At 41.9% G+C, this 144,179-nt stretch overlaps 1 protein-coding gene across 13 annotated transcripts; it reads left to right on the top strand.

Moving 5' to 3' along the window:
- The first annotated feature begins 35,112 nt into the window (after positions 1-35,112).
- BLK (BLK proto-oncogene, Src family tyrosine kinase) lies at positions 35,113-124,771 on the top strand. Of its 13 annotated transcripts, XM_023550954.2 has the most exons (15): positions 35,170-36,169; positions 36,404-36,620; positions 82,732-82,907; positions 90,905-91,013; positions 101,171-101,222; positions 103,188-103,281; positions 104,339-104,437; positions 105,510-105,613; positions 108,846-108,992; positions 109,412-109,564; positions 110,925-111,104; positions 112,304-112,380; positions 115,642-115,792; positions 117,270-117,401; positions 124,053-124,770. In XM_023550954.2, exons 4-15 carry the CDS (start codon positions 90,906-90,908, stop codon positions 124,358-124,360), a joined length of 1,605 nt encoding a protein of 534 aa, XP_023406722.1. In that variant the 5' UTR covers positions 35,170-36,169; positions 36,404-36,620; positions 82,732-82,907; position 90,905; the 3' UTR covers positions 124,361-124,770. The 13 variants fall into 13 exon arrangements, with proteins under 13 accessions (XP_023406726.1, XP_023406725.1, XP_023406724.1 ...); XM_023550957.2 differs by lacking the exon at positions 101,171-101,222 and having other exon boundaries at positions 35,158-36,169; positions 124,053-124,771; XM_064272614.1 differs by lacking the exon at positions 36,404-36,620.
- The last annotated feature ends 19,408 nt before the right edge of the window (positions 124,772-144,179 follow it).

Here is a 144,179-nt window from a genome sequence, read left to right as displayed (position 1 = left end):
GGCATCTGTGTGCATAAGCGGCATTTGAAGAAAAGCAGGAGTGAAGTCACCAACAATAACAGTGCAGCAAACCTGATCTCCATGGGAGAACCTTCTAGACATTATTTTAAGCATTATCTCACCCAAGAAGCCTGGCTCCTTTGAATGATGGAAACAGCCAGGAGATGGAGGTTTCAGTCCCAGTTCTTTTACTAATTAGGTCTTTGTCGAATTACTTTCTTTTGTTGGACTGGTTTCCTTCTGGTAGAATGAGTGATTACCAGCTCTGGCATCCTCTGATTCCATGATACTCTGCACCCACAGAAGAGAATGTATCATGCTGGCCATTGGGAGGAGGCAGAACCAGAAATTGTAAAGTAGGAGAATCTGGTAGATAACTGCAAGTCTAGGCTAAGAGGTCAAGGCCAGTGAGACTGAGAGAAGCAGATGGTTGGGCTTGCCCTGAGGCCTCTGATGAGAGTTAGCAAGTGAAACATTCATTCATGAGCAAGACTTCACTCCCTTCTGGGGTAGAATCTGCTTGTTCTCTGCCCTGCTTTTTAAACTCAGAATAGGTGGCTCTGGACCGGTGGGCAGAAGGAGGAAGTAGAGGACCTGTAGTAGAACTCTGATACTATGGAAGTGAGGCAAGGGATGCCCAATTGCTTCATGAACTCAATAGCCCCCCTAGTAGCTGAGCCAACAGCAATATTAGTGCCACCATAGAGAGGGCAAGACGAGTTTATTCTTTTCATTTCTACCAGCCCAAAACTAGTTGCTGTCAAGTCGATTCTGATTCATGGTGACCGCATGTGTGTCAGTACTGGTAGAACTGTACTCCATAGGGTTTTCAATCACTGATTTAATAGAAGTAGATCACCAGGCCCTTCTCAGAATCAGCTTGGCGGCAATGGGCTTGGGCTCCTTCCGAGGAGCCTCTGGATGGACTAGAACCTCCAACCTTTCAATTAGCAGCCAAATGCTTAACCATTTGCACCTCCCAGGGATTCCTCTACCAGCTAACCCCTGATAATATGGAGGCCAAGGGTGGATGTCAGAAGTAGAAAATGTAACATACAGGGAAGAAGTCAAACCTAGCCCCAAGAAAGACCATAAGCACAGGCTTTAGAATCATGATCAAGACTAGGTTGCAAAAAGATACAAAGTTCTTGCCATTCATCATGCAGAGAACAGTGGGGTGAGAGGACTGGGGAAATAGGACTGTGGATCTCCATATTCAGCCTCTTCTCAGGAATTCTATCACAAGGAGATAACTGGAAACAGAGTCTCTGCTACACTTAACTGTTCTCCTAAAATCAACTCAAATCTACAGCCCCCATAGATGTCAAAGCAAACAGGAAACACACACTTGCATCTCCCCATCATGGCCAGCAAGCAGGGGAGGAAGTGTATTGCAGTGCAGAGAGCAAGCTTCAGGGGCCTTTGTTCTAGTCCTGGCTCTGCCACTTGCTATTGGATTCCTTTGGGCAAATAACTTACCCTTTTGTGCCTCAGTTTCCTCATCTACACATTGAGGGTAACAATACCTATCACTAAGGTTGTTGTGAGGATTAGGATGAATGCATACAAAATATCCGACATAATATATGGCTCTGTACAGGCACACAATAAACAGTGTGTCTTATTATGTCTGCATGCCAACTGATTCTTAGCTTGTGTTCTACCTAAAAGGGGATATACCTTTTTCTCATTCTAGTTTAACACACAGCATGAACATGTTAAGTTGGCAGGATTCTGGAATATCTTAGCTGCCTTGGTTGTCCCCTCTGAACGTGAGGTTTGGAATTTGACACCAGCAAAACTAAAGACAGCATCACGGATCAGACAAACATGCCCCTTAGTTCTGCCTCAGTTTTCAGGCCACAGAGACAGGAGCACTTCCCAGCCGGGAATGCAGCAAACCACTTCTGCAAAGATCAGCTGTCATTAACATCTTATCACCCAGGCTTTAGTTCTGGTGCATTGAGAAGTGGAGACAGAAAGGGAGAATAAAGTAGACAAAACCCATGGCTGTTGGGTTGATCCTGACTCATGGCGATCCCAAGTGTTTCAGAGTAGAACTACTTTCCATAGGATTTTCAATTAACTGTGATCTTATGGAAATAAATCATTAGTCATTTCTTCTGCAGTGCCACTGGGTGGATTTGAACCACCAACCTTTTGGTTAGTAGCTGAGCACAAATCATTTTTGCCACTCAGGGACTTAAAATAGACAAAGGTACATAGAGAAGATGGGAAGACTTACTTAATTCAGTCAAGGACAGGAGAAACCAAGATGTAGATAACAGACTGATGAACATGCACAGAAATCACTTCTGCTGGACCCACTGATGAACATTGTCAGGTTAATGTTTCACAATCTCATTAAAATGTTTAGCAAAGAGAATCAGTCCTCCTTGAAAATGGTTGTTTTGGATAATGCCACAGATTTATGCGAGGGAGGGAGGGAGGCAGAGAGAGAGAGAAGGAGTAAGCAGAGATTGTTCAGAGATAGAGTAGAACGCTTCCCATTCTTCCTCACTAGCCTGGTGTCCACTAGTCCAGTGTCTGGGAGTCAGGGGCCTGTATAACGTAACAGGACACTGTCAAAATAAACAAATACCCTGATTCTTCTTCTCAGCCTTCCTCATAGAGGCCTTGTTCCAAGCAGGCTTGGACAGTCTAGCTGGAAGAAGTCTGGGGAGAACAGGGTGGCTCTGTCTAGTATACCTGCTGCCATCCTCTAGCCCTAACCTTCAGTGCATCCCCAGCCTCAGGACAGCCCTTCAATGACTGTCTCTCTGCAAAGAGTGTCTTTTTCCTGCACAGGGGAACTCTCTTCCTGTTCTCCTAGGATCTGATCTCAGGTTTTCTGAGCCAGTTTACCTCCACAGGCATTTCTGCCTCCTTGCAGATCAGGCCTCACTGCATTGAAGGGATTGGATTGTCTTTGAAATTTCCTAAGTGGGGAAATGATGTATTGGCAATTGGAAGTGTACAACACATTGGAGGGACTACATAAATTCTCTCAACCACCGTCCACCCACTCATATACCTTCTTGCCCTAAGGTCCCCCTAGGTAAACGGCTCAGGTCTGTGAGATCTCAAAGTCTAAAAGAAACCAAAATGACCCTGAGAGAAATCAGCCAGAAGCCAAGTTTAAAATACAGTTAAAATCCAAACTTTTAAGCATTATACTCCTTCTGAGTCTCTCTCTACAAAAGCCTTCTTGCCATCAGAAGAACCATTAGATTTTTAAAATGCACTCACACACAAGTATACTCACACAAATATACCCAGTACCTGGTAGATACTATGTTCTGGGCTAGATAACTGTATCTATTTAATTGGTGACACAGTGATAAGTGCCTGGCTACTCACCAAAAGGTCAGTGGTTTGAACTGACCAGCCACTCCTCCAGAGAAAGATGTGGCAGTCTGTTTCCATAAAGATTACACCCTTAGAAATCCTATGGAGCAGTTCTACTCTGTCCTATAGGGTCACTATGAGTCAGAATTGACTTGATAGCATTGGGTTTTGGTTATCTTAAGTGTTAAAGGTGAGTAGAGAAATATTTAATAAATTTGCTCATCTGTCTTTAATACATTTATGAAAAGATTAGAGACTATGTGTTCACTAATCTTTTCATAAATGTATTAGTACTACCCCCCTGCCCAGAGTTCCCTTCCTGTCTTCATTCTTCTGCAAACTCCTACCCCTTCTTCAAGGCTCAGCTAAAGGGGAATTCCCCTTGAAACTTTCCTTGACATCCACGCCCCTAACTGGAACCAATGTCCTTCATTTATGCTTCCCTAACTCTGGTGGAGTAGTGGTTAAGTGCTACGGCTGCTAACCAAAGGGTCGGCAGTTTGAATCTCCCAGACACTCCTTGGAAACTCTGTGGGGCAGCTCTACTCTGTTCTATAGGGTCGCTATGAGTCAGAGTTGACTCAAAGGCACTGGGTTTGGTTTTTGCTTTGGTAACTCCTGGGGCAAACTGCTATTCTAACATCTACCCTTGTGGCCACTGATCTTTCTGTCTCTGTCTCTCTTAATAGATTACAATTTGTTTGAAATCAGGGTGGGGACCTAACTCATTCACACATTCCAAGACAGGGCTGGAACACGCAGAGTACCTAATCACTGGTGCTCGTATAAGTGAACAAATAAATGAATGAGTGAGCCATACACATTCTCATAAACCCTCGGCTGAGTTTTCTCTGCTAAAGAAAGAATGGGAGGGATACGAGCTACCTGAAGGATGCCGGGAATGTTCTATGATCGTGGGGTGGGAAGTTTGTGAGCTAGGTGGTTTGTCCTTCCCATCCTAGGAATGAAGCAGGGAAGAAAAAGCTAAAGGAAGCACTGAGGGAGCTTGATGGGGCTCCCTTATTTCAACTTGGATATGTTTCGCCTGTTGCTGGCATCCCCAAATAGATTTACAGAAAGCAAGGAATGAATATATCCCCTGTTTTTAATGGGCCTTTCTTAATTTCTGAGAAGCTTAAAGGGGGTAGTAGATATTTCATTTCCTCTTTCAGGAAATCAGCAAGGGGCAAATTTAATATGTCCTTTCTACAGATAGAGCAGCTGAAGCTAGAGAAAGGTCACGTCACAAAGTGCTTCCAAATCTTGGGAAGCTGGCTGTTTGGAAAAGCACCATGTCCCCTCCAACACTGAGTATGGGCAGCAAACATGTGTCCCTGCCAAGGCATGAGCTCTCAGATTAATCCTCATGCAGTCTTCAGCCCTGAGCTCTGGAGCAGGGCACATTAAAATGCTTTCAGTTCAGTAGTTTTGACAACTTGGGAAAATTCCATATTTGCCCCATCTCTCTCCAAGGCCTGGAGGCTGTGATGTTTGTAACTGAGTATCTGGAAATGAGTGTGACCCAGAGAAAGGGAAAACAGTGTGTCCAACAGCATCCTGGACCTTGAAATAATTCCTATGGTGAGTTGGTTAACTCCTGATGGCTTGAGAAAGGAAAATGAAAATTTAGAGGCCCTGTATAGGCCTGAACCTCTCTCCTCATGAGTCCTGTTTGAGAGACAGTGCTTTGGGCTGGAGTGTTGGGGCCAGGGCTGAGGGCAAGGCCAGGGATTGTGGAAAGAAATGGGGAAGTGGGAAGGAAGAGTGCTTTGAGATAAAAGCAGTGCTACCTATACCCCTTGGGAGGCCTGTGAGGAGAGGTAGGCCATGGGAGCCTGGATCTGAAAAGCCAGAATGGCCCCTGCACCTCACCACTTACTCTGGGCCCTGCCCTGCCGAACCCCAGGGTCCCCTCTGCTCACTACAGAGCTAATTCCCTGAGGCAGTCAAGGACAAAAGATTGCTCTTCACCTGGGTCTGGGTAGCTGAGGGGAGCAGAGCTTCCGTCATCCCCGCCAGGGAGTGGGGAAGGGGCTGAAAACTTATGACTTAGGGGAAGAGTTGGCATTAGACATGCCCTTTCCCCTCCCCCACTCCCCTTTATCTTGGCCTCTACTCTACCAGGAAAAGACCTTTCCTATCTCCTTCTTTCTCTGCATACTTCTCTGATTCTCTCTCCTCCTCTTTTTCTTCTTTTTTTTTGAGCACCTACCTTACATCCTGGTAGCCTACCTCATTCAGTCCTGCTCTTGAGGTTGGTCACCCATGGACTGATCAACGCTTCCTTCTCAAAGCCTCATGGAGCCCCCTTTCCACTACCCCTTCTCCCACACACACATATAGGGTTCTCTCTACTTGAGAATTGCTTGTCTTTCTCTTTTTTTACCGGCTCCTACTCCTTGCACTTAGACACCTGTAGAGCTTTCCTTGCTTCTGGGAGAGCTGGCTTGGCTACCATGAAGGGAAGAAATCTGATTTAAAAATACTCTCGGTAGTAAAAGCACTTGTTTTCTGGACCCTCTTAGGATGTCTACTTTTAAAAAGAAAGGGATTCTTTACCATGATGACTCTAACTGGGAAATTTCAGACCCTGGTGGCACAATGGTTAAGTGCTACAGCTCTTAACCAAAAGATCAGCAGTTCAAATCCACCAGCCGGTCCTTGGAAACCCTATGGGGGTAGTTCTATTCTGTCCTGTAGGGTTGCTGTGAATCAAAATCGACTGAATGGCAAAGGTTTTATGACACATGAGGATGCCATGAGTTGGGGTTTACTTGATGGCTACAGGTTGTGTGTGTGTGTGTGTGTGTGTGTGTGTGTGTGTGTCACAGCAAATACGCTCTCCCCACATATCCCAGTAACTACTATTAATTAACACAGACCAGGCAGTTCACCAGGCCCTTAATGCTGTTGTTGTTAGGTGCCATCAAGTCAGTTCCAACTCATAGCAACCCCAGTTACAACAGAACAAAACACTGCCCAGTCCTGTGCCATCCCCACAATCGTTATCCTTGAGCCTATTGTTGTAGCCACTGTGTCAGTCCATCCATTGAGGGCCTTCCTCTTTTTTGCTGACCCTCTGCTTTACCAAGCATGATGTCTTTCTCCAAGAACTGGTTCCTCCTGATAGCATGTCCAAAGCACGTGAGATGAAGTCTTGCCATCCTTGCTTCTGAGGAGCATTCTGGCTGTACTTCTTCCAAGACAGATTTGTTTGTTCTTCTGGCAGTCCATGGTATATTCAATATTCTTTGCCAACACCGTAATTCAAATGCATCAATTCTTCTTTGGTCTTCCTTATTCATTGTCCAGCTTTCACATGCATATGGGGTCAGGCTCACCTTAATCCTCAAAGTGACACCTTTGCTTTTTTAACACTTTAAAGAGATTTCCAGCAGATTTGCCCAAAGCAATATGTTGTTTGACTTCTTGACTGCTGCTTCCATACGCTCAACATATATATATATATATTTATAATATTATAACTATGCATTTAGATTTTTTAAATTGGGGCCATTTTCTTTTTGGTCATTTTTCTTTTTGGTTGTGGAAATTTTGAAAAATAAACAAAAGTAAATGACAATCATTGATATTCCCAGCACGTGTAATTAGCTGTTATTAATACTTCAGCATATTTCCTCTATGCTTTTCCATACAGTGTGTTTTAAAATTTATGTTAGCTGTAAGAGAATTGATTCTTCTTAAAATAAATTAAAACATTATAAAACAAACAAAAAAAATCAAACCCAATGCCATTGAGTTGATTCCAACTCATGGCGATCTCATGTGTGTCAGAGTAGAGCTGCACTCCGTAGGGTTTTCAATGGCTGTAATCCACAGCACTGGTGGGTGGATTTGAAGCACCAACCTTTAGGTTAGTTGCTGAAATCAAACTGTTTACACCACCCAGAGACTTCAGAACTTTATATTGTTGTTGTTGTTAGTTGACAAGGCTAAAATCTCTTTTGACCAGCACCCACTTCGCTCCAGTATTGCTTCTCTCCCTTTCTCCCCAAAGATAAACACTGTTATGAGTTAGAGGTATATTTTCTTAGTCCACTGTTTTATATACATGTGTATATAAAGTGCACACACACAACACAAAATACATAGTTTAATTCTGTTTATTTGTATTTTTTTTCCTAAAGGTATAATTCTGCATGATTTGCTTTTTCCATCATCAGTAGATTTTTGATGTTGTTACACTTAGATCTAAGCTACTTCTTGAACTACAGTAGAGTTTTCCATCACATAAAGCAGTACATTTCAATGATCCACTCTCTCACTAAACTGACATTTCAGTCATTTCCATTAGCAAGCAGTGCTGCCATAATATCCTTGCCTACTTGTGCTTCTCTAATGTCGGTTCCTAGAAGTGAAATTGCTGAGTGATTGAGTCTGTGCATTGTCAGTTTTACTAGATCCTTACAAATTTCCCTCCGTAGAGGGACTGGAACAACATACGTTCCTACCAGCAGTACCTGTTTACCCGTTAATCTAACTAAATCCTGAATTTGTCACTAACTTTTATTTTTTTAATTGCTATAAGAGAAAATGGTATCTGATTATTAACTTTCATTTCTCTAGTTACCACAGAGGTTGAGTATATAATTTTTTTTTCCTATGTGGATGCCCACGTGTTCCAACATCATTTATTGAGCGATTTATCCTTTCTCCATTGGTTTAAAACACCATCACTTTAACACACTTTAGTTCAATATACGCATGGGCCATTCTGTTCAGTTCTAGTCATCTATTCTTCAGCCAATGCCACAGTGTTTTAATTATTATAGCTTTATAGGGTACTATGAGTTGGAACTGACTCAGTGGCAATAGGCTTGGTTTTGTAGTTTTTATAATGTATTGGCAGTCATATAATTTTGCTAATCCTTGTAGCAATTCTGTGAGAGTGTTATTTTGTTTTTACATTATGAGGACACTGAAGCCCAGAGAGTTAAAACAACTTGTCCCTGGCCTCTTTCTCCAAGTGCTCAAGGCTAAAAGGGATTTCAAATGGGAACCTGTTGATTCCTCTGCCTATTCTGTTTCTCCTGGGCCTCACCACCCCTTGGCATGAGCCAGGCCATTCTATGGTGTTCCACAGGAAACAGCCAATGCACCTCCTCCCTGAGCTTTTCTAAGGATAGGTTGGGGAGGTTGTGTACTATTATGCATCGCCCTCCCAAGAGGTCGCACTGGGAATAAACTTTTTTGTGGCTTCAGCCTCAAGAAGAACTGGGCTTCTGAGCAGCTGGTTTGTTTTTGTCTTTTGGGCGCTGTGATTTGTGAACCATTGTGCTTTGCTTTTTACTTTGAGTGCTAGAAAACTCAGAGCCAAATGTGTGGTCACCCTTAGCAAGTAAAGAGACCTTCCTGGTGGGTTTTGTGCCTACTGACCTCACTCCTGGCTCCATCTTACTCCTCTACTCTTATTTTCTCTTTGAGTCATTTTCCCCTATTTACTTTAAAATGTTTTATTTTCATGGATTTTAACCGTGTATCTTTTTAGTTAGATTGCAGTCTTTTGTGGAACTAAGTACCCAGGCAATCTGTTAATGAAAAGATAAAGTATTTTACGTGGTGGTGGGAGCTATTTGGGACCTGAGCCAAATGATTTTTGAAGTTCCAAGGTCTTCTGGAATCCTCCTGGGACTTAGTATATTTCCCATCACGTGACCCTGGGTCAGTCTCAGCTTCTTCTCCTGGCCTGGGTTAGGCCAGGGCCCTCCTGGGAACTGAGTCCTGAAAGAGCTTCCACTGACTTAGCCATTACTCACCAGGGGTAGACCTCACCAGACCAGCGTCGCCTTCTGGGGGTCCAGGGAGCTCTAGATGCTGCTGACCTCTCTTTAAATCACTGAGAAGGTTTGATTTGTGGCAGCTCAGCCTTCAGGGCCTGAAGCTCCCAGAACCTCTGCTCTTATCAAAAACTAGTCATTAGGGGAGGGCGGAGCCAAGATGGCGGACTAGGCAGACGCTACCTCGGATCCCTCTTACAACAAAGACACGGAAAAACAAGTGAATCGATCACATACATAACAATCTACAAACCCTGAACAACAAACACAGACTTAGAGACGGAGAACGAACTAATACGGGGAAGCAGCGATTGTTTCCAGAGCCTGGAGCCAGCGTACCAGTCAGGTACGGCACGAGCACAGAGAGCTGCTCCACCCCCATGAACTAACCCCGAGAGGGGGACCAGCCGGTTCCGCAGGCAGCGTGGGACGCAGCCGGTAGGAGAAGTCCCCGGAAGGCAGTGACTGGTCTCGGAGCAGGAAGAGCAGTGTCCCAGCCGGGTAACCGTCCCGCCGGGATTTGGACTGGACGCAGGTACGGCATAAACACGGAGAACTGCTCCACCCCCCTGAACTAACCCCGGGAAGGGGCCCAGCCGGGTCGCGCGGGCGGCGTGGGACGCAGCCGATAGGAGAAGTCCCCGGGAGGCAGCGACTGGTATTGGAGCGGGGAGATCAGCATCCCAGCCGGGACACTCGGTCATGGCACAAGCACGGGGAGCTGCTCCACCCATCTGAACTAACCCTGGGAGGCGGCCCAACTGGTTCGCGGAGGCGGCACGGCCACGCGGCTGGAGGGACGAGAAGTCCCCGGGAGGCAGCAACTGATTTTGGAGTCGAGAGTGCACCGTCCCAGTAGGGGAGCCTTGACGCTGGGCGTGTGGCTGGAAGTGGATGATCTGACCGTGACTCCAGCGGGCCAGACCCCCCGGGGGCAATCTCCACACAGCCAGCACACATAGGCGACACGCCCGCGGGAGTCTCAGATATAATAGTCATTCCAAGCAAGACAAGCAACTCTGGCTATATTCTGAGGTGCTACTCTCCTATCTCTCTGTTCCCTCCCCCACCCTCCCCAGGCGGCTTCATTAACATCCAAATAGCCTGAGCCAGAGGGAGAACTCTGATAGGGATCTGACTGCATTTTTTTTTAGCAGATTTTCTGGAAAAACTAGTTTCCCAGTGATGGCTCGGAGACAACAATCCATATCAAACCACTTAAAGAAGCAGACCATGACAGCTTCTCCAAGCCCCCAAACAAAAGAATCAAAATCTTTCCCAAATGAAGATACAATCCTGGAATTATCAGATACAGAATATAAAAAACTAATTTACAGAATGCTTAAAGATATCACAAATGAAATTAGGATAACTGCAGAAAAAGCCAAGGAACACACCGATAAAACTGTTGAAGAACTCAAAAAGATTATGCAAGAACATAGTGGAAAAATTAATAAGTTGCAAGAATCCATAGAGAGACAACATGTAGAAATCCAAAAGATTAACAATAAAATTACAGAATTAGACAGCGCAATAGGAAGTCAGAGGAGCAGACTCGAGCAATTAGAATGCAGACTGGGACATCTGGAGGACCAGGGAATCCATACCAATATAGCTGAAAAAAAATCAAATAAAAGAATTAAAAAAAATGAAGAAACCCTAAGAATTATGTGGGACTCTATCAAGAAGGATAACCTGCGGGTGATTGGAGTCCCAGAACAGGGAGGGGGGACAGAAAACACAGAGAAAATACTTGAAGAACTCCTGACAGAAAACTTCCCTGACATCATGAAAGACGAAAGGATACCTATCCAAGATGCTCATCGAACCCCATTTAAGATTGACCCAAAAAGAAAAACACCAAGACATATTATCATCAAACTCACCAAAACCAAAGATAAACATAAAATTTTAAAAGCAGCCAGGGAGAAAAGAAAGGTTTCCTTCAAGGGAGAATCAATAAGAATAAGTTCAGACTACTCAGCAGAAACCATGCAGGCAAGAAGGGAATGGGACGACATATACAGAACACTGAACGAGAAAAACTGCCAGCCAAGGATCATATATCCAGCAAAACTCTCTCTGAAATATGAAGGCGAAATTAAGATTTTTACAGGCAAACACAAGTTTAGAGAATTTGCAAAAACCAAACCAAAGCTACAAGAAATACTGAAGGATATTGTTTGGTCAGAGAACCAATAATATCAAATATCAACACAACACAAGGCCACAAAACAGAACGTCCTGATATCAACTCAAATAGGGAAATCACAAAAACAAACAAATTAAGATTAATTAAAAAAAAAAAAATACACATAACAGGGAATCATGGAACTCAATAGGTAAAAGATCACAATAATCAAAAAGAGGGACTAAATACAGGAGGCATAGAACTGCCATATGGAGAGTGATACAAGGCGATACAGAACAATACAAGTTAGGTTTTTACTTAGAAAAATAGGGGTAAATAATCAGGTAACCACAAAAAGGTATGACAACTCTAAAACTCAAGATAAAAGCCAAGAAAAACGTAACGACTCAACTACCATAAAGTCAAACACTATGAAAATGAGGATCTCACAATTTACTAAGAAAAACACCTCAGCACAAAAAAGTATGTGGAAAAATGAAATTGTCAACAACACACATAAAAAGGCATCAAAATGACAGCACTAAAAACTTACTTATCTATAATTACCCTGAATGTAAATGGACTAAATGCACCAATAAAGAGACAGAGAGTCACAGACTGGATAAAGAAACACGATCCATCTATATGCTGCCTACAAGAGACACACCTTAGACTTAGAGACACAAACAAACTAAAACTCAAAGGATGGAAAAAAGTATATCAAGCAAACAATAAGCAAAAAAGAAGAGGAGTAGCAATATTAATTTCTGACAAAATAGACTTTAGACTTAAATCCACCACAAAGGATAAAGAAGGACACTATATAATGATAAAAGGGACAATTGATCAGGAAGACATAACCATATTAAATATTTATGCACCCAATGACAGGGCTGCAAGATACATAAATCAAATTTTAAAAGAATTGAAAAGTGAGATAGATACCTCCACAATTATAGTAGGAGACTTCAACACACCACTTTCGGAGAAGGACAGGACATCCAGTAAGAAGCTCAATAGAGACACGGAAGATCTAATTACAACAATCAACCAGCTTGACCTCATTGACTTATACAGAACTCTCCACCCAACTGCTGCAAAATATACTTTTTTTCCTAGCGCACATGGAACATTCTCTAGAATAGACCACATATTAGGTCATAAAACAAACCTTTGCAGAGTCCAAAACATCGAAATATTACAAAGCATCTTCTCAGACCACAAGGCAATAAAACTAGAGATCAATAACAGAAAAACTAGGGAAAAGAAATCAAATACTTGGAAAATGAACAATACCCTCCTGAAAAAAGACTGGGTTATAGAAGACATCAAGGAGGGAATAAGGAAATTCATAGAAAGCAATGAGAATGAAAATACTTCCTATCAAAACCTCTGGGACACAGCAAAAGCAGTGCTCAGAGGCCAATTTATATCAATAAATGCACACATACAAAAAGAAGAAAGAGCCAAAATCAGAGAACTGTCCCTACAACTTGACCAAATAGAAACTGAGCAACGAAAGAATCCATCAGGCACCAGAAGAAACCAAATAATAAAAATTAGAGCTGAACTAAATGAATTAGAGAACAGAAAAACAATTGAAAGAATTAACAAAGCCAAAAGCTGGTTCTTTGAAAAAATCAACAAAATTGATAAACCATTGGCTAGACTGACTAAAGAAATACAGGAAAGGAAACAAATAACCCGAATAAGAAACGAGAAGGACCACATCACAACAGAACCAAATGAAATTAAAAGAATCATTTCAGATTATTACTAAAAATTGTACTCTAACAAATTTGCAAACCTAGAAGAAATGGATGAATTCCTGGAAAAACACTACCTACCTAAACTAACACATTCAGAAGTAGAACAACTAAATAGACCCATAACAAAAAAAGAGATTGAAATGGTAATCAAAAAACTCCCAACAAAAAAAAGCCCTGGCCCGGACGGCTTCACTGCAGAGTTCTACCAAACTTTCAGAGAAGAGTTAACACCACTACTTCTGAAGGTATTCCAAAGCATAGAAAATGACGGAATACTACCCAACTCATTCTATGAAGCCACCATCTCCCTGATACCAAAACCAGGTAAAGACATAACAAAAAAAGAAAATTATAGACCTATATCCCTCATGAACATTGATGCAAAAATCCTCAACAAAATTCTAGCCAATAGAATCCAACAACACATCAAAAAAATAATTCACCCTGATCAAGTGGGATTTATACCAGGTATGCAAGGCTGGTTTAATATCAGAAAAACCATTAATGTAATCCATCACATAAATAAAACAAAAGACAAAAACCACATGATCTTATCAATTGATGCAGAAAAGGCATTTGACAAAGTCCAACACCCATTTATGATAAAAACTCTGACCAAAATACGAATTGAAGGAAAATTCCTCAACATAATAAAGGGCATCTATGCAAAGCCAACAGCCAATATCACTCTAACTGGAGAGAACCTGAAAGCATTTCCCTTGAGAACGGGAACCAGACAAGGATGCCCTTTATCACCACTCTGATTCAACATCGTGCTGGAAGTCCTAGCCAGGGCAATTAGGCTAGACAAAGAAATAAAAGGTATCCGGATTGGCAAGGAAGAAGTAAAGTTATCACTATTTGCAGATGACATGATTATATACACAGAAAACCCTAAGGAATCCTCCAGAAAACTACTGAAACTAATAGAAGAGTTTGGCAGAGTCTCGGGTTATAAAATAAGCATACAAAAATCACTTGGATTCCTCTACATCAACAAAAAGAACACTGAAGAGGAAATAACCAAATCAATACCATTCACAGTAGCCCCCAAGAAGATAAGATACTTAGGAATAAATCTTACCAAGGATGTAAAAGACCTATACAAAGAAAACTACAAAGCTCTACTACAAGAAATTCAAAAGGACATACTTAAGTGGAAAAACATACCTTGCTCATGGATAGGAAGACTTAACATAGTAAAAATGTCTATTCTACCAAAAGCCATCTATACATTTAACGCACTTCCGATCCAAATTCCAATGTCATATTTTAAGGGGATAGAGAAACAAATCACCAATTTCATATGCAAGGGAAAGAAGCCCCGGATAAGCAAAGCACTACTGAAAAAGAAGAAGAAAGTGGGAGGCCTCACTTTACCTGACTTCAGAACCTATTATACAGCCACAGTAGTCAAAACAGCCTGGTACTGGTACAACAACAGGCACATAGACCAATGGAACAGAATTGAGAACCCAGACATAGATCCATACACGTATGAGCAGCTGATATTTGACAAAGGACCAGTGTCAGTTAATTGGGGAAAAGATAGCCTTTTTAACAAATGGTGCTGGCATAACTGGATATCCATTTGCAAAAAAATAAAACAGGACCCATACCTCACACCATGCACAAAAACTAACTCCAAGTGGATCAAAGACCTAAACATAAAGACTAAAACGATAAAGATCATGGAAGAAAAAATTGGCAGAACCCTAGGAGCCCTAATACAAGGCATAAACAGAATACAAAACATTACCAAAAATGATGAAGAGAAACCCGATAACTGGGAGCTCCTAAAAATCAAACACCTATGCTCATCTAAAGACTTCTCCAAAAGAGTAAAAAGACCACCTACAGATTGGGAAAGAATTTTCAGCTATGACATCTCCGACCAGCGCCTGATCTCTAAAATCTACAGGATTCTGTCAAAACTCAACCACAAAAAGACAAACAACCCAATCAAGAAGTGGGCAAAGGATATGAACACACATTTCACTAAAGAAGATATTCAGGCAGCCAACAGATACATGAGAAAATGCTCTCGATCATTAGCCATTAGAGAAATGCAAATTAAAACTACGATGAGATTCCACCTCACACCAACAAGGCTGCCATTAATCCAAAAAACACAAAATAATAAATGTTGGAGAGGCTGCGGAGAGATTGGAACTCTCATACACTGCTGGTGGGAATGTAAAATGGTACAACCACTTTGGAAATCTATCTGGCGTTATCTTAAACAGTTAGAAATAGAACTACCATACAACTCAGAAATCCCACTCCTGGGAATATACCCTAGAGATACAAGAGCCTTCATACAAACAGATATATGCACACCCATGTTTATTGCAGCTCTGTTTACAATAGCAAAAAGCTGGAAGCAACCAAGGTGTCCATCAACGGATGAATGGGTAAATAAATTGTGGTATATTCACACAATGGAATACTACGCATCGATAAAAAACAGTGACGAATCTGTGAAACATTTCATAACATGGAGGAACCTGGAAGGCATTATGCTGAGCGAAATTAGTCAGAGGCAAAAGGACAAATATTGTATAAGACCACTATTATAAGATCTTGAGAAATAGTAAACCTGAGAAGAACACATACTTTTGTGGTTACGAGGGTGGGAGAGGGTTTTTTATTGATTAATCAGTAGATAAGAACTGCTTTAGGTGAAGGGAAAGACAACACTGTATACATGGAAGGTCAGCTCAATTGGACTGGACCAAAAGCAAAGAAGTTTCCGGGATAAAATGAAAGCTTCAAAGGTCAGCGGAGCAAGCGCGGGGGTCTGGGGAACATGGTTTGCGGGGACTTCTAAGTCAATTTGCAAAATAATTCTATTATGAAATCATTCTGCATCCCACTTTGAAATGTGGCGTCTGGGGTCTTAAATGCTAACAAGCGGCCATCTAAGATGCATCAATTGGTCTCAACCCACCTGGAGCAAAGGAAAATGAAGAACACCAAGGCCACACGACAACTAAGAGCCCGAGAGACAGAAAGGGCCACATGAACCAGAGACCTACATCATCCTGAGACCAGAAGAACTAGTTGGTGCCCGGCCACAATCGATGACTGCCCTGACAGGGAGCACAGCAGAGGACCCCTGAGGGAGCAGGAGATCAGTGGGATACAGACCCCAAATTCTCATAAAAAGACCAAACTTAATGGTCTGACTGAGACTAGAGGAATCCCGGCGGCCATGCTCCCCAGACCTTCTGTCGGCACAGGACAGGAACCATCCCCGAAGACAACTCATCAGACATGAAAGGGACTGGTCAGCTGGGGGGAGAGAGACGCTGATGAAGAGTGAACTAATTATATCAGGTGGACACTTGAGATTGTGTTGGCAACTCTTGACTGGAGGGGGGATGGGAGGGTAGAGAGGGAGGGAAGCCGGCAAAATTGTCAAGAAAGGAGAGACTGAAAGGGCTGACTCAAGAGGGGGAGAGCAAGTGGGAGTAGGGAGTGAGATGTATGTAAACTTATATGTGACAGACTGATTGGATTTGTAAACGTTCACTTGAAGCTTAATAAAAGTTATGGAAAAAAAAAAAAAAAACAGTCATTAATGGGATTGTGGAATGGAAGTCTGGGAAGTTTTTCTAAAAGGCAGAGTGTTGGAGAGAAAGAAGAAATGGAATGAGTATCAAAAGACCTGGGATCTAGTCCTGGTGTTACTGCTCGCTTTTTTGTGGCCTTGATCAAATCTCTTTACTTCTCTTAATCCTGTAAGATGGGGACATTAATATATGGATGTAAAGATTCATTCAATAACTATTATTGAGTATCTTCTATGTGCTAAGAACTGTTTGAGGTGCTGGGGATACGGTGATGAACAATAAAGGCAAGGCATTTCTTATGCCGTTCACCTATATTCTAGTAAGCAAAGATCGAAAAAAAAAAAAAACAAACCTTGTTGCTGTTGAGACAATTCCAACCCCTAGCAACCCTAAAGGACGGAGTAGAACTGCCCCATAGGATTTTCAAGGAGCATCTGGTGGATTTGAACTGCCGACCTTTTGGTTAGCAGCTGTAGCTCTTAACCACTGGACCACCAGGTTTCAAAGCAATAACAATCAAGTAAACCAAACCTGGTGGCCCAGTGGTTAAGAGCTTGGCTGCTAACCAAAAAGCCGAAAGTTTTCAATCCACCAGCTGCTCCTTGGAAACCCTATGGGGCAGTTCTACTCTGTTCTGTAGGGTTGCTGTGAGTCAGAATCAGCTTGATGGCAATGGGGTTTTGTTTTGTTTTTTTTTAACCAAGAAAATAAAACAGGGTGATTCGATGAAGAGTAATGGAGATAAAGAAGTTAATTAAAAGTGGTCATAGAAGGCATTTGTCCAGGCAAACTATAGCAATGGAGATGGAGATAAGCGGGCAGATTCTAGACAATTTTGGAGGTGGAGCCGAAAGGACTTACACATTGGGGGACAGGGGAAAAAAAGCGCTTTTTGAATTGAGCAACTGAGTCAATGATGGCATTTATTCATTGAATTGGGGAAGAAATGGATTTCGGAGGGAAAATCAAGTTTGAACATCTTAAGTCTGAGACTCCAACATGCCATACAGTAGAGATGGGATGACACACCATGTTGGAGCTTGTTGCAAAGCTATAGAGTGTACATGAGGGGCTTACACTAAGCAGAGGTGTGGATGAGCATCACTAGCCCTCTTTATGCATCTCTCACCTTCCCCATTCCCTTTAAAATGCAGTCAAACATCCCCCTCCACACACATACCTCAAGTTCCCTGTGGTGCCCCTGAACTTCCTCTGCAGGTGGCTCTGGGATCGTTCCACTTCTCAGCTCAAAATCAGCACATGTTATATCCTGGGCCCAGGAGCACAGCTCCCAGCTAGCTAACAAGTAGGAAAGTAGCCAGGGAGCCCTGGTGGTGCAAGCACTCAGTTGCTAATGGAAAGATTGGGGGCTCGAATCCACCCAGTGTGTTACAGCCTCAAAAACCCTATGGGGCAGTTCTATTATGTCACATGAGGTGGCTATGAGTTGTAATCTACTTGGTGGAACCTAACAAGAACACAAAAGCAACCAGCAGACTAATTTTCCTTGAGGTATCTGTGACACTGACATCTTATTCTCTGATAAGTGTCATTAGGAGCAAAGGGACAATGTCCCAATCCAAAGACATTACTGATGGAGTTGTTGGGATTTTTTAGATTTTTTTTCAGTAGTCAGAAATATGTCAGGTTAGAGGCCTAGACAAGGACTTTGGATCTTGGTGTGAGGCACTCTCTCTGGTAGGAGATGGCTTCTTTTCCTGAAGGAGCTTTAGAAAGTAAAAGAGGATGCTGGCTCCTGGGAAACAGGTGCACCAAGGATTCTACATGGCAGCTCTCTTTCTTGTATCAGGGGCCTGAAAATTATGGGATTTTGTTCTGGTGATAAGCAGGGTCAGTGAGCTCTGGAATAAAGAAACAAATTAGTCCATCAGCACCACAGAGATGACTCCATTGTTTCCAAGTTGTATTAAATGGTAATGACCCATAGTGAGGAGCTGCTTCTTGCCCAATATCAGAACCTGTTTCAATATCATCTCATTTTTAAATCCCAGGGCAACTCTGTTTGGTAGATATTATTATCTTCATTTGCAATTGATACAGTTGAGGCTAACAGAAGTTAGGGAACTTTCCCATGGGCACACATCTGGAAGTGGAAGAGCAGGTTTTAAACCTAGGTCGTTCTGACTCCAAAGCCCCACAGGAGACCATATTGCCCTGAAAGTTGTGTAGAATTTGAATCCTGAGGCACAAATAGATGAGCACTGTCTTCAGACAGAGATGCTTTCTATGTAGCTTGTCTAGGGTAGCCTGTATCATGAGGACTAAAGTCCAGGTATTTTGGCATGGTGATGAGAAAACTGTACAAGTTCCTTTCACTGCTGTCCCCTGATGGCCTTGGAGTTGTTGACTGTTGGGGAAGGATGGCTGGACAGGGAGAGGCTCAGGGCTGTTAGCCTGAGCTGGACTCTTCACCTCAGCCCCAGAAGTGGCCTTGGAGTTTTTCAGGTGGGCAAGTGAACTTTGACCTGCCCAAGGGCCCCAGCAGGGCACAGCTTGTCCTCTGGAATTTAGATGGGTCCTCAGAGTCCAGCTCCAAATGTGGTTTCCACTACAAGAGAGAATAGAGGTCACGAATGTTACAGTATGGAGGGTGATTTTCAAATATGATGTGTTTCTGCCTCATTCTTGAGGCAACATCATTTGACTCTGACTATAGACAGGCCTTCTCCTCGTGGGGAGAAGCTCCAGCTTGTTTACCTCAGCAGAGAATGTAGGCTCTGGAGTGAGACTCTATGGGTATCAATCCTGCCTCAGCCTTTTACTATCCTTGTGACTTTAGGCAAGATATTTAACCTCTCTTGGAATAGTAAAATAAACTATCTCATAAAATTGTTTAAGAACTAATGTTGATAGTACCCGTAAGAGCTTAAAACATGGGTTGGCCTTAGTAAGAGTGAACAAAATGTTACCTGTTATTATTATTATTGGCATGGCAGTCCCAAGAAGGGCTCTAGTTGGCCATGTTTGGGCCACAAGACCACGCCATAGGCCAATCCCTGTTGCCAGAGAGATGGGATATTATGATTGGCCAGACCCTGGTCATGTGCCTCCATCTTCTACCCCTCTTCCGCCCCATGACCAGGGAGCATCATCTTTGTCAAACCTTTGTCAGAAAGCAGTTTTGGAAGGACTGTATAAATAGAACCTGTGGCCACACACCAAAGAAGAGTCACCATGGGGCTACTTTTAGGGTGTGAGCATTTAGGGGGTGGTCATGATAATAGAGACTCTTGATGTTTGCATATGCTTCTTTGTCAGGGTGTGGAGAGGGAATTGGAACTCTGCCTGTGTGTCATGCTTTTGTGCAAATGTTCACGTTTATTCCTAATAATGATCCTACATGAGAATAGATATTACTACCCCATTTTACAAAGGAGAAAATGAAACTTTAGGGGACTTAAGAAATTTGACTAAGATCACATTAGTAGGTGGTAGAACCAGCATTAAGTTTTTCTGACACAATAGCCCGCTCTCTTTCTACTCTCCATGGAGATGGAGCCCAAGGACTTTTAAGAGGGACTTCAGGAATGGAACCTTTAAACACCAACTCACCCTCAGGTTCCCAGTTGGGAAAGGACATACAAATACATGGAAAGGCTTTCTATGACATCTGGTTTTTATCATGAGGCAGTGGATACAACAGAAACATGGACTAATTAGTATTTAGGCGTTTGGATCAGACTAAATTACCCTATGTAAAGCCCTTTTTCTCTCTAAGCTTAGTTTCTTCATCGTCTACAAAAGAAGGAGGTTGGACTAGATTAGAGGTGGAAGACTAAGTCCCCAGTGGCCTGGAAGTTGACATGAGTGAGGGAAGTAGACCTAGGAAAAGGAGTAGCCTCTTCTGTCTTTCATTGTCCCACTTGCGATAGAAGGATGGGAAAAAGAATGATTTAGCTTTTCTATTTTTTTTATTAGCCCAACAGTAGCAAATAAAGAGGGCAGTGGTGGTTCAGTGGTAGAATTCTCACCTTCTAAGCGGGAGACCGGGGTTTGATTCCCGGGTCAATGCACTTGATGTGTGGCCACCACTCACTCATCTGTCAGTGGAGGCTTGTGTGTTGCTATAATGCTGAGCAAGTTTCAGTGGAGCTTCCAGACAGACTAGAAAGAAAGGTTTGGTCACCTACTTCTGAAAATCAGCCAGTGAAAACCCTGATCGCAACAGTCCAATCCTATTATGCATACAGTGGCCATGAGTTGGAGGCCGACTCTACAGCAGCGAACAACAACAACCACATAGCAAATAAAGCAACAGTGCAGCACAAGGGTAAAAAGCAACTACAAGATGGCCTTTCGTTATTGGAGGCTGTGGTGAAGGCTCCAGTGGAAGGGGGGGCCGCTGCACAGCTTCCCGATTACAGCCATGTGGTAACACATAGCCCATATTGCCAGTCTCGAGGAGTCTTGATTTTAAAATATAATCTCCCAGGTTTTTGTTTTTGTTTTTTTTTTTATGTGAAGCTCTTCTGATTTTTTGTTCTTGTTGTTGTTGTTATTTTTTTAAATTGTGGTTGAGGTGAAAGTTTACAGAGCAAATTAGTTTCTCATCAAACAGTTAATAAACAAATTGTTTTGTGACATTGCTTGCCAACACTCTCCACCCCAGTTTCCCTATTTCCACTCGTCCAGTTTTCCTGTCCCTTCCTGCCTTCTTGTCTTTGCTTTCAGGGTGGTGTGCCCATTAGTCTCGTAAACGTGATTGAACTATGGAGCACGTCCCTCACGTATGTTATTGTTGGCCCTATAGACCTGTCTAATCCTTCGGTAAAGAGTGAATCACAGGAATGACTTCAGTCCTGAGTTAAAACTGTGTCTGGGGGCCATACTGTTGGGGACTCTCCAGTCTCTGTCAGACCAGCAAGCCTGGCCGTTTTTTTTTTTTTTTTTTTTTTTTTTTTGGTTAATTTGAATTTTTTGTCTACATTTTTCTCCTGCTGTGCTGGAACTCCCTACTGTGATCTCTGTCAGAGCAGTCAGTGGTGGTAGCCGGGCTCAGTCTGGTGGAAGTTGTGGTAGTTGTAGTCCATTAGTGCTTTGGACAAAATTTCCCTTGTATCTTCAGTATTCTTCATTCTCCTTTGCTCCAGCTAGGGGACCAGTAGAAGTATCTTAGATGGCCACTCTCAGGCTTTTAAGACATCAGACACTACTCACCACGGTTGGATGTAGAACATTTTCTTCATAGACTATGTTACACCAATTCAGCTTGACGTCCCCCTAGGCCATGGTCACCAGCCCTCAGCCTAGTAACTCAGTCTCTCAGGGTGTTTGGATGTGTCTGTGAAGCTTCTATGACTTTGCCCTGGTCAAGTTGTGCTAACTTTCCCAGTATTGTGTACTGTCTTACTCTTCACCAAAGTTACCATTTATCTACTATCCAGTTGGTGTTTTTCCCTCCCGACTCCTCCCTTCACTTGTAACCATCTGTTATGGATTGAATTGTGTCCCCTAAAAGTGTGTGTCATCTTGGTTAGGCCACCATTCCCGGTATTGTGTGATTGTCCGCCATTTTGTCATCTGATGTGATTTTCCTATGTGTTGTAAATCCTACCTCTACGATGTGAATGAGGCAGGATTAGAGGCAGTTATGTTAATGAGGCGGGACTCATTCAACAAGATTAGGCTGTACCTTGAGTCAGTCTCTTCTGAGGTATGACAGAAGCCAGCAGAGAGAGGGGGGACCTCATTACCACCAAGCAAGAAGAACCGGGAAATGCGCGTCCTTTGGACCCAGGATCCCTGCACTGATAAGCTTTGAGACCAGGGAAAGACTGATGACAAGGAGCTTCCTGCAGATCTGGCAGAGACAGAAAGCCTTCCCCTGGAGCTGGCACTCTGATTTCAGCCTTTAACCTCCTAAAATGTGAGAAAATAAATTTCTATTTGTTGAAGCCACCACTTGTGGTATTTCTTTTATGGCAGCAGTAGTTAAGACACCATCAAAAGTTGCTTCTTTCTGTGTGGAAACATTTTCATGAGTTTTTATAATAGTGGTCTCCTACAGTGTTTGTCCTTTTGTGATTGACTTATTTCATTCAACATAATACCTCTAAGATTCATCCATGTTGTGAGATGATTCACAGATTCGTCATTGTTCTTTAGTAGTATTCCATCATGTGTATGTACTATAGTTTAGTTATCCATTCACCTGTTGATGGCCACTTACATAGTTTCCATCTTTTTGCTATTGTGACTAATGCTGCAATGAATATGGGTGTGTATATGTCTATTCATGTGATGGCTCGTATTTCTCTAGGATATATTACTAGGAATGGGATTGTTGGATCATATGGTATTTCTATTTTTACCTTTTTAAGGAAGCACGGTATTGTTTTTCAAAATGATTTTACCATTTTGCATTCCCACCAGCAGTTCGTAAGAGTTCCAATATCCCCGTAATCTCTCCAACATTTGTTATTTTCTGTTTTGTTTTGTTTTGGTTTTTTTCTGATTCATGTCAATAATGTCAGGGTGAGATGGTATCTCATTGTAGTTTTGGTTTTCATGTCTCTAATAGCTAGTGATCACGATGAGCATTTTCTCATGTGTCTGTTATCTGCCTGAATATCTTCTTTGGTGAAATGTCTGTTCGTATCATTTGCCCATTTTTTAATTGGATTATTTCTGTACTTAATGCAGAGATGTTAGATTTTCCTATAGATTTTAGGGATCAGACATTTGCTGGAGATATTATAGCCAAAAAAATTTTTCCCAGTCTGTAGGTTCTCTTTTTACTCATTTGGTGAAGTCTTTTGATAAGCATAAGTGTTTAATTTTTAGGAAATCCCATTTATCTAGCTTATCTTACGGTGTTTCTGTATTGTTAATTATGGTTTGTATGCTGTTTATGTCTCATACTAGGGCCCTTAGTGTTGCCCCTATTTTTTCTTCCATGATCTTTATAGTTTTTGGTTTTATATTTAGGTCCTTGATCCATTTTGAATTAGTTTTTGTGTATGGTGTGAGGTATGGGTCCTTTTTCATTTTTTTTCCCTATGGACATCCAGTTTTGCCAGCACCATTTGTTAAAAAGACTGTTTTTTCCCCATTTGGTGGACTTTGGGCCTTCATCAAACATCAGGTAGTAGGTGGCTTTACATCTGAGTTCTCGATTCTGTTCCAGTGGTCAATGTGTCTGTCTCTGTACAAGTACTACGCTGTTTTGACAACCATAGCTGGGTAGTAGGTTCTGAGGTCAGGTAATGCAAGGCCTCCTACTTTGTTCTTCAATAATACTTTACTTATCTGGGGCCTTGTCTCTTTCTATACAAAGTTAACGATTAGTTTTTCCATCTTGTTGAAGAATGCTGTTGGTATTCAGATTGACATTGCTTTGTATTTGTAGATTCCTTTGGGTTTTTTTTTTTTTTTTTTTTGGGTAGAATTGACATTTTTACAATGTTGAGTCTACCTATCCATGTGCATGGTGTGTTTTTCCATTTATGTAGGTCTCTTTTGGTTTCTTACAGTAGTGTTTTGTAGTTTTCTTTGTATAGGTCTTTTACATCCCTGGTTAGATTTATTCCAAAGTATTTTATTTTTTTTAGGTGCTCTTGTAAATGGTATTGTTCTCCTGATTTCCTTTTCATCCTTCTCTTTATTGGTGTATAGAAATCCAACTGATTTTTGTATGTTTGTCTTGTATCCTGCTAATCTGCTGAATCTTTCTATTAGTTTCGGTAGTTTTCTCACAGAGTATTTTGTGTTTTCTACATACAGTATCATATCATCTGCAAATAAGGAGGGTTTTACTTCTTCTTTACTAATTTGGATGCCCCCCCCCTTTTTTTTTCTTGCCTTATTGCTCTAGCTAGGACTCCCAGCACAATGTTAAATAGGAGTGGTGATAAAGGGCATCTTTGTCTTGCTCCCATTCTCAAGGAGATTATTTTCATCCTCTGTTCATTGAGAAAGATGTTGGCTGTTGGTTTTTGTAGATTCCCTTTATTATGTTGACAAATTTCCCTCCTATTTCTATCTTATTGAGACTTTTTTTAATCAGGAATGGATGTTGAACTTTATCAAATGCCTTTTCTGTGTTGATTGAGATGACCATGTGATTCTTTTATTTATGTGGTGGATTACATTGGTTTTCTAATATTGAACCATCTTTGCATACCTGATATGAATCCCACTTGGTTGTAGTGTATTATTTTTTTTGTATGGTGCTGAATTCTATTGGCTGGAATTTTGTTGGGAATTTTTACGTTTATATTCATGGAGATATTGGTCTGTAATTTTTTTTTTCTGTGACATCTTTGCCTAGTTTTGGTATCAGGGTTTTGCCCATTTTATAGAATGAATTTGGAAGTATCCCTACCTTTTCAATGTTCTGAAATTTTAGCGCTGGTGCAAGCTCTTCTCTGAATGTTTGGTAGAGTTCTCCAGTGAAGCCATCTGGGCCAGGACTTTATTTTTGTTGGGAGTTTTTTTTTTTTTTTAATTGCCGTGTCAATCTCTTCTCTTGTTTTGGGTCTGTTCAGATTTTCTATTTCTGTTTGCGTTAGTTTATGTAGGTGGTGTGTTTCTAGAAATTTGTCCATTTCCTCTAGGTTTTCAAATTTGTTGGAGTACAGTGTTTGTAGTAATCTGTTATGACCTTTTTTATTTCAGTTAGGCCTGTTGTAATGTTCCCCATGTCATTTCTTACTTGAGTTATTTGCTGCCTCTCCTGTTTTTCTTTTGTCAGTTTGGCCAGTGTGATTTGTCAATTTTCTTGATCCTTTCATAGAACCAACTTTTGGTTTTGTTGATTCTTTCTATTGTTTGTCTATTCTCTATTTCATTTAGTTCTGCTATAATCTTTTTTATTTCCTTTATTTTTGTAGCTGTGGGCTTCTTTTGCTGTTCTCTATTTGTTCAAGTTGTAGCCACTCCTTGGAGAAAAAGATGTGGCAGCCTGCTTCGGCAGAAATTATAGCCTTGGGAGCCCTATGAGGCAATTCTACTCTGCCCTATGGGGTTGCTATGAGTCAGAATTGACTCAACACCAACAGGTTAACAGAGTGCTCAGGATATGGCAACCCCATGTGTGTCAGAGTGGAACTATGCTCCATAGGTTTGTTTTTTTTATTGTGCTTTAAGTGAAAGCTTACAAATCAAGTCAGCCTCTCACACAAAAACCCATATACACCTTGCTACATACTCCCAATTGCTCTCCCCTTAATGAGAAAGCCCGCTCTCTCCCTCCACTCTCTCTTTTTGTGTCCCTTTCACCAGCTTCTAACCCCCTCTACCCTCTCATCTCCCCCCACAGAAAGGAGATGTCAACATAGTCTCAAGTGTCCACCTGTTCAAAGGAGCTCACTCCTCACCAGCATCCCTCTCCATCCCATTGTCCAGTCCAATCCCTGTCTGAAGAATTGGCTTTGGGAATGGTTCTTGTCCTGGGCCAACAGAAAGTCTGGGGGCCATGACCACTGGGGTCCTTCCAGTCTCAGTCAGACCATTAAGTCTGGTCTTTTTATGAGAATTTGGGGTCTGCATCCCACTGCTCTCCTGCTCCCTCAGGGGCTCTCTACTGTGTTCCCTGTCAGGGCAGTCATCGGTTGTAGCCAGGCACCATCTGGTTCTCCTGGTCTCAGGATGATGTAGTCGCTGGTTCATGTGGCCTTTTCTGTCTCTTGGGCTCGTAATCGCCTTGTGCCCTTGGTGTTCTTCATTCTCCTTTGATCCAGGTGGGTTGGGACCAATTGATGCATCTTCGATGGCTGCTTGCTAGCATTTAAGACCCCAGATGCCACTCTTCAAAGTGGGATGCAGAATGTTTTCTTAATAGATTTTATTACGCCAGTTGACTTAAATGTCCCCTGGAACCATGGTCCCCAGACTCCTGCCCCTGCTACGCTGGCCTTCAAAACATTCAGTTTATTCAGGAAACTTCTTTGCTTTTGGTTTACTCCAATTGTGCTGAACGTCCCTGTATTGTGTGCTGTATTTTCCTTCACCTAAAGTAGTTCTTATCGACTGTCTAATTAGCAAATGCCCCTCTTCCACTCTCCCTCCCTCCCCCCTCTCATAACCACAAAAGAATGTTTTCTACTCAGTTTAAACTATTTCTCAAGTTCTTATAATGGTGGTCTTATACAATATTTGTCCTTTTGCAACTGACTAATTTACTCAGCATAATGCCTTCCAGGATCCCCCATGTTATGAAATGTTTCACAGATTCCTCACTGTTCTTTATTGATGGGTACTATTCCATTCTGTGAATATACCATAATTTATTTATCCATTCATCCATCGATGGACACCTTGGTTGCTCCTATCTTTTTGCTATTATAAACAGTGCTGCAATAAACATGGGTGTGCATGTTTCTGTTCATGTAAAGGCTCTTATTTCTCTAGGATATATTCCAAGGAGTGGGATTGCTGCATCATATGGTAGTTCTATTTCTAGCTTTTTAAGGAAGCGTCAAATCGATTTCCAAAGTGGTTGTACCATTTGACATTCCCACCAGCAGTGCATAAATCTCTCCACAGCCTCTCCAACATTTATTATTTTGTGTTTTTTGGGTTAATGACAGCCTTGTTGGAGTGAAATGAAATCTCATTGTAGTTTTGATCTGCATTTCTCTAATGGCTAATGATTGTGAACGTTTCCTCATGTATCTGTTAGCTACCTGAATGTCTTATTTAGTGAAGTGTCTATTCATATCTATTGCCCATTTTTTAATTGGGTTATTTGTCTTTTTGTAGTCGAGTTTTTGCAGTATCATGTAGATTTTTAGAGATCAGGCGTTGATCAGAAATGTCATAGCTAAAAAGTTTTTCCCAGTCTGTAGGTAGTCTTTTTACTCTTTTGGTGAAGTCTTTGGATGACAAGGCCTTCCTTTGAAGACAAGGGCCTTCCTCCAGAGCCGACAGAGAAAGGAAGCCTTCCCCTGGAGCCGACCCCCTGGATTTGGACTTGTAACCTAATAGACTGTGAGAAAATAAATCTCTCCTTGTTAATTAAATACTTTTGGTATTTCTTTTATGGCAGCACTGGATGACTAAGACAGAACCCAAGGGGATACCGCATGGTTTAAAATCTGAAAAGGTGTGCTTCAGGGTTGTATCCTTTCACATATTTAATGTGTATGCTGAGCAAATAATCAGAAAAATTGGACTACCTGAAGAAGAAAGTGTCATCCGGAGTACAGGAAGGCTCATTAATAACCTGTGTTATGCAGATGACACAACCTTGCTTGTTAAAAGTGAAGAGGACTTGAAGCATTTACTGATGAAGATCAAAGACTATAGCCTTTAATACAGAATGCACCCAACATAAAGAAAACAAAAATCCTCACAACTGGATCAATAAGCAGCATCATGGTAAACAGAGAAAAGACTGAAGTTGTCAAGGATTTCATTTTACTTGGATCCACAATCAGTGCACATGGAAGCAGCAGTCAAAAAATCAAATGACTTTGCATTGGGCAAATCTACTGCAAAAGACTCTTTCAAGTGTTAAAAAATAAAGAACTAAAAACTTTAAGAGCTAAGGACTTTAAGAATTAAGAACTTCAATAACTAAGAACTTTAAGAACTAAGGTGTTCTGACTCAGCAATGATATTTTCAATTACCTCATATGCATGCTGAAGCTGGGCAATGCACAAGGAAGACCAAAGAAGAATTGATGCCTATGAATTATGGTGTTAGCCAAGAATATTGAATATACCATGAACTGCCAGAAAAACAAACAAATCTGTCTTGGAAGAAGAACACCCAGAATGCTTCTTAGAAGCAAGGGTGGCAAGACATCCTATCATGTTATCAGAAGGGACCAGTCCCTGGAGTAGGACATCATGCTTGGTAAAGTAGACAGTCAGTGAAAAAGAGGAAGGCCCTCAACAAGACGAACTGACACAGTGACTGCAACAATGGCCTCAAACATAACAAGGATTGTAAGAGTGGAGCAGGACCATGCAGTGTTTCAATCTGTTGTACATAGAGTTGCTGTGATCTAGAACCACCTTGATGGCACATAACAACAATAACAACCACAATAATGTTCACGGCAGGCATTGTTTACTAATTAAGCTCGACTACTGTTTTAAAGAAGGCCTCAAAGAGTATTTTTGGTTTATGTTTTCAGGGTTAAAGATTATCTCAGGGCAGTAGCTTCAGGGTTCATCCAGACTCAATGGATCCATAAAGTCTGGATTCCACGAGAATTGAAATTCTGTTTCATATTTGCTCCCTTTCGAACAGGATTCTTCCATAAAATCTTTGATCAAAACGTTTAGTAATGGTATTTCAGCTGATAAAAAAAATTAGTAATGGTATTTCAGCTGATACTTTTGATATATTTGTCTCCATTTCACCAATTCACATGCTGAGATTGCTACTTCTTGATTTTTCAGTTTTAGGCATAATACTTTTACTTCCTACTATGAAATGAATTTAGCTCTGTTTTCACCCTTTCCAACACATACATCTAATTCATCATCTTCCCAGTGTAGCTATGTAATTATTTTTAGTAGATCAGTATTCAGTGTTTGTATCATTATGATTATACAATAAAACCTGCCAAAGCCGGGGCCTGCATAAGGCAGAAGTCCATCAGAGAAGGAAAACTCAAATATTTTTCACTAATAAAGAGTGATAGAAAAGTGGAAAGGCTGTACCCTGTCAACGATGGAAAATTGTAAGACCCGGAAAAATAAGATAGTCCCCTCAAGTTCCAGCTTTCAGAAATTTCACTGTATAAAGTCTATTCACAGCTGAGCCATATAGTACTCCATGCTTTTCTTTCAAACATAATATTAAGTTTTCCCTGAATATAACTGACTTGTTTTTTTCATTTGTTTAAGTATCTATGTGTTCAGCACTAATTCAACTGCCAAAGTTGCTCCTAATTATGTAAATCTCTTCTCCATACATTCAAACACATTAGGTCGTATGGTATCGTATCACCTTCTGGAAAAAATACCACCACCCTAAGCCCTCTGACTTTCTCCAGTGTGGACTGGTTGCTCTCTAGGCTGCTGCACAGCCATCATCTCAGAATTTCCCTTCACCATCTTCTTGGGAATCCCCTTCACCTTCCTCATATTGAGTGTTCTGTTTCCTAGATCCCAGGCCTTTGTTGGTTTATTTCCTTGTTTTGATAACACACATCTTTCAGTAGCCTGGGGACATGGAACAAATGCTTTGAAATCTTTCATGTCTTAAATGTCTTTATTTTATTCTCATCCCTAATTAATAGTTTGGCTTAATACAGAATTCCAGGTTGAAAATAACTTTTAGAATTTTGAAGATATTGTTCCATTATTTCCGGCTTCCAGTGTTACTTCGAGAAGCTCAAACATATTTTGATTATTGATCCTCTGTTACCTGTTTTCTGTCTGGAAGCTTGTGAATATTCTCTTTGCTTCATTGCTCTGAAATTTCATGATGCATTGCCTTGGTATAGGTTTATTTTTATCCAGTGTGCTAAACACCCAAGGGTCCTTTTCAGTGTGGAACTATATGTCTTTCAAACATGAGAACTTTTATTTAACTAATTCTTTTTTAATTTCCTTCCTTCTATATTTGTGAAACTTATTATTTAGAAGTCGGACCTTCTAGAATGGTCCTTTAATTGTCATTTCTTTTCTCTTTAATTTCCATCTCTTTTTTCTTTTTGCTCTATTTGTTTGAGGTTTCTTCAGTTTTATCTTCCAACCTTTCCATTTCTTTTCCTATGAATTCTTGTGACCCTTTTTTAGCATCTCTGAATGTTCCTTTTTTAAAAAGCATCTTGTTTGTGTGTCTCATGGTTCAGCGTTATCTATTAAGTGTCTGATAATATCAATAATCATTATTCTGAAGTTGTCCTTTTCCCAGATAGGTTGTTTTCTCCAAGTTGGTTTGTTTTTTGGTTTCGTTTTGTTTTGTGTGTGTGTGTGTTTCTTCTGTTCGTTTGGTTTCTGTCTGATTTGTTAGATGCTTTTTTTCCTAATACTTATTCTTAACTCTGGTGTGCTAAAAAGAAAAAAGCAAAAATCGACTCAATGGCAATGAGTTTGTTTTGTTTATTTTTTAACCCTCTGTGTCTGTGAAAGTGACCTTATTTTGAAATAGGGTCTTTGCAGATGTAATTAGTTAACATGAGGTCATACTGGAGTACAGCGGGCACTAATGTAACGTGACTGATGTCCTTATAAAAAGACAAGAGATCCAGAGACAGATAGACAGACACAGGGGGATGATGACCATCACAGACTGAATTGTGTCCCTTCAAAATATGTGTTGGAATCCTAATCCTGATACCTGTGGATGTAATCTCGTTTGAAAATAGGGTTTTCTTGGTTATGATAATGAGATCATATCAGTGTAGAGTGTGTCCTAAACCTAATCACTTTGGAGTTATATATATATATATACAGATCAGTCTAAAAGACACAGAGAAAAGCAAGCACAAATGGAAGAAGATAGATGCCATGTGAAGATTACCAAGAAACCGAGGAACACGGAAACTACAGAAGCTGAGAGAAGGACCTTCCCCCACAGCCAACAGAGAGAGAGGCTTCCGCTATAACCAGTGCCCTGAATTCGGACTTTCAGCCTCCTGAACTGTGAGAAAATAAATTTCTGTTCTTTAAAGCCACCCACTTTGTGGTATTTCTGTTACAGCAGTACTAGGAAACTAAGACAATGACTATGTAAAGACAAATGCAGAGATTGGACCTTGGTCTCTAAGGAATCTTCTCTGTTCCTGCATTGTTTAAAGTAGTCAGAAAATGATTCGGGCAGAGGTTTACTCAGACACCTTGAACAGGTAAATCTTCAACCCTCTGCCACCCGAGAGGAACAAGCTCAAAGCCACAGCAGGTCCTCAGGTCTTCCTTGGCTTTCACTTTTTGCTCCTACTCATGCATCTTTTAGCAGTCAGCCAGGACTGGATGGAGGCTTTATTTTCTCAGGTTTTCATGACTGTCATCTCCAGAATCTCTCATTAAGTTTCTGGCTCATCATCTGCCCACCACAAACTGAGGCTACATACTGAAGCCAGTAAAGCTGCGGTTTTTCATTTCCTAAGACTGAGACCACAGTTTTTAACCTGTTCAACTGCAGGTTTTCACTTCCCCACCCTGGATTGATCTGCCACCTCCAGCTGGCAAAGCTGCTGCTGGTTTCACTGACAGTCCTCAAACCAGGTCCACTATTCCCTCGACTCAAGCTATGATTTTCAGGGCTAATCTCTGTGGTAGCAGATTAAGATTAAAACACTTGTCCATTTGTTGTCTGCCTTTGATTATTTTCCAAATCACTGAAACGGTTGCTTTAGACTATTTTGTATAGTTTTATACTTCTCTTCTTCAGAGTCAACTTGCCCAACTTTCTCATGACACCATTCCTTAAGTGAATCTTGGGCTGGATTACTTCAATGTTTCTTCCACTCAAATATTCTATCACCTACAGCTTTTGACTTTGATCAGAGATGAACTGATGTGAGGAGGCTGATGTAGGGACATGAAAGGAGAGCTGTGAATTTTGCATAAGTCACCTCAAATGTGCAAAAATAAATGGGGAGCCAGTGAGGCTGAACACTGAACTGAGAGTCTCATAGCCGGGGGCTGAGTCTCAGTCCAGCCCCGAGAGGCCTCTCAGAAGTTCTCTAACAGAGTTCTCTGACAAGAAACACCTGTAGCCCCCTAACACATCTCACTGCTTCACACCTGCTCCCTTGGGTCCTTTCCTACCTCCCCTCGCCTGTCACCTGTCGCATGGACTCTGTCACTCTGTGTGAGTGAAAATGGCTGAAATTATCTTTCACTTCTGCCCCCACATCCGGGACCCAAGAGCAAGGCCATTTCCTTGTTCTTTTCTGAGTGACTGCTGGGATCCGTTTTGGTTTTGTTTTTATTTTTTCCATCCCCTGTCATTGGGGGTGGTGGACATAAAGGTGAGGTTTCTTTCCCAGACCACTCTCACACCCCTTCTGCTTCCAACCTTGAATAGTTGAGCCAGAGCCAGAGCCAGAGGGAAATGGAATTTCATCCTTAGGAAGCAGGATTACCTGTGCCCCACTACCTTCTCTATGTCCTCAGGTTGAAGTATATAAAAGTCCAAAAGCCGTGTGTTCAGGGAACACTGATAAAACATTAGTGGCAATTCAAGCAACATCATAGGATCCTTGTCAGTAAATGTTCAGCCCAGGTATCTGCCTCTGAGAGTTTACAGAACTCTTTGTCACAAGCCACATTCTAAGCCATCTCCCTTGAGTGAAAGAGTTCATTTCTCCCTCCTCTGTGCTAATGCTGTGGCTTCTGGAGGCTTCTGTGGCTGCACTATAATACCAAACCAAAAACCAAACCAATTGCTGTCAAGTCAACTGATGGCAACCCCATGTGTTACAGAGTAGAACTGCTCCATAGGATTTTCTTGGCTGTAATCTTTACAGAAGCAGATCACCAGGCCTTTCTCCTACAGAGTCACTGGATGGATTTGAACTGCCAAACTTTAGGTTAGTAGTCAAGAAAATAATTTGTGCTATCCTGGGCACTTACCATATCCCAGTGTAACTGTGTTTCCTAGACCCTCTTCCCCAAGTCCCCTTAGGCTGAGCCCCTAAGAGAAAAACCATGTTTGTTTATATCTGTGTCTGCAGCCTCTAGTGTTGTGATTGCACAGAGAAGGTTTCCAGAAAATGTGTTATGTTAAATGAATCTGGTATCGATATCTTTTTGAATCATAAGTTTAAGAAGTTTGGGGCTTCTTTAGAGTTGTGTTTGATGCTTAGGTCCAAATATTGGGTGTCAGCAGATGTCTATAATAATAAATTAATAATAGCTGCTGCCACATAGGAAAATACCCAGTGTTCTGGACTCTGTTCTGAGCACTTAGCTACCATGGATGGAAAAAGATAAAGAAGTTTTAAAGGTTAGATTTGGGACTTAGGTTAGATATATTAATACTAGTATATTAACATTAAACTTTAAACATTATTTAGAGCTTACAAAAAAAACAAACGCATTGCCGTTGGGTCAATTCCAACTCATAAGGACCCTATAGGATAAAGTATAACTCCCCCATAGGGTTTTGAAGCTGTAATCTTTACAGGAGGAGCCTGATGGTACATCGGTTAAGCACGTGGCTGTTAACTGAAAGGTCGACTGTTCGAACCCACCAGCCACTCAGCGGGAGAAGTATGTAGCAGTCTATAGGGTCACTATGAGTCAGAATTGACTCAACTATAATGGGTTTGGGATTTTTAAAAAAATCTTTACAGAAACAAATTCCCTGGGTGGTGCAAACAGTTAATTGCTTAGCTGCTAACCAAAAGATTGGTAGTTGGAGTCTACCCAGAGTCCCCTCAGAAAACAAACCTGGTAATCTACTTCCAAAAAATCAGCCATTGAAAACCCTGTGGAGCACAGTTCTACTCTGACACATATGGGGCTGCCATGAGTCAGAGTTGACTTGACAAGTAGGTTTTTTTTTTAAATATGCTAAATATTGTAATACGTACTTTATATACTTTAATTCATTTATTCTCACAAAAACCCTTTGGTGTAATGAAGCTGATTGTTTCCAAGGTGCCTTAAAACCCAAGAACTCTATGTTGCTGTTACTATTGCTCTGAGCATTTGTCAAAAATTCTTTCTTACCAGAAACCCACAATGTATTATTGTCTTGGTCTTAAAATCTGAGGGAAGGAACTCCATGAGGAAGCTGAGATTCTGGACTGTGGTCCAAGGCCACAAGGCCAGGAGGAAAAGCAGGCATGTTTGACTCCCACACACGCCCTCAAGATTCCTGGGACAGAAAGGGAGAAGAACCCACCAACTGGTTTCTTTGCTCCAGTTGGATTAGAAAGCAGTTGTCCGGTGGCTCACAGTGTTTAGCTGGACAGCAAGTCTCCTAAGTCATCTCAGCTCCCTTCTCAGTCTTGTTGATCTCACATTGTAAATGTTGGGTCCCTTTCCCCATCACCTTCATTGTTGCCTGCTTCTTTGAGTTCTCATAGCCAAGTGAAATGACACAATTGAAGAGGCTCTGAGATCAAAGTCAGCTATTGGCTAGAGTGGTGTTATGGGTTGAATTGTATCCTCTGAAAAGATATGTCCTAAGCCCCAGAACCTGTGATTTTGACCATGTTTGGAAATAGTTTTAGAGGTGTAACTTAGTTAATTGGCCAAATTAATATGAAATCATACTAGAGTAGGGTGGGCCTTAATCCAGTATGACTGGGGTCCTTCTAAAAAGAGAAAAGACCCAAAGAGGCAGACATAGAGGCAAAATGGTCATATGAAGACAGACTGGAGTTATGCTGTCACAAACCAAGATGTGCCTGGGGCTACGAGGAGTTGGAAGAGACAAGGAATGATCCTCCACTAGAGATTTCAGAGAGAGCATGGGCTTGCTAACATCCTGAATCCAGACTTTTAGCCTCTGGAACTGTGAAAGAATAAGTTTCTGTTGTTTTAAACCACCCAGTTTGTGGTATATTGTTATGGCAGCACTGGGAAACGTATACAAGTGGTATAAAAAAATGAGCAATTAGCATTTATTGAGAGATAATTCTGTGCCCACCATTCACACGCATCCTACCATTTAATGCTCACAGCATGCTATGAGATAGATAATATTAGCATCATTTAAGAGGTAAAACAAAACCAACAAGGCGGAGAGACTGGCAGAGCATAACCTTTTTCCATGATGCCTGGCAGCATTTGTCTGAAAGGCAGAGATAGATACATACCTTGTAGAAAAAGCTTGAGGGTACAGTGGTAATTGATAGAATTCTCACCTTCCATGTGGGAAACCTGGGATTGATTCTCAGCCAATGCACTTCATGCACAGCCACCACTGGCCTCTCAGTGGAAGCTTGTGTGTTGCTATGATGTAGAACAGGTTTTAGCGGAGCTTCCAGACCAAGACAGACTAGGAAGAATGGCCTGGCGATCTACTTCCAATAATCAGACAGTGGAGGCCGTGTGGATCACTGTGGTTCAATCTACAAGCAATCATGGGAACGGCACAGGATGGAGCAGTGTTCTGTTGCATTGTGCATGGGGTCACCATGACTAACAGCAGAGGTTTGCTAACTCTGAAGGTTTGCTAACTCTGCAAGACCCTGGGCAGGAAAAACACCAGCTGCATTGTTAAACCAAAACCCCATGAGGAAACTATCTGGTGGCAGAGGAGCAGCCTGACCTACTTGGCTCAGGGCCAGGAAAAGGTCTGCTGCTGGTTGCTTTTCCTCAGGAGCTTTTCTTGGACAGAGTGACCCAAGGTACCCAGTGAGACCCATAGAAACTTTGGAAACTCTCAGCTGGAGAGGCAGGGATCGTTTTGAGCACTGAGCTTGTTGCTTGGAGGCAGCTGACTGTGAAGCTCTGATCAGAGACGGGGAGGCTGCCATCTCTGCCTGTCACCACTGTCAGCAGGAAACAACGGGCTATGCACACTGATTGAGATGAGAAGAATTCATCTGGGGATGCGCTTTTTCTTTAGGATTGCATCAGGAGTTGCTCACTAGAAAGCCCTTCCCCTTGAAGGGCATCAAGATTTGAAAAGCTATGGTGAAGAGTCACTGAAGCACTGCTAAGGTAAGGCCCTGAACCTTCCAGTTTGTGGACCCTCTTAATTCTTTAAGTTGTGCAAATTGTGCTGTAAGGCCTACAGCTAGGACAGCCTAGCAAGAACATTGCTATGGGTATTAGGGATGGAGAAAGAAGGAATTAGCATGAACAGTGCCACAGTGGTGAATGAATTGCCCCATCATTTGTTCATTTTTATTTTAGGGAGCTTTTTTGTTTATTCATAAAAATTCTTCTATATAGGGCAGATTCTGCTTCATGGGATTCCTAAGCTGGAAAAAGCAGTGAATGTGCTACAGAGGAAGGGAAGGACATAGACTGTGGAACAGAGAGACTGCAGAATCTTGGCTCTGCCAATTACCAGCTGTGGGGCTTGAGGCAATTACTCAACCTCTCTACAACAGAAGGTTGCACACATGATGGAGGGTTAGCCCTAACTTTTCGGAGGGCCAGGCTCAAGGTAAACAATTGGGTTGTTATGGTTGTTGGTTTTTGTTTTATTTGTTTTGTTTTTTAATGAGGTTGTTTCATTTTTCAGACATCTGGGGGTGGGGTGATGAAATAGATTTAATGATGACCTTTTTGGCTAAGAAGTCTGTTTAACCAAGAAAGGCCAACTGTGAAAGGAAACAACAGTTGATAACATATTTTGAGATAATTTTTTTTAATTCTCAGGCTTTGACAACTTTCCAGTCATTTTGTAATTGGTCATTGATGTCACCCTCAACTATTCACATTGCCAAGGAAATAAAGATTTGTGGTAACTGTGCTTGTATAGTTATATGGAATTCTGTATAAGTACATACTCCTCTATTCAGGAGGTAGAGCTTAATTCCTCTCCTCTGGGGTATAGACCGGATTTAGAATAAAATATGGAAAGGAAAAATTATAACCTTATAGTGGAGAAGCCTGGCAGACACTACCTTAACCAAATGATCAAGGTTAACATCACCAGTGATAAGTCATGTTACTATTGTGTAACTCCTGATAATGATGCGATTTGAAAGTGATGTTGCATTCGATTGATTAGAATGATGTGGTATTCTTCCCCAAACCCATAACCCCCGTCTAAACATCAGACAAACCCAAACTGAGGGACATTATACAAAGTACTTGACCTTTAAACTGTGAAAGTCATGAAAAACAAGAAAGACTGAGAAGTCACAGGAAGCTAAGGAGGCATGGCAGCTAAATGCAATGTGGTGTCCTGCATGGGATCCTGGAACAGAAAAAAAAAAAAGACATTAGTGGAAAAACTGGTAAAATATGAATAAAAATTATAATTTAGTTAATAGTGTTGTACCAATATTAATGTCTTAATTTTGACAAATGTGTTGTGGTTAGGTAAGATGTTTACAGTAGGGGAAACTGTGTGAAGAGCATATGGGAACTCTCTGTACTATCTTTGTAACTTTCTGTTATGTCTAAAATTATTCCAAAATAAAAAGTTTAAAATTTTAAAATTATACTTATCCTGCCCTGCAGCAGAAACGGTCAAAATCTGAGCATTATTGGGAAATGTGACATTTGAGGCCCAGTGGTCCTCTCTCTGAACATTCCAGAAGAGCATAGCAGGCCATTTGCATTTTTAACCATTCTCTCTCCCAGCCCCCATCTTATTCCTGGATAGCTTTTTTTTTCTCCCTTCATGGATATTTCTTATCATTCATTTATTTTTTCACATAGCACACATTTTGAGCTCTCACTCTGCTAGGAGATAAAGCCCACTGTGCTGGTGCAGGCCCTTGGTCCCCACACACATGCTTAACCACCCAAACCTGACCCTTCTGCAGTAAGGAAGCAGGCCAAGAATGGAGGCAAGTGAGGGCCCAGACCCCACATGGAGTATGCCTCCCACCAGGATGTAATCTGCCATCCTCTAGGTTCAACCAACCACACAGAATCTGTGGCCAGACAAACATCTGTAAGCTAAAAGATAAGAGCTGCTGGAAAACAGTTCCTGTTGAGTGAAGCTTTGGCCTCAGGGATATGGAATAGGCACTCAAAGAGCTAGCACTTGTTTGAGTGATAACCCTGGTCCTAGAGACTGCAGCAGTGGGTACCAGGACATCAGCAGCCAATATCCTTGCTTGTAAGGTTCAGGTGTTTCTAGAGATATCAGAGAGACAGGGCTAAACCCCTACCTCTCCTTACCTCCACCATCAGGCCTCAGCAGAGTAGGTGTGTCTTTGTTCAAAGGTGATGCCACATACAGATTAGAGAAATGCTTCAGAAGCAGATGAGAAAGAAGAAAGAATTATTTAGATGAAAATCACGACACTGAGATGAAAATCAAAACTAAAGAGTTTTTGTTACATCTGGGCCTGAAGTACCTTTCCTGTCACATCCCCTCTGCCAATTCATAATAGGGTATATAAGCATCACCAGGGGAGTGCTTGTAGTCTGAAAGCCATGTTGAACATGATAATTTCTTTATTTTTACTCACAATATTTATTTTGGAATCTCAAAACAGGAGACCATAATTTTGTTATTTTCTCAAAAGAGGAAATGAATTTAATAAGATTGAGAAATGTGAATCTAGAGTTTGGATTTTTCCACTGGATCGAGCTAGTAATCAGAGAGTTGTGTTTGGTGCTGAATACTTGGGCTATTCTTGAAATCATGTTTACTGAATCAGGTTTGGGTAATCCTTTCTTGGCCTGGGCACACCATCCTTGGGTTATGCTGAAGGCTGTTGTGAGAAATAGAGAAAGGACACTCACTATGGAATTTATTGCTGAGATCCTGTTGAGACCATTGCCCACCATTTTACCCAGGGCCTCCTCTGCAAGGAGCCATGAGAGAATTTCTCTGAGACTCCAAATCAGGAAAATCCACTCTTCTCTCTAGAAATGGATGTCTTACGGACGCTGTGACTCTTCAAACTGATAATTTTCTATCCTACGCTCTGGATTCCAGGAAACTTAGAGCCAAATTTGCACCTAACCTTTAGCAATTGTACAATACCTCATGGTCTGTATTTCTGTGTACCAGCTGTATGCCCCATTTTGTTTTTCTGTCCTACCTTATCCTTTGGTCTGATTTCTTTGCCTATTTGTCTCTTCTATTGTATGTTTGGTGTTTATTTTTTTATAAGTAGCCTGAAATCTTTTTTAAAACATAGGAAATGAATAGGTAAAAACAAATACAGCACAGCATTTCTAAAAGAGCCTGTTGCATTGTGTGGGTGTGCAATAAGAATTAGTACTTTCCATGTCCAAAACACAGAGAAATTCCTTATTTCCTTACCAAGGGGGCCAACCTATGGTGGATTGTATAGCTGGAATTTATCGTGGATCTAAAAATAGCCTAAGTTTCAACTGCTTACAAACATTATACATAATTGTTTTAAGATTTGTTTTATTTCTTCTACTTCTATGGAAAAATTAGATTAAAAAAACAATTTTCTTAAAAAATATTGTTCATGAAGATAGGATCAAAAATAACAACCTTTCTCACAATTTCATTTTGGTGGCTTCTTGAGAAAGACTGAACTCTCGTTCTTCTCCAAATTAATGTGGAAAAATAATCATTTCTATTTTGTGGTATCTATCTATCTAATGATCTCTCTGGCACCGATTGGGGCAAGGGGAATGAGTTAGGTCATGATAGGTATCTCATATACTGAGAGCAAAGACATACTGGTAAACATTTAACAACCAACTTTCTGAGGGAAAAATATACACATATATGTCACTGATAGCTGCCATTGAGCCAGCCCCCAACTCGCGGTGACCCCATGTGCAACACAATATGTACACCATCCCCATGATCAGTTTGGTTCAAACCGTTGTGATCTCTAGGATTTTTATTGGCTGAGTTTTGGAAGTAAATCACCAGCCCTTTCTTCCTAGGCTATCTTAGTCTGGATGTCGGTGGCTGTGCATTAGGTGCATTGGCTGGAAATCAAACCGGGATCTCCCTACATAATAATTTTACTGATACAAAGGGCATACATCACAGAATTTACAAAAAAGAAAATACACAATATTCTGTATTATAAATTAGGTATAGCAAATTTATTCTCGTAGAATATTTTCATTGACTTTTGCCAATTGGTTGCTTCCATAGCCAATGGATTGCTATTGATGATCAAGGGCAGTGTTGGTATAAACACTGATTTATATTTTCATATAAGTTAAAGAGTAAGACCAAAATGAAACAACGAAGATGTATATCAGAGCTATGCTCATTAGTCAATGATGTGAATAACTTCCTTGCAAAATTGGATAATAATTTTTAAAAATACTAAAAAAAATCCCCTCAATTCTTTTGTGTTATTCATAGTGTGGCAGCTACAGACAGGACACATGTTTAAATTTAATCTGCATTAACATTTTCTCCATCACTTTCTTAAGTCCAAAAAAAAAAAAATCAAGCCCAGATTTGTAGCATTTACCTATTTCTGTGATGTAAATACTCCCACCTTGGCCAATTTCAAACTACCAACACAACATCGTTAACATAAAGTTGGGAAGAGATGCACAATAGCATCCATTATATAGTATTCCTGGAAACCCTGGTGGTGTAGTAGTTAACTGCTAAGGGCTGCTAAGCAAAAGGTTGGCAGTTCAAATCCGCCAAGCGCTCCTTGGAAACTCCAAGGGTCAGTTCTACCCTATCCTATAAGTTCACTATGAGTCGGAATCGACTGGATGGCACTGGGTTCTGGGTATATAGTATTCCCACCAGACACATACAATAAAAAAAACTCTAGCATAGAAAACAGTAAAATATAGAAAAATAGGGAATTGGACTTCCAATCAACGTGGCACCATAGATAGAAGCACCATGCCACAGCTCCACAGCAAAGACCCAAAAAACTAATTAAAACAGAGACAAACGTCATTCCTGGAACCTGAAGTGTCAAATGAAGAAATAAAGAACTCAGCCAAGCACCAAAAGGAATAAGAAACTGACAGAGGACAGACAGCAAGGAGAGATACGTGCTGAAGGCCCCATCACCTAATGCGGCATGGATCCGCCATCTTGGACTCCTGCCGGATCGGCAGACAGGGAGCATGGGAAAGCAGCTTCACGGACCTCCCAGCGGGAGACAGAGTACCCGACAACCAGTGATACACACTTTCCCACACCCCATTCTCTCCCCGCTGCTCTACCTCTGAGCTTCCTGGCTGGCTGTGGTGGCTCAGCCTGCCGGGAAGTGCAGTGTCCATCCTGCCTGGATTAGCCCCACCCATGTCAGAGACCGACAGACAGGGAGTACAGGAAAGCAGCTTCACGGAGTTCCCAGCAGGAGACAGGGCACAAGTAACAAGGGATATATGCTTTCCTAGCCCCTCTTTCTTCCTCCCCGCCCCCCCGCCCCCACCTCGGCCTCCTCTGCTTCCCGCCAGCCTCAGTCTCTGGGGCAAGAGGCAACTGCTTTGGCCTCAGGTTGCTTGGATTCTCCCTGCCCACACTGGCTGGGGCCCTGAGCTGGTGTTGGTTCTTTCTGTCTCCTTGGTTTTTTCTGAGCCTCCTACCACTTCCCCCTCCTCTCTCTGGAACACCTGGCACTGTGTGCCATCTTTGCTTTTTCTTGAAAGGCTGTGAAGCCACGCTCGACCTGGGAAACACTCCCCCAGCCTGTGACACCATGCTGGTGGGATCCATGGGGCTTTTTTTCCCCTTGTTTTGCTTTGTTCTCTTTTGTTTTGCTTTGTGTGTTTTCTTTTTCTTTTCACAGCTTGGGAACCCCTTCTAGCCAGGGTGCACTGCATGGCTTAGGAGCCACTCCCCCAATCTGTGCAGCTGCATAGGTGGGATCCCTGGGGGCATTTCTTTCTTTTGCTTTTTTTTGTCTCTCTCTCTTTTTCCCTTTCTCACTTTCTCCATTTCTCATCTCTGTATGCTTATCTTCTTTTCCTGTCTCCTGAATACCTGGTGCTGTGTGACATCTATACCCCCTCTAGCCAGGCTATACTGCATAGCCTGAGAGCCATGTCCCCAGTCTTAGCAGCCCCACGGGTGGGACTCTAGGACTCCTGGGGCTTTTCTTTTCCAAATTTTTATCTAGTTAGTTTTCCTTTCTTTTTCCCTTTTTCTTTCTTTTCTTCTTGCTTTTCTCCATTTCTTGGTTTCTCATCTATCTACTCGAATGGCAAGCTTGCTTAGCACTCCTTTTTTTTTTTTCTTTATTTGCTTGCTTGTTAGTTTTTGGTTCCTGTTTCTCTCTCCTCTCTCTCTTCTTTCCCATACCCCTATTAGCTCCGCACACCACAACCTCCCCCCTCTTTCCTCCCTACCTGTGCCATGCACTGAGCATCACACCCTGAGCAGCACAGGCATGGCCTACTGGAACCTGCCCACCACTGATTCCTGGCCCACCCTGTTGGTCTCAGTACATGCCACAAACAACCCATCTCAGCCCCTCCCCTTCAGCTGGATCTGCCCTGCTGCACCATAGCTGAATGGTTGGCTCTGCCCATTGGACAAGGAGGTGAAAAGTACCAGGACTACAGACAAGTAAACAACAAAGAAGGCACAGCCTGCCTGGTCAGACATAACAAATAAAACAAAAAAGCAAGATAAAACAAACAAATCTATAGTCAGGAAATGAAGAAAATAACTACTGAATGTCCCAAAGACAGCAGACATATAAAAAAAAGGACAGGATGGTTCCAGTAGGTGTCCAAAATAAAACACCAGATGACTTTCCTGTAGAAGAAAAGGCACTAGAACTACCAGATAGGGAATTCAAATCTTTAATATTCAGAGCAATCCAAGAGTTGAAGCAAAAAGCAAACAGGAGGAAAAAATAGACAAATTTGTGGAAAAGGCAGTCAAATTCATGGAAAATATGGACCAAAGAGCAGAACAATTCAGGAAAATAATACAGGAACAAAACCCCAAAATAAATTCACTACTAGAAATCATTCAAAAACAACAATTAGAAATCCAAAAGATAAACAACAAGATTTCAGAAATGGACAGTGTCATAGAAGGGCTGAGGAGCAGGTTTGAAATGATGAAAGGAAGAATCAGCGAAATTGAAGACAAACACTTGGATAAAACTCTGTTTGAGGAAAAACCAGAAAAAAAGAAAGAAGAAAGATGAAGAAACCCTGAGAACTATGTGGGATAAAATGGAAAGCAAAAATTTTTGAGTGGTCAGAGTTCCAGAATAGGGAGAGAAAATGGAAAAAACACAGAGGATCACTGAAGAATTGCTGACAGAAAGCTTCCCTAGTGTCATGAATGATGAAAAGCTGACCATCCAGGAAGCTCAATGAACTCCATGTAGGATAGAACTGAAAAGAAAAACACCAAGGCATATCATAATTACACTTCCTAAAACCAAAGACAAAGAAAAAATCCTGAGAGCAGCTTGAGAAAAACTAAAGTCACATACAGAGGAGAAACAATAGGACTAAACTCTGATTATTTGGTAGAAACCATGCAGGCAAGAAGGCAATGGGACAACATATATAAAACCTTGAAAGAAAAAAATTGCCAGCCAAGAATAATATGTCCTGAAAAACTCTTGTTCAAATATGATGGTGAAGTTAGGACATTTCCAGATAAACAGAAATTAAGGGAATATGTAAAAACCAAATCAAACTTACAAGAATTATTAAAGGGAGTCCTTCAATCTGAAAACATACACCATCAGACCACAGCCTGAATCTAGGACACGAGATTGCACCAGCCAAATACCAACCTAGGAAATGAACTCTCAAGAGCTATCCACCAAAACAATTGCAACAGGGAACCAGAAAGGTTAATCTGTAAATAACAACATCAGAACAATAAAAGAGGAAACAAAAGGTGTAGGTATAGGAAAGGAAGGCAAGGCGACCCCAAGTAATAATAGACTTGTTCACACCTAGAAAGAGAAGTATAAATTTCAAGGTAACCAGAAAGAAAGTTAACAAACCTACTCATCAAAATAAAGAAGAAAAACATAAAGTCTCAATAAAAACAAAAACAAAAGAAATGAAAAAGAAATCCAAAAACAAAAGGAACTCAGCAGAGGAGAGTAAGAGGAACAAAGAAAACGAAAAAGAAAAAGAAAAAAAAAAAAGCACTACAAAATTACAGCAATAAACTCAAACCTATCAATAATTTTTTTTTATCAATAATTACACTGAATGTAAATGGCCTAAACATACCCATAAAGAGACACAGAGTGGCAGAATGGATTAAAAAACAGGATCCATCAATATGCTGTCTACAAGAAACACAACTTAGAATCAAAGATGCAAATTTTATTTAAAAAATCAAAGGATGTCTTTTCCCATTTAACTGTTTTGGGGCCTTTGTCAAATATCAACTGCTCATATGTGGATGGATTTATGTCTGGATTTCCAATTCTCTTCCATTGGCTTATGTATCTGTTGTTGTACCAGTACCCAGCTGTTTTGACTGTGGCAGTATAATAGGTTCTAAAATCAGGTAGAGTAAGGCCTCCCACTTTGTTCTTCTTTTTCAGTAATGCTTTACTTATCTGGGGCCTCTTTCCCTTCCATATGAAGTTGGTGATTTGTTTCTCCATCTCATTAAAGAATGTCATTGGAGTTTGGATTGGAATTGCATTAAATCTATAGATTGCTTTTGGTAGAATAGACATTTTTATAATGTTAAGTCTTCCTACCCATGAGCAAGGTATGTTTTTCCACTTATGTAGGTTTCTTTTGGTTTCTTGCAGAAGTGTATTGTTGTTCTCTTTGTATAAGTCTTTTACATCTGTGGTGAGATTTATTCCTAAGTATTTTATCTTCTTGGGGGCTACTGTAAATGGTATTGATTTGGTGGTTTGCTCTTCAGTGTTCTTTTTGTTGGTGAGGAATCCAACTGATTTTTGTATGTTTACCTTGTATCCTTATACTCTGCTGAACTTTTCCATTACTTTCAGTAGTTTTCTGGAGGATTCCTTTTTTTTTTTTTTTTTTTAGGGTTTTCTGTGTATAAGAGAAAAGACAGTCATTTTAACAAACGGTGCTGGTAAAACTGGATGTCTGTCTGCAAAAAAATGAAACAGGACCCATACCTCACACCATATACAAAAACTAACTCAAAGGGGATCAAAAACCTAAATATAAAGCCAAAAACCACGAAGTTCATAGAAGAAAAAGTAGGATCAACACTATAGGCCCTAATACATGGCATTAACAGGATACAAATCACAACCAACAACACACAAGCTCCAGAAGATAAGCTGGATAGCTGGGATCTTCTAAAAATTAAACACTTATGCTCACCAAACAACTTCACAAAGAGACTAAAAAGAGAAACTACAGACTTGGAAAAAAAATTCACCTATTACAAATCAGACAAAGTTCTAATCTCTAAAATCTAGAAGAAAATCCAAAAATTCCACAATAAAAAGACAAATAATCCAATCAAAAAATAGGCAAAGGAAATGAACAGACACTTCACCAAAGAAGATATTCAAGGAGCCAACAGACACATGAGGAAATGCTTACGATCTGTAGCCATCAGAGAAATGCAAATCAAAACCACAATGAAATACCATCTCACCCCAGCATTACTGGCACGAATCAATGAAACAGAAAATAACAAATGTTGGAGAGGATGGGGGAAGATCAGAACTCTTAAGCAGTGTTGGTGGGAATGCAAAATGATATGACCTTTTTGGAAAATGATATCTTGCTTCCTTAGAAAGCTAGAAATAGAAATACCATTTGATCCAGTAATCCCACTCCTAGGAATATATCCTAGAGAAATAAAAGTTGTCACACAAATAGATATTTGTACACCCATGTTCACTGCTAAAAGGTGGAAAGAGCCTAGATGCCCATCAACAGATGAATGGATGAACAAGCTGTGGTACATACACATAATGAAGTATTATTTATTAAGCAATGCTGAAGAACGATGACGAATCTGTGAAGCATCTCATAACATGGATGAACCTGGAGGGCGTTATGCTTAGGGAAATAAGTCAGTCACAAAAGGAAAAATATTATATGAGACTACTACTGTAAAAACTCCTGAAAAGGTTAAATACAAAAAGAAACAACCTTTGATGGTTATGAGGAAGGGGAGGGGTGGGGATGGAAAAACACTTAACAGTCAATAGATAAGTGATAACTTTGGTGCAGGGTAATACAGTACACAATACTGGGGAAGCCAGCACAACCTGTACAAGGCAAGGCCATGGTAGCTCCATAGACACATCCAAACTTCCTGAGGGACTGAATTGCTGGGCTGAGGGCTGTGGGGACCATGGTCTCAGGGAACATCTAGCTCAATTGGCATTAACAGAGTTTATAAAAAATATGTTCTACATTCTACTTTGGTGAGTAGCATATGGGGTCTTAAAACCTTGTGAGTGGCCATCTAGGATACTCCACTGGTCTCACCCCTTCAGGAGCAAGGAAGAGTGAAGAAAACTAAAGACAAAAGGGAAAGATTAGTCCAAAGGACTAATGCAAACATCTACCACAGCCCCCACCAGACTGAGTCCGGTACAACTAGATGGTGCCTGGCTACCACCACTGACTGCTCTGACAGTGATCACAATAGAGGGTCCCAGACAGAGCTGGAGAAAAATGTAGAACAAAATTCTAACTCAAAAAGAAAGACCAGACTTGCTGGCCTCACAGAGACTGGAGAAACCCTGAGAGTATGGCCCCTGGACACTCTTTCAACTCAGTAATGAGGCCACTCCTGAGGTTCATCCTTCAGCCAAAGATTGAACAGTCGCATGGAACAAAACAAGTATAAAGGGGCGCACTAGCCCTGGGGCAGGGACCAGAAGGCAGGAGGGAACAGGACAGCTGGTAATAGGGAACACAAGGTTGAGAAGGGAGACTGTTGACATGTCATGGGGTTGTTAACCAATGTTGTACAACAACATGTGCACTGTTTGATGAGAATCTAGTTTGTTCTGTGAACCTTCATCTAAAGTTCAGTTAAAAAAAAGAAAAGAAAAATGAGGAATTGATGAGGTTTGCATATTTGTTTCCTTTGTTTTTAATATAACTTATTTAATTGTAATGTTACATCATTTAATTGTTAATAATGGTTGTATTTAACAACTGGCTCATAAAATTCTGGAAAATTTAACAACTGACTCTTTTGAACTGGTGCAAATGGCCCCAGCACACCATTGCCTGAGAGGCAAAATTATCTTTATGCCGAACTGTAGATAAGGGTCTGCTCTGTTCTTGGCTTTGCTGAGCAAGCAGGAGTGGAAAATCCCCTGCATCCTGGGCTCTCCTGAGTCCTGAACCTGAGCAAGGAGGCCCAGGTACCTGGTGGTCCTGCTGTGTGCTTGGTGGCAGGGAAAGTGGAGAGGGTCCACAGAACTGTATGGAGAACTCTTTTCCCACAGCCATCATAATCCTACACCTATTGTGACCAGCGTGAGACCTAGCTCTTAACAGGGAAGATTTAAGCCTGCAGACACTGAAAGTGTTGACTTCTATTAAGTCCCCAGTGGAGAAAGGCGGCTTTTGTGTGGTGCTCTTAAGTCAATGTGGGATTCGCCTTCCTGCTCCATCCTGTGCCCAGGAAGCATGCATGTTCCAACCTATGTCAGCTCAAGGAACAAGGCCAAGATGTTTCCCAGAATGGACTGGAACAGCGTTTGAAGTAAGCAAAGAGTGCTCTTTATTGGCAACTGTCTGAGACCTGTTTGCATCTCCTCTTGATGACCAGGCCTAGTGGCCCTATTTGCAGGTGCAGAGGGGGAAAGAGGGCTCAACTCAGCTGAAGCTGCTTCCTGCCCTGGGCTGTCAATGAAAGGGACCAGCTCTCATCCTCCCCTCCAGAGCAAATGAATCTTCCCAGGCTCCTTCTCTCCACATTCTCACCAAGACACGTGCCTTCTGAGAACTAGCCAAAAGAAAGAAAAAATAATACCACCAAAGAGGCTCTGGCCCAGAGATGAGGGACTATGCCTATGATTGGTGTCTTCCTGACCTCCCTCTAAAGTCTGGGTCCCGGCCTTTAGGAATTTGATTGCACAATAGTCGTTGCATCACAGAAAGGTCACAGTTCTTTGTGAAGCAGGAAAGGGTTTAAAATCTGTCTCCATGAGACATTTTAAGGAGGGCAAGTGGAAGATTGCAGTGGGTTCTGTGATTCTGCAGCAGTCATTTTCAGTGGCATGAAACCTTCTGTTTTAAAATGGGTTCCCCTGATTGCTGCCTTCACATAAAGTCACTCTCTTCCTATGTGTACTCCACCCTCTTCCTGACTCCACTCCTCCTGTTTATTTTTGGACTGTCAAAGCTGACGTAAAAAGCCTGCCTACATGTAAGAAAATTTATGTTTTTCACATTTCATCTCCTTTCTCTTGTTGATTGGTAATCTGCCGGCAAATGAGTAAAGAAAAAGGCATAAAATAAAATAAAGAACAAAGGAGAAATATGAGCCTTTAAGAGCTGGTTTTGTCCATACGTATAATGCTGCCAAATACCTTTTGTGTTTAAAATCTTTTATGAATCTTAATGGTCAAATGGAGTCCCTGGGTGATGCAAACAGTTAAGCACTCTACTACTAGCAAAAACATGATGGTTTGAATGCTCCCAGAGGCGCCTTGAAAGACAGTCCTGGAAGACAGTCCTGGCGATCTGCTTCCAAAAGCCCTCAAAACTCTATGGAACAGTTCTACTCTGCACGTATGGAATCACCTTGAGACAGAGTAAACTCCACAACAACTAACAACAACAAATGTCTAAATACTTTTCGTTAATTGCTGGTGGTTGTGGCTAGTAGCCAGGACCCACCAGAAAAAGTGCTCAAAAAATGTTTTTGATGATGGTGATTTGGTATTTGAGGAATGGTTATAGTGACTGAGAATGGTGTCCCTTGCCCCCACTCCCCAGGTTAGATTAGACCTGAAAAGGGAATGGTTGCAGTTTTCACACTGAGTACAAAGGAGTTGCACTAGTATATGGTATTTGGGGTAAATAGGTTCATTCGGGAGCCTGTCTTAGGGGGTCTGTAATTAGAAAAACAAAACAGAGGCATCCCTGCAGCCATATACCAGACTGGGATTTACTGATGTAGGGTGCATGGGTCCGTGTGTGTGCACGTGCACACACACACACACACAAACACACTTACCCCTATCAAAAACAACAAAGCCACCTACTACAACAAATAAAATGGACTAAGAGGAAAGGCCTGGTGATCTACTTCCAAAACTCAGCCATTGAAATCCCTATGGATCACAACGGTTCAATCTGCAACTGATCATGGGGATGGAAAGACCAGGCAGTGTTTTGCTCCATTGTGCATGGTGTCACCATGAGTCTGGGCCAACTCTATGCGGCTAACAATAACAGCAACAAATACCACTGCAACAAAATGAACAAATAAATTTTGTGCTATAAAGAGATTCTCAAACTTTATCCATCTTGTAGAAATACAATTGGAGAAGCACAATCCTTCACGAAGTTTTTCCTCTTTATTTCTATTATCCAAAGTTTCCTGTTGTCAAATGGCAAGATACTCTGTCTTCTCCTACTCATAATGGGTCTTGAAAAGGAAGAGTGTACCCAGCAGAGTGTGTTTGTACCTGGTGACTCAAATGGGGACCGGGGTGGTATTGGTGGAGACAGAGACATAGTAACATTAACAGAGTGTCTTAGTTTCTTAGTGCTGCTGTACCAGAAATACCACAGCATGGCTTTAATTAACAGAAATTTATTTTTTCTCAGTTTAGGAGGCTAACATCCAAGTTCAGGGTACCTGCTCTAGGGAAGGCTCTCTCTCTCCACTGGCTCTAGGGAAAGGTCCTTGTCTCTTTTCAACTTCTGTTCCTTGGCTCCTTGATAATTTCATTTGGCCTGATATCAGTTTTCCTTCATCTGTGCTTGCTTGAGGCTGAAGAAAATTAAAACAAGTCCACAAGAGCCAAAGTACGACCTTGAGCATATCCCACTGGATTTAGAGGCCAACTCAAAAATAGATTTAATGCACTGAACACTAATGGCTCAAGACCGAGTTGTGGGATGACATCAAGGACATATACATGAAAAAAGCAAAAGGTCATTAAAAAGACAGAAAAGAAAAAGAAGACCAAAATGAATATTGGAAGAGACTCCAAAACTTGCTCTTGAACATACAGCGGCTAAAGCAAAAGGAAGAAATGACGAAGTGCTGAACGGAAGATTTCAAAGCGTGGCTCAGGAAGACAAAGTAAAGTATTACAATGAAATGTGCAAAGACCTGGAGTTAGAAAACCAAAACAGAAGAACACACTCAGCATTTCTCAAGCTGAAAAAATTAAAGAAAAAGTTGAAGCCTCAAGTTGCAATATTGAAGGATTGTATGGCAAAATATTGAATGATGCAGGAAGCATCAAAAGAAGATGGAAAGAATTCACAGAGTTACTGTACCAAAAAGAATTGGTTGATGTTCAATCATTTCTGGAGGCAGCACAGGATCAAGAACTGGTGATATTAAAGGAAGAAGTCCAAGCTGCACCGAAGGCATTAGCAAAAAATCAGTCTCCAGGAATTGACAGATTGCCAGTTAAGATGTTTCAACAAATGGATGCAGCACTGGAAGTGCTTACTCATCTATCCCAAGAAATATAGAAGACAGCTACCTGGCCAACCAACTGGAAGAGTTCCATGTTCATACCTATTCCAAAGAAAGGTGATCCAACAGAATGCAGAAGTTTTCAAACAATATCATTAATATCACATGCAAGTAAAATTATACTGAAGAGCATTCAAGAGTGGTTGCAGCAGTACATCAACAGGGAATGGCCAGAAATTCAAGCTGGATTCAGAAGAGGACTTGGAATGAGGGATATCATTGCTGATGTCAGATGGATCCTGACTGAAAGCAGAAAATACCAATAAGATGTTTAGCTGTGCTTCATTGACTATGCAAAGAAGATCAACTGTGCGAATCATAACATGTTATAGGGAACATGGCAAAGAATGGGAATCCCAGAACACTTAATTGGGCTAATGACGAACCTGTACATAGACCAAAAGGCAGTTGTTCAAATAGAACAACGAGATTCTCCATGGTTTAAAATCAGGAAGGTGCGTATCAGGGTTGTATCCTTTCACCATATTTATTCAATCTGTATGCTGAGAAAACAACCAGAGAAACTGAACTATATGAAGAATGCAGCATCAGGATTGGAGGAAGACTCATTAACAACCTGGGATATGCAGGTGACACAACCTTGTTTGCTGAAACTGAAGAGAACTTGAAGCACTTACTGATGTAGATGAAAGACTAGAGCCTTCACTGTGGATTACAGTTTAACAAAAATAAAACAAAAATCTTCACAACTGGGCCAATAAGCAACACCATGATAAACGGAGAAAAGACTGACGTTGTCAAGGATTTCATTTTACTTGGATCCACAGTCAATGCCCATGGAAGCAGCAGAGAAGAAATCAGATGACGAGGAGAAGCGAAGATGGCGAAATAGACAGACGCTTGCGGCGAGCCCTCTTTCAACAAAGACCCAAAAGAACAAGTGAAATGACTATATTTATGACAAGCTAGGAGCCCTGAGCATAAAAGGCAAGCTTAGAAAACAAACAGAGGGGCAGGGGGAGGAAGGGATGGTTCAGAAGTTGAGAGAAGTTACTGGACCTGAATCACAGGGAGCCCTCAGGCACCATTCCCAGAGCCATGGTAGCGGGCTGGTACTAGCGTTTGGCTGCAGTTTCCTTAGGGAGAAGCAGCCAGCCACACAGGCTACTCACAACTCCGGAACAAGAGAAGAACGGCGCTCTCAGCAAAAGGTAAGTACTTGTGTATATTTTAATGTGCCTCCCCCCACCCCCAAGCCATCTTCAGAGGCTGAATTCCCTGGGCCTGAGATAGGCACTATTGAGCACCTAGAGCCATCCTTCTAGCCTTGGAGAAGGAAAAAGCTTGCCTTTGGGGGAAAAGATAATTTGCCAGCTCCACTAACTTGGGGAGCTCAGGACAAAAGCAGCTCCTGTCCAGGCATAAAAAGTCTGTGGACTATGAGCACCTTTCCCCTCTGCGTGGACCTGTGTGGGCCTATTTCAGGAGATTAGGCTCTTGTTGGCAGACTCCAACTGTTTCAGCTGTGCAGTGGAGAGGTGGGTGTTTGACATTTGACATTGCTTTGCCTATTAAACAAGATCCTCACCTAACCACATCAGGGGCCTAAGGACTGATGGCTCCACTCAGGTCACCCATCCACCCATGACAGGGGACCAAGGATAACTGGTACCTCCCAGTCTTTACAACCAAAAACATTGGGTGCCCACGGTCCATCTGCAGAACCCACCCACCTGCACGCTCTAGGGAACAGGGATGTGATTTCTTCAGAGACACTCAGGGATCGTTTCTCAGCCCTCTGCCTTGTTCACAGCATGACCCCTGCTGCAACCAGACACCGGTACCTACACCAATCACCCCTGCCCCACTAAGACTGTATGACAGGGCCTGTTCCACATACTTCTGATCAGCTACCTAGACACCTGAGCTGAATTCATACAACAAAAGTGAATGGGCCCCTAGACTGATATATCTAATAACAGCTCTAGCCGTCTGGGGACAGGACACCAGAGCTCCAAAGGCGAAAATAATCAAGCTAGCTCACTCAAGCAACCCATTTGGGCATATCAAAACAAAACAAAGCAAGAAGCTACAACACAGTAAACAAACACAAACTAATATAATAACTTATAGATGGCTTGGAGACAACAGTCAATATCAAGTCACATAAAGAAACAGACCATGATCACCTCAATGGGCTCTCAAAACAAAGAATCCAGGGATCTTCTATATGAAAGTGCATTCCTGGAATTACCAGAGGCAGAATACAGAAGTTTAATATATGGAACCCTTCAAGACATCAGGAAGGAAATGAGGCAATATGTACAATAAGCCAAGGAACACACAGATAAAGCAATTGAAGAAATTAGAAAGATTATTCAGGAACATAATAAAAAATTGAATAAGCTGGAAAAATCCATAGACAGGCAGCAATCAGAAATTCAGAAGATTAACAATAAAATTACAGAAGTAGACAACTTAATAGAAAGTCAGAGGAGCAGAATTGAGCAAGTGGAGGCTAGAATTTCTGAACTTGAAGATAAATCACTTGGCACTAACATATTTGAAGAAAAATCAGATAAAAGAATTTTACAAAATGAAGAAATCTTAAGAATCATGTGGGACTTTATCAAGAGAAATAACCTATGAGTGATTGGAGTAGCAGAACAGGGAGGGATAACAGAAAATACAGAGAAAATTGTTGAAGATTTGTTGGCAGAAAACTTCCTTGATATCGTGAAAGATGAGAAGATATCTATCCAAGATGCTCATCAAACCCCACGTAAGGTAGATGTTAAAAGAAAGTCACCAAGACATATTATAATCAAACTTGCCAAAACCAAAGATAAAGAGAGAATTTTAAGAGCAGCTACGGATAAACGAAAAGTCACCTACAAAGGAGAGCCCATAAGAATAAGCTTGGACTACTTGCCAGAAACCATGCAGGCAAGAAGGCAATGGGATGACTTATTTAAAAAAGTGAAGGAAAAAAATTATCAGCCAAAAATCATATATCCAGCAAAACTGTCTCTTAAATATGGAGGTGAAATTAGGACATTCCCAGATAAACAGAAGTTTAGGGAATTCGTAAAAACCAAACCAAAACTACAAGAAATACTACAGGGAGTTCTTTGGTTAGAAAATCAATAATATCAGGTATCAACCCAAGACTAGAACACGGGGCAGAGCAATCAGAAGTCAACCCAGACAGGGAAATCAAAAAAAAAAAGCAAGGTTAAAAAAAAGAAAACTCAAAACAGGGTAACAGTGATATTATTATATAAAAGAAGACAACATTAAAACAATAAAGAGGGACTAAGAAATGGAATCATAGACCTTCCATACGGAAAGGAAGATACGGCGATACAAAGAAATAAAAGTTAGGTTTAAATTTAGAAAAATAGCAGTGAATAATAAGGCAACCATGAAGGAGACAAACTATCCTAGTCATCCAAATAAAATACAAGAAAAAAACAGGCTCAGCAGAAACAAAATCAACAACAATGAATATAAGGAAAAGATAATAAATAAAAATAATCTACTCAACACATAAAATTAAGTAGGAAAAAGAAACTCTCAACAACACACAAAAAAAGACATCAAAATGACAGCACTAAAAAAAAAAAATTCATACCCATCCATAATTATCCTGAATGTAAATGGACTAAACGCACCAATAAAGAGAGAGAGGGTGGCAGAATGGATTAAAAAACAAGATCCGTCTATATGCTGCCTTCAAGAGACACACCTTAGACTTAGAGACACAAACAAACTAAAACTTAAAGGATGGAAAAAATATATCAAGCAAACAACAATCAAAAAAGAGCAGGAGTGGCAATGTTAATTTCCGACAAAATAGACTTTAAACTTAAATCCATCAGAAAGGATAAGGAAGGACACTATATAATGATTAAAGGGACAATACACCAAGAAGATTTAACCATATTAAATATTTATGCACCCAATGACAGGGCTGCAAGATACATAAAACAAACTCTGTCAGCATTGGAAAGTGAGATAGACAGCTCCACAATTATAGTAGGAGACTTCAACACACCACTTTTGGTGAAGGACAGGACATCCAGAAAGAAGCTCAATAAAGGCAGGTAAGATCTAAATGCCACAATCAACCAACTTGGCCTCATAGACATATACAGAACACTCCACCCAACACCAACCAAGTATACTTTCTTTTCTAGTGCACATGGAACATTCTCTAGAATAGACCACATACTAGGTCATAACACAAGGCTTAGCAGAACCCAAAACATTGAAATATTACAAAGCATCTTCTCTGACCATAAGGTCATAAAAGTGGAAATAAATAAGAGAAAAATCAGGGAAAAGAAATCAAACACTTGGAAACTGAACAATACCCTGCTCAAAAAAGACTGGATTATAGAAGATATAAAGGATGGCATAAAGAAATTCATAGAGTCCAATCAGAATGAAAACACTTCCTATCACAACCTTTGGAACACAGCAAAAGTGGTGCTCAGAAGCCAATTTATATCCATAAATGCACACATCCAAAAAGAAGAAAGGGCCAGAATCAAAGAATTATCCCTATAACTTGAACAAATAGAAAGAGAGCAACAAAAGAAACCCTCAGGCACCAGAAGAAAACAAATAATAAAAATTAGAGCTGAACTAAATGAAATAGAAAACACAAAAACAATTGAAAGAATTAACAAGACCAAAAGCTGATTTTTTGAAAAAAACAACAAAATTGATAAACCACTGGCCAAACTGACAAAAGGAAACCAGGAGAGGAAGCAAATAACCCAAATAAGAAATAAGATGGGCAATACTACAACAGATCCAACTGAAATTAAAAGAATCATAACAGATTACTATGAAAAATTGTACTCTAACAAATTTGAAAACCTAGAAGAAATGGATGAATTCCTAGAAACACACTACCTACCTAAACTAACACAAACAGAGATAGAACAACTAAATAGACCCATAACAAAAGAAGAGATTGAAAAGATAATCAAAAAATTCCCAACAAAAAAAAGCCGTGGCCTGGACGGCTTCACTGCAGTTTTACCAAACTTTCAGAGAACAGTTAACAGCACTACTACTAAAGGTATTTCAGAGCATACAAAAGGACGGAATACTCCCAAACTCATTCTATGAAGCCACCATATCCCTTATACCAAAACCAGGTAAAGAAAGACACCACAAGAAAAGAAAATTATAGACCTATATCCCTCATGAAGGTAGATGCAAAAATCCTCAACAAAATTCTAGCCAATAGAATTCAACAACATATCAAAAAAATAATTCACGATGACCAAGTGGGATCCATACCAGTTATGCAGGGATGGTTCAACATTAGAAAAACAGTTCATGTAATTCACCACATAAATAAAACAAAAGACAAGAATCACATGATTTTATCAATTGTTGCAGAAAAGGCATTTGACAAAGTTCAACAGCCATTCATGATAAAAGCTCTTATCAAAATAGGAATAGAAAGAAAATTCCTCAACATAATACAGGGCATTTATACAAAGCAAACAGCCAACATCATCCTAAATGGAGAGAGCCTGAAAACACTCCCCTTGAGAACAGGAACCAGACAAGAATGCCCTTTAGCACCACACTTATTCAACATTGTGTTGGAGGTCCTAGCCAGAGCAATTGGCAAAACAAAGAAATAAAGGGCATGCAGATTGGCAAGGAAGAAGTAAAAGTATCTCTATTTGCAGATGACATGATCTTATACACAGAAAACCCTAAGGAATCCTCCAGAAAACTACTGAAACTAATAGAAGAGTTCAGCAGAGTATCAGGTTACAAGATAAACATACAAAAATCAGTTGGATTCCTCTACACCAACAAAAAGAACATCAAAAATCACCAAATCAATACCATTCACAGTAGCCCCCAAGAAGATAAAATACTTAGGAATAAATCTTACCAGAGAGGTACAAGACTTATACAAAGAGAACTACAATACACTTCTGCAAGAAACCAAAAGAGATCTACATAAGTGGAAAAACATACCTTGCTCATGCATAGGAAGATTAACATTATAAAAATGTCTATTCTACCAAAAGCAATCTATAGATTTAATGCAATTCTGATCCAAATTCCAATGACATTCTTTAATGAGATGGAGAAACAAATCACCAACTTCATATAGAAGGGAAAGAGGCTCCAGATAGGTAAAGCATTACTGAAAAAGAAGAACAAAGTGGGAGGCCTTACTCTACCTGATTTTAGAACCTATTATACTGCCACAGTAGTCAAAGCATCCTGGTACTGGTACGACAACAGATACATAGACCAATAGAACAGAATTGAGAATCCGAACATAAATCCATCCACATATAAGCAGCTGATATTTGACAAAGGCCCCAAAACAGTTAAACGGGGAAAAGATAGTCTTTTTAACAAATGGTGCTGGCATAACTGGATATCCATCTGCAAAAAAATGTAACAAGACCCAAACCTCATTCCATGCACAAAAACAAGCTCAAAATGGATTAAAAACCTAAATATAAAATCTAAAATGATAAAGGTTATGGAAGAAAAAATAGGGACAACGTTAGGAGCCCTAATACATGGCATAAACAGTATACAAAACATTATTAACAATGCAGAAAAAAAACTAGATAACTGGGAGCTCCTAAAAATCAAACACCTATGCTCATCCGAAGACTTCACCAAATGAGTCAAAAGATTACCTACAGATTGGGAAACGGTTTTCAGCTATGACATTTCTGATCAGAGCCTGATCTCTAAAATCTACATGATACTGCAAAAACTCAACTGCGAAGAGACAAATAACCCACTAAAAACTTCGGCAAGATATATGAACAGACACTTCACTAAAGAAGACATTCAGGTAGCTAACAGATACATGAGGAAACGCTCACGATCATTAGCTATTAGAGAAATGCAAATCAAAACTACAATGAGATTTCATCTCACTCCAACAAGGCTGGCATTAATCCAAAAAACACAAAACAATAAATGTTAGAGAGGCTATGGAGAGATTGGAACACTAATACACTGCTGGTGGGAATGTAAAATGTTACAACCACTTTGAAAATCGATTTGGAACTTCCTTAGAAAGCTAGAAATAGAACTATCATATGACTCAGCAATCCCACTCCTTGGAATGTATCCTAGAGAAATAAGAGCCTTTACACGAACAGATATATGCACACCCATGTTCATTGCAGCACTGTTTACAACAGCAAAAAGATGGAAGCAACCAAGGTGCCCATCAATGTATGAACGGATAAATAAATTATGGTATATTCACACAATGGAATACTACGCATTGATAAAGAGCAGTGATGAATCTGTGAAACATTTCATGACGTGGAGGCATTTGAAAACCATTATGCTGAGTGAAATTAGTCAGTTGCAAAAGGACAAATATTGTATAAGACCACTATTGTAAGAACTCAAGAAATAGTTTAAACAGAGAAGAAAATATTCTTTGATGGTTACGAGAAGGGGGAGGGAGGGAGGGTGGAAGGGGGTAGTCACTAATTAGATAGTAGATTAGAACTTCTTTAGGTGACGGGGAAGACAACACACAATACAGGGGAGGTCAGCACAACTTGACTAAATGAAAAGCAAAGAAGTTTCTGGAATAAACTGAATGCTTTGAAGCCCAGCATAGAGGGGCAGGGGTTTGGGTACCACGGTTTTAGGGTACATCTAAGTCAATTGGCATAATAAAATCTATTAAGAAAACATTCTGCATCCCACCTTGGAAAGAGGCGTCTGGGGTCTTAAACATACTAGCAAGCGGCCATCAATTGGTGTCAACCCATCTGGATCAAAGGAGAATCAAGGACACAAGGTAATTACGAGCCCAAGAGACAGAAAGGGCCACATGAACCAAAGACTACATCATCCTGAGACCAGAAGAGCTGGATGGTGCCCAGCTACAACTGTTGACTGCCCTGACAGGGAATGCAACAGAGAACCCCTGAGGGAGCAGGAGAGCCGTGGGATGCAGACCCCAAATTCTCATAAAAAGACCAGACTTAATGGTCTTACTGAGACTAGAGGGACCCCGGTGGTCATGGCCCCAATACCTTCTGTTGGCCCAGGACAGGATCCATTCCCAAAGCCAATTCTTCAGACATGGATTGGACTGGACAATGGGATGGAGAGGGATGCTGGTGAGGAGTGAGCTTCTTGGATCTGGTGGACACTTGAGACTATGTTGGCATCTCCTCCCTGGAGGGGAGATAAGAGGGTAGAGGGGGTTAGAAGCTGGTGAAATGAACACGAAAAGAGAGTGGAGGGAGGGAGTGGGTTGTCTCATTAGGGGGAGAGAAATTGGGAGTGTGTAGCAAGGCACATATAAGTTTTTGTGTGAGAGACTGACTTGATTTGTAAACTTTCACTTAAAGCACAATAAAAACTAAAAAAAAAATCAGATGACATGTTACAGTGGACAAATCTGTTGCAAAAGACCTCCTTCAAGTGTGTTAAAAAGCAAAGATGTCACCCTGAGGAGTAAGGTGAGCCTGACCCAAGTCATGGTATTTTCAATCGCCTCATATGCATATGAAAGCTGGTCGATGAATAAGACTTAAGAATTGATGGCTTCAAATTATGGTGTTAGTGAAGAATATTGAATATACCATGGATTGCCAAAAGAATGAGCAAACCTGTCTTGAAAGAAGTATAGCCAGAATGCTCCTTAGAAGTGAGAATGGCAAGATGCATTTTGGACAGGGATCAGTCCCTGGAGAAGGACATCATGCTTGGTAAAGTAGAGGGTCAGTGAAAAAGAGGAAGACCCTCCAGGAGATGGATTGACAGTGGCTGGGACAATGGGCTTACACATAGCAACGATTTGAGGATGGTGCAGACAGGGCAGTGTTTCCTTCTGCTGCACATAGGGTCACTATGAATCAGAACAGACTTGACGGCACCTAACAACAAGGTGCTTCCTTGAGAAGCCCTGGTGGTGCAGTGGTTAAGCACTCAGATACTAACCAGAAGGCTGGCAGTTCAAACCTACCAACAGGGGAAAGATATGGCAGTCTGCTTCCATAAAGATTGTTGTGTGCCATCGGGTCAATTCCAACTCATAGCAACCCTATAGGACAAAGTAAAACTGCCTCGTGGGGTTTTCTTGTCTGTAAACTTTAATGGAGCAGACTGACACGTCTTTCTCCTCTAGAGTGGCTGGTAGGTTCGAACCACTGACCTTTTGGTTAGCAGCCAAGCACTTATCCACCGTGCCACCAGGACTAGGACTAAAAAAAAAAAAACAGCCTTGGAAATTCTATGGGCAGTTCTACTCTGTTCTATAGGATCACTATAAGTCGGAATCAAATTGATGGTGATGGCAACGGGTGCTTGCTTGCTTCTGTGCCTGATCTGCCCTTTTTATATTCTCTAAAGTGATTGGCTTAAAACATACCCTACACTGATATGGCCTCATTAGCATAACAAAGAAAGCTTTATTCCCAAATGGAATTATATCACAGGTAAATATGGGTGAGGATTTACAACAGCCATCTTTGGGGGACACAATTCAATCCATAACACAAAGAAACAGAACAGGAGAGAACTGGACATCATAAGGAGATTCTCCATTTTGCCTCTCTCCCTCTCAGGTGGTAGTTGGCATTCCTTTGCCTGAATCAACACAGGAGAGACTGGATCTGAATTCCTTGAGATTCCTGCCTCATCTTTTACCCCCTTCCCCTGCTATGAGTGACTAATTGCTCTGGCATGTCTGGGAGAAGGCTGTATTCCCTACATAAGAAACCTGAAGTGTGGGGAAAGCAGGAATCTTTCTAAAGACTAGAATACTTTTATCTAAGTGGAGAACCTGACCACAGCCTTAGTTTAGTTTTCCTGAGTGATTATACTGTGATAATATGTGCCCCCTCCTTTCTTAAATGTATCCCTAAATCTCCATTATCTTAGTTCAAATCCTCCTTATCCTAGACTGGAGCCTATGGGTGGCACAATTAAGCACTCACTATTAGCCAAATATTTGTGGTTTGAATCCATACAGAGGTACCTAGGAAGAAAGGCCTGGTGATCTACTTTCAAAAAATCAGCTATTGAAAACCCTGTGGAGCACAGTTCTACTCACAGGGTCCCATGAGTCAGAGTCAACTAGACTGCAACTGATTTTTCTACCCTAGACTAGGTAATTTACATATCCTCTGAACTAATCTTTCTGCCTTCAGGCCCTTCCACTCCAGTCCTAGCAAGTCCTCCAGAGACAGATAGTCTGGGTCTCCTTTTCCAGCTTCTGTCCCAGTATCCCTTTGCAGGTACCTTGGGCCCACCTGTCTCAGACTACTTAGTCTCTGGAGCTCCATTACACCTCAGAGCTTTTGCACACCCTTCTCTCTGCCTGAAAAGCCCAGTCCCCTGGAGGACTATTTATACTTGAAGGTCCTAATGTCTCAGCCTCCTTATGTCAGTTCTCTCTACTCTGCTTTCTTCTTGTTGTTAGTTGCCATCAAGTTGGCTCTGACACATTTTGTTGTTTTTAGGTGCTCTCGAGTCACTTCCAACTCATAGAGGCCCTATGTACATCAGAACGAAACACTGCATGTTCCTGCATCATCTTCACAATCATTGCTGTGCTGGAGGCCATTGTTGCAACCACTGTGTCAAACCGTCTCGTTGAGGGCCTTTGTCTTTTTCACGGACCCTCTACTTTACCAAGCATGATGTCCTTCTCCAGGAACTGATCCCTCCTGATGACATGTCCAAAATATGTGAAACGAAGTCTTGCCATCCTCACTTCTAAGGGGCATTCTGGCTGTACTTCTTCCAAGACAGATTTGTTCATTCTTTTAGCAGTCCATGGTATATTCAACATTCTTCACCAACACTGTAATTCAAAGCGGTCAATTCTTCCTCAGTCTTCTTATTCATTGTCCAGCTTTCACATGCATATGAGGCGATTGAAAACACTATGGCTTGGGTCAGGAATACTTTAGTCTTTAAAGTGACATCTTTGCTTTTTAACACTTTAAAGAGGTCTTTTGCAGCAGACTTGCCCAATGTAATACGTCATCTGATTTCTTGACTGCTGCATCCATGAGCGTTGATTGTGGATCCAAGTAAAATGAAATCCTTGATGACTTTGATCTTTTCTCCGTTTATCATGATATAGCTTATTGGTCCAGTTGTGAGGATTTTTGTTTTCTTTTTGTTGAATTGTAATCCATACTGAAGGCTGTCGTCTTCCATCTTCATCAGTAAGTGCTTCAAGTCCTCTTCACTTTCAGAGAGTAAGATTGTGTCATCTGCATAACAGGTTGTTAATGAGTCATCCTCCGATCCTGATTCCCCGTTCTTCTTCATATAGTCTAGCTTCTCGGATTATTTGCTCAGCACACAGATCTACTAAGTACGGCAAAGGGATACAACACTGACTCACACCTTTCCTGACTTTAAACTACACGGTATCCCCTTGTTCTGTTCAAATGACTGCCACTTGATCTCTGTAGAGCTTCCTCATGGGCACAATTAAGTGTTCTGAAATTCTCATTCTTCGCAATGTTCTCCATAATTTGTTATGATCCACACAGTTGAATGCCTTTCCATAGTCAATAAAACACAGGTTAACATCTGTCTGGTATTCTTTGCTTTCAGCCAGGATCCATCTGACATCAGCAATGATATCTCTCTTTCCATGTACTTTTCTGAATCTGGTTTGATTTTCTGGCAGCTCCCTGTCAATATAGTGCTGCAGCTGCTTTTGAATGATCTTCAGCAAAATTTTACTTGCATGTGATATTAACGATATTGTTCGATAATTTCTGCATTCAGTTGAACAGGCATAAATATAGATCTACACCAGTTGGTTGGCCAGGTAGCTGTCTTCCAAATTTCTTGGCATGGATGAGTGAGCACTTCCAGCACTGCATCTGTTTGTTGCAACATCTCAGTTGGTATTCCTTGTTTTTCGCCAATGTCTTCAGTGCAGCTTGGACTTCTTCCCTTAATACTACCGATTCTTGATCATGTGCTACCTCCTGAAATTGGAACATCAGCCAATTCTGTTTGGTACAGTGACTCTGTGTATTCCTTCCATCTTCTTTTGTTGCTTTCTGCGTCATTCAGTATTTTGCCCATAGAATCCTTCGGTATTGCAATAATAATAATACAATATTATAATGACATGTGCAAAGACCTGACACATGGTGACCTCGTATATAATAAAACAAAACTTTCTTCCTGATCCTGCACCATCTTCATGACCATTGGTATGTTTGAGCCCATTGTTTCAGCTATTCTTGCCTTCTTACCTGTAGTGAAAACCTGTCCCTGGGAATGAAGACTGTAGATCTGCAGGTGGGCACCAGTGGGCCCTGCTGAGGGACGGGGCCCTGGCCTAAAGGAGGTGAAGGCTGCCCTGACTGGAGGTGAAGATACCACCCACACTGCCAGGCACTGGGAGTTTGAAGAGGAAGGGCTGGATAAGTCAATCCTCTGGAGGAACTTTAAAGGGCCAGGAACCTCGTTACACCAAGGAGGCCAGCTGAGCACTTGGAATTGAGGAATGGCTGATGGGAGAATCCCTGTGGGCAGAGATGAGGGTTTGGGGGGTTGGAGAGGGAGACATAACAGCCATGTGGAGATAAAGCTGAGAAGGTGCCAAAGATCAACCAGGATGAGGTGTGCAGATGGAACTAGCAAGACAGGACAGTGACTTCAAATTAGAGGAGAAGCCTGAGCCCAGGATGGAGAAGAAACAAGAAGAGAGGGAGAAGAGAGTCTGTGCCAACAAAAGTACTAGGTGCATAATCTCCGCAACAATCCTGTGATGGAGTTATCAGGAACCTGCCCAAGGCCCCAGGGCTAGTGAAGGGCAGAGCTGAGATTCTGACTCCAAAGCCAGTGCTCCTTAACTCTCCATTAGTCAGTCTTCCTTACCCACTTGCTATGTGCAGAGCCCTGCCCCAGGTACTATAGTAAGGCCAGAGAAGCCCTTCACTGAGATGAGGGCTAAACGCATGCCATGAAATCTTCCATAGCTTGAAGACATATGAACAGCAACCTAGTGGAAATAGAGAGCCAAGAACAGAGGAGCTCTGAGCATGCTCACAAAGGCACCATGTCTTAGGTGACTGGAAGGCATCTGGGAAAGTCTATGACTAAGGAAGCTTCTGTTCGGCTAGAAGGCTCTGGCACCAAATGTGCCTGAGGAAATGGTTTCCAGAGTATGTTTCTTTTCTTTTTCTGTGGTCTAAGTTGGTACATTCTGTTGTACACAGGGTCGCTATGAGTTGGAACCGACTCAACAGCACCTACCTAACAGCAACAATTTGGTACATTCTAACCTTCGGTTTTTCCTTTTTTAATGAACATCTTCCTGCCTACCCAGTAGCTCAAGCCTTGATATTGCCTTTGATTCCTCCATTGTTTTCCACATCTGTCAATTCTACATTTGAGGTACCTTTGGGATCAGTCTTCTCCCCTCTGTTCCCTGGGATTGTCAGTAGTCCATCATTAAGTGTTGTGTATATGCTAGACACCGTGCTAGGCTCCAAAGAGACAGCCGATTCAAGTCAGACCCATAAACACATCATTCCTACACAAATCAGACTGTGATGGGAGTTTTCCCAAAGGTTCCACAATGTGCTTTGGGGCCTGCAGAGAAGGGAGCCGTTAATTTATCCAGTGGCCAGAGAAGTCTTCGTAGAGGCGCTGAAGGACGAGAGGGTTTCACAGGATTTTCACAAAAGCCTTTCTGTCTGCTGGGTGTTGTGGGGAGGAAATGCAGCTGTGGGCAGAATGCAGCCCCTCCAGCTGCTCTTACTATTCATATTCTTCCAGCTGCAAGTGCTGGAGCCTCAAGACAAGAGTGAGGCAGTTAGAAGCATGGCCTAGGGAAAGTGAACTGGGCCTCTGAGGTTAGAGCTGTGATGTAGCTTGTACTGCTTTTACTTAGGGAGCTTCATAGTAATGATTGTGGCACTGATCTAGGCATTAAGAAGGTCACAGTGACCTCTGGACTTTGGAAATGGCTAAACCTCCCTCAGGTTAAGCTGCAGGAAACTTTTCAATAATGTTCTCCTTGTGGCTCCTGCTGGTCTCTGGGAGTAGCTGACCACACAGCACTCATGGGAATGCCAGTGCACCTTGACATGCCTCTAGCATCAACACATACTAGCAGAAAGCCCAGCCATCCAACCACTAACAGGTCACTTACTTCTGACTCCACATCAGCTTATTCATGGATGACACGAATCCAAAAATCAGAGGCTTAGATAGATTTAGACCTGGAAATGCCTTGCCCTGCTAGCATGAGCCAGTCTCTCAGTCAGCCAGACTAGGATGCTGAGGATCCGAGCAGGGCAAATTCTGATAGGAACCAGGCCACGAGCTGGAAATGATTATTGTGATCTCCCTACTCTTTTAAATCATTCAGACATGTGTTTTGTGGTTGTCTGGGCCTGGGGGAGCTCTGACCCAGTCTGCCACAGCTCCAGGCTTGCCTCCCCTTAGCCTAATCATGAGAGAAGCCACAGAAAGAGCTGGCTGGTTAGAGGAGGGAGATTAGCCACAGCCATTTGGAAGAACAAGCTGATATTTTACAGTTTTATCATTTGTCTCCTTACTTTAAAACTGTAAAAATTATATAAAACAAAAAAAATTGAAAAAAGAAAACAAGCCATCAATAATTCAGCTAAAGTAACATTTTTACATTAGAGCTACTGGTCTTTGTTCATATGAGGCATGGTTTTTTATTGCTGGGATCATAAGGGATTCTGCTTTTGTTTTGTTTTGTTTTTTCCTTTCTTTTTCATTATAACATAAGCATCTTTACTGTAACTAAACTACATGACCTTCACAAAGATCATTTTAGAGACTGCCTACTGTTTCATTGTGTTATTGCTTTTTAACCATTTCAGTTGGACATTTAGTTTGCGTCTTTCTTTTTATTTATTTATTTTACCACTAGAGGACTATGATTGAAAACGAAACGACATGCTACTTGAAAAGCACTTCTGAGCTACACTGTGCAGCTGGAGGCTGTTCTTTCCTAATACCACCAAGGAATGACAATTATATACAAAGATGAAATGATTGTTCCTGGGGTGGAATGGGATGGACTCTGAATTGCACTCAAGTAGTAGTGATAAGTGGAAACCCTGGTGGCGTAGTGGTTAAGTGCTACAGCTGCTAACCAAAGGGTCGACAGTCCGAATCTACCAGGCGCTCCTTGGAAATTCTATGGGGCAGTTCTACTCTGTCCTGTAGGGTCGCTATGAGTCGGAATCGACTCAATGGCACCGGGTTGGGTTTAGCAGTGATAGTGGCCCTGAGTCTTTCTAACTCTCTCATCTAGCTCCCTGATAACCATATTTACTGGCCAGGGTTACTGATGTGGTCTTTGGCCACAGAATACACTTTCCTTTCTGTAAAATGAAATGACTCATAAGCAAACAAAGCTATGGCCTTGGCCTCATTTTCCTAGAGTTTAAACCAGAGGATCTCAGTCAGAGTTCTATGAATTATGTGGGGCTTTAGGGGGGTCCTGAAACAGGGTGCAAAATTTGGTATGTACGTGTACAAGTGTATTTTCTGAGAATAGTGTAGTAGCTGTAGGTTTCATCAGATTCTCAAAAGGGACTACACTTCAAAGTGTTCAAGACAACTCAGGTAGCTCTCTTCTCTGCCTCTTTTGGGAGCCTAGGGTTGAAATGAAAAAAATTTAAATATCTATGTCTACATACAGAGGTCCAGTAATGATATGCAAAACATATCTCCATTTTAAGGATGAGGAAACTGAGGCTCAGGAGTACTTGACAAAGGAGGTATAGCCAATATGTAGGGAACCTGGAATTTGAACTCTAATCTGTTTCACTGCAGTGTCTGTGTGCAGAATCAGTATGCCAAAATGCCTCATTGTTGTTGTCAACAATTCTGACTCATGGTGACCCCACATATGCAGAGCAGAACTGCTCCATGGGTTTTCAAGGCTGTGGCCTTTCAGAAGCAAATTGCCAGGCTTGTCTTCTGAGGTGCCTCCCGCCTCATCATTAAGAGGGTTCTTCTATTTTTACTTCTTTAACCAAAACTAATTGCTAGTGTGTTAACGTAAGAGGTTTTATTTTATGCTTTGTTGGCTCCAAAATATTGGTTAATGATCAATAAATAATCAGTATTTAGAATAACTGACTTTTGTTATAAATGTCATCTGTTTTAGTTATCTAGTGCTGCTACAACAGAAATACCACAAGTAGATGGCTTTAACAAACGGAAATTAATTTTCTCACAGTTTAGGAGACTAGAAGTCCAAATTCACGGCATGGGCTTTAGGGGAAGGCTGTCTTTTTCTGTTGGCTCTGGGAGAAGATCCTTGTCTTTTCAGCTTCTGTTTCCTGGTTCCTTGGAGGTGTCCACGTGGCTCCGTGTCTAACTTTCCCCATCTCAGCTTGCTTAACCTGCTCCTTTTATATCTTGTAAGAGATTGACTCAAAACACATCCTATACTAATCTTGTCTCATTAATACAACAAAGACAACCCATTTTCAAATGTAATTATAACCACAGGCATAGAGCTTAGGATTTACGACTCATAGTTTTGGGGGACACAATTCAATCCATAATATGTTTCTCCCACTGTCCTTGTAAATTAAACTATTTACTCTTTATGGCCATTTGTGGTTCTTAACAAAAGGAAATATTTGGTATTTTTTAAATAGATTGATCCCACAAGCCTTGCATTTCATGGCATAGAATCAGCTGATACAGAAATATTTGTGACTGGTTAATTGTTCTTTCCTCCTGCATTGCCCATAAGAGAAGAATTGTATTTCTCAGACTGAGATGCTATAGCTTAAGACTTAAGAAACTTTGAAATTGAAGAGACCAACCAGAATGAGGTGGGAGACTTCAGCACTTTGATTTCCTGAAAGCAAACTGTTTGGCACCAGTGAGTGACTTTAACTTCCTAAAAGTGTTTCCTTTCCTTTCTCCTCAGCAATCCTGTCCTAAATCTCCCTAAGCTCAAATGTGCATGCCTAAAGGTGAAAAAGATGGGGCATAATTCAATTTCACTTATTCTTGCTTCCCCTGTGAATCTTTGCTAAGTTAAGCACTTATGGAAAATTGACAACTGCTAAAGGGAAAAACACCTTGGATCATGGGAAATAATCACGTAATAAAAGAGAATAAATTATATTTTCATCTTAGGCATCTTAGATATGTTGCAATATTAAACAAAACTAACAGACAACATCATTCTCAACAGACTATAAGCATTGCCCTTGAGAATAGGAACCAGACAAGGATGCCCTTTATCACCACTCTTATTCAACATCATGCTGGAAGTCCTAGCTAGAGCAATAAGGCAAGAAAAAGAAATAAAGGGCATCTAAATTGCTAAGGAAGAGGTAAAACTATCCCTATTCATAGAAAACATGATTTATACATAGAAAATCCCAAAGAATCCACAAGAAAGCTATTGGAATTAATAGAAGATTTCAGCAAAGTAGCAGGATACAAGATTAACATACAAAAATCAGTTGAATTCCTCTACACCAACAAAGAGAACTTTGAAAAAGAAATCAGCAAATCAATACTATTTCCAATAGCCCCCAAGAAGATAAAGTACTTAGGAATAAATCTAAGCAGGGATAGAAAAGATCTATGCAAAGATAACTAAAAAACACTACTGCAAGCAACCAAAAGAGACCTACTTAAGTGGAAAAATATACCACACTCATAGATAGGAAGACATTGTGAAAATGTCAACACTATCCAAAGTGATGTACAGATATGATGCAAATCCAATCCAAACTGTTAACCGCCTTCTTTAATAAGATGGCAAAACATATGGAAAAGAAAGAGGTCCCAGATAAGTAAAGCATTATTGAAGAAGAACAAAGTGGGAGGCCTCACACTACTTGATCATAGAACCCATTATACAGCCAAGGTAGTTAAAACAGCCTGGTACTGGTGCAATGACAGACACATAGAGCAATGGAACAGAATCCAGAACCCAGATGTAAATTCATCCATGTATGAGAAGCTGATATTTGGCAAAGGGTCAATATCCATTAAATGGGAAAAACACAGTATCTTCAACAATGGTGCTGGCATAACTGAATGTTCATTTGTTAAAAAATGAAGTGAGATCCATAACTCACACCATACATAAAACTGAACTAAAAATGGATCAAAGACCTAAATATAGAACCTAAAATGATAAAGATTGTGGAAGAAACAGGGACAATACTAGGGCCCATAATACATGGTATAAATGGAACACAAACCGTAACTGACAATACACAAACACCAGAAGAGAAACTAGATAACTGGGAGCTCCTGAAAATTAAACACTACGCTCATTAAAAGACATCACAAAAAAAGTAAAAATAGAACCTGAAGACTGGGAAAAAAAAAAAATGGCTACAGCATATCCGACAATGGTCTAATATCTAAAAATTTATACTTCAACACCATAACAATTAGAAGACATATAAAACAATTTAAAAACGCACAAAGGATATGAACAGACACTTCACCAAAGAAGACATTCAGGCGGCTAATAGGCACATGAAGAAATACTATCGTTAGCCTTAAGCGAAATGCAAAAACTACAAGGAGATACCGTCTCACCCGACATTACTTGCACAAATCAAAAAAACAAAAATAACAAATGTTGAAGAGATTGTGGGGAGATTGGAATTCTTATGCACTGCTGGTAGGAATGTGAAATGGTACAACCACTATGGAAAACAATATGGCACCTCCTTAAAAAGCTAGAAATAGAAATACCATATGATCTAGCAATTCCACTTCTAGGAATATATCCTAGAGAAATAAGAACCATTACAGAAATAGACATATGCACTCCCATGTTCATTGCAACACTATTCATGACAGTGAAAAGTTGGAAACCTAAAATGCCCATCAACAGATGAATGGATAAACAAATTATAGTACATACACACAATGGAATACTATGCAACAATAAAGACCAGTGATGAATCTGCAAAATATCTCACAACATGGATGAATCTGAGGGCATAGGCTGAGTGAAATAAGTAAATCACAAAAGGACAAATATTGTATGAGACCACTATTATAAGAACTCAAGAAAAGGTTTACACACAGAAAAAAACAATCTTTGATGGTTATGAGGGTGGGGAGGAAGAAGGAGGGGAAATCACTAACTAGATAGTAGACAGTGTCAACTTTGGTGAAGGGAAAGACAACACACAGTACAGGGGAAGTCAGCATAACCTGACCAAAGCAAAGTCACAGAAGTTTCCTAGGTACATCCAAACACTTCAAGGGATGGAGTTGCTAGAGCTGAGGACTGGCAACCATAGTCTTGGGGGATATCTGGGTCAATTTATATAGCATAGTTCATAAAGGAAATGTTCTACATCGTGCTTTGGTGAATAGCGTTTGGAGTCTTAAAAGCTTGCAAGTGGCCGTCTAGGATTCATCGATTGGTCCCATCTCACTTGGAGCAAAGGAGAATGAAGAAAACCAAAGATACAAGGAAAATATTAGCCCAAAAGACTAAAGAACCCCATGAACCAGAGCCTCCACCAGACTGAGCCCAGAAGAATTAGACAGCTCTGATCGGTATCATAGCAGAGAGTCCCAGACAGAGAGGAAGAAAAATGTAGAACAAAATTCAAATTCACAAAAAAAGACCAGACTTACTGGTCTGACAGACTTAGTGGAACACCCCAGACACTGTGCTAACTCAGAACTGAAACCACTCCCGAAGCCCACTTTTCAAACAAAGATTAGATAGGCCTATAAAACGATAACACAGGTGAGGAACGCGCTTCTTAGTTCAGTCAATACAGGAGACCACATGGGCAACTCCTGCTCAAAAGCAAGAAAAGAAGGCAGGAGGGGACAGGAACTAATGAATGGACACAGGGAGCCTGGGGTGGAAAGAAGGAGAGTGCTGTCACATAGTGGGGATTGCAACCAATGTCACAAAACAGTATGTGTATAAATTTTTGAGTGAGAAACTAACTTGAGCTGTAAACTTTCACCTAAAGCACAATAAAATTTTTTTAAAAAAGGCTTAGAACATTTATATTCTGCTTTATTACCGTATTACCTTTACTATGCTTCATCAGAGGAGCCCTGGTGGCACAGTGGCTAAGCGCTCAGCTGCTAACTGAAAGGTCTGTGGTTTGAACCTACCAGCTGCTTCACTGGAGAAAGATGTGGTTGTTTGTTTCCGTAAAGATTATAGCCTTGGAAACCCTACGGGACAGTTTTCACTTTGTCCTATAGGGTTGCTGTGTGTGCCAAATCGACTCAAAAGTAGTGGGTGTAGGCACTTCATCAATAGGTAATACTCATATTTTTAAATATTAAAAACCAGGCATGAAATTGTATTATGTAATTTTTTTGTGCATAGAATCAAGTACAGTAATCAAATACAAAGAAAAGGAAATATATACTCTGTCATTAGAATTTGCAATCGAGGGAGAATTTACAAATATCAAGGTTAAGTTGAGTCTGTTTTATTTTCCCTGATTTAATTGGGGTCACTCACAGCTGCCACTATTTCTTTTATCTCATGCTATCCTTTTTGGGGGATACTTTATTTTCATTTTTCTGGGGTACACCCTAGTGTAATTTATTTTCCCTTGTGTGTGTTTGTGTTTGCACATGTATGCAGCATTGGCTGTAAGGTTTAATTTACAATGTCTAGACAGAAATAAACTTTTTCTATCATGTTACAAAACTCAGCATACCAAAGAATATGCAAAGCTCAACACCCTTCTATGACTCCCAACTGCTCTTTAAAAAAAAAAAAAAAAAAGCTTTAATGAAGTATAAATAACATTAAGTAAAATTTACCCATATTAAGTGTACAATTATGAGTTTTTACAAACATGTTCACTTATAACAAATTTGTTAAGAAAGATATTTTGCATCTACATTCATGAGGTATACTCTATTTTCTTGAAATGTCTTTCTGATTTTGGTGATGTTGGCCTCATAAAATGACTTAGGAAGTGTTCTCTTCTATTTTCTGCATGAGTTAATATGGAAATGGTGTTATTTCCTCCTTAAATAGATAACAGATTTTACTAGTGAAGACATTTGGGCCTCAAGTTATCTTTGTGGGAAGATTTTTAACTATGAATTCAAAACCTTAATAGAAATAGGACTATTCAGGTTATCCATTTCTTCTTGAATGATCTTTGGTGTTCTCTACTTTTCAAGAAATTTCTTCTTTTCAACTAACTTTTCAAATCTGTTGCCATGAAGATATAATATTTCCTCATTATTATTTTAATGAGTCATAGTGCCTCCCTCTGTGTAATTCCTAATATTGGTAATTTGTGTTCTCTCTCAGTCATTATTTCAGCTAGAGATTTTATAGATGCTTTCAAAGAACTAGCTTTTGGTTTCATTGATTTTTCTCTATTGTCTGTCTCCTATTTCATTCATTCCTTACTTTTATTATTTCCTTCCTTCTACTTATTTTGGGTTTAATTTGCTTTTTTTTTTCTAGTTCCTTGATGTGGGCTTAGATCATTAATTTATCTCTATCTCCTTTTCTAATATAAGCATTTAATGTTATAAATGCTTTTAAGTATGCTGTAGCTGGATCCCAAAAATGTCCTTTTGTTGTTTTTTGTTGTTGTTTTGTTTGTTTAGCTTTATTTAGTCCCAAGTGTTTTCCAATTTCCCTTGTGATTATTTCTTTAGTCTATGGATTATTTAGAATTATGTTGCTTAATTTCCAAATGTTTGAGGACTTTACAGATATCTTTCTGTTATTGACTTCTAATTTAATTTTATCTGGACTAGTTTTATGGGCCAGAATGGGGTTGTCTTAGGCTGTCTTAGGTTGTCTTAGCAAAAAACCAGTGAAGCATATAAATATCTGCATACCAAAAAAGAAAAAAAAAAAACCTGTTGCCATCCAGTCAATTCTGACTCATAGTGACCAGAGATTTTTACAAAGGAAATGGCTGATGCGGTTGTAGAGGCTGGAACATCCCAAATCCGTGAATCAGGCTGGAGGCTTCTCCTGATTCATGTAGCCACAGGGGGTGGGCTCTTGCTCACACCCTACAAAGGCTGATGAATCCAAAGATTGGCAGGCAAGACCACAGGTAAGCTGCTAGCTCAAGTCCCAAGAATTGGAGGTCAGACAAACAGGAGCCAGCTGCAGAATTCAGAGCAAGCAAAAGTCACAAGCCTAGCTAGAATGTCCACTTACATTCAATGCAGGCTACACACCCACAGAAACTCCTTTTCAACTGATTGGCTACTCACAGCAGATCCCATCATGGAGGTGATAACATATCAAATCTCGTGTGGAAGTGACTACATCATCATACCACTGCCAAACTACATCGTAACTGCCAAACCACTGAGAATCATGGCCCAGCCAAGTTGACACACAACCCTAATGATCACAGTGGTCTATCTTGGTAAATGTTCCATGGGTATTTGCTTTTGGGGGGAGCATTGTTTGGTGGAATGTTCTAAAATGTCAGTAAGATCAAGTTAGTTGATAATGTTTTTCAGGTCTTTATATCCTTACTGATTTTCTGAGCATTTGTTCTATCACTTACTGAAAGAGGAGAGTTGAAGGATTTCTCTTCTCATTTATGTTTTAGCTTCATGCATTTTGAAGCTCTGTGGTTAGGTGCATGCACATCTAAGATTGTTTTCTCTTGACAAATGGACCCCTTTATCTTTATGAAATGTCCTTCTTTATCCCTGTTGATATTTCTTCTTTTGAAGTCTACTCTGTTTCACATATTATAACCTCTCCAACTTTCTTTTGATTATTTTTTGCATGGTATATAATTTTCCATCTCCTTACTTTTAACCTATTTGCGTGCTTATATATAAAATGGGTTTCTTGTAGACATATCCAATTTGATAATTTCTGCTTTTAGTTGGAATATTTAGCTTCAAGTCTAATGTTCATTTGATACAGATTCCCTAGAAGGAAACATTTTTTTCTATAAAAAAAATTTAGGATTTTCTGTTTATCCTTGGAGTTCTGAAATTGTATCAAATGTGTCTTTTTAAAAAAAAAAAATCTCTTCAGTCAGCAGAGGGCTTTTTCAATTTTAAGACACTTATTTTTAATTCATTCAATTTTCTTTTATTATTTGTGCTATTATTTCCTTTTATCTATTTTCTTTTTTCTGGAACTCTTATTAGATTTTTGGTGGAACTGTAGAGCTATTTTCCTTGTTATTAATTTCTTTTATATGAATTGTTCAAACTTTCATCTTTTTACACTATTTTCTAGGATTTTTTAAAATTTACATTCCAGATTGCCAACTTGAACTTCAGCCATGTCCATCTTATTATTTCTCAACCGCACTTAAAATTTGCTAAAACTCCTTTTTTATTTCCCAATTATTTCTTTTTCTCATCAACTTATTCCTATTACCTTCTACATCTTCTCTGCAGATACTAATTTGGGGATTTTTTTTCAAAGTTATTTTCTGCACTCTATCTCTGCTTCCTCCTGAACTGTTCTGTTTGTTCATTTTGGTTCTTCTCTTTAATGTTCATTTTCTTCCAATTCTTTTGACACTTTGTTGACTGTGCATATTTATGGATAAAGGACTGTATTTTTCTGTATTGATATTTAACGTAGGTTTCCTTTGCAACCGTGTAGGCCTCTTCCCTGAATGTACATTTTGTGTTAGATATGCGGGCTCTTCTGAAAATGTGAGAAGTAGATAAGAAGGTAACAAGGCTGGATTTTAGAAAAAGTGAGATAAGGTATGTAATGCTGAGTGTAGTGCCTGGCACCAATAATCACGCTAGCTCCTACTACTGTCACTAATAACATCATGATAAATGAAGAAGAAATTGAAGTTGCCAATGACTTCATTCCACTTGGATCAACAATAATCAATGGCCATGATAGCAGCAGGCAAGAAATCAAACAATGTATTGCATTGGGCAAAACTGTTGCAAGAGATCTCTTTAAAATTTTAAAAACTAAAGATATCACTTTGATGAGGCTATTGAAAAGCTGTGGTCTTTTTAATTGCCTCATATGTATGCGAAAGCAGGACAATGAAAAAGGAAGACAGAAGAGGAACTGAGTTATTTTTACTGTTGGTGAAGAATATTGAAGAAGGAAGGATTCAACTTACAGTGACCCTATAGGATATGGTAAAACTGCCCCATAGGGTTTCCAAGGCTGTAAATCTTTAAAGAAGCAGACTCGCACATCTTTCTCCCGTGGAGCTGCTGGTGGGTTTGAACCACCAACCTTTCAATTAGCAGCCAAGCACACAACCACTGTGCCACCAGGGCTCCTAAATGAACCTTAGAAGAAATAAAACCAAAATGCTCCTTAGAAACAAGGACTTCATCTTGCTTACTTTGGACACCTCATTTGGAAAGACCAATCTCTAGAAAAGAACACCATGTTTGGTAAAGTAGAGATTGGTGAAAATGAGGGAAACCCTCAGTCAGATGGATTGGCACAATGGACTCAAATATATCAACAATTGTGAAGATGCCACAGAACCAGACAACATTTCATTCTGTTACACGTAATGAGTCAGAGCCAACACAATGGCAACTAACAATGACAAAATTGTTGATGGTGGTGGTGATTATGGTGGTACCCAGATTTGTACACTTATCAACTACTGGTACTCTTCAGTCTTTTTCAGACTTACAAAGCACCCATTAAATGTCTGCACCTTATATAGACTATTTTTACTCCTAGAAACCCTGGGAACCCTGGTGGTAAAGTGGTTAAATGCTACAGCTGCTAACCAAAAGGTTGACAGTTTGAATCCACCAAGTGCTCCTTGGAAACTCTATGGGGTGGTTTTACTCTGTCCTTTAGGGTTGCTACGAGTCAGAAGCGACTTGACGCCAGTGGGTTTGGTTTGGTTTTGATTTACTCCTTATAGTAACTTTGCAAGATAGGCATATTATTTCCAGGAAATAGGGGCTTGGAGTGACTAATTCACATTATCTTTGTCAAACAGCTATTAAGAGACAATGCAAGGATTCAAATGAGTTCTGTGAGATCCCAAAAGCAAGGCGTACTCTTTCCACTACAGCCACTGTCCTGTCTTTCACAGACTGCTATTGCTTCAGGCCTTTCTCCAATGTACCTCCCTGGTCGATTTTTGATTCTAAATTGCATACTTTTCTACTCTTATTTTAATTCAACTTGCTAGTTTCAAGGAATCCTTCCAACTTGAAGGCTATTTTAAAATTCTGGCTCTATTACACTTTCCTCTCTCTTAATATCGTCTTAAAATTTAATAAGCAAGATTTTTATGTCTGCATACAAATTGCTGATAAAATAGTGACCAAGAAAGGCTGAAGATAGCAGACCACCACAGGCCTTTCTCCATATGAGATTAATCTATTATTCAGCATCTTTCATTAAGGTTACTTACACATATAAGTTTGCCTGGCCCTGAGATCATGAAACTGATCCCGAATGAGAATTATGACAATCATAATAAATACTTGAATCACTTGAAAATCTCGAAGACCCTAATCCTATTCTAAAATCCTGCCAGTCTAATGGAGTTTTACTTATTTATCACTTATATATAATTCTTGAGTCATTTTCATATTCTTCATAGATGTCATCACAAGTGCTACATTTTCATTATCTCACGTACTTTGCCACAGATTAGAACCAAACAGACTTCAGAGTTGATTGAATTGGTTTTAGACTGTCAGCTCTGTGACTTACTATGTGGTCTTGAGCAAGTCTTTTAACCTCACTGAGCCTCAATTTCTTCATCTGTAAAATGGGAAGGAATATGTTTATTGTTAGAGCTTAGATATAATACATGTGAGGCACATAGCATAGTGCCTAGCCTTGAGTGCAAGCAGCAATCATTAGTATTCTTGCTTTCATATAATGAATGAATCCTATAACAAAGAGTTTTGTAAGTTAATTCTGAATCTCTGTTTCTCTCTAGATGGATATCCATGCCTCTAGATCCACTCAGTACTTTGATTTAACCCAGAAATGTCAAAGATCAAGGACCTGGTTTTGTTTTGTTTTCTTCTTCTTCAGTTTCCAAATTTCATGGGAAAAACCTATTGCCGTCAAGTCGATTCCGACTCATAGCGACCCTATAGGACCCTATAGAGCTACCCCATAGAGTTTCCAAGGAATGCATGTTGGATTCGAACTGCCAACCTTTTGATTAGCAGCCATAGCACTTAACCACTATGCCACCAGGGTTTTCTTCATGTGAATAGAAGCATAATAGAGCCAGCTTTTTCAATCCAAATTTTTCCTGCACCCTCAAACCTAGTAGAGGCTGCTGCTTTTCACAAGCCTCCTATATATATATATAGATATATATATATATAAACTCCGTCTCTGGTTCGTGCTTAATAAACATTGGAAAGGTGACTCAAAAAGACTGAATGATAGAGAGTACCTTTTTTTTAAAGAGATTCATGTAATGAAAACAGATAGTTGTGTATCTGGGGTAAGATACTTTGTGAGCCTCAGTGAAAAAGGCATAAGGCTTTGAAGTCAGAGACATGATTGAAATTCCAGTTCCATGCTTCAAAGTTTCTTTACCACTTCTTTGGTCTCCTCTCTGTTGATGATGATGATGATTCTGACTCACAGGATTGTTTCGAACCTCATAAGATACAGTGTGGGAAAATGCTTTGTAAACTGGCCAGTACCATAGAGGTGCTAGTTGTTACTACAAAAAAGCAACTTACTTCCTTATGTCAAAAGCTATGCATACATATATTAATATGTAAGGAATTTTTGTATAAAGGGCAGAAAAAAATCATTTCATTTAGAGACAAGAAGATCATTGGCAATAAAATCTACTAGCATTATTTGTGATGGACTCACAGGAAGAAATTTCTAATGTCACTGCGGGACTATCTTTTAGTCCTTTTTACAAATCATATTCCATAGCAAACAAAAGAAAGGGACTTTGGGAATGGGGTCATTAACTGCCTTCCTCAGCATCACCTGGGGCATTTGTTAAAACTGCAGACCCCACTGTCACACCATGGACCTATATCTCAGAACTGCTGGGGCTGAGGCTCAGAACTCTGCAAATCCCATGCTGGATTTAATGCAGACTAAGGTTTGAGAATTCTGATTGTAATTCTTCCAAGACAGATTTGTTCATTCTTTTGGCAGTCCATTCAATATTCTTTGCCAACACTGTAGTGCAAAGGTGTCAATGCTTGGGTCTTCCTTATTCATATTCCAGCTTTTGCATGCATTAATAGGTGACTGAAAACACCACAGCTTGGGTCATGTGCACCTTAGTCTTTAAGATGACATCTTTGCATTTTAACATTTTAAAGAGGTCTTTTGCAGCAGATTTGTCCAATGCAATGCACATTTTGATTTCTTGACTGTTGCTTCCATGGGTGTTGATTGTGGATTTGAGTAAAATGAAATCCTTGACAACTTCAATCTTTTCTCCATTTATTATGACGTTTCTTATTTGTCCAGCTGTGAGGACTTTTTTTTTCTTTATGTTAAGGTGTAATCCATACTGAAGGCTGTGGTCTTTGATTTTCACCAGTAACTGCTTCAACTTCTGTTCACTTTCAGCAAGCAAGGTTGTGTCATCTGTATAAAGCAGGTTGTTGATGAGTCTTCCTCCAATCCTGATCCCACATTAGTCTTCATGTAGTCCAGTTTCTCAAATTATTTGCTCAGCATACAGATTGAATAGATATAGTGAAAGGATACAACCCTGACACACACCTTTCCTGACTTTAAACCTTGCAGTATTCCCTTGTTCCATTTGAAAGATGGCCTCTTGATTTATGTACAGGTTCCTCATTTTTTTAAGGTTTGAGAAAAGTTTGAGAAAGAACCCCTGGGTGGGGCCAACGGTTAGACCTCGGCTGCTAACCAAAGAGCAGGAGTTTGAGCCAACACAGAGGTGCTTCGGAAGAAGCCCTAGTGATCTACTTCTGAAAAATCAGCCATTTCTGAAAAAAGGAGCACAGTTCTACTTTGATACACATTAGGTTGCCATGAGTCAGAACCAACTTGACGACAACTGGTTTAAAGTTTGAGAATTATTGTGCTAAGGAATCACAATTGACTCCATTGAAAAGCAGTGAACTGATGATTTAATTTTTCTAAATGAAAACAATACAAAAATGTAAAAACATTAAAGTAGATTAAAGGCCCCATAGTTACATCAAACAAAATACATCTCCGGTTAACATTTTGACATATCAGCAACGTACTATAATTATCACTACTATGAGGGTTTTTAAAAAATATTTAAATTTACATGGTGCCTTTAAAAAAAGTGTTATCCTCAGGCTAGCAATTATCACAAGAATTTTAAAAATGACATGTTGCCACTTGTCCCCATTATTGCCTAATAAATTTCAAGTTTTTCAGTGCCAGCAGAATCAGATGTAGGTGAGTCAGTAAATATATGTCTGTCTTTTACTTGACTCGGCTTCGCTAGTATGCTATTTTCCTTCTTGAGGTTTTGCTCAGCACCCTTAAACTGTTTACCATCTGAAAATCTTTTTTCTTCCATCAACTTTACTAACATGGGGGTGAATTTCCACAGTGGAAGTATTTTCACTTTAAAAAAGTGAAATAGCCATATGTGTGTCTCCTCTACACCGTACCTAAATTAGCAGCCACTTCAAACGAGGGCACACACAAATCACAAATGTCACTGCTAGCTGGCCCCTTTGCAGAGGACCACCCGTGCTCAGCACATTCAGTCAGGAGTTAAGGAGCAGCAGCTACCTATTAGGTCCTGTGCTAGGTGCTGGGCAAATATTTTACTAGCTTTTAAAATTACTGCAAAAGGAATTAAGTGTGATTTGTTGAATAATTCTATCATGAACTCTACAATCCAGTAAATGGAACTTATCTTTGTTTTCTGAACAAGTTTCCTATCTCCATGTCTTTGGGAAAGCAAGTATTTTTCTATGTCCAAATACTACCCAACCCTGAAGGAATTATGCATGACATTTTTTCTGGTGTTCTCTCTTCCTCATCCTTTACTCCCTAAATCTCTCAACTAACGGATGTGCAAGGAATGATGAAATTAGAAAATCAGTATCTTGAAACCCTTAATGGAACTAGATGGTATAAATGATTAATGTGCTTAGTTGCTAACTGATAGGTTGGAGGTTCGAGTCTACTCAGAGGTACCTCAGAAGAAAAGCCTGGTGATCTACTTCTGAAAAATCAGCCACTGAAAACCCTGTGGAGCACAACTCTACTCTAACACACATGGGGTCACCATGAGTCAGCACCATGAGTCAGAATTGACTCAACAGTAACTTTTTTTTTAAATGAAACCATTAGCTGAAATGTTGACAAGGAACTTTACCATCGAAGGATCAGACTGGCACCACCTAAACCCAGATCTATTTTAGCATCATAAAAATGGTGCAGCCAGACTTCATATGCTTTACAGGAGGCAGAATGGAGCACATCTCAACTCCTATGAAACTCCCCTGCAAAAAAAAGGTAAGGTAGAGTCAGTCAAATTAATAACAAAGTTCTTTGACCTCTTTAAATTCAGAATCATAGGCCAATCACTATACTTTTCTCATCTGAGAAATGGGTAAAGCACTAGTGGGTTTGTATGGGATTAGGACCTAGAATGCCTGGATGATGGCAATATGCTCCATAAGTAATCTCACTGGTGGGAAGCTGGTGTCTCACATGGTGCTCTGAGATGGCCATGATAAGCTTTGCCGATAGGCTCGCCCCATATTTGGGTGCTAGATATGTCATTTGCCCAACCTGTCTATAACCCTGTGTCTGGCAGCTCAAGTCAGAAAGGCAAATATTTCAGCTAACAATATGGCAAGGTCTGCCAATCACAGCAGACTTAGGAGTCAGCCAGAACTGGATTTGAGGCTGGCTGTACAGTTTATTAGCTACATGATGACTTACGCAAATTAGTAATCTCTCCAAACCCCGTCTCATCTCTAGAAAGGTAGCGGTGGTAATGCCTATCTCACAGAGTTACTGAAGAAATTAGTATTGATAATATACTACTAAATTACTTGTATAAGTGGAACAATAGTGGCATAGATTGAATTATGTCCCCCCCCAAAATGTGTGTATTAACTTCGTTAGGCCATGATTCCCAGTATTCTGTGGTTGTCCTCCATTTTGTGACTGTAATTTTATGTTAAAGAGGATTAGGGTAGGATTGTAACACCCTTACCAGGTTACATGCCTGATCCAACCTAAAGAGTTTCCCTGGGATGTGGTCTGTACCACCTTTTATAAAAGGAAAGGAAAACTAGCAGAGAGTGGGGACCACATACCACCAAGAAGGCAGTGTCAGGAGCAGAGCGCGTTCTTTGGACCTGAGGTTCCTGCACTGCGATGCTCCCACACTAAGGGAACATTGATGAGAATGCTGACAGAGAGAGAAAGACTTCCCCTGGAGCTGATGCCCTGAATTTGGACTTTCAGCCTACTTTACTGTGAGGAAATAAATTTCTCTTTGTTAAAGCCACCCACTTGTGGTATTTCTGTTACAGAAGCACTGGATGACTAAGACAGTGAACTATTAAAACACAGACATTTTTCTAAAATATTCTATTAGCATGTTATAACTAATTTAATCCTTACAATGCTCTAGGGCACCGTTATTATCCTGTGACTCAGAGTTAGGTAATTTACCCAAGGACATGCAGGTGGAAAGTAGCAAAGCCAGGGTAAAAGCCTACTCATTCTTGTCTATGGTGCCCTGCGGCCTCACTGAAACAAGGCAGTGTCTGCAGGGCATCTGGGTCAGTGTTTGCACATGGGAAACAACACATGATTGCAACTGTTATTTTAAAAAATAAACCAGATTAAAACTGACCTTTCTGTCATGAAACCATATCATTCCAGGGTTGATTTAATGGTGAGATATTTTTTCAACCAAATCATTCCTCTGCCTCTAAAATGCCATACTTGGGTTTGTGTAGCTGCTAGTGCAGACGGGGAGACTCAGAAAGTGAAACACTCCTCTGAGCCACACGATAACTTGCTATTTCACATTGGCCCTTACCTTGCCCCCAGCACCACCACCAAACACACACTCTGGCTCCTACCACATGGCTTTCAGCCCCAAAAGGAATGATAGGAAAGCCCAGTGGATCCCAGGACCAACTCTGGGCACCATGAAGCTCTGGGGAAGGAAAGAGTCACCCAAGTTCCACAACCCATCCTTTAGATGGTATTTATTTAGTGCCTTCTATGTTTTTTGTTTCTTCATCACCCACATCTTGTTAGATTCACATGACAATCGTGTGCATTGCATACAAACTGTCAGTCCTTGACTTTTATAAAATCTAGATATTTGCTCAAAATCCCTGGGTGATACAAATGGTTAAGCACTCAGCTACTAACGAAACCATTGCTGGTTCAAAGTCCACCCAGAGGTAACTCAGAAAATAGCCTGGTGATCTACTTCTGAAAGATCACAGGCATTAAAAACCCTGTGGAGCACAATTCTACTCTGACACACATAGGGTCACCATGAATGAGAATTGACTCAATAGCAACTGATTCGGTTTTCTTTTGTTTGTTTGTTTTTTAAATACATTTGTACATTACATGTCAACATCCAAAAATATTTTCCATATGTTGAATTTGGACTTAAACGCATCAGGTAGCAAATGAACATTTCCAGCCATCCCGTGCTGGTTACTGCTCATCTGCCAACAGTTCAGTCCTGGCAGTCTGTGTAGTAAGTAGTGTTTACACAATTGTTTTAATAATTTCATTTATTTTCCCTTTATTTTACACAGATAGATAGTCATTGGAATTAAGCCTATAGAAACAGGAAAAGTACATAATTAACATACATCTATGAAAGGCTGAAAACCTATTGTGAAGATTTGCCAAATAGGCAAGACATAATTGAAAATTTTTATAATACAGTCTAACTCTGCAGAAGCAGAACTCCGATCCCCTCACTCCAAACAGGAGAGTCAATAATTTGACTTTTGGCATTCACCTTTGAGTATGTTTTTCCAGGAATGCTTTATGTGCCAAACAGGAACCGTTCCATATCTCCTTGTCTTATAAATAAGGAAAGTGAAACTCAGAGATGTTAAGTGATTTGCCCAAATTCACTTAGTGATTTTATTTCGAACCCAGGTTCTTGAAACAACCACAACACCCACTGGACCAGGGAGTAAGGAGGAGAAGCCTGCCTAGTCTTCCCAGAAGTCCAGAGCGGCACGAGCTCCCAGATCCCCAGCCTATAGCAGCTCTACCTGAGATTCCTCCTCTGGACAGAGCAGGTGGCAGGGACAGATCATCTAATAGGCAAGGTAAGCACAGCTTACCTTGCTTATCAGAATGTCCGTAGTGAACAATTTCACATTTTTTTCACCACATCAACGATTCTGCTTCTAGTCTGTCTCTCTCGCAACCCCACAGCACCTTCCTACAGAATCAAAGCTTCTTTTCAAATTTACAATCCCTGACAGGGATGGATTACCCATTAAGCAAGGTAAGCACAGGTTTACTTGTACTTACTTACTAATCTGTAGTGAACAATTTCACAGAAACCCATGTTAAATTGTTCACTACTGATTGGTGAATTCACACAAGTAAGTCTGTGCTTCCCTTGCTTATTGGGTAATCTGCCCTTGGTAGGCAGCGCCCCCACAGAGGATAGTACAGTGTACGCTGAACCTGAGCTGTGGGCTGAAGGGCATGTACCTGCCTTGGGAAGATTGGGAATAGACAACACCCTCCAGCTCCCTCCACAGGGACAGATGTGGCTCTGGACTTGGGCTTCTGGGGTTCTAGCCGGCTCTGCCTCCTTCAGAGTGACCTTAGCAAGCCACCTAGCCCCTTTTCTTCATTTGTAAGATTAGGATAATTGTAAGCAACCTATAGATATTATCGTCGATATCAAAGGGATCATATATGTCAAGTTCTTTTTGACCTGTGAAATGCTAGGCAAATTAAATAAAGGATTTCTAGTTTCTCTCTGTTTTTTTTTTTTTTTTTTTTTTTTGCACCTCCACCACATTCCCTCTTTGGCCAAGGCTGTTTCAGGCTTTGAACATTTCCCCTGGGACATTGACCTTCCTGCCCTGGTAAAGGTCTGTGTAGGGGGTCTAATCCATTTCAAATAAATGGATAGAACTCCCCTCCTCCACCTTCCCTTTCTCCCTTGCTAGTTCCCCAACTGAAGGAGCCCTGGTGGTACAACGATTAAGCTCTCCGCTGCTAACCAAAATGTTAGTAGTTCAAACCCACCATCGGCTCCTCGGGAGAAAGACCTGGTGATCTGGTTCCATAAAACTTACAGCCTAGAAAATCCTGTGGGGAAGTTCTATTCTGTCGAATGGGGTTGCTACGAGTCAGAATAGACTCAATGGCTTCTAACAACTGCAGCTCCCCCACTACACACAGTCAGACACATACATGAGCGTGCACATGAGCTCTCTGTCTCTCACACACACACTTACACTCACACCCTTCCATCTTTCACCACTGGAAAGGAGGTCAGTGTCTGCTCAACACAGCAAGGCAAGTAGGAGCCATCCCAGGCTGACCAATGCTTTTGCATGGACTTCTGTACTTCCCGGCTCCACCCAACCTGAAACTACTAAAATATCGCAAAGACGTAGCAGCCAGAGCCCCAGTCACAACTCTAGTTGTTACACAGCCACCTAAGTAACTCTAGTCCAGTCAGAACCATTGGGTAGAGGGATCCTCATGGAAAATCATCTGTGTATACACTACTAATGAGTCAAAGGACAAGGAAGTAAAAGTAGTGGGTGACATAATTTTTGAGATTTTCCTTTCTGTAAAGTTACTTAAATGTTCACTGATGTTGTTTAAGTGAACATAAGTATTTACGCAGGAAGTTTAAAATCAGAGGCAATGTGGCTGACCAGATTGAGGAAGACAGTAGGGCTCATCATTTGGGCAGGCGCAGGGGTGCAATGAGGAAAACTCTGCAGCTGCTCCCTACTCCCTTGAGCCAGGGAGGCTGGGAGAGGTCAGGAAAGGCCTGAGGCTCAGACAACCTGGGCCAGCCCTCTGTGGCCATTCTCAGGATCTGGGGGCTGGCTCTGGCTCCACACCTGATGACCCCTCTGCTGCTGGAAAAGCCGTTCACATTCTCTTTTTATTTTTCTTATTGTACAAATAATATATGCTTGTTTTTACTATTAAAAAATTCAAGAAATATATAAAATTACAAGAAAGAAAGCTAAAGTCATCTGATAGCCTATCACCCACAAGATAAACAATATTAACATTTTAGGAAATATCTTTTTTAGGAGCTGCTTTGTATTTACACACACATACACAATTTTTTTTTTTTTTTTTTGCTTAGCACCCCTACTATCTTCCAACTCTCTTTTCTACCTCTACCACCCCAACCAATAACCAAAGTAAGCAACTTGGTGTTCACCTTACCAAGCCTCTGTCTGTGTTCATCCAGTCATATAACAAACATTTCTCACATAACAGCCTGTTGCAAAAATTCCTCTCAGCCTCACCACTTATGATCCGGCACATTCTTTTTAATAGTTGTATAATATTTTAGAGACTTTAATAGTATTTTTTTTAATAGTATAGGTTTATTCAGCAATTTATTCAACCACTAATTAGTGGACAGTTACACTGCTTTCCAGGTTTTTTTTTTTTGCTGCTACAACTAATGCTAAAATAAGCATTTTTATATTTCATGTATTCCTTTGTAACGGCTTTTTATTACTCTTAGAGGTTCCCAGAAGTGGAGTTATAAATTAAATTTCAAATTGTATTGCTTTCCAAAAACACTATAATATTTCATAGTTTATTTTTCCAATAAGTATTTATTAAGCACTTACTCTCAGGCACTGTTTTAGGAATGTGGGTTCAACAATGAAAAAAAAAGGAGGAAAAATAAATGAAATAACAAAAAATAATTTTCTACCAAAAATGAAGGAAAACATACTTTTCCGTTGTTTTACCATCTGTAATTGGTATTATTTTTAAAATATTTTTCCCGATCTTATTAGTGGAATAGTGACCCTATAGGACAGAGTAGAGCTGCCTCATAAGGTTTCCAAGGCTGTAATCTTTATGGAAGCAGATCACCATATCTTTTTCCCATGGATCAGCTGGTGGGTTTGAACCGCTGACATTTGGTCAGCAGCCCAGTGCTTAACCACTGCACCACCTTTTATTATCTTCTTTTGCATTTTCCAGCTACTAGGAATTTTGAACATTTTTCATAGGTTTATTTAGCTGTTTAGATTTCAGCTGGGTGAACTACTTATTTATAATCTTTACCCATTTTTCTATTGAGTGAATTGTCTTTTCATGCTAGACCCATACTTCTTGTCAATTTGCATGAGTTCTGTGTATATTATATGTATATGTATACACAGAGCTCATGAAAAGTTTGGCAGTTCTAATCCACCAGGTACTTCTTGGAAACTCTGTGGGGCAGTTCTGTTCTTCCTGTAGGGTCGCTATGAGTTGGAATCGACTCAATGGTAACGGGCTTGGTTTGGTTTTGTGTATATTACAGATATTTGTTTGTCATATGTTTTACAAATCTTTCCACAATATATTGCTTATCTAATGACTTTATGAATGCTCTTTTTACTATATAATACTTCTAATGTTTAATAATTTATATATGTCTTTTTTTCTCTCTTAGCTTTCGGCTGTTTTCTTTGTTATATGTACAATTATGTATATATGTGTAGCATATGTATAGTTTCCTAGACTTTCTTCCAATTAATTTTTACATTTTTTAGTATTCTTTCTTCCGTACATCTGGAATTTATTTTCTTAATATGGTATGAGGTAGGGTCCAGTTGTATTTTCTTCTAGGTAGATAGTCATTTTTCCAATACCATTTATTAAAATAATCAACTCTCCACAAGATTAAAATACCACCTTTGTCATATATGTATTTCCTATATTTTTTTTTATATAGTAAAATCTGTTGCATATTTAGTATTCTGTTCCACTGTTTGTCTATTCCTATTCCAATTTTATGCTGTCTTGATTAGTCTTCTTTTTCATAACCTTAAATCTAAATTCAGACTTTACACAGTCATGTGAACCTTAAGATAATTTTATCAATTAAAAATTGTACTTATAATTGAAAGTACAGTCAATATATATAAGGAATCAGAAGGTCAGTCAATAAAGAGAAGAAATTAAAACAATTTTAAGACAACACTACATAAAACTTTGTGGCAACAAATTGAAATATGTAAAGGAAATTGAAAATCTATAAATTATATAAATCATCAAAATGGATGCAAAGAGAAGAAAAAATATGAATAGATCAATTTCTATAGAAGAAATTGGAAGTGTATTTAAAGATCTACTATCTAAAAGAGCCCCAGGAACAGACGACTTAACAGCTGAGTTCTAGCTAGACTATAAAGAACAGATAATTCCAATGTTATTAAACTATTCAAGACCATAGAAAAAAGAAAAAGATCCAGAGATCTCCCCAATGTATTTTATGAAGCCAGCATCATATTAATGCTAACACTTCACAGACAAACCACAGTTGGAAATACAGATTTTAATTCTAAATAAAATATTAGCAAGCATGGTCCATCCAAGTGTTACGAAGAATACCACCCAGTGCCGTCACAAAGAATAATACACCTCAATAAAATAGCTTTATTCCAAGAATGCAAAAATGTTTCCATGAGAAATTTTATCAACATAATTCATTACACCAACAAATTAAAGGAGGAATTAACATATTATAGATGCTAAATAGGCACTAGGAGCCCTGGTTGCACAGTGGTTAAAGCGCTCAGCTGCTAGCCAAAAGGTTGGCAGTTCAAATTCACCAGCTGCTCCATGGAAGAAAGATGTGGCGGTCTTTTTCTATAAAGATTTACAACCTTGAAAACCCTATGTGACAGTTCTGCTCTGTCCTCTATAGGGTCTCTATGAGTCAGAATCAACATCAATTTTTTTTTTTTTTAATAAGTACTGGATAAAATTCATTAGGGGGCAGTGGTAGTTCGGTGGCAGAATTCTCGCCTTCCATACAGAAGACCAGGTTTGATTTCGAGCCAATGCACTTCATGCCAGCCACCACATGTCTGTCAGTGGAAGCTTGTGTGTTGCTGTGATGCTGAATGCATTTCAGTGGAGCTTCCAGACTAAAGACCAACTAGGAAGAAAGGCCTGGTGATCTACTTCCAAAAAGAAAACCTGTTGCCATTGAGTCAATTCTGACTCATACTTCCAAAAATGTTAATGAAAACCCTACATATCACAACAGTCCCATCTGCAACCAACCTTAGGGATGATGCAGGACTAGGCAGCATTTCTTTCACTTGTGCGTGGGGTCACCATGAGTCGGGGGCTGACTCAACAGCAGGTAACAACAACAAAATTTAGTAGCCTTTCCTAATATAGGCCCATAATCCCTTATCCAAAATTCCAAAATGCAGAAGTCTCTGAAAATTGAAATGTTGCTTGAAGTTTGACACCAAAATTTGGTGGTAAAGCTGTTTAAAGTAACAAGAAAGAACTACTTAAATACAAAAAGTATTGTTCTTTACAAACTTAAAGTATTAGATGTTTTATACAAAGGCATACTCAAAAATACTTGTGAATTATTTGTTGCTGTGGTTCTCTGACCTATATTCAAAACTATTATAAGCCTTTTCTTTTTTCAAGATTTGTTTGAGGAGAAATGACATGAAGTACTTGCTTTAAACTTTCTGGATGAAATGCATTATTGTGTCTCATTGAATCTAAGACATCACTTACTGGATGATTTAGATGACTAGCATATATCATTAAAATGAGGGGGGGGATGCTGCCAGTTACACTGTGAATGACCATCAATTACAAGACATCCCAATTTCAGAGATGTGAAAATATCACCATTAACTAACAACATGGCTCTTCATTCAAGAGTGGTGAGTTCCCTTCTTGCTTTATAAATTTATCAGTCTTGAGGATGGGTCAGCTGTGAGGTAGTAGAGTATGGGGGCTCTATGGTCAGACTGACTGGACCCCAGACCTCATTCTGCCACTGCCCAGTTCTTTGACCATGAAAAATTTATTTAACATCTCAAACCTCAGTACTGGAACAGTAATAATACCTACTTATACTAACTTGCAGCCCTAGTGCTGTAGTGGTTAAGACATTGACTGCTAACCAAAATGTTGGCGGTTTGAATCCATCAGCTGCTCCTTAAAAACTCTATGAGGCAGCTCCATTCTGTCCTATAGGATCACTATGACTCAGGATTGACTCAATGGCAACGGGTTTGGTTTTTTTTTTATATACTTAATTTATAGAATTGAAAAGATTATATGAGATACAGTTCATAAAGTACCCAGCAAAGAGTGAGCACTTCCTAAACAGTAGCTCCAGAGATGAAGGTGATGATGACGATGATGATCTTAAAGATTCTTTACCCAAGAAAAATCTTTACCATATTTTCCCACCCCTGAAGAAGAATCCCGGATATTACTGAGAAGCTACAGTAGGCCTTGGATGCCTGTGTCAGTCTGCCCTGAATTTATAGCCTCTTTTTTTTTTTTTTTTACCTGAAAATCTGAGCTGGAAAGAACTTGAGATGCTCTAACAAAGCCCTTGCCATTTATGAAGGAGCACACATTGGCTCAGAGAGGAAATATGACTTTCCCAAGTGAAGCTAAGGAAAGAAGCCCACTGCTGTCAAGATGATTGCAACTTGTAGTGACCACATGTGACTGAGTAGAACTGCCCCATAAGGTTTCCAAGGCTGTAAATCTTCTGGAAGGAGACTCACACATCTTTCTTCCCAAGGTGGGTTTGAACCCCCAGCCTTCTGGTTGGCAACCAAATGCTTTAACCACTGTGCAACCAGGGCTCCTCCAAGTAACACTGCCACCAGCAAAATTAAGACTAAAACCCAGACCGCCAGAGACATTGGTGAGGTTCTTTCTAGAAAAACACATGGCCTCCTGCCAAGGCTATTGTCCCCAGAGCACTAGGATGCCCCCCAGCAGTTTCTGGCAGTTGCCTCAGGCCAGGTGATCTCTTTGTCCTAAATTCAGTCCTTTCTTCTCCCTGGAGCGCTTCACTCTGCTCTGGAAAAAAGACAAAAGCAAGGTTAGATCACCCAACCACTTGTAAATCCATGTTCTGATTTTGAGGCCTTCATTGCCCCCACTCCCACCCCCCCCCAATTGGTCCCCTTAAAAGGGGTTAGGGAACATTATGCTGAGTGAAATTAGTCAGATGCAAAAGGACAAATATTGTATAAGACCACTATTATAAAATCTTGAGAAATAGTATAAACTGAGAAGAACACACACTTTTGTGGTTATGAGGGGGGAGGGAGGGAGGGTGGGAGAGGGTTATTTACTGATTAGTTAGTAGGAAGGTCAGCTCAACTGGACTAGACCAAAAGCAAAGAAGTTTCCGGGATAAACTGAAGGCTTCGAAGGTCAGCAGAGCAAGGGTGGAGGTTTGGGGACTATGGCTTAAGGGGACTTTTAAGTCAATTGGCAAAACAATTCTATTATGAAAACATTCTGCATCCCACTTTGAAGTGTGGCGTCTGGGGTCTTAAATGCTAACAAGCAGCCATCTAAGATGCATCAATCAGTCTCAACCCACCTGGATCAAAGGAGAATGAAGAACACCAAGGTCGCACGATAACTATGAGCCCAAGAGACAGAAAGGGCCACATGAACCAGAGACTTATATCACTCTGAGACCAGAACTAGATGGTGCCTGGCCACAACCGATGACTGCCCTGACAGGGAGCACAACAGAGAACCCCTGAGGGAGCAGGAGAACAGTGGGATGCAGACCCCAAATTCTCATAAAAAGACCAGACTTAATGGTCTGACTGAGACTAGAAGAATCCCAGCAGTCATGGTCCCCAAACCTTCTGTTGACCCAGGACAGGAACCATTCCCGAAGACAACTCATCAGACATGGGAGGGACTGGACAATGGGTTGGAGAGAGATGCTGATGAAGAGTGAGCTACTTGTATCAGGTGGACACTTGAGACTGTGTTGGCGTCTCCTGTCTGGAGGGAAGATGGGAGGGTAGAGAGGGTTAGAAACCTGCAAAAGGGTCACAAAAGGAGAGACTGGAAGGAGGGAGCGGGCTGACTCACTAGGGGGAGAGTAAGTGGGAGTATGGAGTAAGGTGTATATAAGCTTATACGTGACAGACTGACTTGACTTGTAAACTCACTTAAAGCACAATAAAAATTATAAAAAGAAAAAGAAAGAAAGGGGGTTAGGGAGCTCTTCTGTACAGAAGATTTGAAGACCTACTTGTCTTACATCATCAATCTGCTATTTACTCTCCAACAGGATGGGAGTGGTGAGCAGCAAAAAGCAGGTCAAGGAGAAGGATAAGGGCCGATGGAGCCCCTTGAGGATCAGCACCCAGAGCAAGGCTCCCCCACCACTGCCACCCCTGGTGAGTGATCAGCCCCATTCCTAGTTGGAGAGGAGGAGGAGGGAAAGCATGGAACATGTGGTTCCCTGGAGTCTGCTGCATGCTTCCTCCCTGCCCCAGTGCCATCTCTAGATAATTCAGGGCTCCTACAAATAGGCCCCTTTCGACTCCCCCAACACACAGCAGTGTGGCAGTGCAGTAGAATGTTTAGCAGCACGGGCTCTAGAGCCAGAGTGCCCAAGTTTCAATCTATTAATTGCATGTTTTGAAGTAAGTCATTTAACTTCTTTTTGCCTCAGTTTCTGCATCTGTAAAATGGATATAATAAAAGTACCTCCCTGACAGGGTTTTAACAAGTTGCAGCGAGATAGTGTATTGCTTTTAGCACAGGACCAGGTACATGGTTATAAAAAAAAAACTGTTGCCATTTTTTTTTAGCCCCCAATAATTCTTGCCCATTTTTCATTTCCCAAGGGCAACCTTGACAGGGGAAAGAAATCAAAGTGATCAGTTGAGGAGAAGGTGTGTTGGAGAAGGGTTTGGGGGCATTTAGCAACATCTTTTGCCTCAACCCCTACCCAGAAGCTCCTGGATAGCACTGTCCTCTGTGTGGCATTGTTACCAGCATTTCAAAGAGCTTCCTCTCTGGGCTATGAAGCATACGGGTTGGAAGGTGTCTCTCCTCACCTCCAGAGCAGACCCTTGGATTTTCACGGAACGCCATAGGCATTTTAAACACGGAAAACTTTCCAAAGGAAGAAAAAAAGTAAAATTTCAAATGAAAAAGAAAGTTTTATCACTAGGGGATTCATTTTTCCTATCATGCAGCTCTGGTTTATTTACAATGCAGTTAGCACCCTGTGGCAGCCTGGGCTCTCCCCAAACATGCACTTTTAGATGACTGTTCATGTCCTCCACTGCCACTACTGCTGACCTACCTATCGCCTTTTGCTTTGGAGTAGTTGAGAGTCATGTCTGGCATCCCCTCTCCTGCCACTCTACCTCCACATGTATGTCCAAGTGGCTTGTCGTGGGTGGCGATTGTTAATTCCATTTCGTAGATAAGCCCAGGCACTTTATCTACCTGCTTCCCAAGTTAGCACCAAGCTCGGCATGTAACAACTTGTGGTTAGACATTGTGGAGTCAATTCCAACTCATGGCAATCCCGTGTGTGCAGAGTAGAACTGCCCCGTAGGGTTTTCAAGGCTGTATGACCTTTTGGAAGAAGATCACCAGGCCTGTCTTCTGAGGTGCCTTTGGGGAGGGGTTTGGACCTCCAGTCTTTCTGTTAGTAGTCCAGTGCTTAACTATTTGTGCCATTGTGCCACTCCTACATAACAACTAGATATATATTAATGAATGAATGATGGATTGGGAAAACTCGGACTTAGGAAGATTAATCTTTCCAAAGTTACATGCTAATAAGTAGCATAGCCTGGGTTTTTTTAACTTTAAAAAGTCATATTGTATATTAATTAAGAGAAAAATAATTACTCATTATCCCACTACCCAGACATAACCAGAGTTAGCACTTCAGAGCTCCTGCCTCCTGACCCTTTTTCAATACATTTTTTGTATTATTTGTTTATATTTTTAATGGAATCATACCAAACATACCATTTTGCAAAATGCTACTTCAAAATTGTGTTCAATAAACATAGAATACAAACAATAGAATATTTGTGACACATAGGTCATCAAGTTAGAATAAGAATAAAATGAATACCTGTGCCATCAGAAGAAATAGAAAGTGACTAGCTCTTTGAAGCACTTTGCTCCCTGTCCCGCCATCCCCTTCACTCCTAGGCGCCATTGTTACAAAAGTGTTTATCGTTCCTTGTCTTTGTGTTTTTATTTTATCACATGTGTATATTCTTAAACAATATTTAGTCTAAATTTGCATTTTTTGAACTTTAAATTAATTAGCTCAAGCAGCATGTATTTTTCTGAGACTTGATATTCACCTCAACTTTATGTTTGTGAGATTTATCCAAATTGATGCACGCAGCTATAGTTCATTCATTTCCACAGTTGCATGGTATTTCATTCTCTGACTATCCCTCACTTTGTCTATTCTCTTCACACTGTTCATCAGGGTTATTTCCATCTTTTAAATATTTTTTTCTTGTTTTTAATTTTTATTGTACTTTAAGTGAAAGCTTGCAAATCAGTCTCTCATACAAAAAGTTATACACACCTTGCTATGTACTCCTAGCTCCTCTTCTCGTAATGAGACAGCACATTCCTTCTCTCCACCCTGTATTCCCTGTGTCCATTCAACCACCTCCTGCCCCCTTCTTCCTTCTCATCTTGCCACAAGACAGGAGCTGCCCACATAGTCTCATGTGTCTACTTGATCCAAGAGGCTCACTCCTCACCAGTATCATTTTCTGTCCTATAGTCCAGTCTAATCCCTGTCTGAAGAGTTGGCTTTGGGAATGGTTCCTGTCTTGGGCTAACAGGAGGTATGGGGACAATGACCTCTGGGGTCTTTCTAGTCTCAGTCGGACCACTAAGTCTGATCTTTTTATGAGAACTTGAGGTCTGCATCCCACTACTTTCCTGCTCCCTCAGGGGTTCTCTGTTGTGTTCCCTGTCAGGGCAGTCATCGGTTGTAGCCGGGCACCATCTAGTTCTTCTGGTCTCAGGCTGATGTAGTCTCTGGTATACGTGGCCCTTTCTGTCTCTTGGGCTCTTAATTACCTTGTGTCCTTTGTGTTCTTCATTCTCCTTTGCTCCAAGTGGGTTGAGACCAATTGATACATCTTAGATGGCCGCTTGCTAACGTTTAAGACCCCAGATGCCACTTTCCAAAGTTGGATGCAGAATGTTTTCTTTATAGGTTTTGTTATGCAAATTGACCTAAAAGTCCCCTGAAACCATGGTCCCCAAACCCCTGCCCCTGCTACACTGGCCTTCAAAGCATTCAGTTTATTCAGGAAACTTCTTTGCTTTTGGTTTAGTCCGGTTGTGCTGAACTCTCTTATATTATGTGTTGTCTTTCCCTTCACCTAAAATAGTTCTCATCTACTATCTAATTAGTGAATACCCCTCTCCTTCCCTCCCACCCCTCTCTTGTAACCATCAAAGAATATTTTCTTGTCTGTTTAAACTATTTCTTAAGTTCTTATAGTAGTGGTCTCATACAATATTTGTCCTTTTGCAACTGACTAATTTCATTCAGCATAATGCCTTCCAGATTCCTCCGTGTTATGAAATGTTTCAGGGATTCGTCATCATTCTTTATCGATGCATATTATTCCATTCTGTGACTATACCATAATTTATTTACCCATTCATCAGTTGAAGGGCACCTTGGTTGCTTCCATCTTTTTGCTATTGTAAAAAGTGCTGCAGTGAACATGGGTGTGCATTAATCTGTTCATGTAAAGGCTCTTATTTCTCTAGGATATATTCCAAGGAGTGGGATTGCTGGATCCTATGGTAGTTCTATTTCTAGCTCTTTAAGGAAGTGTCAAATCAATTTCCAAAGTGGTTGTACATTTTACATTCCCACCAGCAGTGTATAAGTGTTTCAATCTCTCCACAACCTCTCCAACATTTATTATTTTGTGTTTTTTGGATTAATGCCAGCCTTGTTGGAGTGAGATGGAATCTCATTGTAGTTTTGATTTGCATTCCTCATGTATCTGTTACCTGTCTGAATGTCTTCTTTGGTGAAGTGTCTGTTCGCATCCTTTGCCCATTTTTTAATTGGGTTATTTGTCTTTTTGTTGTTGAGTTTTTGTGGTATCACGTAGATTTTAGAGATCAGATGCTGATTGGAAATGTCATAGCTGAAAACTTTTTCCCAGTCTGTAGGTAATCTTTTTACTCTTTTGGTGAAGTCTTTGGATGAGCATAGGTGTTTGATTTTTATTTTTTTCCCAGTTATCTAGTTTCTCTTCTGGTGTTTGTGCATTGTTAGTAATGTTTTGCATACTGTTTATGCCATTGTCCTTATTTTTTCTCCCATGATCTTTATCATTTTAGATTTTATATTTACTCTTTGATCCATTTTGAGTTTGTTTTTGTGCATGGTGTGAGGTATGGATCTTGTTTCTTTTTTTGCAAATGGATATCCAGTTATGCCAGCACCATTTGTTAAACAGACTTTCTTTTCCCCATTTAATTGACTTTGGGCCTTTGTCAAATATCAGCTCCTCATATGTGGATGGATTTACGTCTGGATTCTCAATTCTGTTCCGTTGGTCTATGTATCTGTTGCTGTACCAGTACCAGGCTGTTTTGACTACTATGGCGATATAATAGTTTCTAAAATCTGTAGTGTGAGACCTCCCACTTTGTCCTTCTTTTTCAGTAATGCTTTATTTATCTGGGGCTTCTTTTCCTTCCATATGAAGTTGGTGATTTGTTTCTCCAACTCGTTAAAAAATGTCATTGGAATTTGGATCAGAATTGCATTGTATCTATAGGTTGCTTTTGGTAGAATAGACATTTTTACAATGTTAAGTCTTCCTGTCCATGAGCTAGGTATGTTTTTCCACTTATGTAGGTCTCTTTTGGCTTCTTGCAGTAGTGTCTTGTAGTTTTCTTTGTATAGGTCTTTTATGTGTCTGGTAAGATTTGTTCCTAAGTAAATGGTGTTGATTTGGTGATTTCCTCTTTGATGTTCTTTTTGTTGGTGTAGAGGAGTCCAACTGATTTTTTGTATGTTTATCTGCTTTCCTGATACTCTGCTGACCTCTTCTATTAGTTCAGTAGTTCTCTTGAGGATTCTTTAGGGTGTTCTGTGTATAAGGTCATCTCATCTGCAAATAGAGATACTTTTACTTCTTCCTTACCAATCTGGATGCCCTTTATTTTTTTTATCGACCCTAATTGCCCTGGCTAGGACCTCCAGCACAATGTTGAATAAGAGTGGTGATAAAGGGCATCGTTGTCTGGTTCCCGATTTCAAGGGGAATGCTTTCAGACTCTCTCCGTTTAGGAAGATGTTGGCTGTTGGCTTTGTATACATGCTCTTTATTATGTTGAGGAATTTTTCTTCTGTTCCTATTTTGCTGAGAGTTTTTATCATGAATCAGTGTTGGACTTTGTCAAATGCCTTTTCTGCATCAATTGGTAAGATGATGTGGTTCTTGTCTTTTGTTTTATTTATATGATGCATTACATTAATTGTTTTTCTAATGTTGAACCATCCCTGCATACCTGGTATGAATCCCACTTGGTCATGGTGAATTATTTTTTTGATATGCTGTTGAATTCTATTGGCTAGAATTTTGTTGAGGAGTTTTGCATCTAAGTTCATGAGGGACATAGGTCTTAATTTTCTTTTTTTATGGTGTCCTCACCTGGTTTTGGTATCAGGGATATGCTGGCTTCATAGAATGAGTTTTGGAGTATTCCATCCTTTTCTAAGCTCTGAAATACCTTTAGGAGTAGTGGGGTTAACTCTTCTCTGAAAGTTTTTTAGAAGTCCCCAGTGAAGCCATCTGGGCCAGGGCTTTTTTTTGTTGGGAGTTTTTAAATTACCTTTTCAATATCTTCTTTTGTTATGGGTTTATTTAGCTGTTCTAACACTGTTTTTGTTAGTTTAGGTAGGTAGTGTGCTTCTAGAAATTCATCCATTTCTTCTAGGTTTTCAAATTTGTTAGAGTACAATTTTTCGTAGTAGTCTGATACGATTCTTTTAATTTCAGTTGGGTCTGTTATGATATCATTCATCTCACATTTTATTCAGGTTATTTACTTCCCCTCTTTTTTTTCTTTTGTGGGTTTGGCCAATGATTTATCAATTTTGTTAATTTTTTCAAAGAATCAGCTTTTGGTCTTGTTAACTCTTCCAATTGTTTTTCTGTTCTCTATTTCATTTAATTCTGCTCTAATTTTTATTATTTTTTTTTCCTCTGGTGCCTGAGGGGTTTTTGTTGTTGTTGTTGTTACTCTGTTTCTATTTGTTCAAGTTGTAGGAATAATTCTTTGATTTTGGCCCTTTCTTCTCTTTGGATGTTTGCATTTATTGATATAAATTGACCTCCGAGCACTGCTTTAGCTGTGTCCAAAGGTTCTGATAGAAAGTGTTTTCATTCTCACTGGATCCTATGAATTTCTTTACTCTATCCTTAATTTCTTCTATAACCCAGTTGTTTTTGAGCTGGATATTGTTCAGTTTCCAAGTGTTTGATTTCTTTTCCCCGCTTTTTCTTTTATTGATTTTTACTTTTATAGCCTTATGGTCAGAGAGGAAGCTTTGTAATTTTTTGATGTTTTGGTTTCTGCTAAACTTTGCCTTATGACCTAATACGTGGCCTATTCTAGAGAATATTCCATGTGGATTGGAAAAGAAGGTATACTTGGCTGCTGTTGGGTGGAGTGTTCTGTATATGTTTATGAAGTCAAGGTGGTTGATTATGGCATTTAGATCTTCCATGTCTTTATTGAGCTTCTTTCTGGATGTTCTGTCCTTCACCAAAAATGGTATGTTGAAGTCTCCTGATATAATTGTGGAGCTGTCTATCTCAATTTTCAATGCTGTTAGAGTATGTTTTATGTATCTTTCAGCTCTGTCATTGGGTGTGTAAATATTTAGGATGGTTATATCCTCCTGGTACATTGTCCCTTTAATCATTACATACTATTCTTCCTTGCCCTTTGTGGTGGATTTCACTTTAAAGTCCATTTAGTTAGAAATTAATATTGCCACTCCTGCTCTTTTTTGATTGTTGTTTGCTTAATATATTTTTTTCCATCCTTTGAGTTTTAGTTTGTTTGTGTCTCTAAGTCTAAGGTGTGTCTCTTTCAGGCAGCATATAGAGGGATCTTGTTTTTTTAATCCATTCTGCTATTTTCTGTCTCTTTATTTGTGCATTTAGTTCTTTTACATGCAGTGTGAGTATAGATAGGTATGAGTTTAGTGCTGTCATTTTGATGTCTTTTTTTGTGCGTTGTTGATGGTTTCTTTTTTCCACTTAATTTTTTGTGCTGAGTAGTTTATATAAAAAATATATATATTTTTTTTTCCTCTTATTTGTTGTTGTTGATTTTGTTTCTGCAGGGTCTTTTTTTTTTGTATTTTATTTTGGTGAGTAGGGGTGTTAGTCTCCTTTGTGGTTACTTTAATATTTACTCTATTTTTCTAAGTTTAAACCTAGCTTGTATTTCTTTATATCACCTTGTCTCCTTCTCCATATGAAACACCTATGACTACATTTCTAAGTCCCTTTTTATTGTTTTAGTGTTGTCTTCTTTTACATAATGACATTGCTGTTTACCGGTTTTGAGTGTTTTTTTTTTTATCTTGATTTATTTTTGTGATTTCCCTATCTGGGTTGACATCTGGTTGCTCTGTCCTGTGTTCTAGTCTTGGGTTCATATCTGATATTATTGATTTTCTAACCAGAGAATTTCCTTTAGTAGTTCTTGTAGTTTTGGTTTGGTTTTTACGAATTTCCTAAACTTCTGTTTATCTGGAAATGTCCTAATTTCACCTTCATATTTGAGAGACAGTTTTGCTGGATATATGATTCTTGGCTGGTATTTTTTTTTCCTTCAATGCTTTATAGAAGTCATCCCATTGCCTTCTTGCCTGCATGGTTTCTGCTGAGTAGTCAGAGCTTATTCTTATGACTCTCCTTTGTAGGTGACTTTTGTGGTTTATCCCTAACTGCTCTTAAAATTCTCTCTTTATCTTTGGTTTTGGCAAGTTTGATTATGTCTTGGTGACTTTCTTTTGAGATCTACCTTATGTGGAGTTCAATGAGCATCTTGGATAGATATCTTCTCATCTTTCACAATATCAGGGAAGTTTTCTGCCCACAAATCTTCAACAATTCTCTCTGTATTTTCTGTTATCCCTCCGTGTTCTGCTACTCCAATTACTCATAGGTTATTTCTCTTGATAGAGTCCCACATGATTCTTAGGGTTTCTTCTTTTTTTTAATCCTTTTATCTGATTTTTCTTTGAATATATTGATGCCAAGTGTTTTATTTTCAGTCTCACTAATTCTGCCTTCGACTTGCTCAGTTCTACTGAGTTTCTATTGAGTTGTCTAATTCTGTGATTTTATTGTTAATCTTCTGAATTTCTGTTTGCTGTCTTTCTATGGATTCTCAGAGCTTATTAAGTTTTTCATTATATTTTTGAATAACCTTTTTAATTTCTTCAACTACTTTATCTGTGTGTTCCTTTGGTTGTTCTGTGTTTTGCCTGATCTTCTTTCTGATCTCCTTCCTGATGTCTTGAAGAGTTCTGTTATTAATCTTTTGTATTCTACATCTGATAATTCCAGAAAAGCGTCTTCACCCAGAAGATTCCTTGATTCTTTGTTCTGAGAGTTTGTTGACACCATCATGGTCTGCTTCTTTATGTGAGTTGATATTAACTGTTGTCTCTGTGCCATCTATAAGTTATTGTATTAGTTTATTTTATGTTTGCTTACTGTATCCTAGCTTCTTGCTTTGTTTTGTTTTGATATGCCCAGGTGGGTTGCTTGAGTGAGCAAGCTTGATTATTTTTGCCTTTGGAGCTCTAACATCCTGTCACCAGACAGCTAGAGCTGTTGTCAGGTGTATGAGCTTATGAGTTCATTGACTTTTCTTGTGTGGATTCAGCTCAGGTGTCCAGGTAGCTGATCATCAAGTGTGTGGTACAGGCTCTGTCCTACTGTCTTAGAGGGACTGGGGTGATTTGTGTAGGTACAGGTACCTGCTTGCTGCAGGGGATCATGCTCTTAACAAGGCAGGGGGCTGACAACCATTCCCTGAGTATCTGTGAGGAAAGCAAGTCCCTGTTCCCTACAGAGCACAGATAAGTAGGTTCTGCAGATGGAACATGGGCACACAATGCTTTTAGTTGTAAGTACTGGGAGGTACCAGCTATCCTTGGACCTCTGTTGTGGGTGGCTAGGTGACATGGGTGGAGCCACCAGTCCTTAGGCCCCTGATGTGGGTGGGTGAGGACCCTGTTTAATAGGCAAAGCAGTGTCAAACTTCAAACACCCACCTTTCCACCTCACAGCTGAAACAGTTGCAGTCTGCCAACAAGGGCCTATTCTCCTGAAATAGGCTTAGACACGTCCATGCAGGGGGGAAAGGCATTGAAAGTCCATGGACCATTTATGCCTGGACGGGAGCCGCTTCTGTCCTGAGCTCCCCAGCTTAGTGGAGCTGGCAGATTATATTTTCCCCCAGTTGTGAATTTATTCCTTCTGCAAGGCTGGAAATGGCTCAGGATACTCAGCAGGACCTATCTCAGGCCCAGGGAAATCCACAGCCACTGAAGCTGGTTTGGGGGCTGGGGGTCCAGTAAAATATACACAAGTACTTAGCTTCTGCCGAGAGTGCCGTTTTTACTTGGTTCTGGAGGTGTGATTAGGCTGTGCAACTGGCTGTCTCTCCCTGAGGAAACTGCGTCCAGAATGCCACCACCAGCCCTGCCGTGTTTGCTTCAGGGAATGGTGCCTGAGGGCTCCTGGTGATTCAGGTTCAGTAACTCCTCTCTGCTTCTGAACCATCTCTCCCTACCTGCCACTTAGTCTGTTTTCTAACTTTGCCTTTGATGTTCAGGACTCCTAGCTTGTAATAAATATAATCATTTTACTTGTTTTTCAGGTCTTTGTTGTAAGAGGGATCACTGGAAGTGTCATCTTGGTCCTGCCTCCCCATCTTTTAAATATTTTTATGTGTTATTAAAACAAGGTGCATTCTTGTATATATCTTCTTGTATACCTATGCAAAAGTTTCTCTACATGTTATATTCCTAGGAATATATTTCTTCAGTTTTAGGGAAACATTCTTTTTTAAAAATTTTCCCACACCAATAAATTCCCTTTTGCAACTTTACCTTTTGATGGTAGATCTAGATTTTAATCTATAACGTGGGCTTTCCACCCCACTTCACAACTGTCTCTTATCAAACAGCTTCCAGCATTCTTGCAAGTTGGGGCACCCCACATCTTCTTCTTCTAATCATGCTTATGGTCAGTGCAGAGATGGTGTATGGTCTGGGCAGGGAGGGGTATGAGGGCGGCATTGAGACCCTGGGGAATTGCTGTGGTATGTGTAGAATTTACCTGTGCAAATACCAAATGTGGCTGCCTTTGTCGGACACAGAAGATCCCGAGAGGAATCTAGGTGACATGCTCAACAGGTTCATTTTACTTGGCCTTGCCCAGTATGCAGGGTGTTGGACTAACATAGAGTGTTTCTGCTCAAGGTCGTCTTTAATCATCTTGCTTCTCCACCTGCAGACAAGCACCTGGACCGAGGTAAGAAAGGGGTGGTTTGAAAAGCTGTGGCTCAATACGCACTCTCTCCCAGACCATGCTTTGTGGAGTCAGAGCAGCCTTCCCAAATAAAACAAGGTAAAGGCCCTCCGTGGTCAGAGAAGTGAAGATTGGGTGGGGGGAGTCTGGGAAGTGGCTCATCTCTATCCCTGGCTCCACCTGCCCCTTGAGGTCCTCCAGCCTTCCCAGATAAAACAAGGAAAAGGCCCTCCGTGGTCAGAGAAGTGAAGATTAGGTGGGGGGAATCTGGGAAGTGGCTTAGCTCTATGCCTGGCTTCACCTGCCCCCTTGAGGTCCTCCTGTGCTTGTCCTCCAAGCTCAATTTTCTAGATAGGATTAAAAAAAGAAAAAAGACTTTACAACTATAAAAGAGAACAAAAAGTAAAGAGTTATAGGAAATATAAACATCATTATCAAACCCAAGCTTTAAAAATTCTAACTCCTGACCTCAAAAGGGTAGAACGAATTGCTATGTGTCATTACCTCCTAGCCCTAAGTTTGTTCCATGTAGAGGGTACCATCTTGTTTCCCAACACTTTCCCAGCCCACTTTCAAAAGGTTACCTGCCAACCCTCTAACCACCCACACCACCCTCCCATCAACCCCAGTATCCAGCTTCTAATCTGATGGTGACCCAATGAATGTCTTCACTTTTCCTGACCCAGGGGATCAATGCATCAGCTGAGACTCAGCCCACTTAGAGGCCACTCACCTGATGTTCAGCATTAGCTTACAAGAGAGCATGATCCCAACCTTTTAATCCCCCAGCTTTCTCATGACCCAGCTTATACATAGCAACTGGAAGGGTCGGTCTTCAACAATCAGGGCCTCATTCATTAATTCGTTCACACAGCACACATGGAGCACTACTATTTGCCTGGCTCTGCTCAAGGACTGAGGAAGGAGTAAAAATGAGTAAGATATGAGTCCTCCCCTGAAAGAGCTCAGAGGCTAGGGAACTCATGAGCAAAGAGCTGTGGCCAGTTAGTGACTTCACGTGGTTTTCCTTGTTCTGCTGGTGATCACCATTAACTTCCATCAAGGGTCTTGGTTTACATCTCCAGCAAAGAAGCCCAGGGCAAGAAAATAAACTAATTTCATTTGGAGCAAGAACTTGAATATTAGAACCAGAGGGACCACCATCATCTATTCCAACCCCCTATTTCACACAGAGGTGAGGTGATTAGCCCAAGATTATACCACTGGCCATATTCTCCTAGAGAAGTTAAGTGGTGTCCTTTGGGTCCGCAGAGCTGTGCAGAAAAGCCCCCGCTCCTGTTAGCAGTGGTCATTTGAAAGACTACTTGCCAATTTCCTGAGCCCTCACCCACCTATTCCAGGGCACCACCAGCAAGTCAGAGGGCCAGACAGGCCCAGAGGTGCTGCCAGTCAAAAGCACTCCAACTCCAACTGTATGGAAAGGTTAGGACTAAAGCTGTCAAATTACAGGACTACTGTCCCTTGGGAGAGAAGTAAATAGGGCAGATAGGGAAGGGAAAGAAAAGGAGAAGCTCACTTGCCTCAGAGATAGGGTGAAGGGAAAGGGCAGGATGAGGAATAAGCCAACACTGCTTCCCCAAACTTAAGTCTGCAGCCATCAGATGCCTAGCAACACCTGTGTAGTGCTGCCGATCTTTCTAGATCTTCTGATTATTGACTCCCGTACACAACAGCCCTGTCCAGTGCTCAGGGCTTTTAAGTGGGGTCCAGAAGGAAAGACAGGGTTGGCTCTGAGTGGCAGACAGCAAGGTCAGGAGGTCAGTCTTCCTGACAGGAATTTCCTATACAGCATTGGTGAGTGAGAAGGTGCACCATGCTACCCTTCTGTCCCTGCTAGTTCCTAACTCTCCTAGTAGCCAGAAGATGGCTCAGAAAAGAAACTTATCCCACTCCTGCCATCACTTCAGTAGGCTCAAGTGGTGGCCATCTTTTCCTTGTGCATTCTAGAGGAGCATTTTGTGGTGGCTTTGTATGATTACAACGCAGTGGATGACCAGGACCTACAGATGCTGAAGGGAGAGAAGCTGCAGATCTTGAAGGAGTAAGTTTCCTTAATGTCACCCCTTAGTCAGAGGCCTCTGTAGCTGTTCATCCCAGCAGTACTTCCACCCATCCATCTACCTCACCTTACCCCACCCTCCCTCCATGGCTGTCTCCAGAATATCCTCTTCATTGTCCTGTTCCCTAGCCCAATCGGCCAGCATTTTCTTCAACTTGGCCTAATTGTATTCCTTCCATATATTGTCCAAAGTCTTTTGCTGAGGTAGTTTCCGTTTGCTATCCTCTGCTTTGCTGTTAAAATCCTACTTATCCTTCAAAACCCACCTCAAATGTCACCTCCTCCATGCAGCCTTCCTGACCCCTCAGGCAGTGTAAGCCTCCCATATCTGCCCCTACAGCACTTGCTTGCTGCTCCATTAGAGTCTTGTATTTGAATCAGTCATGTCCATCTTTGTCTCTCTTGCTGGACAGAAGTCTCACACAGGATTCCACATGTGAAATCAGCTTTAGCTTATTTCTAGTGTTCCTTCTCAGAAATTCCACCAAAGTCTGCTGCCTTCCAAATGCTGGATTTGTCCTTAGAGCACTGAGGGGTTGATTTTGTTTTTGAAGTCGTGCAGTGGTGTTGGGCCAAGAGCATTAAAGCTCCAACCTCTAGACCACACATGAGCTGCCCAGTTCCTCCTGTTTTTGTCTTTCCCAGGCCAGTCCCAACACACTCACTAAATTCTAAACAGTATCTGTAATTTTGTCCCCTTTATCAAGAGGAAAGCCTACTCACTAGAAGACAGGTGCCTCTTGGGTTTGTCAGACTGTCTGGGTAAACTCTTCCCTCTAGAGACTGCATCATCCCCCTTCCTGCCCTGGACCAGGAGTACCTTTAGTCTGTGGGTGCTCACTAAAGTAGAAATAACCCAGACAGCCACCGCATCAGTGAGCAATTTGGATAAGTTACATCTTATCTGCCAGACTGTCTATTTTCATGAATTCTCTGCCTCCCAGAGATGAAGTCATACTGTGAAGGACTGTGAGTTGTCCCATGGAAAGGCCCATGTGAGCCATTATCCTATTTCTGTTTTCTCCCTTCTCCCTCTTAGAACTGGAGACTGGTGGTTGGCCAAATCACTCATCACTGGAAGAGAAGGCTATGTGCCCAGTAACTTTGTTGCCCGAGTAGAGACCCTGGAAGTGGAAAAGTAGGTAGACAAGCTTGAGTCTCCTTCTAAGCAGAAGTAGTAATCACTGCTTTTGCTCTGAAGGTTACTCTTAGGTGGAATCAATAGTGGGCTAAAAAGTGAACCCTTGTGAACCCAGGAGGGAGGGAGCAGAAAAAAGGCAGGGAACTGAAACTGCTGGCAAAGGATTATTTACTGGTCCCAGATAACAACACTCCTGAGTTTGAATCACTGTGTGATACTGAAGGAGTTCCTTCCCTCCTCTGCACCTCACTCTTACCATCTGTAAAATGAGAACTGCTCTTTCCTTGGGTTAACCAGTTGCCATTGAGTTGACTCTGACTCATGCCAACCCCATCTCTGTCTGAGTAGAACTGTGCCCCGAGGTTTTCAATGGTTGATTTTTCAGAAGTAGAACACCAGGACTTTCTTTCAAGGTGCCTCTGGATGAACTTGAACCTCCAACCTTTTTGTTAGAAGCTGAGTATGTTAACTGTTGGCACCACCCAGGGACTTTTCCCATGTGTCAGGATGGCTTGAGAGCCAACAGTGGGTGGTGTGATCACCAAACAGTCTTCCAAGGCCTCCAGTGATGTCTGCTGTGGGAGGGTTTCTTGTCTGCCCACACCCAGCCCTGCCTGGTGCCCCAGTGTGAGCATTTCCATGTGAGTCTGGGACAGTGTACAGGACAATGTGGCACTGCTATACTGAAGAATCATGTGCAGCCTGGGCATCCTAAGTGGGGAACATAGTGGCAACCCCTACTCTGAGAGTCTCTGGCAGTTTGTTTCAGAGATTCAAGCCTAAGGAGGCAACAATGAGTACCTTGTGGGGAAGGTGTTCAGGTGCATTTTTCCAAAGCAAAATTAACAAAAGTCACCCAAATAATGTTCTCATTTTCTTTTAAAGAAAACAGTAAATCCACATGCTGGTAGAAAAATGGAAGGGGGTACAGGGACCAGAGGGGCATTTAATTTACTAAGATATTTGATTTCTTGGTGAAAGAGGCATTGCTTAGGAGGGAGGTTTGGATAAGAGTATTCCAAGAAGCACAGCCACTATTTGAGGTTTACCTGCCTTTTCCTTTTTCCAGGTGGTTCTTTAGATCAATTAGCCGGAAAGATGCTGAGAGGCAGCTTCTGGCTCCAATCAATAAGGTTGGCTCTTTCCTTATTAGAGAGAATGAAACAAATAAAGGTAAGCATGGTAGCCCACACACCCTCTTCTCTGTGTGTCTCCCAGGCAGGAGAGTTTAGTGAGGGTGATGAGCACCCAGGGGCAATCTCTAAATTGCACCCCCCCTCAATTTCAAGATGAATAGGTGTTGATAGCAGTAAAGGTGAAGAGTCAGCAGAAACGCCTTCTCCCTCTTGTTTGCTGTCTCAGTCAGACATCTTTCACATTTGTGGCACCCTGGAACGTCATTCTGTGTCTCATCTGGTGCTCCCTTGGACTTGTGCCCAGGGGATAGTGTGCCCCCCCTTGCTACGCCACTGCCCCCAGTAATTCCACACCAGAGGCCCTACTTCCATGGAGGGAACACCAGCCCAGAGAACCTCAAAGCTTCTGGGCCCCAAGCCTGTCTCTCAATATAGACCCTGCCTGGACAGCCCAGTTGTGTTTTTTCTGTTTTTTAGCTTTATGCAAATGGAGTCATACTGTTTTTATTTTTGCGTGTCTTCTTTTATTCAACATTGTGACAATCGTATGTTGTTGAGTATGTTATTAGTCTGTTCACTTTCCTTGCTATATAGAATCCAGTGTGTAAATATTCCATAATTTATGTATCCATTCTACTGCTGACAGACCTTGGATTATTTCCATTTAAGACTATAAACACACTGCTATATGAACCTTATTATGTATGCCTTTTGGTACACATTTGCACTAGATTTAAGATTTAGACCTCTGAAATACTAGGCCAACACCCCCATGTGAAAGATGAGGAAACTGAGACCCAGAGAGAGGAAATAGCTCACCCAAGGCCAACAGTGAGTAAATATCGGAGCTCAAAGTGTCAGTGTATGAACCTGCTACCCCTGCTTCCGAGAGCAGCATTCCTTCCCTTTACTGTGTCGCTTCCTGGCCCTCTCTTGTACCCACTGGCTGTAGCTTAGAGATGCACACTGAGAGGTCTTGTTTTGGAGTGCTGAGGAGAGTGTGTGTGTGTGCGTGTGTGCGTGCGCGTGTGTGCGCATACATGTATGTGTATGCATGTGCATGTGCGTGAGGGGTGATGTTGCTTGAACAGCCTTGCAACCCTGGCTCCATCTGGCCAATTCTCAGCTTGGGCTAGCTCCCTGGGGTAAGAAGATAGGAAGAGATGGGCCAACTCTTAAAGAGCCCCTTCCTCCCCCACATGGAGGTCTGAGGGCCCCTTTCCTCCACCATTTTGTTAATGAGATGGAAAAGCAGCAGTTATGTTGATGAGACCTACAAGATCACATGGTGTCTTAAGCCAATCTCTTTTGAGATATACAAGAGAGAAGTAAGCAGAGAGACACGGGGACCTCATACTACCAAGAAAGTAGAGACAGAACCACGCGTCCTTTGGACCTGGGGCCACTGCACTGAAAAGCTCCTAAACCAGGGGAAGATTGATGACAAGGGGCTTCCTCCAGAGCCAACAGAGAAGAGAAAGCCTTCCCCTGGAGCTGATGCCCTGAATTTGGACTTGTAGCCTACTAGACTGTGAGGGAATAAATTTCTCTTTTTGGAAGCCATCCACTTGTGGTATTTCTGTTACAGCAGCACTAGATGATTAAGACATCTACTTCTTAAAAATTAGCTATTGAAAACCCTATGGAGCACAGTTCTACTCTGACATACATGGGGTCACCATGAGTCACAGTTGATGTATGGCAACTGCACATGAAGCTCAAACTAGTTTACCAACCTAAAGGCAGGTGGTCCTTTCCATGTTAAGAACTCGTAATTTCTGAGAGCCAAGCCCTGTATGCACAGCGCAGCCCAGATGGACCATGGAGGCAGGTGGATCCAGGTTTTGTGAACCTGAGGTTCTGGAGGCCCTCTTTAAGAGCAATACAAAACTGTAGGAACAAATATGAGAGATAAGATCTTAGAAGAGCCCAGGCAAGTGAGGGACCCTAAATTATAAGCTTCAGCAGCTTCACAGAAAATATGACTATGTGGAGGCCAGCCAAGTTTTCTTGGCTTATTGCTGGGCACTTCGCTCAGTTTGCAGCCTATGAAATGGGAAGAGAAGTTCTTTTGCTCACTACAGTGGTACGGATGAAGGAACTCACCACAGCCAAGCTCTTTTGTTCCTTATAGGCTGGAGGGCACAATTGCACCAACCTGGGGTGGTAGGGGGTTTGGGAGGGAATAGTTTGCAGCATTTGGACTGGGGCCAGGGATGTGGATTGACTGTGGCAGCAGCAAGGTTCACTGACTGAGCGGACAGCCTCTCATCATTCTCTTTTGCATGTAGGTGATGAGAAAGACACATTGGCTAAGAGAAACAGGACAGGAGAAGGGTCTGAATAGGGGTGGTGGTTCTGACAGGAGAGGAAAGATGGCTTAAGACCAACAGAACAAAATGGAGTGTCCACACCCCAGAAAAAGAGATGTCCAAGCCTGAGTCCTGGTGGGAAAGTGTGGAATTGATCATGGTAGGCTCATCCTCAAGGAAAGGACCTGGGAGCCCTCAGCTCAGTCCCCAAACCTGCCACTGACTAGCAGAGTAACCTTTGGCAAGCAACATCATCCTTCTAGGCCTCAGCTTCCTCATCTCTCAAATTAGAGTTTGAAGTGCATCCATGGTACCCAGAGAGCTGCACAGAGGCATTTTATAAAAACATCAAGATAATGAAAGAAGTTTCTCAATATGAAAATTTGCCACCTAGTTCTCAACCCTTGGCTTCTCCTACCACTTGTCTCCAGGCAAACATTAGCATAGATGACAATATAAATGGACAAGCAGCAAAAGAATATGAGCAGATATACTGGAAACCATTTATTATACTTTCTTCCAAGGACGTGGGTGCTTGAGGTTGTGATTTGCTACTGTATGTGGGAGTATAGCCCAAAAATAAATAAATTAAACTTCTAGGCCCTACAATGACCCTACATTTCTCAATATTTTGTGGCAAAGGGGTCCAGAGAGACCAGGTGCCCCAGTGGAGGGCCTGTGTGATTACTAAGAGGCTGTCCCACCTGCTCCGGAGTTCTGTGATTCCATACCTGAGTTTTGCAAGCTTTGGGGGCAATATCAAGGACAGGGTCAGGTGAAGATGACAGGGAAGACTTCCAGGAGGGCTGAAGTCAGGTGAGGAAACTTACAATGGTAGTGGCCAAAATGGAAAGTAGAATTTGAGGAACTTTTTTCAGTGAATTGAAATGAAGCCCAAATACCAATCCTAATAGTTCATCTTACTTTTCTTATGGGTGTGTTTTATTAACCCTCTAGGTGCCTTTTCCCTGTCTGTGAAGGATGTAACCACCCAGGGGGAGGTGATCAAACACTATAAGATCCGAGTGCTGGATGAAGGAGGCTATTACATCTCTCCCAGCATTACTTTTCCCTCGCTCCAAGACCTGGTGCAGCACTATTCTAGTAAGAGCAGGCATCCCAAGTGGCAGAGGGAGGGTTGTGACAAGGGACCCCTTTTATCTCTCGCTAAGATCCCAAGATTATGTGAATCATTTGTGCCACATAAGGAGGGAGGATTATCCCAAAGCTGGACCTAAGGCAGTTGGCAACTCTCAGAATAATGATTCAATGTTGGTGATCCCATCTAACAGCTCAACATGCGACCACATGGAAAGTGACAAGTATTTTACATCTAAATGTCCTTAGAGAGAGCAAGTCATTGATAGATGCACTGCTTTATGCAAAACTAATGAAAAGAGCTGAATGTGTGTGTGCTGACAGGTGGGGCTAGGGGAGATGATAGTGGCAACATGACTAGGAGAGGTGTGCATCTTTGGCTGCTCTGGTAACTTCCAGCCCCATCTCTTTTTTCCCTAATGCAGAGAACGGGAATGGTTTGTGCCAGAGGCTGATGCTGCCCTGTGTGAGCCTGGCTCCTCAGAAGCCCTGGGTCCAGGATGAATGGGAAATTCCCCGGCAGTCTCTCAAACTGGTCAGAAAACTCGGATCCGGGCAGTTTGGAGAAGTCTGGATGGGTAAGTATATGGCATGCCAGAAGCCTCTCTCCCTACCCTACGTCCTTAAATATAGAAGGGGCAACTGAAGGCAAAAGTCCCGGTATTTGCACAGTACATCATACTTTTTGCATAAAGACTTGTGAGGAAGAAAGGACAGAGGCTCAGATACCCATTTTACTGATGAAGTCATCAAGGCAGAGAACATTGAAGTGACTTGCCCACAGTTGCTATAATTTATCCCATAGTCATGGTGGTGGAGTAGGAATAGAATGCAGCTCTCTCCGCCCCTAAATTAGTTCCCCCCTTTGTTCTTTTCTGCCCGGTGCTAGCTTTGCCATTGACTTGTGTGTGAACTTGAATGTATTGCTAACTTTTCTTAGCTGTGGCTCTTCTATATGTAAATAATGTTATACAGGGAAGAACAGTGAACTAGGAGTTCAAGCGTCTGTTCAAGGCCAACCACTGGCCAATTAGTGCCTCTGGCCAAGTCACTTAACTCCCAGGTGCCCACATTTTCACATTTAAATTGTATTTGATGACTGCTCCCCTGCTGACCATTGGCACTATCAGAACGTAAAACATTCTGCTTTGTTTTATTCCTGGAATGGTCCATGTCTCTGGGGCATGATTTCAGGATAGGATCCTGATGCCTCCCCATACCCTCAAGCACCACATGGCCAAGGCCTGAGATGCCTCTAGCAAGGGCTCCACTCTTTATCCGGGGTGTTGGGTCCCTGTTAAAGTTCAGCTACCCCGAGAAGGGAAAGTAGAAGTGTATTCATCTTCCCAACTTGACTAAGGCTGGGAGGGTGTGAATGGGGGCCCGAATGGGGTGAGGAGGGAGTGTGGAGATATAAGTAGTTTAAGGAGCAGAAAGGAATGCCACAGAGGCATAGAAAGAAGTTAATGAGACCCACAAGCCACCTCTGCCTCCTTCATAATGTTACCACAGGCCGTAATGCTTTTTTCCATAATCAAACTATTATGAGATAGAAGAGATTCATTACGTAGGGGATAGTGAAAGGGGTAAGAGCAAGGCTACATGAAGGATGTAGCCCAGGCCCTGCATATGGGGACAAAGAAGTAAAAAGGCAAGGTAAATTCCTCAACTGCCTGAGGCACCAATATATCAAGAAAGCCTGAAACAGCTTTGGTATCTCACACAGCGTAAGCCTGGCCGCTACCCCTGCCTTCAGAATCTGCACATTCAACCCAGGACTACTTCCGTAGTGGGCCTCTCTGGCTTCAGTCTCCTGATCTATAGAATAGAGACAGCACCTGGAAGCTTTTCTGTAGATTTTGGTTACAGGAATTGCCTCTGAGCAACCTGTCAGCCTTCTTAATGGCTTCCTAATTCTCTCTCCTCCCCTGGGCTTAGGTTATTACAAAAACAATGTGAAGGTGGCCATCAAGACCTTGAAGGAGGGAACTATGTCTCCTGAAGCCTTTCTGGGTGAGGCCAACATGATGAAAACCCTCCAGCATGAGAGACTGGTCCGTCTCTACGCCGTGGTCACCAAGGAGCCCATCTACATAGTGACCGAGTACATGGCCAGAGGTGGTACACTCCACAGGAGTTTATTCCTTTACTGAAGCTGGGAGGCAAGGGGAAGCGTTCAAGCTTGGGGGAGTAGAAGTCTGAGTATGATCCAGCTGCCGTGGATTTGGCTGGCCAGAGGATCTCCAGGGGGATGGCTGTGCCATGGGCAGATCTAGGGAGTTGCAAGTATATGGGAGTAAGAAGAGAAACAGAGGGGTAAATTCTTATAGAGCTCTGTCCTCAGTTCAGGAATAGTTCAACCAACATTTTTGGAGTGTCTCTTCCGTGCCCAGCCTTATTTCATGCCTACTGGGGAAGACAGAGCACTGCAAAGTCAAAAGAGCAGTAGGCTGGGCATCTGAAGATAGGGTTCTAGTTCCAGCTCTACCACTAACGAGCCACGGGACCCTTTACAACTGTGTGAACATTTTACAACATGCATGAAAAGAGAAATTGGGCTAGATGGCCTCTGAGGTCGTGGTGTAGCCAAGTGCTCATGGGAGTAGTGACCCCGGGATCAGGCTTGTGTCTTTGGTAGAGGTTGAGGGGAAATAAGCCCCTAACTATGGTCTCAACCTTTGACCTTCCCACCTCTCTAATGGCCCTAACTCCACACTGCTTCCTTATAGCCATAACCATGCTACTATATTTCCTTAAAATTTTCTGGAAAGGTGGCCACTGTGGGAGACTATGCTGGGGGTCACAATGGCCACCTTGATCATCTCTTAGCAGCACTTCAGGCAAGCTTCCTTCCTAGTTCTTTAATGCTGTGGAGAAGCTGCATTTGTCCCTTGTATCAACCCCCAAGAGACAATTCTCCATTCTGGTGTTTTCTTGCTAAGGGAAACACCTCTGTCAACAAAGTATCAAGGGAGCAAGTAAGGTATTAACATGGGAAAGTCATGTCAGGAAAGAGCACCAAATTTAGGGTCAGATCAGTAGGTTCTATTTCCAGCTCCTCTGGCTGTACAACTTCAGACAACTTGGCTGAGACCTAACACCCCCTGGGTAGCCGGGAGCATATTAGCTGCCTCCTGGAGTGCTCTAAGGATTGAGTTTGGGCTCTTCATAAAGTATAAGGCACTCTGGAGCTATGGATAAGTTCCTTCTCAGTGTACCAAGCGATCTGAGAGAGCAACCACCTACTTTCTGGAGAGGCTGGCACAGCAGGGGTGGATCATTTTGCAGAAGTAGAGTTGCAACGTCTCTCTTCTCAGGATGCCTTCTGGATTTCTTGAAGACAGATGAAGGTAGCAGACTGTCCCTCCCAAGACTGATTGACATGTCGGCCCAGGTTTGTAAACTACCAAGTGCAGAGAGAACCAGAGAGCTGAACCCCCAGGCCCTTTTCTCTGTGCTCTGTGGCTTAACAAAATAATCAACCATTTAGATATTGTACCAGTTAGATTTAGTTTGGGCTGCAAGGGACAGAGAACCCAAATTAATAATGGCTTAAGTATACAAACACCCTGAGGTGGGCAGTCCGGGGCAGGTACACAGCTCTGCCCAGCGGAGGCCCCAGGGACCCAGATTTCTTCCACCCTGCTGAATATCTTGGCAGGTCATCTTATTGTCCAAGACGGCAGCTTAAGCTTTACCTTCATAGCCTCTTTGCAGCCAACAAGAAGATGTAAGGGGAAAGAAAGTCCACCTTCCTCCATTTAGAAACATATCCTTAAAGTTACCCACTATACTTCCTCTTACATCCCACTTGCCACCACTTCAAGTTGCCATACCTAGCTGCAAGGGAGCCTATGAAATGTAGTCTTCATTCTGGGCAGCCATAATAGAATGAGATGTGACTAAGGAAGAAAGAGATCACGGATATTGTGGGATACCCAGTCTCCTTTGCCACAGAAAGTTAGCAAGAGTTCCATTTAACATAGTAGGCAAATGTGTTTTGTTGTGACCTCATTTGGTTCTTAGATGGTGTCCACAAATGCCTTCTGCAGTAGGTGATCCAGAAAACATTGATCCCAGGAGCCTTAAGTCCTGCTGCAGCCCTGGGACTTGGCCCCAGCATGGTGGGCAGGCATGAGCCACACACAAGTGCTAGGGACACTGTTTCTTCTCTCGGAGCTAAAGAATCCTCTTTGAACATCAGGGAATATCAATTATCAGAACTTCTCAGCTCGTGGACTAATCCTCTGTGTGTTCCTTGGGTTCACGTGCAAGGCTTCCCAGGCGTCATGAGTTAAGTTCAAAGTGGAGAGGAGCAAATTTTAGCTGAGGGTTCTAACTGGCAAGAAAACTCATCTGATGACCCTGAGTGTGTGTGTCTGTTAATACTGGGACTCTCAGCAGGAAAACTTTGGTTTGCGGTCAGCCTAAGAGATGCATCAACACACACACACACACACGTGCGCGTGCACACACATCCGGCTATGGCGAGGAAATCTGCCCCACTCCCACACCCTTCCCCACCTCATTTGGCTTTATCTGGTATTAGTACCAATGCTTGATGTCACCAAGCCTTTTTTCCACTGAGGTAAGCAGGGGGGCTGAGCAGGTGGTAAGATGGTTTCAGAAAATTAACACTGGTAACTGGTTTCAAACCATGTGACAGTGATAAGGCTTCTTTTTCCTTTCTTTTCCTTCTGTCATTCTTGCCTATCTCTTATTCAATCCCCACTACAATGCCTGGGAAATCTTGGGTCACCCAGAGGCAAGAGATATGAAAAGCCATCTGAGTTTAGTACCTAGATGTGGTCAAGAGTCTGGGTGTTAGGAAACCAGAAAATTAGAACCTCAGGGCCTCCCAAGTGAACAGCTTCCAAACCACATTCTGATCATGGTAATGCCTCACCACCAACCAGAACCAGTTGCAATGATTCCATGTGTGTCAGAGTACAGCTGTGCTCCACAGGGTTTTCAGTGACTGATTTTTCAGAAGTAGATTGTCAGTCCTTTCTTCTGAGGTACCTCTGGGTGGACTCGAGCCTCCAACCTTTTGGTTAGTAGCTGAGTGCATTAATCATTTGCACCACGCAGAGACTCCCCGCCCCCCAAACACACACACCAGCTCAAAGTCCTTCCAGGCTCTTTTTCCTACTCTACGGCATGAGATGCAAAGCCTCCCAAGGCCCTTTCTCCAAGGCCACCCTGGCTGCCCCAGGAGGCCCCTCCAACCACAACCCCATATGTCCTACTTTACAGTCCCATGGCATTGTTCCCTGCTCCCCGATGCCCTATGCGTTGCATCCCCTAAACCTCTGCTTAGGCTGTTCTCTCTGCCCAGCATGCCTTGACTCTATTCTCCATCTGGCCTAATCAACATTCATGACCCAAGCCAGATGTCATTTCTATTAAGTTTTCCCTGGGCAGGAAACTTATACAGAGCACTTAGCTTGAGTATTCTCCTTGTGCATATTACTTTCTTCTCCTTGAAAGCAGATCTGGACCCTACTCAATTTCTTTTTTTTTAATTTCTGTCACTGTTCAGTAAATATTTATTAACAGAATAAGTACTATAGAGCTTTATATTCCCCATAGCACCTCACTAATAAATGATATTGATTGCATAATTTAATGGAGAAATAAATGAATGAAGTAGCTAATAAATTTAGTGATGCATGAATAAAGCAATGCAACTAGGAACATAACCAGAAGTGGGATCAATTCCAATGCAGGCTTATTGAAGGTCCGTGGAGGTAAATTGATGCTCTATTCTTTGCCTAATTTCCTTCATCCATCATTAGGAATGCAGTGAATAAAGTACCTCGGCTAAGAAACATAAGAGCAGTGTTGGTGATCCAGGGAACAGAAGCAGGTCTCCACATCTTTCACTCTATTCAGATTCTGCTCACGGTCACCGAGTGCCTGTCATGGGGCAGGTGCCGGGCTGGGCTCTTTGTCACGTGTCATCTCATCCAACCGTCACCTCAACTCTACGCCCTAAAGACTGCTTCCCTCATGTTCTACATCAGGACAGTAACCCCTCAGGGAGGTCAAGCAATGTGCTTGAGGTCAGAGTTTTCAAATCCTGGTTCCAAGAAGTGTGCTTCCAACTTTCCAAGGAGATGAAATTCTTTCCTTTCCCTCCTGCATTCCTGTCTCCTTCCTGCCCCCCCTTCTTTTTTTCCTTCTCCCTCCCAAGAGACTTTCCTTTTCTCCTGCCTTTACTGTGCTATCTCACTCCCCTGCAGACACTTGGTGGGCAGCTACCTGAAAGAAGAGAAGGAGAGGTACGGTGAGGGGCTACAGGGAGCCTTTGAGTCTCTGATGAAAAGGGGCTGGGTTCCTCCCATTCTGGCCTTCTGAGGGACTGGGGTTTATTCAGTTGATGAGAAATTGAAGCCATATTTCTACTCTACCAAAGAAAGTGCTACTTCCCCAGCAGCAACACCACCGCCCCCCAATACATACTCCTGAGCCTTCCTCTCCCATCTTTGTAAGAGGGAAAAGGTTGGTTCTACAGACAGGCTGCTGGGTATGAAAGAGGGCAGGGCAGGCCATTCCTCTCACCCCAAAAGGACTGTGCAGGGGGTGATAGGTAGGCTCAGTCCTTGTGTGGAAGACATCACACTGTTCTTCACTGTGTGACCTGTTTCCTCAGATTGCAGAAGGAATGGCGTACATCGAGCAAAGGAATTCAATCCACCGTGACTTGAGGGCAGCCAACATCCTGGTATCTGAGACCCTGTGCTGCAAAATTGCCGACTTTGGCTTAGCCCGGATCATTGACAGTGAATACATTGCCCAAGAGGGTGAGCAGAACCCCCAACACAAGGAACACCTTACCTCCACTAACTCCTCAAAGCTCCAGTTGGCTTTTCCTTGAGTCCTATATAAAAAGATCTAAGAGCTGTGTGGTTTTTACAATTCTGGCCTTATTCCAACCTACATCAGCATTTCTCTAAATGTGTTCTGCAGAGCAATAGTGCCTCAAGATGTTCCACTGAGGAATGGTTCTGTAATGAAGTAGGTTAGAAGATACTACATACTTCATTCTCTCTTGGAGACTGGAGATGCCCAGTGAACATCAGCATGTTAAAGGCACTGAGAAATTCTGCAGCAAAGAAACAGTTTGCCTTTGTTTTACCTGGGATCTCCCAAACTAATTTGAGCTCCATAGGGTTTCTAAGGCAGACTGCCACATCTTTCTCCCGCAGAGCCTCTGGTGGGTTCAAACCGCCAACCTTTCATTTAGCAGTTGAGTACTTAACCACTGCACCGCCAGGTCTCCTTTTTTCTACTGAGCTCTTATTAATGTCCCACAGAAGGAGAGTTTCATACAACACATTTTGGAAAACACTGCTGCAAATCTTGGGCAACAAAACCTTATATCTGAATTAGAGTTTTCACTGAGCATTTCTGTTTCATTTTGTTGGTACAACTGAGGTAAAATCCCCTTCACAAGAGAATCTGAAGTGGTCAAAAAATTTATCCATGGTTCAACTAATAGTTGAGTATATTAATCAGTTGATTCAGGAGAATAGGTATGGCTTGTTTCCTCTGGGAACTTCAGGCTGGCTGAGGAGACCAAGAAAGCAAGGCAAAGTGGGAGGCAATCAAGAACTGAGTTATGTGGTCTACTCATGATGTTGACATGGATCTACAAAGCAGGAGGTCTCTGGGGGGTGGCACCATCAGCAGGGCTTCCCCTAGGCAGTAGAATTTTAATTCCTTCCTCACAATGACCCTAGGAGGTATGCAAGTCTTGTATCATCATTTCCATTTGGCAGGAGAGGAATAACTCAGGCTCAGGCAAGTTAAAATGACTTGTCCAAGTCATGGGTCCCATGTTACTAAACAAGGTCATATGAGGTGGGAAAGGACTCTTCTGTCCCAGTGAGGCCTATTTGCTCTCTTTTTAGAGCACTCAAGAGGATGACCAACCAAAACTGAACCTGCTGCCATCAAGTGGATTCAGACTCATGGAGACCACAGGTGTTTCAGAGTAGAACTGTGCTCCATAGGGTCTTCAGGGGAGTGGTATTTGTTGTCCATATGATCCTTTCATGGTGAAAAACAGTGTCTACACTTGCCTAGTCATGTTTCTTAGTGTGCCTTAGTACCTTCTTGGACACATCTCTATCAAGTCCCACCAGCCAAGTCCTGCAAGGCTGTGCAGTGGGGGCAGGATGGAAAGTCAGTAAGATCAGGGAGTGGAGGTGTGTGGGGAGGGGGGAAGGATGATGTGCAGTCAACACCTCACAAAACTGCTCCTGGCTATTCCCATAGGTGCCAAGTTCCCCATCAAGTGGACAGCCCCAGAAGCCATCCACTTTGGAGTGTTCACCATCAAAGCAGACGTGTGGTCATTTGGAATCCTCTTAATGGAAATTGTCACTTATGGATGTGTGCCATACCCAGGTAGGCAGCTGCACCCTGCAGCATATCACCATGGTCCCTGTTGCTCTGAGACAGCTCTGATGGCAGATTCCCATCTGTCTTAGTTATCTAGTGCTACTACAACAGAAATACTACAAGTGGATGTCTTTAACAAACAGAAATTTATTCTCTCACTGTTTGGGAGGCTAGAAGTCCAAATTCAGGGCACCAGCTCTAGGGGAAGGCTTTGTCTGTCTCTTGGCTCTGGGGAAAGGTCTTTGTACCAATCTTCCCCTCAGTCTAGGAGTTTCTCAACTCAGGGACCTCAGATCCAAAGGACAAACTCTGCTCCCAGCTCTTCTTAATTAGTTTATCATTAAAAAATTTGTACACAAATTGTTTTGTGACATTTGTTGAAATCCCAGAAATGTGTCAGCACTCTCCCCCTTTCTCTTTACACCTCAGGGTCCCCATGTCATTCATCCAGGTTTCCTGTCCCTTCCTGCCTTCTTGTCTTTGCTTTTGGGCAAGTGTTGCCCATTTGGTCTCACACACTTGATTGAACTAAGAAGCGTGCTCCTCACATATGTTATTGTTTGCTTTATAGGGCTGTCAATTCTTTGGCTGAACGGTAGACTTCGAAAGGGTTTTCAGTTCTGAGTAAACAGAGTGCCTGGGGGGCCATAGTCTAGGGAGTTCCTCCAGTCTCTATCAGATCAGTAAATCTGGTCTTTTTTTGTGAATTGGAATTTTGTTCTACATTTTTCTTCTATTCTCTCCAGAGCCCTCCACTGTAGTCCCTCTCATAGCAGTCAGTGGTGGTAGCTGGGCACCATCTAGTTCTTCTGGGGTCAGGCTGGTGGAGGCTGTGGTTCACGTGGTCCATTAGTCCTTTAGACTAATATTTTCCTTGAGTCTTTGGTTTTCTTCATTCTCCTTTGCTCTGAACGTGATGGGACCATAAATGTTTTTTAGACATCCACTCAAGTTTTTAAGACCCCAGAATCTACTCACCAAAGTAGGATGTAGAATATTTTTTTTATGAACTCTGTTATGCCAATTGACCTAGATGTTCCCTGAGACAGCCCTCACCCCCGGTAATTTGGTCCCTCAAGGTGTTTGGATGTGTCTAGGAAGCTTCTATGGCTTTGCCTTGGTCAAATTGTGCCGACTTCCCCATTGTGTGTTGTCTTTCCTTTCACCAAACTTAACACCTGTCTACTACCTAGTTAGTGATTTCCCCTCCCCAGCCCTCCTCTCCCTCCTAACCATCAAAGAGTGTTTCTTTCTGCATGTTAACCTTTTCTTGAGTTTTTATAATAGTGGTCTCATACAATATTTGTCCTTTTGTGATTGACTTATCTCGCTCAGTATAATGCCCTCCAGGCTCATTCATGTTGTGAGATGTTTGGAAAATTCATCATTTTCTCTGTTGTTGTGTAGTATTTCATTGTGTGTATGTACCACAATTTTTTTATCCATTTATCTATTGATGGACACTTAGGTTGCTTCCATCTTTTTTGCTGTTGTGAATAATGCTGTAATGAACATGTGTGTGCATATATGTATTTGCATGATGGCTCTTATATCTCTAGGATATATTCCTAGGTAAAGGAAGCACCATATCGTTTTCCATAGTGGTTGTGACATTTTACACTCCCATCAGCAGTGCATAAGAGTTCCAATCTCCCCACAACCTCTCCAACATTTGTTATTTTCTGTTCTTTTTTTTCTTTTTGTGCCAGTAATATTGGGGTGAGATGGTATCTCACTTTAGTTTCGATTTGCATTTCTCTAACGTCTAATATGCACCAACCACTAAGACCAAAAATGAAGAAATTGAAGATTTTTATCAACTTCTGCAATCTGACATTGATTGAACACACAATCAGGACACATTGATAATTACTGGTGATTGGAATGCTAAAGCTGGAAACAAAGAAAATGGATTGGTAATTGGAAAATATGGTCTTGGTGATAGAAATGATGCCAGAGATCGCATGATAGAATTTTGCAAGACCAATGACTTCTTCACTGCAAATACCTTTTTTCACCAACATAAACAGCAACTATACACATGGACCTCACCAGGTGGGATACACGGGAATCAAATCAACCACATCTGTGGAAAGAGATGATGGAAAAGCTCAATGTCGTTAGTCAGAACAAGGCCGGGGCCAACTGCGGAACGGACCATCAATTGCTCATATGCAAGTTCAAGTTGAAACTGAAGAACATTAGAACAACTCCACGAGAGCCAAAGTATGGCCTTGAATATATACCACCTGAATTTACAGACCATCTCAAAAATAGATTTGACCTGTTGAACACCAATGACCAAAGACCAGATGAGTTGTGGAATGACATCATACATGAAAAGACAGAAAAGAAAGAAAAGACCAAAGTGGATGTCAGAAGAGATCCTTGAACTTTGAGTAGCTAAAGCAAAAGGAATAAATGATGAAGTAGAAGAACTGAACAGAAGATTTCAAAGGGCAGCTCAAGAAGACAAAGTATTATAATGGCATGCACAAAGAACTAGGTAGAAAACCAAAAGGGAAGAACATGCTCAGTATTTCTCAAGCTGAAAGAACTGAAGAAAAAATTCAAACCTTGAGTTGCAATACTAAAGGATTCTATGGGAAAAATATTAAACGACGCAGGACGCATCAAAAGAAATGGAAGGAATACACAGAGTCATTATACCAAAAAGAATTGGTCAATGTTCATCCACTGCGAGAGGTAGTATTTGATCAGGAACTGACGGTACTGAAGGAAGAAGTCCAAGCTGCACTGAAGGCATTGGTGAAAAAAAGTTTCCATGAATTGACGGAATATCAATTGAGATGTTTCAACAAACGGATGCAGTGCTGGAAGTGCTCACACGTCTATGCCAAGAAATTTGGAAGACAGTTACCTGGCCAACTGACTGGAAGAGATCCATATTTATGCCTATTCCCAAGAAAGGGGATCCAACCAAATGTGGAAATTATGGAACAATAGCATTAATATCACATACAAGTAAAATTTTGCTGAAGATGATTCAGAAATGGCCACAGCAGTATATTGACAGGGAACTGCCGGAAATTCAAGCCGGATTCAGGAGAGAACATGGAACCAGGGATATCACTGCTGATGTCAGAAAGCAATGGCTGAAAGCAGAGAATACCAGAAAGATGTTTACTAGTGTTTTATTGACTATGCAAAGGCACTGGATCATAATAAATTATGGATAACACTGCAGAGAACAGGAGCTCAGAAACACTTAATTGTGCTCGTGAGGAACCTGTACATACATCGAGAGGCAATTGTTTGGACAGAACAAGGGGATACTGCTTGGTTTAAAATCAGGAAAGGTGTGCATCAGGGCTGTATCCTTTCACCATACATATTCAATCTGTATGCTGAGCAAATAATCTGAGAAACTGGACTATATGAAGAACGGGGTATCAGGATTGGTGGAAGACTCATTAACAACCTGCGTTATGCAGATGACACAACCTTGCTTGCTGAAAGTGAAGAGGACTTGAAGCAGTTACTGATGAAGAATAAAGACCACAGCCTTCAGTATGGATTGCAGCGCAACATGAAGAAAACAAAAGTCCTCACAACTGGACCAATAAGCAACATCACGATAAATGGAGAAAAGATTGAAGTTGTCAAGGATTTCATTTTACTTGGCTCCACAATCAAAAGATGCATTGCATTGTGCAAATCTGCTGCAAAAGACCTCTTTAAATTGTTAAAAAGCAAAGATGTCACCTTGAAGACTAAGGTGCACCTGACCCAAGCCATGGTATTTTCAATCTCATCATATGCATGTGAAAGCTGGACAACGAATAAGGAAGACAGAAGAATTGACACCTTTGAATTGTGGTGTTGGCAAAGAATATTGAATATACATACCACGGACTGCCAAAAGAATGAACAAATGTGTCTTGGAAAAAATACAACCAGAAAGCTCCTTAGAAGCAAGGATGGCGAGACTACATCTTACATACTTCGGATATGTCAGGTGAGATCAGTCCCTGGAGAAGGACATCATGCTTGGTAAAGTAGAAGGTCAACAAAAAACAGGAAGCCCCTCAATGAGACGGATTGATGCAGCGGCTACAACAATAGGCTTAAGCATAATAACAATTGTGGGCGTGGCACAGGACCCGTCAGTGTTTCGTTCTGTTGTGCACAGGGTGGCTATGAGTCAGAAGTGACTTGATGGCACCTAAACAACAAACAACAACAATAGCTAATAGGAGCTCTGGTGGTGCAGTGGTTAAGAGCTCAGCTGCTAACCAAAAGGTCAGCAAGTCCAAGTCCACCAGCCACTCCCTGGAAACTCAACAGTTCTACTCTATCCTATAGTCGGAATTGACCTGACTGCAGTGGTTTTTGGTTAATGGCTAATAAATGCAAGCATTTCCTCTTGTGTCTATTAGCCGCCTGAATGTCTTCTTTGGTGAAGTGTCTGTTCATATCCTTTGCCCAATTTTTCATTGGAGTTTTTCTCTTTTTGTTATTGAGGTGTTGAAGTATCCCATAGATTTTAGAGATTAGACCTTTGTCAGATATGTCATAGCCAAAAATATTTTCCCAGTCTGTAGGTTCTTTTTTTACTCTTTTGGTGAAGTCTTTTGATAAGCTAATTGTTTAATTTTTAGGTGCTGTCAGTTATCTAGCTTATCTTCTGGTATTTGTGCAGTTAGTTATGATTCGTATTGAATTTATGCCGTGTATTAGGGCCCCTAGCATTGTGCCTGGTGGCACAGTGTTAAGCATTCGGCTGCTAACCAAAAGGTTGGCAGTTGGAATCCACCAGCCACTCCCTGGAAACCCTATGAGGCAGTACTACTCTGCAATGAGTCAGAATCGACTTGATGGCAATGGGTTTGGTTTGTTTTGTTTTGTCTTTTAGCATTGTCCCTATTTTTCTCCATAATCTTCATCGTTTTAGGTTTTATATTTAGGTCTTTGATCCATTTTGAGTTAGTTTTTGTGTACGCTGTGAAGAATGGGTCCTGTTTCATTTTTTTACAGATGGATGTCCAGTTATGCCAGCATCATTTGTTAAAGAGACTGTCTTTTCGCCATTTAGTGGACTTTGGCACTTTGTCAAATATCAGCTTCTTATAGATGGATGGATTTACATCTGGGTTCTCGATTCTGTTCAGTTGGTCTATGTGTCTGTCTTTGGACCAGTACTAGGCTGTTTTGACTACCTTGACTGTATAGTAGGTTCTGAGATCAGGTGGTATGAGGCCTCCACTTTGTTCTTTTTCTTCAGTAATGCTTTGCTCATCGGGGGGCCTCTTGCAAGCCTTTCTTTCTTGGTGGTAGGAGGTCCCTCTCAATCTGCTGCCTTCTCTCTCCTTTTATGATTTGTAAGATAAAAGGTGATGCAGGCCATACCCCAGAAAACACCCCTTATGTCAGATCGGGGCTGTGACCTGAGTATGGGTGTTGCATCCCACCCTAATCCTGTCTCATTACCATAACAAACGTAACCTACTCCTCTTTAACACAACCTAATCCTGCCTGAGTAACCACAAGCAGAGTTTAGAATTTACAACACATCACAAAATGAAGGGTAATCAGATCACAAAATGGAGGACAACCACAAAATACTGAAACATGGCCTAGCCAAGTTGACACATATTTTGGGGTTCACAATTCAATCCATGACACCATCCCTTGGTGCCCGTGGCTATTCATCTACTTGTCAAAATGAGGTCTCTACCCTGTGTATGCACACCACTCGGGGGAGGGTTCTACCCCTTTTCTCAACATCAATCTTGGCAACAGGCTTATGTCCCCTTCCTCTCAATGAGCCTCAAAATTGGAATCAAGCTAAAGATCAGGGTCTGAATTCAAGTTTACTCCCATTGGCTTATTCCCAATTGAGAACAGGTTGTCATACCTTGGCCGCACAGTGTGTTCCCAAAAGCCGCGTTCAGAGCTAGTACAATCGTCAAATCCAGACCACCCAGTCCACCAGCCCCCTATCAGAAGGGGTTTTGCCTGGGTCCTGAAGAATCAAAGGTCATCAAAACACAGGCCCATCCACTGAGGAACTGTCCTGTATTCAGAAGAACATCTGCAACTGTTTTTTCCAGTTGTTCTCCAAAGTTGTCTAAATCTGGTTGATTGAATAAACCAAAAAACCAAACCCAGTGCCGTCGAGTCGATTCCGACTCATACCGACCTTGTAGGACGGAGCAGAACTGCCCCGTAGAGTTTCCAAGGAGCTCCTGGCGGATTTGAACTGCGACCCTTTGGTTAGCATCCGTAGCACTTAACCACTACGCCACCACGGTTGATTGAATAGATGCATGCAATAAAAATGGATGGATGGATGGATGGGTGTGTGGGTAGGTGGATGGATGGGGTGGGTGGTTGAATAGATGGATGGCTGGGTGGGTGGGTGGCTGGATGGCTGGGTGGGTGGGTGGCTGGATGGTTGGGTGGGTGGGTGGGTGAGTGGGCGGATGGATGGATGGATGTTTAAAAGACAACGCCAGCGGAGCAAACTGGTGTCTTGCAAAGGAGGAGACAGTGGTCTGTGCCTTTAACAAAAGTGCGTCTCCCTCTTTCCTCAATATGGTGCTCCCAAAGGGTCGTTCTGACTCCACCCTCTTTTGGGGGGCCTGTCCGAGCTGCCCCAGCAGCTCACGCTGGCTCTCTCCCCCTCCCAACCAGGCATGAGCAACCCGGAGGTCATCCGCAGCCTGGAGCAGGGCTACCGCATGCCACGCCCGGACTCGTGCCCTCCCGAGCTGTACAGCGGCGTCATCAGCAAGTGCTGGAGGAGCCGGCGGGAGGAGCGGCCCACCTTCGAGTTCCTGCAGTCGGTGCTCCAGGACTTCTACACGGCCACCGAGCAGCAGTATGAGTCCAGCCCTAGGTTCGCCCACCAGCTGGCCTGGTCCTCCAGCTCTCAGAGGGATGCTCACCTGGAGGAGATGCAGCCAGAGCCTCGGGTGCTCTTGGGTCTGAGCTTCCAGTGACCGGGGGGTGGTCCACAATCCTTGGGCAGACAGAATTGCCTACGCATATTCCCTTCTGGCTCTTATTCAGGTCCCATGATAACCTGAAAATCAAAGGGATTCAGTGGTGTAACTAAGGGGGTGCGGGGTGCAGACTGCACCGGGTGACACTGTCAGAGGGTGTTACACCAAAATGACGGTCTATGAAATTTTTGTGCAGTGTTTCAGCAGAAATTTATTTATTTTTTTTTTAATCCCTGTAGTTAGTTATAACAATAAAAAAATTTTTTTGTAAGCCCAGCTTACATGTATCAATATACCTACAAGACTAAAACTATCCTAATTTTCTTTTGAACCTTCTAATGTGCTCTGGTCAGAGCTGTCTTTATTACTCAATTACAGTGATGCTTCAAAACATACGGTTTCAGTCTGGCTACAAGCATGGCTCTTTTCCTTGCTGCTATAGTCACTGATTTTGTCAAATTTTCTGGTGTTTTAGCTAGAATGTTGTGGTAATTAAGGAGGGGGTGACACCATGAGTTGCCGCACTGGATGACACCAACCCTAGTGACACCACTGGAGGGATTATTATCCCCATTTCACAGATGAGGAAACTAGAGGGTAGAGGTGGCATAGTAGTGGTCAGTAACAGCATTGAGTTTGGAGCCAGACTGTCTGGATCTGGATCTCAGCTCCACTGTTCACTGGCTATGTGCCTTTGGGCAAGTTACTTACCCTTTCTGTACCTCTGCTTCCTCTTTTGTAAAACAGGGAGGAACGGTGTCTTAGTTATCTCGTGCAGCTATAACAGAAATACAAGTGGATGGCTTTAACAAAGAGAAACTTATTTTTTCTCTCAGTCTAGTAGGCTAGAAGTCCAAATTCAGGGCGTCAGCTCCCGGAAAAGTTTTCTCTGTCGGCTCTGGAGGAAAGTCCTTGCTATCAATCTTCCCCCGGACTAGGAGCTTCTCTGTGCAGGAATCCCAGGTCCAAAGGGTATGCTCTGCTCCCGGCACTGCTTTCTTGGTGGTATGAGGTCCCCTCCCTCTCTTCTCACTCCCCTTTACTTTTATCTCTTGTAAGATTACAAAGTGGTTACAGGCCACACCCCAGGGAAACTTCCTTTACATTGGATCAGGGATGTGACCTGGGTAAAGGTATTTCATCCCATCCTGATCCTCTTTAACATAACCTAATCTCACCTCATTAACCACAGGCAGAGGTTAGAATTTAAAACACATAGGAAAATTGCATCTATCACAAAATGGAGGACAACCACACAATACTGGGAATCATTGCCTAACCAAGTTGACACATATTTGGGGGGGGGACCAGAATTCAATCCATGACAAACAGTAACAGTGACTACCTTGTACATTTGATGTAAGAATTAAATTAGTTAACCCAGAAAAGTGCCTGGCACGTGCTAAACACTATTAAGTGATTGTCATAAAGGCTTCCCTCTAGTGGTACCAAGACTGAGAAGTTGGGCCGCAAGTGACCAGGAGTCCCTGTTCCTCTGAACTGTGGGGACCTCCTCCCTTATGTGGCTCCCTTTTTGCTACTTCCAGAAGTAGCCTCAAGATCAGTACTGAGTCCTCCAAGACATCTGGTGGGAGAAGCATTCACCTGTTTCTGGCTCTGGGAGGGGCAAACAGACCGGACCTAGGCTGCTCTCAGCACTTTGGTACCTTTTCGTAATGAAGTCACGTGAGTCTGATATTTTCAGTGCCTTTACTGGTGATGATCCTGAACATTGCATACATAATGTATGTGATATACATGAATGATGCTGCCAGGGAGTCCCCGAGTAGCACCGAATCTCCCATACATCTGCACAGATGGAACCATCACTGGCCTTTGAGTTGGGCCAATAGGTGGCGCCTTCACCTCAGAAATGCTTAATCTCTGGGTCTGAGTCTGGGAATCCTTAGCTCAGCATTTCCAAACTAATGATGGGAGCAAGTGTTGTGTGCTGCATCATGTGAAGATGCTGGAAATAAGCTCTCTGCCCTCCAAGTCTCTGGAGACTAGGTGCATAAAGAACAGATGACGTGGGATGGTAATACTAAGGAACATTCACTGGCATCTTCCACTTTTCGTGTTTTGACTCCTCTAATCCTTGTGAGGAGCCCTGGTAACACAGTAGTTAAGAACTCAGCTGCTAACCAAAAGATTGGCAGTTCAAGTCCACCACCCACTCCTTGGAAACCCTGTGGGGTAGTTCTGCTCTGTCCTATAGGGCCGCTGTGAATTGGAATTGACTCAATGACAATGGGTTTGGTTTTTGTTTAGAATCCTTATGAAGGAGTTCCTGGGTGGTGCAAACAGTTACCACTCTCAGCTGCTGGCCGAAGGGTTGGAGGGTCCAATCCTCCAAGAAGTGCTTTGGAAGAAAGGCCTGGTGATCTACTTCTGAAAAATCAGCCATTGAAAACCCTGTAGAGCACAATTCTATTCTGACACACCTGGGGTCGCCATGAGTTGGGGTCAACTTGATGGCAACTGATTTTTTCTTTTGTTTTTGTTTTTTTAATACTTGTGGTAACACAACAAGATGTTGGAAATATAGAGAGGCAAAAAGAGGTTCCAGGCATTCCCAAAGTCACACAGCTAGTAAGTAGTGGGATTTAAGTATGAACCCAAGAAGTGCCTAGGTAGGACTGTGGCTAAAGAGTATGGGAGCAGGGGAGGGCTGGGGTAAAAGAAGCTCACAGAGGGACAACATCTGCATAGGAGAGCACAGAGATCTTGGGAGGAGGAGTGAGTGAGGTTTCAGGAGATGGGTCTGGAAAGGTAGGTTGGAGCAAGCTAGGTGAGCCTCCCTGATGAGTTCCTAGTTGGAGCCTCCACTCAGATCCGGTTTTAGACAAGTCTTCTTGCAGCTGGTCAAGGATGCTGAAGATAGAGGTCTCTAGAGGCAAGGAATCCCCAAGCATTGGTGACTCCAAAGAATTCCAGGGCCTCTGTCCACTTCCAGGACTAAAGCTTCTTTATGGAGGTGGTTAGTCTCTCAGAAGAACACAGTTCAGTCCCAATGCCCTCAGACCTCCGGGTCAGACAAGGTTGCTGGGAGAAGGGAATCTCTGTGAACTAGGTTGCTTGGCCAAGAACCTGAAGCAGTGGGGTGCAGCTTATGGGAATCAAGCAGGACTATAGGACATCAGCCCTGGTGGCGCAGCGGTTAAGAGCTGGGCTGCTAACCAAAAGGTTGGCAGTTCTAATCCACCAACCCCACCTTGGAAGCCCTATGGGGCAGTTCTACTCTGTCTGATAGGGCTGCTGTGAGTCAGAATCAAATTGATGGCACCAGGTTTGGATTTTTGGTTGTAGGACACCAGTATTGACTGCCTCTGCCAGTGGGGGCCATGCACAAGACAGAGACAAACCCAAGCTCATGGCTGAGAGGGGCTGAGCTGACCTGCCCAGAGGCTCTGAGAGGACCCAAAGGCTCCTTGTGGGGAGAGGGGACTATAAGCAACAGAAGGAAGAATGAGTCCCTCTTTCTGGCTTATAAGCCTGGAACTCAGGCCTGGGCATCACCACCCTTGGCCTCCCCTTGCTCCAGAGCTGGTGGGAGGGCCTCCAGAGGGGCCTTCTGAGACTTGGGCCCTAGGCCTGTCCTGCTGTCCAATAGCTGCAAGACCTGGGGCAGGCTCATCACCTCCCAGGACCCTTCTGCCTTCCTCTGAGGATGAAGGGGTCATCTAGAGCTTTGCAAACCTTACTATTCATGAAAATCACCTTGAATCCTTGTTTTACAATACAAGTTCTTAGACCTACTCCTCAGAGGTTCTGATCCAGTAGGTCTGAGGCAGGATCTAGAAACCATCTTTCATAAGCACCTGAAATTCCAGTGTAGGCAATTGTCAACATAAACCAATGGTTTTCAATCTTGGCTGCACATTAGAATTACAAGAGTACGGGGTAGGGGAGAGAGCTGCATTTTAAAATACCAGTGCTGGGACATCACTGACACTTGTCTAGGGTAGGGCCTGGGTACCAGCTGGACTTAATGTTCAGCTCGGGTTGAGAACCACTGGGTTAGACTGCGTGAGGTTTGGAGGTAGCATTCCCAGGAGGGTTGCTCCTCATCACCTAGAGCCCTTGTTAACACTATAGCCTGCCAGTTTGATGCTCCACCAGGACTAGCTGATGCCTGTGGTCCTTTCTAGCTCTGATATACAAGTGACAACCTCCAGAAACTAGAAATAAACCCCACAAGACCTGTCTTCAGAGGCACATTCTCAGGCAAGGCACGAATACTCCCCTCCTCCACCTCCCACTCCTCAAGTTTTCCTGAGGAAGGTGAGGCCAGAGTCAAATCTTGAAGTCCGAGTGAGTATTTTCCTCACTAGGAGGCACACTTGCCTTAGTGGTTCCAGAACTGGAACTTAAAGTTTCTGATTTCTTTTGTTGGGCATATAAATAAGTTTAAAAAGGACAAAGAGCCTTCTTATTTCCACCCAGAAAGTATGAGCATGGGAAGGGGGGGCGGAGGGGGGTTGGGAAGGCAAGAGAGGTAGAGAGGGGAAAAAGAGGGAAACCGAGACAGAGGATGAATGGGCCAAAGAGGCCCAGCTCCCTGGAAGACCAACAAGTAGCAACATTCCTGCTCTAGGAGTTTGTCTTCTGAGCTAGAAGGGAGATTTTTATGGCTTGGAGGCTGTACTCTCCCAACCATGTGAAGACATTGGAGAAGGGACCCATGCCTGAAACATCTGGGATACGTAATTTCTGCTATCCTCACCCAGCACTCTGGCAAGGAGTGTGGGCACCGGCCTTCGGGAGACCAGGCCCCTTCTTGACTGCAATGGAATGTTGCTTTCCCTTCCTCTTGTTGTCCCTGGAGCCAGTACACACTTGCAGCATTACTGTGACATAAATAATAGTAAGGTCTTCAGAGTAGGATAGACCTGGCTTCAAATTCTTTCACAGCATGTGTGACTTCAGACCCTTAACTTCTGAGCTTCAGTTTCCTCATCTGTAAAAATCTGTAAAAATCTCAGGATTGTTGTGAGGCTTAAATGAAATAATGCACATGAGGCATTTAACACAGTGTCTGGCTGATATTAAATGCTCAGAAATGTTAGTTCTGACTATCGTTATTATAGCCCGCGAAGAAAGGTCTTCAAAGACCCAGATTCAAGAGCCTCCAATTACCTTGCCTGGGTTTCCTCTGTGACATCTTGCCCGTTTCAGGCATTTGTGCCATTCGGCCCTCTGTTCTCTATTTGTCGCTATGATTTTTGTTTTGTCTGCTTTCATACTCCTCCTACCCTCAGGGCAGAATTGTGAAAAGAGAACACAGTTTGAAATCAAAGGCCTATGTTTGCCCCTCACTTTCTAGCTGTGTGTTGGCGTGAGTAACTCAACTCCTCTGAGCCTCATTTTCCACTTCTATAAACAGGGGATGATAATGCTTCCCTTGCAGATTGTTTTGAGGATTTAAAGAGATCATATCAGTACTTTGAAAAAAGAGAGTAACACTTAAACATAGCAATTATGTCTTCTTTCATGTCTTCTACCATACCCACCCAGAGTTAGGCACATAGTAGGTATCAATGTATTCTTGTAATTAATTAACTAGTTTCCAAAACAAGAATGATTTAGGGTGAATAAAATTTCCAGTTACAAATGAGGAAGATCTAAAGCTAAGATTTCAAAGCTGGAATATCACCTTTAAGCAAACTCACATATGAAGATTTATACAAAAGACAACACTGCCTTTAATGATATATTTTATAAAAGGTTCCACTATATATTCTTTTAGGAATATATAAAACTAAAACTCAAGTTTCCCCCCAGGCCTCATGGTGTCCTTTTAATAGTAATAACAAATTTCTTCAACTTTGGTCCCCACCAGACCTCAGCCCTCTTTGAAATGCCCTTAGTATTTCTGGAGTTTGAAGGTGTGCCTTGTGAACTGGTAACAAGCTTCTTCAGGCCTGAGGCCTCTGCAGTTCTGCTGCTTCCCACAAGGGGGCTTCTTGTGCCTGACAGAGGCACAGAACCCCTGAGAAGTCACAGCTGCATGGAGAACCCTGGGGAAGGAAAGATTCCACCCTCTTTTGTAATAATCTTTTGGAAGAGCCTCCCTGTGGTGATGCTTAGTTCCCGTGTGTTACAGAACATTGTTTGTAAAACCACCTTGTCAGTCTTCCCCATGGATAAGTCTATCCCAGTGCTGCCTCAGAGCCTCATGGAACTTGACCAAGGCTCTCACCAGGCATCCTCGGTGAGTCTGAGGGTCTGGAAAAGTAGATATAGGTGGCACATGCATGGATCCCCACCTGAAAACATTCACAAAGATTTGCTTAACACACAGCATCCCAGGAACACAGCCATCACATCAAGAGAGGCATGCAAGAACTGTGTCTGGTTCTGGTCACTCCAGCCGCAGAGGGAGGGGAAAGAGCAGAATGCAGCAGCCACCATGGCCCACAGTCAGGTCAGGGAACGCAACAGATAACTGGGCCTCTGACACGTGGCTTGTCAGCACTTTGCACACAAAGCTGAGCTGGTAAAGTCTTCTGAATTATTAAAGAAATAATAAACCTTGTTACCAAGTTTAGAACATTAGAAAGCTGGAGAGGACCTTAATAACCAGTAAATATTTATTGAATGTAAAGTGCCAAGGACTGTATCAACCCTCAGAAGTAAGTCCTATTTCCTCATTTTACAGATAAGGAAACTGGAGCATAAAGGAGGGTAAGTAACTTGTCCAAGGCCACACAGCTGGTAAATTGTGGAATGAGGACTCACCCCTCTTAACCACTCTACTAGAAAGAATCTGGTCTAGATGTTTCAAACTGTGCTCCTCAGAGCTTAAGGGACTCTATGGTAGAGCCTCAGGAGTAAGAAGCTCACAGTAGGATAGGAGTGGGGAGAACTAGCAGGTAGGCTTCAAGCCCCACCCCACCCCACTTCAAAAGCAGCGGTTCCTCTCACATGTTTTACATATTCTACTGCCTTTTAAGAGTTTTTTAGAACAGAGTGTGGCATTAATTTTTTTTGAAAATCAGTTATCTAGTCCATTATCTCCCTCCACCTCCAAGCGGGAAAATGAGGCCTAGAAAAGGATTTGCCCAAGGACACATAGCCACATGGGGAGAGGGTGGCAGGGGAAGCTGGCTTCAGAGACCAGAGCTCCAGGTCCGTGGCCAAGCTCTTCTTCTGTCTATGCCACCTCACCTCGGTTTCCTGGTAAGCAGATGTTAATTTATTCCAGGTTTGTCTGTAAATAGAATTGTATTTGAGAACTCTCCCAATCAGATCAGTTGGTTCACTGGAGAACCCCATTCCCTAGCCATGCCAGAACAGCCATTTATTTAATGGAGTAAGAGTAGAGTCTTTAAAACAATTACTCCTAAGAATGGCATCTTGCATGGATACGGCACTTGACAGCTTACAACGGGATTCTACATGTGCAGCCTCAGTTGCTCCTCACAGTAACCTCTTGGTTGTGCGACCGTCTTTGTGTATCTTCATTCTGGAGAGAAGGGAAGCAGAAAAGGTGATTTTGCAGCTTACCCTCACACCCCTAGAAAGTGGAGGAGCCAGAACACTAATCCTGGGCAGCTGCTATGCGCTCAGCACTTGAGTGACCCAGTGAATGGCACTGAGATGAAAAGTGCTCTTGAGACATTGAGGGACAGAGTGGACACAGCCTGCACAGGGTCTGCTTACAGGGCAATCCTCTTCATAATGTTAAGCAAATCGTCCAGAGAGGATGACTGGATTTGTGAAAGCCTGGTGGAAAAGGAGTGAGGAAAAGAAACATCTGCCATTGATGTGGGCCACCAGGCTTATTGAATTCTCATACTTTAGACAGTCACAGGGGCTCTTGGGGAGGGGAAGTGGCCTCAGGGTCCCTATGCATGAGATCAGGTCCTCTGTTGATGACTCATGTGGTAACAACTCTGCCTTACATGTCAAAGACCTAAAAATAGCTATCAGGGAATGTCCAGGAGATTAACGGGGAAAACTAGTTTGTGAGCAGGATGGTAGGTGCATACTGAGAAAGTCTAACTGACACACTAAGGGACTTGCTGATCTATCAGGCCCTTACTTGACTCTGAAGAGATACGGCAATGAATAAGACAAGGCTCCTACTCCCAAGGAGCTTTTAAATCTGTCCCTATTCAACAGAAATGTAAGTATCACTTGTGCTCACAAAGACGGAGACTAGTGACAATAATAATAGTGTCACCTAACTTGGCTATATGCCAGGCACTGTGCTACCCTTCAGGTGTACAGTCTCACTTAGTCCTCACAATGACACTCAGAAGTAGCTTCTCTTATTATGCCCATTTTGTACATGAGAAAACTGAGACCCTGAGAGGTAAAGTCATCTGCCAAGGTCACACAGCTAGGGAGTGGCCAGACTGGGAGGTAAACCCAGGCCTGTCTACATCTAGGTCTGAGCTCCTCCCCACAATTCTGGAGAAACTCCTCTCCCAGGAGAGTTTCTGACTTTGGAAACCCTGGCAAGTTATTTAATCTCTCTGAGCATCAGTTTCATCATCTTTTAAATGGACACAATCATACCTACTACAAAGAAAAGTTGGGGATAAACTGAGACAATGTATATAAAGCTTCAGGTAAAATGTCCCACATGGAGTAGGGTGTCCATACATGTAAGGCTCCTTTCTCCCAAACGCTCAGAAGCCAAGCCAGACAACACCTTCCCCAGGGCCACCTGGGAGTTGGTGTGAGAACCTTGCCTGCCAGAATCCCTGTACCCCCTACCCACCCCCACTCCACCCTCTTCTATTTCCAATCAGCAGCTTGGCTCCCTGGGCCACCAAGTCCCTGTGGGCAGCAGAGGCTGACAGGAGCTGACAGGAGCCAGTCTCAACAGGTCTGAAGGCAGATTACTGAGGACTGATGAGGCGAAAAGGGATTGCTGCCCTGTGAGCTGACAGAATCACCTGGGAGGAAGGGAGGTAGAAGGGCAAGAGGAGTCCTCTAATTTCGACCTGATGTCTCTGGAAGGCGGAACGTACCATCTGGGGGCATCTTTTGGAGCTTTCCCATCCTGTGCCAAGGTCACTCTGCTGCTCTCATTTAAAATTAGCCCCCTGCTTTTTGCTCTGGATGGTGAATGGCCTTTCTCATGAACCTCCAGGACCTGGCCTTGCACAGGCAGGGGCTGGATTGAGGGCCCTCTGCTCTCCAGAGAGCAAATAGAATGCATGCCCACAGTTCTGGAGTGGGGTGAGGAGTGGGGTGTGTCCATAGACAGATGTGCCTGCATGTGTAATTAACCAAACCTGGGCATATGGGGAAGAAACTTAATCATAGAATTGCAAAATTTTTCATTGTTGGTGTCCTTCCTTGATTGTGTTGTTTCTTTCTTACCTCCCCATGTAATCTGATGACATCACCTTACTGATTTCTAGCCCTGCCGTAAAACAGGACCACCTCACCCCCACACACCATACCTGAGATTAAGAAAAACATACAGTGCTTCCTGAATCCCAGATGATCCAAAGATATTTATCTAGTGAGTGAGCAAATAATAAAGCAAAACAAAGAACGGCTTGGCCAGACTGTACACTGTAGTACAGGGCCAGGTACACAGAAAGTGCTTAATGGATATTTGTTGAATACCTGAGTAAAATGGAGATAGGCCACTATCTCACCCTCTCTCCACATATCAGAAAAGCTGGTTGAGATTGAGAGAACTTGGAGCAGAGTGATCAGGGCACCAGGGCCAGACAGATTTGGGCTCTAGTCCTGTTCTGCCATGTGACCTCTTGCATGTCGGTCAGCTCCCTGAACCTGTTCCCCTACTTGTCAGTTGCATGTGCTAATCAGAGGCCTTGCCTGTAATGGATGACATGATGCCTAACAAGTCCTTAGCAGAATGCTAAGGTATTCAATAAACTATTTTTTGAGTTCCTGGATTGTGCAAATGTTTAAGTGCTCTGCTACTAACTGAAAGGTTGGAGGTTCAAATTCATCCAGAGGCACCTCAGAAGAAAGGCCTGTCAATCTACTTCCAAAAGGTCACAACCTTGAAAGCCCTATATAGCACAGTTCTACTCTGACACATGTGGGGTCTCCATGATTCGGAATTGACTCAACAGCAACTGGTTAGGACTGGTTAGGACTGGTTATTATTACTTTTACCAGATTTCAGTGGGAGAGACACGATGGAAGCATTTAAAAGCATAGTACATCATAGGATAGCTGCTAATCCTGCAGAGGAAAGCCTCAGTGAAGGGCATTGTAAATAAAGTTAAAAGTAAATGTCAGACCAGAGAAAACATTTGCAGTGCCTGTGTAACAAACAGTCAAAGGATTACTGTGGAGAAAACCTAAGGAGTTCTTCCTGCTCCTCAAGAACACAAAAGACAAATGGACAAATGATAAGAATGGGTACTACACAGAAAGAGAAACACAGACTAATAAATACAGAAATTGGACAAATGTAAATTAAATAGTAACGCAGGATTTTTTTTGCCCATTGGCATGGCAAAATGGCAGTACTGTTAATATCAAATATTGGTGATATTAAGATGTAATAACACAGAATATCCAATATTGGGGGAAGAGATGAGAAAATGGCTACTATCATTGATGTAAGCACACTTCAGTAAAGCCTTTTTAGGAGAATTTTTTTTTTTTCTTTTTTGGTAGTACTACTCAAAATTTTAGACGTTTAGATGTACATATTCATTGCCAGAAAAATTGCACTTCTAGAAATTTAGCCCACAGTAAAACATGCCTTCATTGTAATAATCTTCACTGCAACACGTTTGTAATCACAAAAATTAGAAACAACTTAAAAGTACAACAATGCGGAAGATTTAAATAAATTATTGCATATTTATTTTATAGACTACTATTCTGCCATTGGATTCCCTGGGTGGCTCAAACAGTTAAGGGCTCAACTACTAGTTGAAAGGCTGGCGATTCCAACCCATTCAGAGGTGTCTCAGAAGAGAGTCCTGGTGATCTGCTTCCAAAAGGTCACAGTCTTGAAAACGCTATGGAGCAGTTCTACTCTGCAACGCATGCGGTCGCCATGAGTCTTAATCTACTCTTCAGCAATTAATAACGACAACAAATTCTGCCGTTAAAACGAATGGAGCACATCTATAAGTACTGATATGGAAACATGTCCAAGATATACAAAGTGTATGTGGGGAGGGGGGTGGGGAGAGGCAGAAAGATACTTATGGCATGATCTTACACACACACACACACACACACACACAAGATTTTATATTCATGGCACACCCACACATTTATATGTATGTAAATGTGCAGAAAAGGGACCGGAATGATATCCACTAACAGAGCTGTGGGTTGCTTCCAGGGAGGGGAGTGGGTGGGAGCAATGGGGAAGAGATTGATAGAGAGGACGCTGGCATTTTACTCTGTCCTTCGGTATTGTTTGAACCTTTCAGAATGAGAATGCATTAGTGCCTCCGGAGAAGAAAAAAGTCAGACGAGCCCATCAGTGATGGATTGTTCGGTGCAATTGTGCCTGGTGGCAGAGAATGGATGACTTAACCCCCGGAGGTGGGGTCCTGCCCTGGAGCTTCAAGAGGCCTCCTGATGCTAGGTCTCATTTACCACCTCCCCCAACCCCAATTCTAGTCCATTTCTTCTTCCAATAGCGCCCTCCCCCAGGTAGGGCTCAGCTGCCTACTTGCACGGGCTGTTATCAGAGCCCTCCGCAGAGGCCAGGCGAGGCCCTGACCAAAGCCTTTCATCTACCCGAGGCGGCCACTCCTGGGACAGTCCATCATGCTGTTTATCGTCACTGTATACAAGCACTTGCAGGGACTAAACACCTGGAGAGAAGGCGGATGTGGGAGGTCGCGGACCACGCACCAACAAGAGCAACCCACTGGCTAAAGAGGAATTTGCACCGTTGAAGGGTGAACCAAGCACCTCCTTTCAGCCCAGCCCCATTTCCTAATTGGGAAGTGAAGGAATAACTCCTGGCCACTAGTGGCCCCTCAAAAACTATGAAATCCAATAGTAGATGTTCTTCAGAACTTCTTTTCTTTCTATAATGACAGCAACAGTACCTACCATTAACTGAGTACCTACTACAGGCTAGTTAGTCACTGTGCTAGGTAGTGGGCATGCTTTTCTTGTAATCTTTAAGACCATTCTAACAGGTAGGTAGGTACTGGTGGCCACTGCACAGATGAAGAAACATTCAGGAATATTAAGTGATGAAGGTCACCGTCAAACTAGCGGCAGAACCAGAATTTGGACCCAGAGCTGTGTGGCTGCAAAGCACATGGCTAGTCCACAAAATTTTACCTGGAAAGCAGGAGGTCCTGGTGGACCTATGTCGGATTTTCCCCCAGGTGTCCCTCATTCCAGCAGTGACTTTTTTGTCGTCTCATTCTTGGCAGTGGTGATGGATCTTCTCCACTGGGGTGACCAAGAAACTCTCACACAAACGACAGTAACTTGAGCCCCATTAATTGAAAAGCTATGTCTCCTGCCTTTCTGAGGCAGTGGATCATGTGGAAATGGCAGTTTATGGAATCAGAGGCCTGGCAGATCTTCGTGGAACCTCAATTGTGCCATTTGCCAGCCTCACTTTCTCATCTGTAAAGTAAGTGTAATGATAGTATCCGTGGGGGTAAATAAGATGTCAAATACATGTCAAGCCCTTAAGTATCAAGTAAATTGAAGTCAAGCACCTAGATGGCTGCTTAGCACATAGTGAGTTCTCAAGAATTATGGTATCATTATTATTATTAATGATATTATTATTGGTGCCAATGTCTGAACCGCAGTTCCCTCATTGGCAAAATTAAGAGGAAAGATTTGATGATATTTTAGGTCTCTTTCAACTCCATCTGTAATTCTAACAAGCCAAGGTAGCACTCTTCTTGAGAAAATGGGATTTGCCAAACCAGTGTAAATAAGGCTGCTGGGAAATATTTCATCTGAGTAGGAGAACCATTTGCAAAGGTTTCTTGTCTCAGTTATCTAGTGCTGCTATAATAAGAATACCACAAATGGTGGCTTTAACAAAGAGAAATTTATTCTCTCACAGTCTAAGAGGCTAGAAGTCTGAATTCAAGGTGTCAGCTCCAGGGGAAGGCTTTCTGACTCTGCCGGCTCTGAAGAAAGTCCTTGTCATCAATCTTCCCCAGGTCTAGGAGCTTCTCAGCGCGGGCACCCCAGATCCAAAGACACGCTATCCTCCTGGCTCTTGTTTCTTGGTGGTATGAGGTTCCCATGTCTCTGTGCTCACTTCTCTCTTTTATATCTCAAAAGAGATTGGCTCAAGACACAACCTAATCTTGTAGATTGAGTCCTGCCTCATTAAAATAACTGTCACTAATCCCACCTCATTAACATCATAGAGGTAGGATTTACAAAATCACATAGGAAAATCACATCAGATGATGAAATGGTGGACAATCACGGAATACTGTGAATCATGATGCAATTCAATCCATACCAGCTTCTGAGAACCTAAAAAACCTACAGAATGTGCTCACTGCAAATCTTCTTTGAAGCAATCTCCTGACAATGCTCAGTTAACCTATACTGAGTTACTTTATGTTTCCGAAAGTGAGGGGGACAATCACTTTTCCAATCTTAATCTTTGCAACACAAAGTTTCCATGAACCCAGGCTCATCTTCACCTCTCTCAAAAGCATTGGCAGGACTGCAAAGGAAGAGGGCTCTGTTGTATGGTAGCCTAGGATTTTTGGAGTTTTGAAAAAAATTGGGTAAAATCTCTTGGGCTTTCAGAGATTTGTTGTCTAGATCTGGCTTTGCTTTGTCCTACTTGGTTGTGAAACCGTAGTTCCCTCCTGGGTTCAGGTACCATTTATGAATAGAAGAAGCTGTTCCAGGCTTCATTGCAGAAAGGGTCCTTAGACTATCAGAGCTGGAGGGCTCAGAGTTCCCTAATCTCTTCTGCCTGGGATCAGATCCCTGGCTCAACCTCTGTGTGACTTCAGGCAAGTTACATAAATTCTCTATGCCTTAGTTTTCTCTTATGAAATTACAATAATTCTATGTCCTAAGGTTATTGTAAACACTTATAAAAAGGATTTGTCACTTAGAAAGCTCTCATCCAATGTCCCCTAGACCTTGGGGACAAAAATCAGTACTTGAAAGAGCTGATTTAGGGAAATTTCACCAACTTCCTAATTATTGCAGATTCCAGGGATGACTCTGCTCTACTCTGCCTGGGTCATTTTCCAGGGCAGTTGAAAGTGATGGGGAGCTCCCATACTCCCCCCCCCCCAGGAGTCCAGGAAAGAATCAAAGAGGGATTGGGTATATCACGAAGGAGTGGCTGTGTCATGGGGTGGTGAGTCATGGAGGAATGGGGTGTTATGGGGGTGGTTGTACTATGAGGGTGGGTGGGTTATGGGAAAGTGTTATGGAAGGGTTGTTGTGTCATAAAAGTGGGTATGTCATGGGGTAGATGTGTTATGGAAGGTGTTATAGAGGGATGAATGGGTCTTCGGAGGTAGGTATGTTGTGGGGGTGGGTGGAGAGGTGGGTGTCATGAAGGTAGATATGTCATGGTAAGATGAGTAGTTGTGTTGTAAAGGGGAGGGTGTGTTATGGGTGGATATGTCATGGAAGAATAAATAAGCATGGATATGTTAAAAGGGGTGGGCATTTAGGGAAAGGTGGGTGTGTCATGATGGTGTTTTAGAAGGATAGATCTGGAGCAGAGGGAAGCAATCTCCTCCACCCAGATCCCCCCACTAGCCAGCTCAAACATGCTGCGGGGCCTCTAGCCAAACAAGACCCAGGCAAGCAAGTAGAAGAGATGGAGCAGGCAAAGGAAATGGATGGAGAGAGGCTATAATGGCCACGAGGGGTGCCCAGAAATGGTTTTAGGCACCTGAAGAGCATCCTCAAGCAATGAGGTGAGGGTGGGGTGGTTGGTGCTGAAGTGGCCAATTCTGGAGCCTACATCTTTGGGGAGGCTCTTTATGAGCTGAACATTGTGCTTGGTAACTCAGAATCAACCAACACACATTTACTGAGCACCAAATTGGGTCCCTGGTATGAAGCTAGATACTTCACACATATATAATTTCATTTGTTATAAAACCCTGTGAAGAGATAAAGATGAGGAAACTGAGGCTCAGGGAGGTTGGGTAAATTGCTCAAAGTCGCATGGCTCTTGACTTCCACCTATTCCATAGTTGATGAGGTTTGCAGATGGGCAAGAGCCCGGCACTCCCTCACAACTGGCTCTGGGAAACACCTTGCCAAGAACGAAATCAGAACCAGAGTGAAGTATGATTTAAGGGTTCTAATCAGGGTCTTTCCAGAAAATTCTGCCTGGTCATTGTGATCCTCTCAAGTATTAGTTTGGACCATATCAAACCACCATTTTTTAGGACAAAAATAATTGAATATTAGCAATTTCATTTTGTTCAACGTAATAGTATTTAGACAAGAAATCTCAAAAATAAATAAATAGATAGCCCACGAGACCCATGAAAACTCATGAAACATCCTTCTCTTGAAGTGTATGATAGAAGTTCATCAGAAAGGCCAGTCTTATGGATGGAAGCATGGGGCTGGAGGAAGGACCTCTGTCTAGCTAAAGGATTCTCTGGTTGGTCCCTTGAGTTTAATTGCAACTGTGACCAGCCTTACTGGGACAATAACTAGGACTGAACAGATAATACAAGCACCTCCACCACCCCACCCAGAGGAGGTGATCACATGGTCTTGGTAGGCTGACCTGGGGGCTAGATGAGCTCTAATTCTAGGGTGCTGTGAGTCTATGACCATGTTCTCCTGGGGAAGCCACATCAGGGGGTAAGACAGGCAGTGGTCAGTCTACACAGAGACAATCCTCTCCTTTCCCATTTCTCCCAAGTTCCTGGTGTAACACAAGAATTCTTTATCACAGGCTCTCATCTGAGGCTCTGGAGGGAATACACGTGGGCTTTGGTCCAGGGCAGTAGAGTGAGGGTGAGGGCTCTGGAGGGGTCTGGAGGCCAACACGCCTGGATTAAATTCCTGTCACTTACTAGATGGAGAATAACCTCATACAAGATATTTGACCACTCTCTGTTCTGTGGATCAGTTTCCTCGAAAGATTGTTAAGAGGCTAAATGAAATAATGGTTGTAAAGTGTCAATAGATGTTAGCTGTTGTCTTAGTCATCTAGTGCTGCTATAAGAGAAATACCACAAGTGGATGGCTTTAACAAAGAGAAATTTATTTCTTCACAGTAAAGTAGGCTAATAAAGTTCAAATTCAGGGAGTCAGCTCCAGGGCAAGGCTTTCTCTCTCTGTTGGTTCTGGAGGAAGGTCTTTGTCCTCAATCTTCCCATGGTCAAGGAGCTTCTCAGGCACAGGGACCCCAGATCCAAAGGACGTGCTCTGCTCCGGGTACTGCTTTCTTGGTGGTATGAGGTCCCCAACTCTCTGCTTGCTTCCCTTTCCTTTTAACTCTTGAGAGATAAAAGGTGGTACAGGCCACACCCTAGGGAAACCCCCTTTACATCAGGGAGGTGACCTGAGTAAGGGTGATGTTACAATTCCACTCTTAATCCTCTTAACATAAAATTATAATCACAAAATGGAGGACAACCACAGAATACTGGGAATCATAGCCTAAGCAAGTTGATACACACATTTTTGGGGGGACAGAATTCAATCCATGACAGCTGTTATTTTGATTACTGTCCATTCAAGCAGCAGGACTTTATGAAGCACTACTTCGTAGCCAGTACTGGTTCAAGGGCCTAGGGATCCTTCCCTGTAGTTTCCTCCTTTTCTCCACCTACCTGTCCTTGTCTTGGTTGCATTGTTGGTGGTCCCAGGCCCACTGCAGGACTGTCTCCCAGTGATACTGGGTTCATGGGGGTCAGCCTGGGGCCAGGAGCTGGTCAAACATCACCCAATCTCACCATGTTCCCTGCTGATGGGAGTGCTGTGTATGGAACTAGGGGCTCTCATCTCAGAGAAGATGGTATAAACACCAGGAGGGACAAGGCAACATCTGGAGTGAATCTGGAGGAGCCAGAAAAGCATTTCTCCCTCTGCTGGGAGGGTCAGGTTGTGGTTCCTGGCTGCGAATAGCAGCATTCCAGCATAGGATCAGTGACCCAGTCTGAATTTGTTCCCTTGTCCAAGACACCTTCTGCACGTGATGCCTTAAGGTATGTTCTCTGAGGCCTTCTCACACCAAATAGCACCCCTCTGGCTTGTCTACTTACTCCTGGCATTCACCCACCTACACCCTTGGGTTCCAATCCATAGGACTTCCATGAACCTTGGTTTCCTCTTCTGCAAATGGAGGATAACATCTCCTCCCTACTTACCATGAAATGGCTGTAAGTGTTAGATTACATAGCACACAGTGCAGTGCTGGGGCACAGAGAAACACTCAGTAAGAGTTAGCACTTTCCCCTATGCATTATGCCCTCTCCCAAATTCTTTTTCCAAATGCTAAAAGTCCCTGGGATGGGCAACAGAAAGCCTGTGATGTGTTTCAGTGAAGAGCATATCAGCCTTCTGTGACAATGAAATCAAAGAACTTTGAAAGGACTCTTCAGAGCTATGCTAGCCCAGTTCCCTTTTTGCTGCTTTACAAAGGACTGTGGGTTTATGGAAGAATGGCTTGGGTTGGATCTCTACTTGCGTGACTTTAAGAAGGTCACTCAACCACCCTGAGCCTCAGCATCTTCATGGTAATATGGAAATAGCAATACCTGCTCTGCCAATCTCACATAAATGAGATGAGGTACAAGAAAATGCTTCGTAAGCTTAAAGTTCTTACTAGTTATTGGCATTGTTTCCACAGGCCCAAGTAGATAAATGTTTCCACAAGGTCCCACTCAGACTCAGGCTGACCTCCATGTTCTGTCACCCTCCATGGCCTGGAAACCATCCTGCAGTAGAAGCAGTGGATTGGCCACATCTGGGCATCTGGGACATGTGGCCCCAGGGTTGAAGGCAGGACCCATCAATTGTGACGCCTAATCCAATAGTATTATGGACTGCTTGGTGAGTGAGTGCCGAGCACTGTCCAAGGCACTCCACAGGATTAGCTCATTTAATTTCCCTAACAGCTCTCTGAGAAAGGCCTATGATTACCCCCATTGTGCAGCTGTCCTGAGTTCTCTCTTCAGACTTACTGTGTACATGGTGTGCCAAGCATTGTGCTATGCTCTAATGGACAGCACAGTACAGCTCTGTAGTGGGTTTATTTATGTGCCCCAGAAAGATAATTTGAAGTCCTAGCCCCCAATACCTGTGAATGTGACCTCGTTTGGAAATGGAGCATTTGTAGATGAAATAAGTTAAAATGGGATCATACAGGAATAGGGAGGACCCTAATCCAATACGACTGGTGTCCTTACAAAAAAAGGAGGATAGAAATAAGGACAAACACATAGGGAGAATGCCATGTGATGAGGGACACAGAGATTGGAGTTTTGTAGCCACAAGCCAAGGAACACCTGGGACTTCTAGAAGTAGGAAGAGCCAAGGAACGATCCTTTGCTAGAGGCTTCAAAGGAAACTGGCCTGGCCGATACTTTGATTTCAGACTTCTAGCTTCCAGAACTGTGAGAAAATAAATGTCTATTGTATTACACCATCCACATTTGTGGTAATTTGCTACAGCAGCCCTAGGAAACCAATACGTATGTGGCCCCATCCAACAACGGGATTATTACTTATAATAATGATAACCAAAAAAAAAAGGTGGCTACCATTTATTGTTTACTATGTCCAAGTGAGTACTATACCATATAAGGTAGGCCTAACCTTATGAGGGGAAACCCTGGTGGCGTAGCAGTTAAGTGCTATGGCTGCTAACCAAGAGGTCTGCAGTTTGAATCTGCCAAGCGCTCCTTGGAAACTCTATGGGGCAGTTCTACGCTGTCCTATAGGGTTGCTGTGAGTCAGAATCGACTTGACGGCAGTTTTTGGGTTTTTTTTTTTTTTTTTCTTTTTAACCTTATGAGGTAGATACTATTCTTATCCCCGTTTTATAAATGAGAAAACTGAGGCTTAGAGAATTTTTTAGGCAAACAGTTGTCTGAGATTGGACTGCCAGGTGCCTCTTTCTGACACCAAAATTCTTGTTCTCTCTGCATTTCTTTCTAAATAATTGTGTTGATTAAGCACCCCACTCTACACACATTTTCCATCTTCCTGTAATTCTAAGAATCTGAGCCATTCATTTTGGCTGCCTGTAAAATACTGCCTTGTTTCCTTTTCAAGCCATTCTGGGTAAGTCTTTTCACCACCAAAGCTCAACAGTTATTCCAGGTAAGTCTTCTGACTTCCTTCTGAATTCTACTGCCAGCTTTTGAGCTCCAGTGTGCTCCCAGCCCCTGGGTTGAACCAGGTCACAGACAGGGCAGGGATGGAGAGGAAGCCGAATTATCAGCCTATCAGTGAGTACCCTTCCCCCAAGGACAATGTCCTGATTCCTACCTGGCCTTTCCCTGCAATTCCCACAATGAGATTAATAAGATCAAAGGAGAAATCCATATACTATATGTACCAATTTCCCCTGTTCTACCTACTTAACCCACTACTCGTCTGCCAGTTTGTCCTAATGTGGTGGCTTGCATGTTGCTGCGATGCTGGAAGTTATGCCACCAGTATTCAAATATCAGCAGGGTCACCATTGGTGGACAGGTTTCAGCGGAGCTTCCAGACTAAGACAGACTGGGAAGAAAGATCTAGTGATCTACTGCTAAAAAAAAAAAAAAAAAACTGCTAAGATACTCAAAATACGATTAGGGAAAAGCTGCCTACTCAAAGTAGAATCATTAATGATGTGAATGGAGTAAAGCTTTCCGGACTGTTATTTGCTGATGTGGCACAACTCAAAATAAGA

The sequence above is a fragment of the Loxodonta africana genome, chromosome 19 (genome assembly GCF_030014295.1).
Source record: "Loxodonta africana isolate mLoxAfr1 chromosome 19, mLoxAfr1.hap2, whole genome shotgun sequence".
NCBI classification, from domain to species: Eukaryota; Metazoa; Chordata; class Mammalia; order Proboscidea; family Elephantidae; genus Loxodonta; species Loxodonta africana.
The sequence above is the reverse complement of the archived record's forward strand: the minus strand, read 5'-3'. Positions and strand labels throughout refer to the sequence as shown.

Bases quoted from the DNA above. Each gene is read 5' to 3' on its own strand.
- BLK (XM_003412346.3), top strand. From the start codon at position 90,906: ATGGGAGTGGTGAGCAGCAAAAAGCAGGTCAAGGAGAAGGATAAGGGC. The intron at 111,105-112,303 runs GTGGTACACTCC...CTCTCTTCTCAG, and splicing joins GACCGAGTACATGGCCAGAG to GATGCCTTCTGGATTTCTTG. The intron at 117,402-124,052 runs GTAGGCAGCTGC...CCTCCCAACCAG, and splicing joins TGGATGTGTGCCATACCCAG to GCATGAGCAACCCGGAGGTC.